Source organism: Larimichthys crocea, chromosome XIV, assembly GCF_000972845.2.
Source record: "Larimichthys crocea isolate SSNF chromosome XIV, L_crocea_2.0, whole genome shotgun sequence".
In the NCBI taxonomy this organism is placed as follows: Eukaryota; Metazoa; Chordata; class Actinopteri; family Sciaenidae; genus Larimichthys; species Larimichthys crocea.
The window spans coordinates 12,554,395-12,678,067 of NC_040024.1; the positions used below are offsets into that span (position 1 = coordinate 12,554,395).

A 123,673-nucleotide genomic window follows, 5' to 3' on the forward strand; every position below is an offset into this window, starting at 1 on the left:
TCTGGAGAGAGTGTTTGTTTTTGGATTGAAAACAGAAATAAACTAACTGAAGTTAAAGAGTCTGTATCTTCACTTTCAATGTGTGTCACTCGTATTTGCTCATCAGACCAAAGACTTGTTGGTCTGGCAGCAGACACTCCACCTAACTGAATGCACTGCTTCACATCACATCACATCTGCAAACACACAAACTGTTGATGACGTCTGAATGAAGTTGGTTAACTGCTGGGAGCAGTATGGTGGAGTTTGGTTATAGGATGTAGGAATTTTTGGAAATGAAAACTTTTCTCAGAAATATGAGAGTTCATTCTTGTTTTCAATCATTTTCCATGTTTTATCTTAACTTCATTTATTAAGAACAAAAAAGGAAAGAGCTCTTTTTCAAGTTGAAGAAGTTTTCAGTTTCGGTTTGTCCGGCTGTTCCAGCCCTCAGTGATGAAAATAACGTGTTTCTAAGACAGACACACTTCACTGGACATTTAGAGAAGAGCGGGTAAATGGAACTCATGTTTGTCTGTTGTGTGTGAACTGTCGCCTGTCAGTAGACCGACAGACAGCTACGCGTGCGCGCGCACACAGACAGACACGGACATACACAAGCATACCATGTATTGAGCTCATTACAAAGGGAACAGTCTTACCTCAAACGTGACGTGCCACCGGAAGGACAGCTTTGTGTTAGTTCGCACGTCTCACGCTTTATTTTAAGTGAAGACACAGTCTACCCTGCCTCTGATTGGCTAGTCTTCCTTTCCTTCCTTTGTTTGGTTAGATCAGGGGGTCATCAGAGTCTCTTCAGAGACGATGGGTACGGTCGAATAGTCAGAAAAATTACCTCCTAAGTCCTTTTCTAACCACTTTTCCTGAACCTCGAAAGAAAACGTCACAAGGTCAGGGACAGATGTGAAGGAGAATTCATAAGGAGTTAGGAGAAGACAACTGTGGTGTTCAGAGAATCCGACTGCTCTTACACTTAGACTACGTCATTATGAGACAGCGAATGTCGTGACCTGTGGTAAAACTACAAAGTCCAGAAGATGGACTACAAACGCGTATCTGAGATACTTACTAGATACTCCCCGTGCGCTCTGATCGTTTCCTTTTATGCAGGAAATATTCAAACAGCTTTTCAGTGCTTCCTTTATTATCTCCTTTAGTATAGGATACACCGGATCATCCTTTACGAAAGGAAAGGAGGTAATGCTGCCCCACAATTCCTTGCGGCAGCGACCAAAAAAAAAAAAAAAAAAAAAAAACCCGCATCGTTCTCCCATTCACAACGTGTGTGTGTGAATATGAACTTGTGAAGTGTTGATGTGAAGTAAAAAAAAAAAACATTTTTATAAAAAGACGTTTTTATAAAGTTTTATAGTGTGTTCTGCTGTTGACTGTGGAGCTGCGTTCACACAAACAGTAAAAACTCTTTGTAACTGTGACATCCAGCGTCCTGCAGATCATCATGAAGTTACCGTTGCTGATTAATCATATATCTTTGTCTTTATATGTTTCTATATGAGTGGACAGGAGGGTGAGCGATCATACCAGCTAACAAACAAACTTCATCTGACTTCTGTGACAGGAGGACAATATTCATTTATTATTTAAATTCTGTAGTCAGATTTTTCACCGGTTTTTCCATGTTTATATTTCCTGCATTAAACTACATGCTAAGAGCGCACGGGGAGTATCTAGTAAGTATCTCAGATACGCGTTTGTAGTCCATCTTCTGGACTTTGTAGTTTTACCACAGATCACGACATTCGCTGTCTCATAATGACGTAGTCTAAGTGTAAGAGCAAGAGATTCTCTAAACTTTCAGTTCAGTTTTCAAGTCTTTTTTTTTGACTATTCAACGTGCCCACTGTCTATTACGGCTACCTTATATATTACAAAGTACGTTCAACTCCGTCTCTCTTTGGGTTGCCAGGACCACGTTCGGGACATGTGGCTTGACTAACTCAATTTAATTCAATTCAATTTTAATTATATAGTACCAAATCATAACAAAAGATATCTCATGACAGTTTCTATACAGAGCAGAGCTCTGACCCAACAATTCCTCAACAAGCAGGCACTTGGTAACAGGGAAAAACTTCCTTTTAACAGGCAGAAACCTCAAGCAGAATGAAGCCTAGTGGTTTAGTTAAAGAGAGCGAGACAGAGAGAGTTTACAGTTTATAACTAGCTATAAACTGTAATGGAGATATGGTAGTAATAATGATAGTGTGTTGGAAGCTTACAGGAATAACGATAAGCTTGAAGTCTGGCTATAACTCTGATTTATTGACCATAACACAGAGGATGCATGGAGATACACATGGTAGCAGTGAATACACATACCCAGGGTACACACCTTGTAGTTTTACTGACTACAAATATGGTGGCTGTAATAGCACAACCTGAAGCAGTCTTAACGTAGTGAATCTACATCCCCATTCCTTAGCTCATACTCCATAGCCTTAATAAACTAGCTAAACAGCAGATGTAACAGGGGTTATGTCATTACCAACATTTAGCAGATATAATCCAATCACAGCCATACGAAGGTGAAAAATCATGACATTAGGAAACTCATAAACACCCTGCTATAAACAACATAAATGTCATTCACAAATAAAGCATGAAATTCAGATCACAACAAAGTACTTTAAGCATAAACTCAAACACCTGAATGTTAGCTTATCGCACATCCTGAATTAATCTGGACGTCTATGCGTGAATGTCTATGCATATTTAACTGACAAATGAACTCAGTCTCTGTACTTAGGATTTGGTTTGCTAACACAACCTGATGTGTCTTGAACAGATTTTCAGTTGTGCTAGAAGGCAGTTTAGCTACAGGTACTTCATGGAGCTGTTCAGTGTCCATTGTTTTAAGTCTTTTAAAACAGCATTGTCGTCTTTTGCCCCAAGTCCACTATCCAGGTGGTCAGTGTCACTAAGATTAAGCAGTGCTGTAGCAGGTTCAGATACAGGTAAAATGTGTCGACGATTCCTCCTGTACAGCTTTCCTTCTGTGTGAATGAGGTAGGACCTGGGCTCCTTGCAAATCTCCTTCACCACGCCTGTCCAGTTGTAACCTTGTGGGGTTTGCAGCCTCACAGTCCCAGACATCCCAAGTTCCAAAAAGTCATTTCAGGGACATGGGGGGGGGGAACTTGGCCTACCTCGACATGTCGTTTGCAATCATTAAGTCCGCCGTGGGAAATGCTGAAATCACTGTTGCACATATACTTTCGTATACTCTGCTGTAAAATGAGGCCCTCTGCCATTTCGCGAGCTGCATTGATTGAAGGAGTGAACACAGAATTTTTAAACCTGTGGTGATAAATAATAAGTCGGAGAGAGTACATCGAAGTCCCTCCCACAACGAAAGCTTATTGGTGTATTTTGCTGACCAAACCAATCGGCGCGCTCTCTCTCGCAACCAGTCGCCCTGAACACGAGAACACGCTGAACAGAGTTTTCGCTTGAATGCATGCACGGGTGCTTCATGTAGCTCATTGTATCTCAGTCTCACGCGCTCACCCCCCTCCCCTCCTCTCGCCTATGCCTGCGCAATGTAACTGAAAGTAATCCGAGCATGATGCGCGAGGTACTATCTTTTCTTTATGCTCGCACTCGCATTTTTTTTAATCTCTCTCGCGTAATCCAAAATCCGGGATGTTTTACCTAGCTCGCGGGCATCAGGGAGCCACTGTTAATATCAGGGAGACTCCCGGAACTTCCGGGAGACTTGGGATGTCTGCAGTCCATCCTTCCATCAAAGGTTAAAGTGGTCAGCTTGATCTGTCATAGCATAACTTTTGCGACAGTCTCTTGTTATCTCACTCTATTTATCTGTCTTCCCCCCATGGTGGATGTAGCTGGAGTGGTTCTTTCTGTTGGTGTGATTTTATACTGTTACACACAGAACATTTGTCATCATAGCTGTCTGTCATAGTAGGCCAGTATCAAATCAAATCAAATTTGTATAGCCCAAAGTCACAAAGTACATTTGCCTCTGAGGGCTTTACAATCTGTACAGGGAGTGACACCCTCTGTCCTTATACCCTCGGTTCGAGTGAGGAAAAACTTGCCCACAAAAACCTTTAACATGAAAAAAGGTGGAAGAAACCTCAGGAAGAGCCACAGAGGAGGGATCCCTCTCCCAGGACGGACAGACGTGCAAAAGAGGTCACGTGTACAGAACAAATCAACAGTATACTATGCCTGTTGCTCTCCGTTTAGTAGCTTCATGTTGCCCCCATACTGATGTACTCCTTTTGTAGTGACACAGAAATGACTGCCTTGTGCCCTTTTATGATGACTTCATCTTTGATAGTAAGCTCATCTCTGAAAGAAAAATCTGTCATCTGTTATGTGTCTTTTTAACTCCTCAAAGCGAGAAGAGGATATGTAGCTGACTGTCATCACATCAGTGCTGTCTTCCGCATCAGGTTGTTGAACTGTGGAATCTCTAGGAGCTCGAGAGAGTGTCAGCCAGGTGCATTTCTTTTCTGCACTTGTACACAGGAGTGATGGATAGGCTTTTTTAGTCTGGTAACTAGGGGCTGGTGGTCTATTTCCATGGTAACTACCTTTCCATAGATGTAATCATTACATTTTGAACATGCAAAAACCACTGCCAACAGTTCTTTTTCAATTTGGTTTTTGTGTTGGTTAGTGTGCATGAAGCATAGGCTACAGGTTTGTCTCCCTGCATAGAAGCACAAGCATATCATAGTAGGACAGGACTGGTGGGCAGGACATATGGTTCTTTAGTGCTTCAAAAAGAATTTTGCTGCTTTTCATGCCAAGTCCATTCAGTGTCTTTATGTGTGAGTTGCCGTAGTGGAGCTGTCAGCTGACTGTAGTTTGGAATGAACTACAGTCCTCAGAAATCTTTGCAAAGCTGGGACATCTGCTGGCACTGGCATTGTACTAAGGGCCCAAGCACGGCACGCTGTGCGAGGCCCTATTGGATTTCGAAAGTTTAAAAGTAAATCGCATTTTCGACGGCCTATATGTACTCGAAAACTCACGAAAATTTGCCTACCCCCACAAAGTCGGGTGTAAAATTACGTATTTTGGGGGTGTCGCACATGGACGTACAAAAATGGCTCTACAGTGCCACCTAGATGTGTGTTTTCGGAGGGGCCCCTCACCATGGTTTTGTCCACATGTACAAAATTTGGAGGGAGTGTGTAACATACCGACACGCACAAAAAAGTATTTTGGTGCCCCAGGCTACAGCGAAGCGCAGGGGTTGTATTTGAAAGAACTCCTCTTAGGGCTTTCATCCTATGTGTTTGAAACTTGCCGTGTGTGTTCTCAAGGCCTCGACACTGAAAAGTTATCAAAATATCAACTTTTCATCAGAGGGCGTGGCCGTGACGGCACGTCAAAGTCAATTTCATCAGAGGGCGTGGCCGTGACGGCACGTCAAAGTCAACGCTGCCAATTTTTTTGGAAAAAAAATGAGACTCCATTGACTTTTTGGCTGATTTTCAGGCAAAAGTGTTGGGCTATCATATACTTACTCAGAGCTGTCTGAAACTTCTTGTGGTTGTTAAGACCAATATTATGCAAATTTCGGCTGCATAATTATTTAGGGGGCGGGGCAACATCGCTCTACAGCGCCTCCTTGAATTTTTCTTTGAGGCAGCCCTGCCACAGTTTTGGACACAGAGTTATGCAAGCTCGGCTGAATTGTAGAACATGGCAAGACCTACAAAAAAGTATCTTGCAGCAATGGGCTACAATGAACAGGAAGCTAGATATTTAAGAATGAAAATCACCATTTTTGCTGTTTCGGGCTGGTTGTATTTAAGAATGAAAATCACCATTTTTGCTGTTTCGGGCTGGTTGAGAGTGGGTCAACTAACTCCTCCTAGGGATTTTATCCAATTGACTTCAAACTTGGTAGGTGTGTTCATATAGACGTACTGAGTAAAAGTTATCAAAATGATGAATTTTGGGGAAACTGTGTGGGCGTGGCCATCCATAAAATCATTCAAAGAAGAAATCGACAGGAAGCACCTTCTCAGAGCTGTCTGAAACTTATTATGCACATTTTGACATGCACACATGTGCGAGGTCCCGACCATTGCTGCTTGCAGCTTTAATTGCTTTTGTTTTTGCTGGGTCTGCTTTGAGGCCTTCACTTGTGAAATTGTGGCCTACATAGCTGACCTGGTTTAACTGGAGTGTGCATTTGAGAGGATTGAGCCTCAGGTTTACCTCTCTGGCACAGTTTAGCACTTTTCTCAAGTGCGTCATGTTCTTCCACATTTTACCTCCAACGATTCATCGTCGTCAACTATGACGGCACAGGGATAACCATCAAAGATCTGTTCTATGGAGTCCAAATGGCATTCTGAGAAAACCTGTAACGACAAAAAGAAGTGCTAAAAGTGGTCAGCATTGAAGATTTGTGGTCAAGTGAAATCTGCCAGAAAGAGTTCTTTGCGTCTAAAACTGAAAACAGTTGCATTCGACATGTGTGCGGCCACCTCTTTAACAGTATACAAAGGGTGGCGTGGCCTCTTTAAAGCAGTGTTCAGATCTCTGGCATTAATGCATATCCTGATTTACTGTTTGTCTTTTTTGTTGGTAGCAACCATATATGACACCCAATCGGTTGGCTCTGAGACAGGAGTGATGACACCCAACTCCTGCATCCTGTCTAGCTCAGCCTTAACTTTATCCTTCATAGCTACAGGAATACAAACAACAGGTCTCACATCCAGTGAATTCAATGAAGAGATCACTGTATTTTGTTTGAATTTGATGAGATCGATCATCATCAGTAGGGCTTAGCTGGTAAACATCTTTACTAAGTCCCATCTATCTTCACGCACGCAGCCCTAACAGTTGCAAAATGTCCTTTTTAAACAATGTAGAAAGGTAATGTGTATGGTTGTCATTCCAAGTGGCACTGTAACTTCACCATACCCACAGTTTTGATTTTGCTCCCACCATATCAATCAATCAAATTTTATTTGTATATCCCAAATTCACGAAACACATTTTGCCTCAGAGGGCTTTACAATCTGTACAGGGAGTGATACCCTCTGTCCTTAGACCCTCGGTTTGAGTGAGGAAAAATTTGCCCACAAAAAACCTTTAACAGGGAAAAAAGGTGGAAGAAACCTCAGGAAGAGCCACAGAGGAGGGATCCCTCTCCCAGGACGGACAGACGTGCAATGGATGTCACGTGTACAGGACAAATCAACACAAACATATTGTACAATTACAATGAATGATAAAATGACAATGAATTACAATGACTGATAAAATGACAATGAATTACAATGAATGATAAAATGATTACAGTAGCAGTGAAACCTGTGATAGAGATAGAGAGACACAGATGCACAGCAGCAGCAAATCATTAATTAACTATAAACTGTAATGGAGATATGGTAACAATAATGACAGTAATAATATATGTAGTGGACGTCATGCAGGACCACAGCAGCAGCCACGATCCATGAGAACCTGCTGGACGACAGAGCACAGAAACTCCGGGGAAGAAGTTTAGTTAGTGACATGCATTAATGAGACATGTATGCCATGTTGCATTGGCTAATATCGGTTAATATTTGCTCTTCATGACAGGTTCAGAAGTTACGATTTACGATACGAAGTTACCCCCCCCCCCCCTCAGGTTTACCCCTCTGGTGATGGGGAGAGAGAGAGAGAAAGAGAGAGAGAGAGAGAGAGAGAGAGAGAGAGAGAGAGAGAGAGAGGGTTTGAGAGTTTTCAGTAAAGGGAGATGTGACTACATTTTTAACCAATACCTTGCCTGATTCTGAGATTCTTCACAGAGCTTCATTTTATACCCTGTTACACAAATACAAGAGAAGGTTGGTACAACAATGGTATGGTATGTATTTATACATCACTGTCAGACAGACAGAGACAGACAGACAGACAGACAGACAGACAGACAGTCTTACGTCTACTCTTAAAGGTGTTGACCATGTCTGCCTCCCGAACCCAGAATGGTAGTTTGTTCCACAGAAGAGGAGCCTGATAGCTGAAAGCTCTGGCTCCCAATCTACTTTTGGAGACTATAGGAACCACAAGGAACCCGGCGTCCTGAGAGTGCAGTGTTCTAGAGGGGTAGTAAGGTACTATGAGCTCTTTTAGATATGATGGTGCCTGACCATGAAGAGCTTTGTAAGTAAGGAGAAGAATTTTAAATTCTATTCTAGATTTAATAGGTAGCCAATGCAAGGAAGCCAAAATGGGAGAGATGTGATCTCTGATCTTGGTTCCTGTCAGAACATGTGCAGCAGCATTCTGAATGAACTGTAAAGTCCTAAGAGACTTATTGGAGCAGCCTGATAACAAAGAGTTACATTAGTCCAATGGACACGGAGTGAAGCTAAAGGAGTGATTCCTAATAATTAGGGGTGGCTGTCGAACTGGAGTTCGATCCCCGGTTTAGTCCCCTCCAGTCTGCATGTCGAAGTGTCCTTGGGCAAGATACTGAACCCCAAATTGCTCCTGAAGGCTGTGCCATCGGTGTGTGAAAGTGTATGAATGGTTAGCTCCTCAAACTGATGAGCAGTTGGCACCTTGCATGGCAGCTAATGCCATCAGTGTATGAATGTGTGTGATACATACTGTAAAGCGCTTTGAGTGGTCAGAAGACTGCTATATAATAATCTGGAAAATACAATTTAAACCAGTTTAGGGCAGTTCCTTTAATGCCAATTTGATGTTCCAGTCTCTATAAAAGAATTTGATGGTGTCAAATGCAGCAAATCTAACGGGGCAAGTACAGAAACGAGTCATTTGTCTGATGTGTCTGATTTACTCTATTAATGTAGGCTGCTCTGGCATTACAGAGAGCCTTCCTGTATGTTTTGAGATTATCTTGCCAGACTAGATGAGATTCTTCCAGTTTAGTGGCACGCCATTTGCGTTCAGATTTCTGTGCCTCTTGCTTTAATTTACGAGTCTGCTGGCTATACCATGGTGCTAGCCTTCTTTGTTTAATTGTCTTCTTTTTCAGAGGTGCAATAGAGTCTAGAGTTATCCGTAATGAGCCTGTAATACTGTCAACGAGATGATCTATTTGTGAGGGGCTAAAGGAAGCAGACAAGTCCTCTGTTACACTTAGACATGGCATTGAATTCAATGCTGAAGGAATCACTTCCTTAAATTTGGCTACAGCACTATCAGATAAACATCTGCTGTAGAAGCTTCTACACAAAGGCTTATAGTCCAGTAATATGAACTCAAAGGTTATTAAAAAATGGTCAGACAGAAGAGGATTCTGTGGAAAGACTATTAGATTATCAATTTCAATGCCATGTGAGAGAACAAGATCAAGAGTGTGGTTCAGACAATGAGTCGGTTTATTTACACTCTGACAAAAGCCAGTTGAGTCTAATAGAGAGATAAACGCAGTACTAAGACTATCATTGTGGTTGTCCACATGAATGTTAAAATCACCTACAATAATTACTTTATCTGTTTTAAGGATCAAGCCTGATGAGAACAATATGATAAAAAAGGACCAGGAGCACGATACACTATAACAAATAGAATTGGCTGTAATGTTTTCCAGGTTGGGTGAGTAAGACTAAGAACAAGTGAATACAGATGAATTATAATTTAGTTTAGGTTTAGGATTTATTAACAGTTGAGTCAAATTTGGCTCCAACTCCACCCTCTTGATTGTTTTATTAGACTAAAATAATCTTGTTTATTCCCATCAAGCTATTTTTGTTTGAGGATTGATTTGTTAATCCTGGATAGAGTTATCTAGAATAACGGTGCAATCTTGTTTTGAAATAAGGATTAAATGAGTACAGAGTTGAAACTATGATCATTATTTATATGACTGGCTGAGTGCTGATTCTGTGATTGCAGTAGAATGACGTAGGTGTGTTGAGAACCTTCCAGTATGCAACAGGACAATAGATTCTTGGAATCTCATTTGATGTGTTTCTGCATTGTTGTGCATGACATTTTGTTCTACACTGATCCACAATGTGTTTACACTCTTTCATCGCGGCTAGATTAGATATTACCAGTGAAAGTGGTCAGACTAAGAGTGATTTTGGCCCATGTTCGGAGGTGGTTTCCAAGGGACATGCAAAAATGTTTTAAGTGAATCTTTTTGCATTAACAGGTTAGTTAATCCAGTTCACCATTCATCATGTTATTGACAAATGAAATGCTATTTTTGCTCCACTAATCTTTTAACACACCATTTTCATTTACTTCATTTCTTTTCAAACTATATTTTGTTGCATACTCTATCATGTATAAGTAGAGGTAATTAAGATTAATCACAATTAACACTAAAAGATCAGTTATTTTATAACTCGTAATAATAATGTGCTATTCTGAAATCATAATGTCATCATTACTCTACCATTAGAACTTTTGAACTATTTGAAAATTAGTTCATCTGGGGTTTGCTCTGTGTCTTGGTCCTGATCCACCTAACTATCTGCACGTTTGAGTTTTAAAAGTTCAGATTTATCTCATATCATCAACATTCTAATCTGGTTAACTTAATTATTCACATGTGAGTAAGACGGTCCTGGTTTCACTAAGTCTGGTGAAGTTGGTTATCAACCAGCTCAGCTAACCGTGGGATTTCTTATCCAGCAATGACTGTGTTTATGGGAAAGAAGAGGAGTACTTTTTTTTTTTTTGGATTGCATGAAATATCATCAGAACCATGAGTACCTAAAATGAGATGAAATGTGATATCTAGTTATTGTGGCAGCAAAAGTGCTATTTGTTTTACTATGGGGATACAAATTTACCATAACGAGACATAAAAGTAACCACCGAGAAGCAATGTGACACCAAAGAGACACAAAACAACTAACAATGTTACGCAAAACATAACAAACTGAAACATAGCACACATTTATGTAAAAAGGGTTATGCAATATTTGTGAAAAACATGATCTATCTCAGCCAATAATTTAATGAATAATAATCCAGCTGAGTATTCTACAAAAAACTGCAACGGAGCCAAGCTAATGTAAGCTGTCCTGAGACCATGTTTGTCAACAAATTATTTTCTGCTGTAAATCACATTCATTATGCTTTTTTTTTGCACCTTAACGTTCTTAATGGATTTATGAATGTCAGTCTTATTTTTTCATGATCTTTTTAAAAATCAGACCATGTGAAAGAAACAATCACTTAAATAGTCAAATATGACCAGAAAATTGATGGTCAGTGGATCAAATAGATTTTAATTATGACATGCTGTTTCATCCTGTGCTGCATTTTTATTTAATTTCAGCGTTTTTCCATTCTATCAGTAACATCATAGCTTTTATCTGTCAATCAAGCAGCCAATTACTGAATGACCGTCTTTGTTCATGTGATTAATAAATAGTACATATACCATTTGGTTTCCCATAATATGAACTATGCACTGGTCCCATAGGCGGTAAAGAAGCATTACAGAAGCTGAGTATCAGGGCTTCATCCGGACAAGACATGAGGTCATGAGGTGATGGATCAGATTAGTAGGAAGAAAGCGGAGATCTGATGTTTGTTTGACTTTGGTGTGCAAAAGTATACTCTTTATTCTTATTATATATCCAACTTTATTTTGCCCCAACCCCTCCCCTCCACCCAGCCCCCACAACCGGTGGCATTCCCATGTCACCAGTTACTGTCACTGTTACAATAGCCAATCAGAGCTCACCTGCAGAAAGAAGGCAACCAAACAAAGAAGAGCAGAAAAAAGGGTTACTTTCAGTTTGTTTTTTCATGTTAAATAGTAATAAATACATTGAGATGCAGTGGTTCTTACTTTATCCTTTTCTCTTAAGCAGAAGGGTTAAAAAGTTTTTTTATTTTTTTTATTTCTGTTTCTATTTCTTTTTATTTCTTTATTGATCTGTGTTGGATCTTTAGCAGCAATCCGGACCAGTTGTCATGGTGATTAGCAGCACAGAGAGGAGGAGCTGTCTGGAGGAGAAACACAACAGGAGAAGGAGGAGAGGAAGAAGAGAGCAGGAAGGCGTGGAGAATAAGGAGGAGAAGGAGATCCCTATGAGTGCCAAGTAAGGCTTCAGTGTCCTGTCACCTTCTCCTCCCTTCACCTCCCTCCCTCTCTCCATACTCTGTCACAACCAGGTGGAGAGCGACAGAGGGACACGAACTCTAAGAAATGTGAGTTAAACATAGACGGGAGAGAGAATCCATGAGTCCTCAATCATACATATTGTTGGTGTTTTCTCCCTTTCAAACCAGCTTCTTGTTGCAGCAGTATTTCTTTCTTTCTTTCTTTCTTTCTTTCTTTCTTTCTTTCTTTCTATCTATCTATCTATCTATCTATCTATCTATCTATCTATCTATCTATATCTCTCTCTCTCTCTCATATATATATATATCATATATATATATATATAGATATATATACTATATAATCTATATATATGATATATCTATTATATATATATATATATAATATATATATATATATATATATATAGATATATATATATATAGATAATATATATATATATATATATATATATATATCTATATGATATATATATATACTATATATAATATATATATATTATATATAGAGAGAGAGAGAGAGAGAGAGAGAGAGAGAGAGAGTAGTACTTCCTAGCTTTAGGAGCAGCATCCATATATAATATACTAACGTCCTGACTAACCATTGTGAACATGTGCTCTCCTTTCTCTTACAGCCACTGAATGGCGTAAGATAGAAAAGCATGGCTCCTCTCTCTTTCCTCTTCATCCTCCTCCTCCTCCTCTCCAGGCTTAAACAACAACCAAGTAGAACACACAACTCCTCAAACCCGAGAAAACACAAATAATATTAAACAACAATGATAATGTTAATAAAAACAAACTTGTCACAATCATTCCTTTCCGATTACAGTCGCAACAAAAGACAACAAACTAAAACAGGATAAAAGGAGAGTTTTCCCAGCATCCTCCTCCTTCCTCCTCCTCCTCCTCTCATGCAGTACAAACTGTCTCCTTCAGCACAAAGTTCACCTCTTTGTCTCTGAACTCTGGCTGTATGTGTGTAGTTGTAGTAGTTGTAGTTAAAATTGTATGGCTTTAGGGCATGGTTCAGGTTTTATCAAGAGATGGCTGGCCCCTCATCTGAGTCTGGCCTCCCTCTGCCCCCCGCAGCGGGGTTATTGTTGTTGGAGGCAGGGTAGTAGTCCTCAGGGGGCGGGGCTTGTGGCCCTGGGGCGGTGGGGGCCGTCCGAGTCCGGAAAGCAGACAGTCCAATTGGCAGAGCGAGGGGCAGGGAGGCAGAGCCAAACTGAGAGGCCTCCATGGAAGACACTGCCCCCAGGTGGTGCAGCCCTAGGGACACGCCCACATCCATGCTGTCACTCATCTGGGGCGAGGATCCCTGCTGCCCCCCCCCTCCACCGATGCCCGTCTGTCCACCTTGCCGCAGGCCACGGCCACCGTTCCCGTGGTGAGAGTAAGTTGGGTGGGGGTGGTGTGGCGGATCCAGGAAGTGGCGCTGGTGTTGTTGGGAGGCAGCCGGCTTGTGAAGCAGCAACTGGGTGTATGCTGGGTCCTGACCCCCACCTCCACCATCACTGCCTGGCCACATCCTCATCTGCTGCTGGGAGGGAGCCTGTTGGAGGAGAGTTCAGGACAAAAAGACAGCTGTGAGACACATTCAGAGTACCAGCCTTGTTATCATGGAACAGAGTCTGTTGTCTCTGCTCAAATAATGTTAGTGTCACTTCTTCTGTTGTCATCTGTTCCACAACTAATAATTTCACTTCACTTGGCTACCAAACGAACCATAAAAACGATGAGGTTATCTCACTGTCCCATACATATTTAAGAAAGTCATAGTTTGTCCATAAACATCATACAGGTTCAATCCCTGCAGAAGAAACAGGCTGTAAGATGACAGCTGTTGTGTTTTACGTTGATATGGCTGAAGGGAAATGAAGAGAGAACGTTTTTTTTGTTATGGTTTACTCTCTATTCCATGTGAATATCATATCCTAATACAGCATATGACTTAAAGACGTCATACCATTGTGTATGTAAAAGTCAGTAATGCAGTGCTGTGTGTACCTGAGGACTGGTCATCTCATAGTCTGAATGTGTAACAGCAGAGTTGTAGTAGCGGTTACTATAGCGGTAGTTGCGGTTGTCATTGGAAGAACCACTGGAGCCACCTGGAAATAAAACAGACCAAGATAACTTTCACACGGCTGTTGGTTTCATCACCATATTTTATGGAAACACAAGTTACTAATGTTGTTGATTTGTTGAGGTTTTTAACTGTGCCATGAGTACTTATCATTAAATGAGGGAAGTCTGGCTTCCTGTTTGAACAGGGACCAATCACTGCTGCTGTTCTTATACTATAAACATGCCATGAATGATTTATACGAGTACAGTTTTTTCAGGTGTCAACTGGATGGCTGTGGTCATTTGCAGCAGCAGGTAATCACATTACCCTGATTGGCTTGAGCTGACTACACTCTTTCGTATAGTTTCGCACTATTCAATAACGACTGAAGAAGCTCCCTGCAGACATGGTCAACAGACAGGAAGTTCAAACACTACCTTTGTGTCTCAGCTACTTCACTGGGCAACATGGGTGTTACTGGATGAGACATACTCTATCCTGCCTATTCATGGCACCTGTGACACTGAGACCTCATTTTCTTGCACATCAATAAGGTAAATGAATATTTAGAAAATCCAGGATAATTGATTCTTTTTGAGGATCAATTGTTTTCATGGAATTGGAAAAGAAAATTGTGTTAGAAGAGAAAGAGTCAGGGTGTGTGTGTATTTTACCAGAGCTAGAAACAGAGCTAGTAGTGGAGGTTGAATGGGAGTGGTCCATGGCGGGAGAGGTGGATGTAGATGAACTGGTGTTGGTTCCTTCATCTGTCGTTTTCTTGAAGAAATTGTGCTGCAGGGCATAGAATGGCGTGATGCGGCTTTTAGGGTCGTAGTCCAGCATGCGCAGGATCAGGTCTGGAAGAGGATACACATGACCATGATGATGAGAAATTTCTAGTAGCCACAGAAAGCCTGACAAAAAGCCAATATATCTATGGAAATAATGCATTTAGTCAACCAACAATCCACTTTACGCTTTACAGAAGTTCTGTTTTGACTCTTTAGCGGGTTAAGAAGTGAGTCATTGCTGGCATATGCCCACAAAGTTCACATCTTTCTACTTTTACAAAACTATCCAGCACACACTGGCTCACCCTGGTGTGTGATATACCAATGAGATTTCTCCAAAGAGTATGTAGACATCATAATGATGATGAACAGTGTTTTTGTGTGTGTGTGTGTGTGTGTGTGTGTGTGTTTACCTTTAAACTTCAGGTAGTCACAGGGGGCGTGTCCTGGCTCTCCTGCCCTCCGCCCCCCTGGGCCGCCAGTCTCAACACCCAAAATCTCATGAAGACGGCGTGTGGCTGGAGGCTTATACTCCTGGAAAAAAAACAACACACACACACACACACACACACACACATGTTTGTATACAGAAAATGTGAATTTAGTATCCTCCAATAATTCCCATTAAGACAAACAATAACCCATATTCTTAGGATTCACAGATGTGGATGTGTTATCATTTATAGCTCCCATTGAAAACTCTTGAGCACCATTCTCTGTGAAGTTTGATGAGATCCACAAACTGAGTTTTCATGGAACAGAACACATGTCAGACGTAGTGTTAAATGTACACCTGGTATGGGTCTTGGCCATGGGTGGGCCGAGATGGCTTGATAGTGCCAAAGCATTTCTACAAAGCAGCCCTCACCTACATGTACCAAAATCCATAGGCACAGACATACAAACAAAGAAAAAGAGGACGTCAACTTGAACTTTGGTCAGTAAAACCTTGAGACCTTTACAATGAAAAGTTATTAAGAGCTTGACTTCAGCTGGTAGACCAGATAAGACAGATGATTCCATGTTTTGAAGCTTTGGGCTGTACTTGTTCATACACATCACTAACAGACTCAAACTACAAGGGCCTGTTTATCGCTGCTTGTAACTTTAATTACAATTGTATTTATAGTCTTTTATAAACCTTTACACTTTTCACAAAGAAACTGCAGAATCATTTTCAGTAAGGTACTTTTTACTTGGGAGCACTATTCAGTAGAGTAAGTGCTTCAGCTCATAAGCATACAGATACAGACAGTGACTTCAGTCATTCTCTTGCAGCCCATTGTTGTTTGAAAGCTGGATCGTTTACAACAAGTGGAAATACCATCATGGATTCTTGTTTAGGTGAAAATTGACTTTTTGATGAATTATGTAAATGGACATCAAATACCTTCTTGATGTCCTTGTTCTTCTTCACTGTCCAAAGACCATCTGACAGCTTGTCAAAGTACTTCCTAGCTTTAGGAGCAGCATCCAGCATGTGGCTGGGTGGGACCCCAAGAACCTCCACAATCTTATTCATCTGGTCAACCTAGATATTCACACACACACACACACACACACACACACACACACACACAAACACACACAAATATAGGGATTAAGGATTTCAGACACTGTGTACCCACTGTGACTACAATACAGTTAATGCTGTTCAGGTCTTACACATGTACAAACTATCTCACTATTTAAAACAGGTCAGAAGTCAGAGGATATTCAATAATTCTGCAATACCTCAGGTGATGAATTATGCTGTACACTTATATGTATTAGTAATAGTAGTAATTAAAAGTATAGCAAACTCTGCCCTTAAAGCATGTTGAATCAAATGAGAACATTGATAAAGGATAATAGTGAATAGTGCCTTGTTTCATTGAACTAATACGTGGTGATTTTACCTCATTGGATCCACTGAAGAGAGGTTCTCCTGTGTGCATCTCCACCAGGATGCATCCCAGAGACCACATGTCAATCGCCAAGTCATATGGCATTCCCAACAGAACCTCAGGAGAACGGTAAAACCTGCTCTGGATGTACTGATAGATCTGAGAGAAGACAATGAGATCAAAGTGGAGACGAGACTAAACTAACGTGAAGAAGTTGTTTGAACACGTAAGGAGTTGAACTTCATTTACAGGTTCAATAAGTCAAATATTGTAGTAGCCTTCTGTTTCAGTAGCTGTCCAGTGTGAGGAGCCATGTACTTCTCAAAGAGAAGTAATGAAACAAATCCACCCGTCTGTTACTGCCATTCAGGTAATGTAACCTTCATACAAAAACTGACTTCAGAAATAGGTCTACTACTGGACAAACTCTTATCACTAATATAACACATAAATTGGTTAGTCAATTTTTTGTCTTTGTTTTGCTGCTCCACGAGCTGAGCATATGCAGTTTTATGGCCACCTTTTGATCCATACATATTTGTGTGTGTAAATGTTACTCACCCTCTGTCCAAGCTGGCAGGAAGATCCAAAGTCAACTATCTTGATGGCAGATCTCTTGGGGTTACACAGCAGGATGTTCTCTGGTTTCAGGTCGCAGTGGATGATTGACAACTCTGGAGTGGCCAGGAATAATAACGCTGTGGGCAAAAAGGACATTTTGATTTTGGGGAGCCCACATACTTTCACAAAATTTTCCTGTCAGAACAGCTGGATTCTTTTGGTCAGCATAATCTTAACATTTTCAATTTGCTTTAGACGTCCTCTGAAGTGGTCATTTCAACAATATCGAGCAAGTACTTTTAACATCCAGCAGAGGGCAGTGTTGTCCTGCTAATGGATAAAAATCTCTGTGACCTGTTTTGGAAAACATGTTTAGCATACTCCTAGCATGCAGTGGGAAAGTAATTCTTTCATTTATGGAGTTTGCTCGCTCTGTATTAAGGCCATACACATACACTACACTGCATCTTTATGTAAACTGAGGACATTCAGCTTTAAAAGAAGATCAAGGAAAAGTGTCAATAAGTTAACACAAATAAGTTTTATTCAGTGTTGTCCATTAATTTTTTTTTTTTTAACATTTTTTTCTTACATTTATTAATTGGCAATAAAAATCTGACTGTGTGGTAGGTTTTAGCCTACCTTACATTTTAAAATTCAGAGATGTGTAGACTGACCCCTTGCTTTTAATGCTACAGCCACACACAGGGTGCAAGGGCTACATCTTACAATTCATTGTGCAACCCTTTATTGAAAAATGCCAAATAATTGACCTTGATTACTTAAAATCTGGCACTGTGAACAAGAATGACTGAGGGGTGGGGGTGGGGTTATAAAACATAAAAATGTATGCGCATTAAGTGTATATATAATATACATTCTAATTTATTCTAATTTAATATTTATTGATTTACTTTTTAAATTGTTTTTTTTTATACGGTATGACTCAAAGGTTTGAACAGACCTCTGAATTTAATGTTTTTATTTTTATTTCTCTGTCAATCAAAGACAGTTGACAGATAGTCAGCTGCTAGCTAGAACAAATATAACCAATTAACAAGACATTAAAAGTAGGCAGAATGAAGATTATATTGACAACATAATGTTAGTGTTTTCTTACCAACAGAGAGTGCAGCAGCTAACACATTAAAGTTGGCTCAGTACAGAAAAAAGGAGCATTTACAGGAAAAACAGGGGGAAGTGTTTAGGCCACAATCTCAAGAAATGATCTTTCTTAAAGTCTGTGTAAAGTAAGAATAAATATGCGTACTAATATTTGTCAGACCAAAGAATAAAGTGTTATTAACCACACAGCCAAATTGGAATGATTAAAAATATTGACAAGTTTATGAAATTAGGTGTCAAAAATCAGGAAATTTTTAATTTTCAGCTCCAGGACTGTGGGGGCGTGTCCACTGAATGTGCTGAAGCCACGCCCACTCATGGGAGCAGTCAAGCAGCCATTTTGAAGCGACTGAAACGTGTCAGATGAATTCAGACATAACTAACTCTGAAACACTCTGATATCATTTCCACTTATAGATTGACCCCGGCCCCCCATCATAGAAAGGCAAGTTGATGTGGCCCCCAACGGAAAAAGTTTGAGGACCCCTGCTCTAACTCAGTAATAAATAATATATCGTTCAGTCTTTTTACATGTTTTCTTCATGCTTTAAAGTAAATAATCTGGAGGGCCAAGATGAGGCTGTAGAGGAAGCACTGTGCTTCATAGAACTGGGGATATTTGCCTAACTATTTTGCTCAGTGCAGGTGTCATATCCTACAGCAAAAATAACTCTTGACTAGGGCTGTCAAGCGATAAAAAAAAAAATCTAATTGATTATAGGTTCTGTGACTAATTAATCTAAATTAATCGCACATATTATCAAAACGAACTGAATTTGGTAGATGAATAAATTAATAACAGACATAAAAGTCAACATTAAATTACATTAAATAAACTTAATTCAATATCTTTTATTAGAAAAACTGAAAAAAGATTTCATGGCTCTTATTCAATATATTCAATATTCAACAGAGCTCACCACATGAATAATAATTCGAATACAGGGTATAACATTTTCATTCTATTGAACATAGATCATCAAAAAATATCAGCCATACTGACCATGTTTCCCTTATTTCTCAACTGTCTTGAATGACAACTTAAACTTAACCAAAAATCTCTGTGGCAACCTAGGCCATAACAGATTGATTAACATGTCCTGTTACTTTGTACTGATGGACCCATCTGTCTCACATCTTAACTCTCCTTCAGCCAGTTAGAGAGACACATTAGCTTGTTTACATTTTCGGAGTTCAAGGCTGCCCTCTTCTTTTGAACTATGTTATCTGCAAATGAGAACAGTCTCTGACAGGGGACAGAAGTAGCAGGGGTAGCAAGATATTTGTGAGCCAGGACAGCCAGCTGTTGATGAGTCCTTGTATGAGTCGACCACCACTGCAGTGGACACTCCTTTATGCTGTTGCTGGGCTCTGCTTTATAGAGGCATAGAGCCCTGTTAGGTCCCAGTCATCTGAATCTGAAGCCAGGAGCAAAAGGCCCCTCTTCTTCTTTGCTGGCTCCTCTGAGTGTGTTGGGGTATCTTTGCTGAGTTCTTTCTGCAGCAGTGCCTCAAGGCTGGTCCACACATTTCTCTCTCTCCTCTCAGTAGATACTTTAAGTCTTTGAAGCGTGGGTCAAGTGCTGAACCCAGCTTGAGCCATCCATTGTTGATGTTAGCTTGCCATTCTGACAGGTCCCTGTTAAAGGCAGTCTTGAACCTCTCCACATAGGCTGGGCCCTCATCCAAGACCTCAGGTGGCAAAGAGCAGGTAACACCACAGAGCATAAGGCATAATTCTCACCTCCAAGGAGCTCAGTCACATACCTGCATGGTTCAAGGAGGGTCTCCAGCCTCTGCAGTTTGTCCCATTCAGATGCAGTCAACATCACTAGCTTGTGCTTCTGTCGATATGAGAGATCATGGCAAGCGATGAATTCCATCTTGTGGAAACGTCCTGTATCAGCTGCTCTGCCTGCTGCCCTAGTTGTTTTTGCTGCTGGTGTAGCTCCTCTGTATTGGGAGGGCTGTGTTTAAAATGTCCCACAATCTTGCAACACTTTGCCAGTGCATCACAAAACCCGCTGTCAGAAAGGCAAACAGTGATTCTCCTGTGGCATGTGTTCGTAGGGAAGCCTTTTCACTGCAGCTGCCATGTTTCACCTGCTGTCTGTGCTGATTGTGGTGACCTTTAACTGAACTTTCCACGCCTCTGCGACAGACATAAACTGTTCTGCACAAGCATCAGCGTAGTGCCTGGTGACAGTTTTTTGTATGGTTAATGCAAATGACTGAAGTTTCCACTCACTGTCAATGATGTGTGCAGTTACACTGAGGTAATTGTGGTTACTAACCGAAGTCCAGTGATCCCCAGTCAGTGCAACATAGCCAGCTCCTATGACTACGTCTTCCTTTGCTCATTTCTGTGTCAAAAAGCTGTGTGATTTTGTTTACAACTGTGCTTCTTGACGGCAGCTTAAAAGTAATGTCAGAGAATCCGACCTGTAAAACCTCTGCTAGCCCCCATGTCCTCTACCACTGAAATTGGCCTGCATTGCATTGCGAGGGAATTAGTTAATCAGTTGCTAGTAGTTTTACTTAGTTTGCTCCTGAATGCCTGTATTGCTTGCCGAGGCTGGCTACCAATCCTAGCATCTGGTGCTGCGCTAGCTCCAACCTCCGTGCTTGCTGCTGGATGCTTTGTGTTGAGGTGATATTTTAGGCTTAAAGTGATTCTCCGATGGTAGAAAAATTCCCTTTTGCAGATATTGCATATCACAGTTCTCCATTTGACAGTTCCATTTGGACATTTTTTAAAGCTAAATTTTCCGTTAATGGGGCCAAGCAGTGTCTTCTCATCTGCCTCCATCAACACAACAGGGCATGGGCGTGGGTGTTTTCCTGGCTCAAATGTGGTTACCATGTTTACGATGCAGCCTGATTCTTCTTCTTTTGGCAATGAGCGTTTAAGGAGCATTACCGCCACCTACTGTGCTGGAGAGTGGGCTGCAGTTCCACTAATTCCACTAGTGGACACAGCCCAAGACAAGGTCATCAGTGCATGTTGTGGTTGCAACCTAAACAAGTCCAGCTGAAGATGTCCAGGCCTTCTGGGCATGGTAAATGGTATTTGGGGTTCAGTATCTTGCCCAAGGACACTTTGACATGCAGCCTGGAGGAACTGGGGATGGAACCGCTGATCTTCTGACTAGTAGACAACCCGCTCTGCCTCCGAGCCACAGCCGCCCTGGTTTGCCCTGCTGAGGCAGCAGACATGTCCTGGAAAGCTAGAGGCTGTGGATTTGGTAGTCGTGGAGGCAAAACTTGGGTGTGGGAGGAGTTCTTTTTTGCTTACAAAAGGGTTGGATCTTGCAGAAAGGACAACTGATACAGAAGTTGTGAGTGGTTATTTTAATTGTAAATAAATTCCACTCAGATAGATTTCCTCACACTATAACACTCTCTACTTGTCATGTCATTTGTGAAGATCTCAGATTTGATGAAGTATGAAGCAGTCTTCATCCCTCTAACAAAGAGTGTACTTAATACCGTTTTCTCTACAGCATGGATGTCAGATTAGAATTTTTACTCAGAGCTGAATTAAATTCAGTTTTGTTTAGTAGTATAGGCAGTATAATTATATCTGACCATGCCAGTGTGGTTATGGATATAAAAATCAAAATCACTTTAACATTGAATTTTTGCACTGAATTTAAGATATTTTAACCTACAATCATCAGTAAATTCCTCACCATTATTGGCAACTTGCTAACCCTATGCAAGAAGGTTTGTCATATATTTTGCTATTAAGATGCACCAAAAAATAGAAAAACAAAGTTATTAAAAGGTTAACTGTCAGATAAATAAAAGGCTTATATTAGCTCTCTGTTACCTAGTGGAATGAAATACTATGATATATGAAAATTGCTAAAAATAGTGGTGTCTATAGTGGCTATTTGTTAAGTACAAAAAGGTGTATGAAAAATCGTTGATAAATGACTCCTTTAGGAAATTTCACACAAATTTGTATTCTTCAAAATAGTAAAGTGAGGTACTTCAATTAATGAGACTTGCTTAAATAAGCTTCCCCACAACACATACCATAATAACAGAATAACTGAAGCAATTACTACCCTGTCAAATGCATCAGTTATCAGGCAGAAACCAGATGATGCAACTCAAAGTTTAGACAGCAAAGCTCTTTTTTTATTCATGGAAATAATTCACACAGTGGGCCTCGATAGACTGACCTTCTATTAGAGTATTTCTTGATTTATACAAAAAAAAGTTAAATCAACTTTCTTTAATAAATGTAGCCTAATTTGATGATTTGGTTATGGCTCCCTTGTGTTCAGCAAGCCGGAGAGCCACAGAGAAAATGTTGTTTTTGAAAGCCTAAACATCAAGTTATATGGATAGATATTGAATATTTTGTTAGAAGCATGTTGCCCATTTTGGAAATGATTACATCTATCTTTTTTCAAAACATTTTCACTTTTGGATTCTTCTGGACCCTTAATCACCTTCTGTCCCTAATGGCTGCTCATACTCATTTTCTACTGCAGATTTACCAAAGACGCTTACTGGGGATTCACACAGACGTAAGACGTAAGACGTAAGTGTCGTGGAACGGCTGCGCCACAGTTTTGCTGCGTCCTCTGCCCGGCGTCAACTCACACTGGGCGTGTGACAGCCCCGTGACGGCAGCGTAGCGAGCCAACCGTATTCACGCGAGAATCCTGAATGTACGCAAGACCCCGCAATAAACTGTGTATAAAGGAAACAACAACAACAGCAAACAGCTGACTTTGCTTCTCCGACGTGGAAGAGATTATAAAAAGGATCTGTTGTGTCATAAATTATTCACTTCAACAATTAGTCTCTCATCCTTTGATCGATTGACTGATCACCTGGTGCCACCGGTCATGACGTAACATTTATGTGAAGTTGTGATAATGAACTGCGTATTGTGTTTTATTTTGAAAGGGGGCGGAAGTGTATTACGTTGATTCTGTGTCTGATTTCCTGTCTGGTGCAATCTGCTATGTTGAGATTCACGCGGTTTAGCAACGGCTCGCGTCAAAAATAGAAGTGCTACGGAATGACAGTGCTGCAGCGCGGAGGGGCGCTTACATCACCGGGGTGAATAAGGCTTTAAGGAGGCTAACATCACTTACATTAAGGGAAATGTCCTGAGTCGTGACCAAATATTACACACACGGACCTTTTGCCCATACTAATAAAGAACAGTTATTCCTGAATCCTGAACTTTATTTAACAATGTCATCTTCAATGTTGTTTAAGCCTTTGAATAAAAGTCTACAGATGGTCTAGTGCGTTCTCTAGATCCACAGTTAACATTTGATTGAGTTTAATGTGGTCATTTTCATTTTACACATTAGAATTAAAATTTGGTTTCTGAAATAATTGTGTGAAATTAGTTTAATGCATATATAATAACCCTCAAGCTAATGATTAATGGGTTAAGATCAAAATACTGTCCTTTCTCAACTTATTTCCATACACACAAATGCATTGGGAACATTGCACATATTATTCTGTATGTATCAAGTTTGTTTTTACAGAAAGTAAAAAAAATCTCATATTCTGTAAAAGAAAAGATGATTATTGCTTAACATTGAACATAAAATATCTGGTCTTTAGTAATAGTGCTTGTAAGACCATTGTATAAAATCAATATCAAACTTGAGGTCACGATGTTGTACTGAATATCAGTGATTAACTTTGGCACTCAATATGCTGATATCTCTCGTAGTATTACTTAAATCTTATTCCATTCATTTTCCAACTCCGAAAAAAACAAAGGCTAGTTTTGTTTATTTCATGTACCAGCTTCTAAATCTGTATCTGACTCACAATTTATACTGCAAAATAATGACACAAATTTGTTTTGTGTCCAATGGTTTGTAAGAGAGAGAGAGCTTTGGTCAAGAGACATAGACAGTCAATGAGAGTGAATGAGTACCAGCTTCGATAAAGCCAGTTAAAAAGTGAACAGTTTCGCTGCAGTGCTTGATCCTGTCTGAATGCACACAATCTGGCACAGTAACCCTCTTAACAGAAAAAAAAGATTGTGCAGTCTGAATTTGACGTGTTTCCATTCACCCACCTGTACAGAGCTGCTGTGCAAATTTCCTGGTGAGGTTGAGAGAGACTCCTCTGAAGTTGGTGTTCCTCAGCAAATCATACAGGTTGTAGCTCAACAACTCAAACACCAAACAGAGATGGTTCCTAAACATAAAGTGACGCTTCAGGTGGACTGCACAGAGACAAATTGACAGACACACACACACACACACACACACACACACACACACACACAGACAGATGGGAGACAAGGAGGAAGGTTAAGATTCACACTGAAACAAGAATTGAGTCAGACAAGAGTACTGGGCAACATGTAAATAACTTCCTGTCAAAATTGTTTTTAAATTCCACACTCCACAATAAAATGCAACTAGTTTCTCTTTGCTACTCACAAAACAAACAGAACAGATCGATATATAGCGTAATAAAAATAAATAAATACATGAAAATAAGTGTGATTTACTTTGAACTGAATATGTGTGTGTGTGTTTGTCGTCCATCTTACCTATGTAATATTTCATCTCAGTGTCATGCTTGTTCATGAGCTCCAGTAGGCGTAGTTCAATCTGTGCCTGGTTTAGAAATGCCTTTTTGTTCTTGATGATCTTAATGGCAACCCATTCTTGCTCATGGTGGTCGTAGGCCTTCACCACCTGTATACCATAATAGAAACATACATTGAGTTTTTTCAGTTCCTTTTAGAGACAAGAAATGACTCAGATCTTAACGTCCCAAGCTGTTAGCATGTTAGCGAGACATGTATGTAGTTATATGTTGAGTAAGACCCAACAAGAACATTTTCTGATGATTACTTGTGTGCTTTAGAGGTATGGGTTATTTTTAACTTTGCCAGTCTTTATGCTCTTCTAGGCAAATCATGTCCTGACACCAGCTCTGTAGTTACACACAGACAATAGACGGATAGCCACCCCCTCATCTCACTCACAGAAATTCTGTTTGTCAAATTACTGAACTAAACCTTTAAAAGATATACACTGATAGATTTCACTTCAAACTAAAGACATGTATGTAAAGATGCTTTGTTTTGTCTATTGATCAGTTCAGACAGTTTTATGAGAACAATCAAGTGGCTCTGGACACTCCAGTGGTGAAGACAACTAAAACTGTTGGTGTTTATCAGGAAACATTCTAGGAATTATCAATAAATGTGAATTCAGCTGTCATACTGAAGTTTCCCTTGTCCAACTCACCTGTCCAAATGAGCCCTTCCCAATCAGTGAGTCTATCTCATAGCGGTCCAGCCACTTTTCTCCATTTTTGACAATGTAGTCATAGTTGTCATCGTCATAGCCGTCATTGTAGACTTTTCTCTCCTTCTTGGTGCTGCTGTCCTCTGGAGGGACCTGCTGGGCCCGCCGCTTCTTCTTAGTATAGTACACCTATGGGTGAAAAAACAGCTAAGCTACTCAACTATGCTTCATGTAGCATCTAAAGAAAGAAATCCCAAATCTTTTCATGTAAATTGCTCATTATGAGCAATTTACATCAAAATTCTTTAAATTCCCTCAGCTGAGCCTTCAGTCATTCATATATGTTGAGGAAAGTTTACTGTCTGTTACACAGGTAACCACTACAGGTGTAAAGCAGCATCTCCTTATTATCACACCTGTTATTCACAAGTACAGCACACACAATTGTCTCAGTGGTCGCCCCACACAGACCTCAGACCACACTGCTCATTGCACAAATTAGGCACTGAATGGCTCAAGATCAGTGCCAAACATTTTCCTTCACACATTTTTTAACTAAATCCATTCTTGTATTCACTTCAAAGTACAGATAACAGAAACCTGCACTACTAGGTCATGTGACCTGAGTCCTGAGATCCCACTCTCTTCTAAAGTTGCTTCAATGGAACAACTCAAGCAATTGTCACCTGATGTTATTAACTCAGATCATGTTATTCTTTTTATTTACCAGGAAGTAAACCCTGTTAAAGGGTGAATTTCCCCTAAACCAAGGCATTTGTACTGGAAAGTTGTTTAACTGCAGATTTAGTATGACTTTGTTTAAATATCACCCTACTTGTTTTTAAGTATACTTTTGTTCAATAAACAGTAAACCCCAAAATGATTAAGGACAACCTTAATGGAGGACATAACGGTTGTTCCACTGACAGCCAGATATTCCAGGTTCTGCTTGATCTCAGGATCATAATCATCCATGATGCAGAAAACAGACAAACACACTGGCCTGTCTCATGTCATACCTCATTGATGTGCTTGTAAGTTTTGATGAGGTCAACAGAGAGTTTTCTCAGTGGGGCACTGGCAGGGTCTCTGAAACTGGGGGGGATCCTCCGCTGGAGTATGGTCATATCAGACAGCACCTACAGAGAACAGGAACACATTATACACATGCCTGGAGTTTGAATTAGTACATGAGCACATAACTAATACCACATTTAAGTCAGATACTATATTATAATGACATACACATAACATAGCCTGATTATTAAATCAATAATTAATGACACTCCACCTATTTTCAGGTCAATAATATATTTTCAGGTAAATATACTGGTGCAAACTAGTTGCAAACTTGCCGATATTCTGGGGGAACAAAAACAGGACAAAGATATGTCAGAGGACTTGATTTTAAATGGCTGCCTGACATTTGGCTGCATGTCTTTGAGGTTTACACTGAAGGAATTAAGATTTCAGGACAAAGGCAGATCCAGTCCTGGACCACAGTAGACTTACCTTGACTTGTGTCATCAACTGCAGAGTGGACACAAGGACTCATATTTCTTATTCACATAAGTTAAGCTTATCAGTGTTTGAGCTGCAGCTCCTCACTTCTTCATGCACCTGCATAATATAGGCCATGTGCAGCCATTATTTTATTCTCTTAGTCACTGTGAGCAGAGGTATTTATTGCACTGCTTTATCTTCACCACCACTAACACCATAGCCAATACTGAAACTACAGAACTACAGCCTATGTCACCACTAACCCATGGTGAACATCACAGTCATTGAACTTGTGAATTAGACTTAGATATATGAAGTTCTGCCTCTGTGGAAGCTGCACTCCCTCACCTGTCATACATATTTTTTCTGAGGGTGTTGTTGTTTTAGACTTCAGGTGCTTCTCCTCTTAAATTACAGTCTAATGACAAAGATATTTAGCAGACAGGCCACCCTAATGTCTGCCACCCAAATTCTCCCCACACCTCAGTTGCACCTTCACTCCTGGCCATACATACTGAGCAGTGTAACACACACACATAAGGTAATAAGATGCAACCTTGTTGAGGTCAAATGCTATTCTTGACTCAACTCAAAGAACTTGAACACAGCTGTTGCTCCACATATTGAGAATGCATGCTAACACAACCTTTGCACTCAGTACTTTTGCAGCACCTCCAGCAGAATGCCTGGGGGGACATGATCAGCCTTTTCCAGAACCAAAGATCACATTTTGACGAAATTAGCAAACTCCCATGACCCTTGGATTAATTTTGACAGATTAAAAGTTTCTCTTTTGGGGCTTTTTTAGCTTTATTTGATAGACACAGCTTGAAGAGTGACAGGAATGTGTGGAAAGAGAGATGGGGAATGACATGTGGGAAAGAGCCACAGGTTGGATTTGAACCCTGGACTGCCGCAGCAAGGACTGAACCTTTGTACATGGGGTGGATGCTCTACCAACTGAGCTAAACACCGCCCCCCTCTGCAGGCATTCTGCATCCAGGAGGAAACTGGTCTTGCTCTTCCTGGACCTGAGGTGCTAACATTTGGCTTATTACTTCGACCATGGCATGAGCTTTCCCAGGTAGCAGTGTGATTCCTTGATAAAGCACATGCATATCTGCCATAGCTATATCAGAAAAATCCACAGCCTGCGCTAAAGACCTCTACCTTGGAAATGAGCTCTAAAGCTTTAGCTGTTCCAAGCTGTACCTGTCTAAGTGGCAGGACAGTCAGCTTAAGGTGCTTTGCAAAGTGCTCTTTACAAGAGAGAGCACTGTGCTTTTCTGTAGGGTGTACAGCACTGATTCTTAAGTATGTTTAAAAAAAGTCCTTGAGAAAATTCAATATATTATTACTGAGATGTCACATGATATTTTTACATTTGTGTCCACATTGCACTGACTCATGAAATGTCACACTGATAGATCATTCCTAACCTTGGTGATGTCAAGGTGAAAGGTTAGAAGGCTGTTTGCTCTGCTTTTCAGAGAAAGACTAAGGGGCTACCAAAACTGGCAGGTTTGTCAAGAGAGAAAACCAAAAACCCAAAAAGTTAGTTTTCACATGTGTCTATGTGTAAAAGTGCTTTTAGAGAGCAAGCTGTTGCTGCTGCCATCTCCATGTTTTTATTGTAAACATGACAGCAGCTATGCCGCCATAGCAGCAAGGAGAAAGAGGAGACTTCCAAGGACTCTTTGCCACTGCATTCAAAGTTTATGATGGCTTAATTTTTGTAATATGCCACCATGCTCTTTGTGTCATCATGACATAGAGATCTTTGTGATCAGTTCCCCGACTTCTCGAAATCTTCACTAGCAGAGAACAGATAAATGAAGAGGAACTGTATTGGAGAGTCTGATTACCTGGCCTGAGACAGTAAACAATGTTAATGATATTTCTTAGCAAAACTTGCTATGCAGTATTAATTATGTCATACTGCTAACCATGTCCTCTATTTCAAGCTACAATTCTCTGTATGTAGCTCTGAGAAGTTTATACAGGGTATAGTAGCAGCCTGTGTTGTCGAGCATTTGCATACTGATGCTATAATTTATAACCATGGCAATTAACAAAACTTCTGATTGCTAACTTTAAACACTTAGGATTAGCTATTTACCTATTCACATATACACACACACACACACCAACAACAATTTGGATGGAGCCAGTCAAGTAGATCAACGTCAACAGACCAACTCTGCTCTGATTTCCAGCTGTCGGAAATATTGGCTGCATTAAAAAACTTACTTAGCTGTCAAAAGGGTTGAAATATGAAAAAAACATTACAGGGTGGCATTTATAAATGTCTTGTTTAATGTATAGAATTTTCCACCTCAGATTAAAGAAGCCATGCTTCCACAGAGAATGAAAAGGAGTTCACCTGTTCACCTTCTAATATTGTTCACTTGCACATGATGACATATTTTTACATTACATTCAACAGTTTCTTGAGAAAAGGTCCCAGAATCAGATTTTTCTATTATAAGACATTTACACATTTTATGTTGGCTGCTTGCGTTTCCCCCTAAAAGCGACGATGACGTGATATTTGTTAGAAAATATTGATAGGAAATAAATGTAAGCGTGTCGAAACATGTCAGTTTAAGCATGTTTAACAGTTTAATCCTGTTCTGTATTACCACATACTGTATAGTGTCTACTGTGACATAGTAAAGCAATCTTCTCTGCTAACCTTTTGCTCACTGCAATCACCAGATGTTACAGTGAATGCAAGAATATAAACAATATTACTGTGGTCAGGTTTTGAGAGGATGATGGATGGAGAAGATGGATGTCAGCTTCGCTAACATCCTCCTCTGTGAAGTCTAGGGGTCAGTCCAGGACCGAGCTAGCCTTCTTCACAAACCTAGTTTGTCATGGCATTAGTCTCATTCTCAGTACACACACTTCACTGTGGTCAAAGTGATAACAAAAAACCAACAACAGGTGGTTACCTGCTGCTGCTCGGCCATGGAGTGGATGGAGCTGAAGGAGGGGTGTGTATGTGTGTGCTGGCTGGTCATGGCTGGCTCAGCGAGGGAGAAGCCCTGGGCAGTGGAGGAGGAGGAGGAGGAGGAGGAGGAGGAGGAGGAGGTGGGTGGACATCCTGAGCTGCTTACACCTGGGGAGAGACAGAAGTGATTAGACAGGGAAATTCCAACATTTATCTGGTTCTTTGCCACCATCTTTGGTACAACACTGCTACTGCTCTTACACTGAGCAGAGAGCACGTGTCAATCAGACATACTTTATCCACTGCAGATTTTTCTATTCAACATTTCTGTTACTCATCAGCAAACAGACTGTTTACTGATCTGCATACAAACTTTGTACTCAGTTTCTACAATGTCATTAACAGCAGGGAACACAAATGTGTTTTATGTCTTTTAACTTATCAGATTTAATCCCACAATTCTTAGGGACACTATATTTTATGAAATAGTATAAACTGCAATTCATATGGTCTTCATCAATTACACAAGCAATATGCTCAGCTACTGGTAAAGGACTCACAGCTCATGTGCAACATAAAGAAGAGTCTGTGTGTTGCCATTTAAAAAAAACAAACAAAGAATTTCAATGTGTGTTTCAGAAATCATACACATACACAGCTCACCTGCAGCTACACTGTGCCCCCTAAAACAGAGGCCCTGTCCACTTAAGAAGGAAGACTGCTTTCCATTTCTCCACCATAAAAATCTAGCCTGCTTCTGTCCAGTGTGATCCTCACCGTGTGTGGACTGTGTAGGATTCCTCCGTTCAGTCAAAGTGGTGCCTTTTTTGCATTTCTGTCTAACATAGTATGCTGCTCTATACTATGTTAGTATGTACATTTGAGCAGGTACAAGAGCAACAGAAGCAGGAAGGCATTGAGTAGTGTTTGCTTAGCAAAGCATCAGTGCTTTGTTTCAAAGTGTCAAGAGGCATCTTCAGCTAATAATAAGGTCAGTGGTCCTCATTTTTTAAAGCTCCTGCTGTGAATGTTTGAGTGGTTGGGTGAAGAGCATTGTCTGCTAACGTTTCCAAGCATTCTGTTTACGATTCAGTCGTTTGTACAAATGTTACTGCAGTGTTACTTTTGATTGTCACTTAGAAATGATATGGCACACAGGCCTGAATCAAGATGGTGGTGGCATGTCATTAATCATGCAGTCCATCTAGATGGCAGAATGAATACTGTGTGTATGTCTAAATGCATGTCTAACACACCTCAAACCACAAACAGCCAGCTGACAGCCAACATGAACTTCAAAAAAATCTAAAGATTTGGCAGATAACAATGATTGATTATGTCTTTACGTATATATCTTCTATGGAAATAAGGGGGCTGCTGAGGGCAGCAGACCTGAAGCAAAGTGGCTGGCCACCACACACCACAAAAGCAACCACCCAAACATAAACATACAATCTGTGCATGTACACTGAGCAGAGACGAACAGTAAAAACTGTTTTTCACAATAACTCAGTCATGACTCATGACTATTATTAAGGAGTCATATACCTGAAAATTAAAATGTGACTATATAATACATTGTAACTGGTACCACTATTGTTTTTCCATGCCCGTGGAAGAAAAGGTAAAACTGCAAGAATATCTGCACTTAATGGGTTCACAACAGCCAATCAGAGAGCTCTCTACCAACTTTTTCTGATGCTAGTTCAACATGCTCTGCTTTGACAGGGGCCAACACTGGGCTGAGCAAACAGTGCCAGACCCACTCCAAAAAGCTACAGCTGGTGGTCAGCAGAGTAATATGATGGCTGACTGTTTATGCATCTGGTCAGTCTCATTCTATTCATGCAAAACCAAATATAGTCACACGGGACTGCATCTTTCTGTGAGAAGTGGGAAATAAATACACACACACACCAAATTGATATTTAAAATAGTCAATATTTGTAATAACCAATCAGTGTGCAGTTCTCAGTTCTTCTCTTGGATCCTTCCATGTAAACAGATGCTTGTAGACCAGAGATGTCTGACATACACCAGGTAGTTCCTGTGTGTCATCATGGCTCTAGGGCAAGCGAGTGATGCTAAGCTAACTGTTGGATTGATAAGAATTTGTTCACAACTAGCACCTACTGTGACCTCACAGCAAGTCAGCTAGCCACCAAAAACAGACACATGTGGGTTTGTCTACAGCTCGGCTTACTGCATAATTAATGATGGTATGATTTACAATGGACAGGGAGTGGCCCAGCTGCTGACCACATCTCTTCCTCCAGTTCAGTTACTGGACTCAGAGGAGTAATGAAGGTTGCAGTTTTTGACAGCCCCCCCTTTAGAATGAGAAACCAGTGGAACACTGCTAAACTGTAGTGTCTCTGCAAAAACAGAAAAAAGCCCTTTTGGATTTGTATCGTGAAAAATCTTTTTTTTTAAATATGGGCAGGTGCACAAACTCTGCTAGTTTTAGCCAATGAATAAAATCTTTGTAGACAGAAAGCTCTGGCATAATGTAATAAATTGTTTAGAGCAATACATGTGACAACATATCTTAATGAATGGTGTTTGTGTTATGTGCAGTATCAATAACTAAAATCCATGTTGTGAAAAACAGTGGGACCTACTTATCTATAATGCTTATCAAATGTGACCAACTACTAAAGGCAGAAATGTTGTTACAGTTTGAAATCTATATCTATACAGCTATGTCAAAAGCTTTTATTGTGAAGCAGCAGCAGGAGGAAATACAGTTTGTACAATAGGAGTAGGAGGAGAGAATACCTGAAAAGAAATGAAGGTTCCAAATTCAATTAGATGAAAGTAAGAACAGAAAGTGTGAACTTAACTCCAGGCCACAGAGAGCTGAACATGAGCAAACAGACAACAGTCAAAGTAAAAGAGTTTTCATACGAAACATAATTGAGGGCAGATATCCTTAGTGAACATGTAAGAGTTGAGAACATTTGTAACCATGGCTTCCTCACCACTATTATGTACCACACACAGTGCAGGCAGCTCTCCTGTTCAGTGCTTCTTTTCTCAAATGGCTCCCTGAAATTTCAAATAGATCACTTGGGCTAAATGAGGGCCCATTTGTGACCTTGAAAACTATTCAGCAGCTTTGAATCTCTATGTTGAACTGCATGTGTGTACTGTGCTGTTGTGTGGGAAGGAAGAGCAAGTAATCCAATCATTGTCACTGTTGGGATGGCTCTAACTGTGGTGCTCTAAGTCCTGGCCTGCTTACAGATATGACACTGCTGGAGACAGACAGAATATCTGCCTAGTACTGAAAAATCACTACTGTCTCTTTAAGAGACTGAGAGGCACTCACAGCACTTCCTCAATCTGGCATCCCTCTTCTTACACTGCCATTGGTCGGGGCCCCCTCTTTCTCTGTCAGCTGATTCGCTGTTGGTATCTAAGGGCTGGCTGGCCAGCACTCTATAAATAAACCCAGTGCTGTCTCAGCAACCAGGCTACAATACTCATTAGCTACTTCTCTCTCTCCTCTTCCGCATCTCTCCTGCTAAGCAAGGAGCTTCCAATAGCAGGCCTAGCTCTCAGCAGCAGCAGTCTGACATACTCTCCCCTAGCAACCCAACCCACCCTACCAGCCACTTTCTCCTCCCCCTTTCCTTCATTATTCTTCCTGCTTTCTCCAACCTACCTCTGAATGTAATTCTCTCTTCTATTTATCCCACCCATCATCTATACTTCCCCCACTCCCATCTGACTTCAATCTTAAGACATCTCAGTATGTTTAAGTAAGAGCCATTTTGATTTGGACTTTCAACTGTTTCATCTTCTCATCAGTGTCAAGTTGATGCACAGTACTAGGGCTGGCACGATTAGTCACGATTATGTCGACGAACAAAATCAACTACAACAACTAATTTAGTAGTCGACGCATCATTTTTTTGTTGTTGTTTTTTTAACTTTGCTTTTCTCTGGAAACTGCGGCTGCAGCTTTCACTGCCGCATCTGCCTTTATGTCACATACACACACACACACACACACACACACACACACACACACACCCCTACGCACATGCGCAGTAGTGGTAATCGGCGTCAGGCCTGACTGTACCTTAAATGATACCATAACACAGACCCTCCAGGAATTCGGGATGTTGCGATTTGCAACCTTAATGCAACTTCAGTGAATCCCCGTGAATTCAGGGTGGTGTTGCAATTTTAACCAATCACCGCGATTTTTCCACAACTTCCGTGCAGTCTGCCCGGGGGATTCAACTCGGCGGGTCAGGGACGGCCGCATGGTGCGGGAGGATCCCCTCGTGGGACCTCTCCCTGGTGCTGGCTGGCCTCCACAGGGCACATTTCCTCCACGGTGGCTCTGGGTCGGCATGGAAAGACTCTGGGGCGAAGGTGGCTCACGCTCCATCCGCGAACGTTACAGCGCCCGCCCAGCCGCCCCTCTTCCGGACAGTCAATTTACATATGATCCGATTAGTCGACTATCAAAATAATCTTTTGTGGCAGCCCTACACAGTACGTATAATAATATTTAGGATAATCATATACTATTACTACTATTACTGTATCATATACTATCAGAACAACAACCACAATGTGCTTCATGTCTGCACTGACTAAATTATTTCACAATAACACGCAGTGAATATAGCTTTTAATCTACATCAAATAAGTAATATTAGAAAATGATGCTTCATTTCTACAACCACATTAGACCAACACAATCTAAAGTTCTTTGGAGACTGCTTCTATTCACTATTGTGATACCGGATAAATACTCTACTACGACATCAGGTTTTTAAAAACAACTTGTTAACTTGTAAATAAATTCTAGTCATTCTTTTACAGGGAGTGCATTAACATGCTCACAAGTATCCTGTTTGGAGGAATTTATCGTTTATATTTATATTATTATATGATTTTTGGAGTATCCTGGTAAACATCTACATGGAGCTTATATCTAAACATATGACTAAACACTGCATACAAGATCAATGCAAAGATCCAAACACTCACTGACTGATTAAGGCTGATCTGAGGTCAAGATAGAGAAGCAAGAGAAGCCAAAAATTCCCACTTATACTAAAGCTGATTGACTCCACTTCAACAATGTATAGAGAACAAGGAATAAGCAGTCAGAGACAAAAAAAAAACTTGTGAGAGAGTCTGAATCTTAGCCGTCAGAGAAAACACAATAAGCTATATGCACAATGTGTGTGAAACACACACATTCACACTTTACTCTGTACTCTGTATCACCAAGAGAGGTGACAATGAGCCAAGTTTGGATTGAAGGTGGCTCTATTCTTTATTCATCACTATGTAACAATGTAAAATCTAAATGTTTGTCCAAATCTTTAAATTATAACAAAATATCTGCAAAACTACTGTCAGCCTTGTCAGCCTCAGCCCTGCATGTTTAGTGCAAATAAGTATACTAACTGTCACTGTGAAAGAGTGAGCATGCTGACAACCACTGAGAAACCAGTGTGCACAAACAGCTTAATAGAGCATACCTCAATCCGTCTTTAGATAATCTCCATTCCTCATTATAAATTCTCAAGAATCAATAAGCAGTTGAGACGACAAACAAGACTGTCTGCTACCTCTCAGAGCACAAAGTTTCTTCATGCATCATCTGATAGCCCTCATAGACAGCAGATGTGTCTTTGACATAGCTTTACTGGACAAGTTTGAACTAGCCAGTTGAGTTAAATGATGAAATTACTGTCATCAAAGTAATTTCTGTTACTTGTAGGAACACCATTAGACTAAATGCAGACAGCGTCTGATCCAAGTCCAACCATGGTTGTGAAGGAGGGTGGGCTGACATGTTGACCCATTCAAGGAGACCACCTACGCAGGTCTGACACACACAACGGTGTCAGTCTGAAAGTGATATAAGTTAGGACAGCAGTAACTGGATCATTATACAGGCTGTGACACAAGAATGAAGTGTGAAGTCATGCTGCATATATAGCACTTCAATTATTAAAGTTATCCAAAAAATTGAACACAAGGTCTGCTGTATGAACTTTTTTTCTGGTGAAGAGTTAGACCATAGAACAGCAATTTGAGTGGATCTTAACGTTTAACCATAAAATGTAATAAACACCTGTAGACAGCAGTTCCATAGCCAATAAAAATATTACAGCTGTTTTTAAACTGTTCACCACATCGATGCAGCGCTACATGTCACATACACTTCCAGAGTTACAACCCTGACCACAGTTGGCCATGAACACAACCCCTAATCAGACCATGGCAAAAAGTGTTGTGGTGCACATAAATACACAGAATAAGAGAGGCCATAAAAACAGACAAACTGTGTCGACATTGCACAGGTTTTTCGTGTAGCATAAAGGGTACAACTTGCATTTGATTGTGCAATTATGTGTTGTAAATAAATAAATAAATAATAAATTAACCTTGAACCTTATTAGCAGAACAGAAGCATCAGCAGCTTCAGTCTTTCATCAGTGTCCACACACGATGTGTTGGAGAACAGTACTGAATACAGGTCATCCATGTTTGCCAGCTCTCAGAACCCAACACATAATTACTGTGGTTACATGTGTACAATGGAAAAAATTGACTTGAAGCATCAAAATCAAATCTTAAAAGATAATGATGGAGACGAATAAATTCATTATTTCAAGAGGTTCATACAAGCATACAATTACTGACCTGTAACTTTCCTCTTTAAAACTAGGTTGATAGCTGGACAGATCTATTCAAATAATACACCCATGCCTACGTCTGATACAAAAAGGGTTAAGTGTAGTCCCAGCAGTGCAGTGACAGTGCACATGACAGAAAGGAATAATCACTCACTAATCACTGAAATATCCAGTTACCATGACAGAAGCAAACACTCAGGAGAGAACATATGTACGCATGAATGAAGGAATAGCACCTAATATCTGTGTGATCAAGGTTCAAATCCTGGTCAGAGCCCCTCTTAACCCAAAAAACCCCAAAGTGACCCTTGAGGCACACCATACATGACAACATAACAGAAAGAGACTAATCGAAAAACTTTTTATCTGACAGATTAAGTAGTATTAAAAATATTACTTCATGCAAAACGACCACCCAACACTTCAATGTGAGTACTCTGCAGGGCACACTGGTAGCTTTCTGGGTAGAGCACACACTCCATGTTGAAAAGGCAGAGTCCTTACTGCAGTGTAATAGGCTATAGTTACTTTACATACGAGAGGTGGTGCCCTTCCATGGAATCTGTTTCAGTTTTTAGTTTGGTTCAGTTTTTTTTTCCAGAACGTACAAATCAAGCTTGAGGCCACCTTAGTTTCTCCTCAATGCTAGATGCCACTAAAGCCAGGATTGTACCATGATGTCTAACCACTGTTTAAACGAGGAGGAAAGACAAGTCATGAGTGAGCAACACTGCAGGTAGGGAAAGCTAAACAAGAAAGACCTAGACATGAGGGATCCCATATTGACTATGGGGAATCCACAGAGCCAGATGGACCTGTGCAGCAGTCAACATTAAGTCCAGAAAAATGCAGTACAGAGTAGCTGGATTTCCCCTTTAGGGATCAATAAAGGCTTACCTTATTGAGAGTGCATTAATAATTGCTACTCTCAATAATAACTAGTTTGTGAGAGTGCATTAGTGCATTCATAGTGAATTATAATGAATTATGATCCACAGTCCTAAAACACTATAGATGGAATTTATTACAAGTGAACAAATTACAAGTTCAAGTTTCTTATGGATGCTCCTGACTAGTTAAAATAATCATTGTGTGTATTAAATGGAGTGAGATACATACATATTGAAGAGTCTCACATGATTATTATGTAAGAAGCTAAAATGCAGAAGTCAAATTTACCTGATTTAATGAATGAATCTGGGGGACAGACGGACGGACGGACGGACGGACGGACAGACAGACAGACAGACAGACAGACAGACAGACAGACAGACAGACCAGGGGTAGATTGACAATTAAAAGTGTGACCGCACAAACAGAAATATTCATGTGCATTCTTCTCCCTACATTTATGAAGCTGTTTGTACACTTGGTTCTATTTTAGAAATCTCAACCATCATGGAAATGGGGCCACATGCACAAGCTTTATGTCCACTACCATGATTATCCATGAATGGATGTAATCATATCACAGTGCACCCCCACCTGATATTTCACATCCTCCTCATCCTTTTGTGTGTAGCTATTTCTTAAAAACTGTGTGTGTACACCTGACTTTTTTCCTGACTAACAAGCATTCTGTTTCTCTGTGTAGGGCCCTCTGATACACCATGGAGAAATACTCCTTTATTTCAGCTTTAAACTGTAAATCTGTACATATGCTGCAGTTTTAGTGCAATCTAAAAAACTGAACAATATGAATTTTCAAGTGAGTTGTTTTGGAAGCTTTCATCTTTTAGAAGTGTATTTCTGCTTAAGGGTTTATGATCAATTGGAGTCTCAATAGTGCTGTAATTTCCATTGAAAAGTGTCAGGTGTAAAAAGTTGGCAAAGGTTTTAAACATTTCAGAAAATCAGACATAACCTCTCTGCATAATCCCAGTATTATATTATTATTATGAAGAATCTTTTCTACAAAACTGTGTAGATTACAAATGAATTTTTCTTCCCATAAACCCATAACTACACACATCTATGTAGGAACAAGCACAGTTATAGCAGAAGCAACTTACTGAGATGACTAACTTAGTCTCACCAGCCTTGTGTAAAGGCACAGCACGCCACTACAAACATTCTTTCATCAAACTTGAAGATGTATTTTCCTAACAATGGACAAAACTAGAAAAAAAATCTAAAGAAATTTTGAGTGTGCCTGACTCTGGCCCCTTCGCCCCCATACATTATTACTGACACTGCAGTAGCACAGAGACTTTGATAAAGTTAGTCAAAGGCAGGCTTGAAGTTGCCAAGCAACCTGGGTCAGCGGCCAGAGTAATTAGGCACAGGTGCGCACACGCACTCTGTGGCTGTGTCCGAAATCACTCACTCATTCCCTACTCCCTACTCCCTACATAGGGAAATAAATGTAGTGGACTATATAGTGAGCTCAACAGAAAAAATGTTCGGACACTTTCGGACACTTCTCTTGGCGCCGGTAATTACGTCATTGCTGTCGCACAATTAAAACGTACCACATTAATGTCGTCTCACATAATTCTTGTCCATTTACTACTGCATTTTTATTAAATTAGAGTCTTTTGATTACTGTCCTGTATGTTTTATTTTCGTGTTTTGTTTTCTATTTAAGCATCAACCTCATCCTCTCATCCATCCGCCGAAAAAAACATACACCGTTATTTTAGAAAACTCATGTAGCGCTATAGAAATGCCATCTACTGTCAGTCTGGCTGTTTGTGTTTTATCAATAATTCAATTATTTACTTTTTATTTACTTTTTTATTTCAATTTATTTCCTTTCCGCGCCCAGAGAACTTCTGGCAATGCATGATGGGATATCTTGCTTCGGTTAGTGACCATCGGATGTTCACTACATTTCGCGGTGAATTGTGGGATACATGCAGTGCACTATTTAGTGGACACTAAACATTCGGACACCACTACAAAATGGCGTGGTCACTATATAGTGCACTACATAGTGGTTAGGGAGTGATTTCGGACACAGCCTGTGTCTCTCACCTGAGACACATAGAAATTCTCTAAATGAAGCCCCTCGAAGAGGTGGCCAAAAATGCCAAACAGTGTGGTGTATCCAAAAGCCGAATGACCATGAGCATCCTCATCTTGTCGACTAGTTCTGTGTCAAGTTTGAGAGCTAAATGTTAAAAACTCTGGCCTCGGGAGTTTGAGAAAGAACAGCTTCTTTTGGAAATTTCTCCTCTCCAATTAACATGGGAGCAGATGTGGCAGCTGGTTAGTGTTACTGCCGCATCTTTGCGTCTCCCGCCAGAACTATATATCTGACAGCTTTAGCAGACTAATATGAGTGAGATGACAAATTTTCCTACGTTTCTAGCTATAAATTATTTCTGTAGAGTGACATTTGCGGCCACGAGCGCAGTTTACAAATTTATTTTTCGACTAATTTTTCTCTCCCTCTCCACTCTAGCTATGATGTCACGCACACTAGCTCTGGAACATTCTTCCAATACACACCCATTCATTTTTTGCTGTGGTTTTTGACGATTTTTAGGCAAACCAGCATAGAAAAGTCATAGCATACCGATCCTGGCCGAGCCGGTTGTTTTGTGTATGTGCAAGGAGTAGCGAACCAAAAAAAAAAAACGGAAGAAACGGAAGACGAGAGTGTGCTCTTTCAGGCACACTCAATTAACACAGATCTGTTTTACACTCGAGGCAAGGCTTTAGCTCATGAAACCAGATTCTGTAAACCAGAAGAGATAACTGCTGAGCACAACTGCAGTATAAACCTGGGATTATTAGGGCCCGAGCACAGCACGCTGGGGCGAGGCCCTATTGGATTTTGAACACTGAACGACGTTTAAAAGTAAATCGCATTTTCGATGGCCCATATCCCCCAGAAAACTCACGAAAATTTGCCTACCCACCCCCCCCCATGTCAGGTGTAAAATTGCGCATTTTGGGGGTCTCACACATGGACGTGCGCATATGCCTCGATAGCGCCACCTAGGTGTGCGTTTTTGGCGGTGCCCCTCGCCACGGTTTCATCCACGTGTACGAAACTTGGTGGGAGTATGTAACATGCCCAGACGTACAAAAAAAGAGTCTTGGTGCCCCGGACTACAGTGAACCGACCGTACGGTGTCCAATTTTTGTCAAATTTGGACTTTTCCGGTTTGGGCTCATTTCCAGGGGTCGCATTGGAACTCCTCCTCCTAGGGATTTCATCCGATGTGCTTGAAACTTGGCGTGTGTGTTCTCAAGGCCTTGACAATGAAAAGTTATCAAAATCACAACTTTTCATAAGAGGGCGTGGCCATGACGGCGCGTCAAACTCGACGCTGCCGTTTTTTTCGAAAAAAAAAAAAAAGAGACTCCATTGACTTTTTGGCTGATTTTCAGGCAAAAGTGTTGGGCTATCAAATACTTTGTCAGAGCTGTCTGAAACTTCTTGTGGTTGTTAAGACCAATATTATGCACAATTCGGCTGCATAATTAATGAGGGGGCTGGGCAAAAAAGCTCTATAGTGCCCCCTGGAATTTTTCTTTCGGACAGCCCCGCCACAGTTTTGGACACAGAGTCACGAAACTCAGCCGAATTGTAGAACATGGCAAGAACTACAAAACAGTCGCTGGGACTAATGGGCTACAATAAACAGGAAGTGAGATATTTAGGAATGAAAATCGCCATTTTTGCTGTTTCAGCCTGGTTGAGAAGAGGTCATGTTTGAACGAACTCCTCCTAGGGATTTTATCCAGTTCACTTCAAACTTGGTAGGTGTCTTTATATAGACTTCCTGAGTTAAAAGTTATCAAAATGATGAATTTTGGGGAAACTGTGTGGGCGTGGCGCTCTATGCACATTTCCACATGGACACATTTCGACGTGCGTACATTTTGACGTGCGCACATATGCGAGGGCCCGACCATCGCTGCTTGCAGCCTTAATTAGTTATTGTTCTTTGCATGTTTATTCCCACAAAACAATACAACTCACTGACCTAAAGTCCAGTTCAGGTGAGACAATTTCATGACAATGTATCAAGCGTGCCTTGTCTCTGTCTATCTGTCTCTTACTGTAAATACATGGCAATAAATAACCAAAGCCCCTGGATGCGCCGCCCCCCTCTGCCTTGTCAACACCCCGCTCCCGGGGCGCCCGCTCCGCTAACTTAATGAGCGGTATCGAAAATTTGCGAGGTTTTTTTCTTTTTCAGGCGCTCGTGCGCCCCCCACAGAGAATGCGCCCTGGGCGGCCGCCCACATTGCCCATAGCTAGGACCGGCCCTGACTAAGATGCTGTAATACTGACAACCATAACTTCAATGAAGCTGCAGACCGTGTTTGGACCATGGCCTACCTGCTGGAAACCACAGACAAAATGTGTGTAGTGGTAAAACTGTAAACCTGTACCTCAGCTCAGTCTCCCTGGCTGACAGACCACAGTGGTGTTTCCTGCTGCGCAGTGGGACGCTTCGGGTCACAGTGAGCATGAGCCAGAGCAACCAAAATGTTACATACATGCCAACTGCAAAACCACTGCAGCATGTTCATACTGTGTAATGCTCATCATACTAACATACATATCCAACGCCTAGCTTCTATAAACAAGTGACAGAAACAAGCCTGTCTCAAACATGCATCCCTGAACTGATCTGGACATTAACCTCAGGAGTGATACGTTTGAACACAAATGTCTGAATAAGTTTCTCCAGACATTAAAACATAGTTAACCCTGGCAGCTCCTAGTCCAAAGTCCATGTGAGATCATGTGTGAATTAACCAGGCACCTCCCCTTGCCTCAACCAAACAGAGGATTTCCAACATGTGAAAAGATGTCTGACACGCACAATCTCCAACGTGTCACAGGACAAATTCTGACAATGTCCTGACCTGAGACTATTGTTTGTTCACAGACACAGACTGCCATGACAGTACACTCACACTCAGAAGAGTTACACTGTTTTTACCACTGGAGTTGTGTGTGTGTGTGTGTGTGCCTGTATGTGTGTGCGTGTGTGTGTCTGTGTGTGTACTGACTCTTGTTCTTGTGCAGCAGGGCAGAGGTGATCCAGGGTTCTGATTGGACCATCCTGCAAGAGGGCAAAGTCTTGTCCTCCACGGATGATGACGTGATCACCATGGAAATTCTTGGCAACTGTTCAATCCAGCAGGGAAAAACTGTCAATCAAAACACTCACAGGTGTGTGGGTGAGGGTTTAGGTAACTGTCATCAGATGTGTATTAATCCCAGAGTTCACTTCAACTGTTTACATCCAGCTAAATCAATGGATCTTGAAATGGTGGGAAACCAACCAACCAATCAAAAGGCACCGTCTTCTCTGGCTTGTTTCTTTTTAAATTATTTTGTGACTGTGGTTTCTAAGGCAACCAACTGGTGTACAGGCAGCTTGTCTCTCTGAAGTAAAAATATAAAGCATGTAATCTCTGTGTTCTGTGGAGTTACACTATAGATATAGATCTCATTTTACATATATATTCTGTTTCTCTGTTGGTCAAGGGAGTGGGGAAAATAGAATATTTGGTTAGTCAGGTTAGCTTTTTATTACATTGGTCTTGGCAGTTTCATGCATTCTTTCTCTGTGCTGGAGGTTTGTACTGCTCCAGTTCGCTGGTGACTGATATTTTAAATAGTTAAAAGTAGGCCTTCCTTCTATAGTATGTTAACAAGTGCTACTCTGATTAAGAGTTTGAGCCAAATGTCCGAGGGGTAAAGGCATAGACTCTACTTGCTTATGCTAGTAGTTCTTCAGACATCTTGGTAGTAATCCAGGACAGGGTGTATGTGTAGAGTGCAGCTAGTATTCCCAGGTTTCTAACACTCTGTGGTCAGTATGGTTCCAAGAGATATCATGTTATTCCACAGAAGAAGTTCATCCAGTGTTTCTTTTTCTTCAAGTAGAACAAATGAACTAGCTCAAGTTAAGTCTGTGCTAACCAGGCTTGCCCAGCATACTGCCAGGTGGGCTGAGCAAGGTAGTATGATAGAATGGGTGGAAGAGAAGGAGGTGGAGGGGAGTTGGGTTTCCAGCTGCCTGCTTTTACCCCATCCCTTACGCTAAAAATAGCTCCAATTACTGGCACTTTCTGGGGGGACTCGTCACTGGACAGAGTAGGACAGTGTGGAGTGATGTTATCACTGAGATTAATCCAGTGACACACACAGCCCTCTACTGGCAATGTCACAGAGCCAAAGCTTCACGAAGCGTGTGTGTGCTGCGGTCACTCAGCTCCCCTTCACCCGCCTACAGTACAGAGTGCCTGGCCTCTGGCAGGCTGAGACCGAGTCCTTTAAAAAAGACAGACAATACTGTAATCCCCATACACTTTACAGGATGTCTCTGTGACAACAAACACATGTAAACAAAGCAGTTCGGTGCACCGTGTTGATTTCACAGAGGCGGTAGTTCCACAAGTTCCTCTGACTGGATGTCCTCACTCGTGGGCCAACCGGACTGTTTGCAGGAAGTATGTGATAAACCTCGACGAGCAGGGACACCGCAGCTCAGATGTACACCTTTTGCCCCTTGGGGCAAAACAAGTATCTGGGGTTAGATGCCAAATGTTTCCCCGTGCTGAAGAAATACACAGGACACGCCACCGACGGCCTGCATTGTATTTCCAAACTCCGACACAGTCTTCTGTTTATCAAAGCGGAACTCGATCCAGACACAGCCAGCCTCTGAGGTAATCACACTAAAGTCAAATCATAAACAACGTCTGAACTGCAACGAACCAAAACTTGAGACTCGCGTCGAAGTAAAGTGAAGAAACCGAATCCAGTGAAGTTCCTGAGCTGGCTGTCAGACGCCTGTGATCGCCTCCTGACGCGCCTCTTCTTCCTGTCGTCCTCTCCTCTCGCTCTTTTTTCTCTCACACTCTGTACTCCTTTACTCGTCCCTCTCACAAACTGGACAGATTTTTTTTTATTCCTTCAAGATGGAAACCTTCACACGGGCGATTTCGACTCATATTTCTTGCCCGTTTCCCTTTCCGTGCTTTTCCGTTACACGGAATCTGTGCTCCCCTCCTACACGGCTCCCCCACCCTGCCATAGGGACTATACCATATCCTGTGGCGGGGGTCGGAGCTGCTCTGTCTGGCGCAGTCTCAGACAGATCTGGTTAAACCAGAATAGATAAACACACAGGAAGAAAACATGACTAAATGGAAATGTAAGCAGGATTTCCACATCAACCAGTACTCAGAGGAACTAATTTTATTGAACATTTTTTAACAAGTGAGTTAGCTGGATAGTAACCTTCCATCTGATCGCAGTAGTCTGTTCCAAGCAGATCTCTCCTGTTCTGTCCATTTATAGTAACAGCGGGATATATATACTGGAACTTTATATACACGCATGCATAGACAACCTTTACTTAAACCCTTAATACATTTTTATGGATAAAAGCCCATACCCTAACAGACCTTAACATACATACTTAAAACATAAACGAGTCATTCATATATATATATATATATATATATATATATATATATATATAAAATGATGAACACCATTAAATTAAAGAACTGCTCTTGAACGCTCAGAGACGCTGTTTTTAACACAGTTTTTAATATAAGAAGCTCTTGATGTGAATGTGACAGGCCTGCACTGAAGTGAGCAGACAAACAGGTTCACTGGTTACTTTGATGAAATACATAAAGGCTCCGTTAGTTCATTCAGTCTTTCAAAATGTTTCAACTTCTTTGTACTCGGTAAGCGCAGCCTCTACCCTCACTCAGCAGGCACCCTCTACGGGCTCTGTTGCTACCCGACGCTATGGCAGCTGCAATGCAATTGGCTACATAATGTCCCACCCCTGGCTGTAATTGGGTGGCTGACGGCACAGTGGGAGGGGCATTCGGCTTAGTTTCTCAGTCTGTTCAAACGGCGCGAGGCAGGAATGACGCGGAAATAGTTTGAAGATGTCAGGTAGAAATGGAAACGGGGGGCGGAGGGGCTTAGAGATAGAGCCAGGGAGCGGGGGCGAGGGCGGGGAGAGAGCGGGGTAAAACAGTTGCTTCCAGCAGCACATGGTCATTGAGTGACTCTCTACAGCTGAGATGTGTGACTTCTCCTCACAAGCCAGCCAAAGCTAAAAGCTGTTACTGTTGCTATCCGAGCATTCCGGCTAAATCAGGCACAATGCTGCCTGGGAACAGCTCAGCACACAAACCGTGTCATAAACCAGCTGACGGCTTCTTAAAGGAAAGTTCGCCCTTGAATGCAGCTCACACTGCACTGTTCCTTTTCTTTTTCAGTGTGATTCTGCAGATGAATCAACAGTCAATAATATGTAATGATAAAAGACCCCTGATGCCTGCTTACTGTAATTACCTAAAGCTCTGTGTGTCTCCCGGATAATCCCCAATTCATTTTAGGGACATGATTGAAACAGCAGCACATTTTCAAGTGGGCAGCTTCTTCTATTGTCTTGGCTATTGTTTACTGCTGCAATTTCTACGTTAATCGCCACATTGTCACATTGAACTCTGCTGTAAGAGGTCAATATTTTTTGTTTCATTTAAGGTGATACAGCATATAAATGAGAATACAATATAATACTATACAGAAAGCCCTATAATGGTCAAGCTGCAGCAAAAAAAAAAAAAAAACAGAATGTTTGTGTCTTTTATAAATCTTTCATTTATTATTCAGTATATTTTGTTTGTAAAACTGCTCAATTTAAAAGCAAACCTCTGCAGTTTCTGCATCTTTTCTTGGTAATGTACTCAAGCTCCAGGCCCCAGAACCCATGGTTCAAATCACTGTACTCCCACTCAGTGAAAAACAGCTGACCACTGTGAAAAGTAGTCGCAGCTAAAACAGGATAGCCTGGCCTAATAACATGCTATAATTATAGAGCTTGCATTAAAACGATCTTTCTCAGAGATAAGTCATGGAAGTAACAAGAAATACAGCACAACAGCAATGCACACTAATGTCGGAATCACATAAAGAGCTATCACCTAGGTGTCCAGCTTTAAAGATGCCAAATACCCAGCTCTGGGTGACTGGGTCTTAATGGGAATCAGGAAGTTGTCCAAAGGAGTACTGCAGTATTTTTGTGTGTTTTCTTTAAATACATGAATAAATATGAATAAGAAAGCATGAGGAACAACTCAAAATTAACAGTTTACAGTTTGGTGTTGTGCTATTGTACGTAGACAACTCAGCAACTATTTAGATAACTCAGGCCCATAGTTTTTATATGCTGAACTTTATTCTAAACACTTTTAATAAAAAATACTAATGTTCTCATTTAACTACAAGGCTCATTTTGAAAAGATAGATTTCAGTTAGTTCAGCATGTGCAGAAAATCATGTATGTATTGTTATTTTGATTTTATGTCAAGCCATGTCATTAGATACACAATCTACAAGAATTTGAATTCTGCTTTATAACAGCCTGTGAAGCCTATGTCTGTTTGCAGTGAGGAGAAACATGCTGCATTTCTGCTGCAGACTACATATACATCACAGCTCCACAATTACAGACAAATAAGCAACAAGTGAACAAGTGTGCGTGTTTGTGAGTTTATATTCAGTTTAATGGTCACATACAATCAAGGTACAATCATTGTAAAATGAGTTTCTGTAAGCTCCTACAACTTATGTTTTACCATTAGAAATACTATTAAAGGATAGCAAGAAGAATACAACCATAAATAATAATGATGTGATGATTAACAATGAGTGAAATAAGTCATGAAGAAAAGTATTCTGTAGGTGCAGTCTATGGCTGTGTGTATGTGCTGGAGATAACAGGACATTCATACTGAACAAACACATAAGACGGCTGGTTTGTTCTATTAAATGATTATGTTGGCCTAATATTATATATAGAGAGATTTTTAAGTCATCAGTCATAGTTGTTGATATATATTCTACAAACAAACAACAAACAGAAAATAGAATCAAGTGCCACATTTCTATCTAAAAATATTAATAAAAATGTTATGTTATTAAAATGTCATTATGCGATAATATAGTGTACTTTGATTCAATGCCCTGTATAAAAATATTACTTAATTCAAAAGAGTTACCAGTTTCATAACATAACAGAATTTCTATTAAAAAAGTTTTAATGATACATTTTAAACTATGGACAGTTTTTAGATTGATAAATGATTTGAGGACAACTGGAATTTGCATTAATATATACATACACATTGGAGCATATAATTAATAAGCATGAATGCTCCTTTGCCAGTTTTTGCCCATACACTCCACAGCAGTTCTCATTCTGATCTTTGTTAAAATAGATTTATTATTAAAGATGTATTTATTTCTTCATCTATGTTTATTGATTTTGGCTTTTTGATTTAAAATACTAAAAGATGGCTCTAATAGGTTTGAAATCCCATTAGAAGCTGAAGTCCCGCTTCAGTACATTGTTAGGTAGTGATACAGTGTACTGCACAGGTTCTTAACAGTGGATTTGACCAGGCTGTGGAATTAGATGCAGTCGTTTCCTGTTGTCTGCTTTCTTTCTCTGTCTGTTGATAGCTCTGAAATGCTGAAATATGCTGTGGCTATATTACTGAATATGTGAATAAATGTTAGTAATTCCTTTCACAGAGTTACTGACTGGCTTCTACTAAATTACGTTCAGCTGTACTAACGACCAGACAGAGGAGATTACCATGGCAGTGCGAGGAGGCAAGCAGATTCTGAAACTCACGTGCCTTGCAGCAAAATTCCACCCGGCAACTATACACTGTACCATGGCAACAGCCCTGCCATTGGTCCCCGGTGCGTTTTCAAATGACCAATGGGATGGCCAGCCGCGGGTGATGCTTGTTGCTAGGTAAACATGATGCAGAGGAAAGATAGAGGAGCAGAATTACCATGCTGCTACTGCAGGGTGCTTTCAGCAAGGAGTGGAGGAGCACTTCACACTCGGAGATACCCTTCTCACTTGGCGGTGCCAAAGAGACAAAAACAAAAAGAAGCAGGAATGACACAGGCAAAGAGTAATAAATTAGAAGACTGGGTTCAAGCATGGGGGAATGCTTCTGCCATTGCTCTTGCAAAATCAAATCAGCAACCCATATGCCTTTACATTCTTCAAAAAATGTAATGATATGATTGACTAACACTCAATTTAAATGAAAAAATATTGCAAACTATGTACACAGTTCAAAATAAGAGAATACATAATAAAATAACTACTAATATAAATAAACAATTATATCAAAAAGGATGTTTTAAATAATCTAATAGAAAAGGACAAAGTCTTTAGTCATGTATTGCAGTCAACAGCACCATACATCTATAAGATTAATTAAAAAAATTAAAATAAATAAATGAAAGTCATCATCCTGACAGACAATCACGATACACTGTATGGGTGGCAGTATTGCCACACACACTTATATGACCCTCAATGTAGCTGTGTTTGTAATGGTGATCTAGTTACTATAGAGTCCAGATTTTAATCCAGATTTTAGATCAAAAACTATTCCAGATCCTGTTTACTAGAGGTTACTCTTTCACTCTCTCTCAACCTGAACTGTCCATGACCTCTACAATTTTCATCATGCCAGCAATGAATTGTCAAATTGTCACGTTCATCTGAGTATGTAATATTTTTCAATTTTTTGGATTTATGTGTTATGTGATTGTGTGTGTGTACACCATAAATTGTATATATGAATTTAGACTTTTAAGTGAATTCCATGGATTCTCTGGTAGCCTTATGTGGTTTACATGCATTATAACCACAACATGAAACTACATGAAAGATATCACATACAGAAACTTTAAATACACATCCTACACACGCTGCACTAACACACAGATGGTGTGTTTTGTTGAGTGATGCTGTGGCAGAGGGAGCAAAACTCTTGCCATAGTGTCTCCGTTTCCAGGCCAGGGATCTGTAACTACAACCAGATGGGAGCAGTGTAAAGAATGGGTTGGGGGGTGTCTGTGGTCATGTGCTATGGCGTGTGTGATGGCTTTGCTGTTGAGGTCCAGGGTGGGGAGACCAGATTTTGGAGGTGCTGTGTATGATGCTTATGAGTTTGTTCCTTCCTGGGGAAGTTAACATGGTGAAGAAACAACAGAGAAAGAGGGTGGAGAGAAACAAACTTTGAGTTTATGGACGGCATTCTTTGTTGGCTGTGGATGTCCAGGTTGTGTTTCATTATTAATGGAGGTGGGTTTGTGGGTGGAGTTAAAGGCTGTGCTGTGAGTGCAGGAAGTGTTTCTTAACAGTTCTTTTATCTTTGTTACATTCAGCTGCAAGTAATTGTTCATGCACCATTGTGTGAAGTGTGCAATGAAGTCTTCATAGCCTAAAACAGAATAGGTGTCATTAAGGAGTGCAAGTATAACAATGTCATTAGACTATTTGAAGTACATGGTGATAGGTGAGGGGTTGATAGAGTCATTGATGTAGGTTAAACTCAGGGCTCAGGACCCTGTGGGGTTCCTGTGTACCCAGTGGATAACAGGTGGTTGAGCTTCCTTAAAAAACAGAATTAAAGTCAATTTAGAAGCCTGGCGATGATTCTAGGTAGGAAGAAGTGAAGGAACCATGCCATAGCATCCTCATTTTTCCTGTGGCCTTATAGGCGACTGGGGGGAGTATAATTGGGGCCAAAAACTGAAGTTTTTCTAGGCGCTAACTATGGAGAGGCAGGGTTTCTTGTGCACGTGTATGACAGTGTGTGTTTTCCAAAGGGTGGACAATGAAGTCTAGTCTTTCTCAACCTGGTGCTCACTCCTCCACCCTCCCTTCTTTTCCTTGGTTGGATTTTTGCCAGGAGGACCATGGATGGTTTGATAATGCAAAGCATGGAACATCGGAGTTGTAGCAGATCTTCCCTGGGGTATGTGAATCCATTGTTGCCACAAAACTCCAATACAGTCCACTAGTAGCACTAGTAATGTGCAATGTGATGACTCACATGAATTCCATCCAGATTGCTATGTGCAGTTTGATCATAGCAAAAGATAACACTAGCCAAACTAGACAATAACTACCATGTATCAAGTCCTTACAGCAGTGGCCCACGTTCGATTCTATCCTGGGCCGTTTACTCAATGTCATGCCTCTCTCCCCCCTGCCTTTCCTGTCACTCTGCCACAACTGCCACTATCTAAAGAAAGCAGAAATGCCAAAAGACAATTACAGCAGCAGAGCATGCGTCATTTGACTAACCTTATGTTAGCAATTCAAATGTCACTTCCTCTGGATAACAGCAAGGAAGTCCGCTATTTAGAAGGCTGCAATACCAAAATGACAACTTCTGCATGTCTCATTCTTTGGTCTGAGATCTGATAAGAATATGGCAGCTCACTGACAGCCCTATATCACACCATACACACTTGTGCGTGTATACAGTATATAATAGCGTTTCCTCTTGTTGCCATGTGAGTCTACACACATACTGTATAACACCCTTCTGCTGAACATCCTCAGTAATAGGGATGGGCGATATGGACTAAAAAATTTATCCCGATAATTTCTGGTACCGTATTTTCCGCACTATAAGGCGCATCGGATTATAAGGCGCACCTTCAATGAATGGCCTATTTTAAAACTGTTTTCATATATAGGGCGCACCGCATTATAAGGCGCATAGAATAGAAGCTACAGTAGTGGCTGGGGTTGCGTTATGCATCCACTAGATGGAGCTGCGCTAAAGGGAATGTCAACAAAACAGTCAGATAAGTCAGTCAAACTTTATTAATAGAATACAAACCAGCGTTCTGACAACTCCGTTCACTCCCAAAATGAATAAACAGCTGTTTTATTATTTTTCCAGAGGTAATGTCAGTGATATAGTATTTTCGCGACACAAATGGTGTTGGACTCGAATTCCTCTTTACCGTTCTTACCGCTGTTACTTCCATAGACATACATACATAGACGCCTCATTGAGCAGGTTGGTCCGTTGCTGCGATATGTTAACGTGTCCGCTATATTGGATGTGGCAGAGCCGCCCGTAAACTAATACAAGGAAAAGGGTTGCGCTCTACTTTGCCACATCCAAAATGGCGGCGACGTCGACGTACGATTCCACGCTCAATGCGGCGTCTACGTATATATGTCTATGGTTACTTCGGCGACGCCCCCTGACTACGGTAGCCATGATTAACCAATATTGATCCATATATAAGGCGCAGCGGATTATAAGGCGCACTGTCAGCTTTCGAGAATATTGAAGGCTTTTAGGTGCGCCTTATAGTGCGGAAAATACGGTACTTATCACAGTAACGATAAAAATGACGATAAATAAACACCAATTCAATCTAATCTATAAAGTCTATAAATCTATCATCAAAATAATAATAAAGGCTAGGGGGAGCTGGTGGTGTGTTGCTGTGGGCGTGTCTATACCTGCTTCTCTCTTCTTTGTGTCATTATTTCATGAGTCGTACTCAGATTTAGAAGCTGGTACATGAAATAAACAAAGTGAGAACACACACAGGTAGATGATCAGACTTTAGTCCGTGAATCCACATGAGACATTTCAGGCTGTCTGTGGAGGTTTGACCAATCTGAGTGTCTGATTGGCGGCCGGAGTGTGAGGAAAGAGCTCCTCACTGCCCGGCGTATCTGCTCCGCCTTCTGCCATGTTTGTCAATATGTGTATTGGGCTGCGAGTGTGTCGCGCACATATATGTTGTATTGTTGTTGTCAATGGGAATTTATCATTTTTATTGCGGGATGACATATTCTTACCGTGGGGAATGTTTTTGACGATATATCATAAACAACGATATATCGCACATCCCTACTAAGTAATCCAATGAAAAAAAACTGTCTGGTGACTCCAAATGGATCAAAGCAGACATGTGGCTGTCTACAGTGGGAGCAAGCAGTCAGAGGAGCACAGAGCTAACTGGGAAAAAAGGATAAGAGTTACAATGTTTGACCAATTTATATCAGAATTAATACTGTCTGCAAGCCCTTTCACTCCATGTTGCAGGGCGGACATCTGGTCCTCCTGCTGATTAAGGCGGACGGGAGCGAATGGCTTTCGTCAGGTGGTCTGAGTCGGCTGGGTTTATGCTGGCCAGTTTGTTCTGTCACGACCGGACTATGGACCAGAACCCAAAGGCACAACTCTCTAAGACGAAAGTTTCAAAATAAAGTTTTTATCAACAAAACAAAAATCACTCTTGACAGAGGAAAAAACTCATTAATTTACAAAACTAAAACTCACTCAACTAAAGCTAGACTAAGAAAGAACAAATAAACAAAGAAAATCACTCTTATGAGGCTATACTAGAACTAAGAAAACAAACAGAAAATCACTCTTGAACAAAGTAACAAAACAACAAGACCTGACAATGGTATGGATAAAGCGCTGGTTCTCTGACACATGGGACAAGATGAACTGGCACAGGACAAAGGGAGACATGGACTACATATACACACAAGGGGGGGGGTTGGTAATCCCAAGGGCGGGAAAACAGACAAAAGGGAGAAAGTAAAACTGGTGACAATAGACCCAGGCAGGAAGTGGAACCAAAATAAAAGAGGAAATCATGAGACAACATAGACACAAGACAAAACTGAATGAATTAACTTGACAATTAAATTGACAATTTAATTGACACCGACATCAATTTAATTGAATAGTCAAGTCTATTTTACTTCTGTAGTGGATTGTAAATTCTAAACATTTGGAGTTTGTACAATCCTTTTTTTAAATTGTCTTAGTGCTATTTTCAGTTAAAAGATGGGTTTCAGTGTTTTTGTCATTTGTTGTTTTACATAGCATATAAATGCTTTTGGAAATGGAGTTACAGACAGACTAGGCTTCATAAACTAAACTTTAAAATTTTGAATTTAACAATGACATCAGTTTTTAACAGAATGTTTATTTTTATTTCTTGGGACGCCAATTTGATATGTATTGTAAATTATATATTACATAAGTATTTCACAGAGGTACATGAAAACTTAGTAGTTTTCGTAGTTTTCATGGAGGATTAAACAAACAGGTCGATGGTCCATCCATATTAATGCCAGCTGGTTATTAGCATGCTGCTTGCTTATGTGGTACAAGTGATCTTTGAAAATCAAGATGCATGCCATCATAGCACTCCCATAAAAATTGATCAGGACACCACTGAGCTCTGGGCAAACAGTAAAGAGCCATGTGTGGAGTCTCAGAAGCCTGGAGAAACAGCACTTCCCTTAGCTAAGGCTACCTGGTCCAGAGATGAAAGTCCTCACTCTGGATTCTTTTAAAGTATCAAAGAGCTGTATAAAATGTACCTGTCCATGTGGCTATAAGTAATACCTACTTTAAGTTTACCAGCGAATTAGCCTCCAGCACATGAAGTCCCTGATGTTGACTGGACCAAAGACCAGGCCGTTGATGGGTGGCAACTAAAGGATTCTATAGGAACAAGAGTCTCCGGTAGTGGCTGTTGCAGGGTGTTGCAAGGTTCAGTAGAAGTCCAATTGGATGAAAAAGACACCCAGAGGCTGGCAACAGAGCAACTAGATGTATCTGCTGTGTAAAGCCTGGACACCATCGGGCATGTCGCAGCTGCAAAGCTGTTTTGTCTATTTTCTGCGCTCTCTCTTAGTTTTAGTTTCAATATTGACCAGATTCTCCCTTGACGTTTGTGCATCTGACTTCTAGCCAGCTTGATCTGCTCTATGCTGATTAATGCAGCTGGTTTGTGGTGTCTGTCAAAAATAGAACAGCTGCGCAATCTCAGTGGAGCAGAACGGAGAACCACTTCTGAAACACACCGTGGTGCTTCTGGTGGGGATACAAACATTGAGTGGAAGATACCTGTAATGCACTGCAGCAGTGTCTGGTGGAGTTTAGCAGTAGGGGTTTGACTTTGGTGCCAATCAGTCCCACCAGGACTTTGCAGGCCTTTTTTGAGATAGTTGCGGCCTAAAATGCCTGATGTTGCATGAGGTTTCCAAAAAAATTGCGGTGAAAGTTGCGGTGCTTTTTACATTTTTGTTGCGATTTTGTTGCAGGAGGAAGTGAAAGTTGCAATAAGTTGCGATTCGACAGTCGCGCCGGGGGCGAGTGGGCCCAGTCCCCGGGGGCGAGCCTCGGAGTGGGCGCAGTGAGCACTAAGTCCACGGCCCCGGGAAGCGGCGAGGTCTGGGCGGGCGGGTGCTGTAAACCTTCGCCCCCGAGCCTTTGAAAGACGACCAAGAGCCGGTCACGGCCCACCACCGTGGGAACAGAAGCATTGACTGGAGCTGCTGCTCTAGTTGTGGCTAGAGAAGCTGCAGCAGGATAGAGAGCAGTGGTAGGGCTGCTGGTGGAGGCCAGTGCAGGGCCAAATTGCCAAATGTCCAATTTCCTCTCAGCCTCTTGAATTTTGTATAGCATGGAAATTCTTTGCTTTAACCTATGGCTGAGACAGATGCAGCTAAAATCCTTGGGGTCCTATCAATACAAATGTAAACAAGCGTACATCTATTACGTTTTCTTTTGTTCGGATATAGCAACTTTTAGGGCTGTAGTCGACCAAAGAAAATCTGGTTGACTAAAATTGTACCTACTATTCAAACAATGGATTGGTCAATAGGAAAATGAAATCTGCACATTATCTCCAAATGAACTGAATTGGCCATAGTTGCACTTGCAAACAATACTGATCAAAGTTACACAACATTGCCAAGCAAATTAATTCCTACAGTTTGACCATTTATTATTCACACAAAGCTATATCGTTTATTGTGAGTATGTGCATCATCATTAAGACATGTCTATAGAGTAAATTTAAATATGATTTAAATAAGAATATTTATTTATTTTCCCCATCTCTCTCCCCACATTCCTGTCACTCTTCAGTTATTTTTTGTAAATTGGTATTTTTGCAATTTAGCTCCTCCAACTTCAGAATGCAATTTCATCCATCCATCCACTTCCTGTCTGGGTCTATTGTCACCAGTTTTACTTTCTCCCTTTTGTCTGTTTGCCCGCCCTTGGGATTACCAGTCTCCCCCCTGATTGTTTCCACCTGCCCTTACCTTGTGTGTGTGTATATATAGTCCGTGTCTCCCTTTGTCCTGTGCCAGTTTGTCTTGTCCGTTGTGTCAAAGAACCAGCGCTTTATCCATACCATTGTCAGGTCTTGTTGTTTTGTTATTATGTTGTTTTGTTCAAGAGTGATTTTCTGCTTGTTTTCTTATTCTTAGTACAGCCTTGTAAGAGTGATTTTCTGTTTGTTTTCTTATTCTTAGTATAGCCTTGTAAGAGTGATTTTCTGTTTTATTTGTTCTTTCTTAGTGTAGTTTTTAGTTTTTTTCCTATGTCAAGAGTGATTTTTGTTTTGTTAAACTTTATTTTGAAACTTTCGTCTTAGAGTTGTGTATTTGGGTTCTGGCCCATAGATCACCATGAGGTTTTAACCTCTTCCAAAGTAAAACAATTAGATGCAATTTTTTTATTAATTTTTTTATTTTAAGATATTTTTTTGGCTTTTTCAAGCTTTTTTTTTTCTTTCTTTCTTTCTTTTAATTGTATAGAGACAGCTGAAGAGTGACAGGAATGTGGGGAGAGAGAGATGGGGAATGACATGCGGCAAAGGGCCATGGGTCGGATTCAAACCCTAGGACACTGGGGCAAGGACTGAGCCTTCGTACATGGGGCGGATGCTCTACCAACTGAGCTAAACAACACCCCAGATGCCTCACTTTTTAATAACTACATACCATTATCCAATGTGTTGGCTTTGCTTGTTTTATTTTATTTTAAACCTCCGGTGTACTATGGTTGAAAAACCTTCTGTCTTAGTACTACTTGATCTAACTGCAGCCTTTGATACATTAGATCACTTTTAGGTTTTAGATTGTCTTTACAGTCTGATTGGCCTCTCTGGTACTGTTTTTAATTGTCTCTAATCTTATCTCTATGTTTGTGTTGATCTGTCCTGTACACGTGACATCCATTGCACGTCTGTCCGTCCTGGGAGAGGGATCCCTCCTCTGTGGCTCTTCCTGAGGTTTCTTCCACCTTTTTTCCCTGTTAAAGGGTTTTTTGTGGGCAAGTTTTTCCTCACTCGAACCGAGGGTCTAAGGACAGAGGGTGTCACTCCCTGTACAGATTGTAAAGCCCTCTGAGGCAAATGTACTTTGTGACTTTGGGCTATACAAATAAAATTGATTTGATTTGATCTCTGAGAACATTTTTTTGTAAGCTTGGTCCTACTCAATTTCAATTTACAAAGCTATGCTGATGGCACACAGCTTTACATTGTGGCTCCAGGGCCAATAGATGCACTTTTCAACTGCATTTTAGACATCGGGTTATGGATGTCTACAGCTCAATCAGGACAAAACTGAAGTAATGGTTATTGGTAATGAAGTAAAAACTGAATACTAAAGTACAAGCACTGATATTAAACTCTTGTCAACGAACAAAAAAACTGATCTTAGCCTTGAACCCTATTAGGAACATAAGAATACCTTTTATCATCTTAAGAACATCGCCAAAGTACAACTGTTTCTTTCTCAAGCCAAGACAGAGACATTAATGCATGTCTTTATTACCTGCAGAACTGACTGAATGATCGACTTTTTAGACTCCCTAACAAGAATACAGCAAAATTACTTTTAACTCAGATGCTCGTCTGTTAACAAAGATAAGAAAGAGAGCACACAAAACACAAATTTTAAAGTCTCTGCAATTGCTATCTGTTTGCTTCAGAATTGATTTTCTTTTGGTCTAGTGGTCTTGGTCCTACCCATCTATTTCACACCTATATATTTGTTTTGCAGTTTTGAACTCTCTAGAATCCCCAGGTCTTCTGATAGTGGTCTTTTAATTAGGTCTGCCTTTCACTTAAATTTGATTTACTATTGTGTCTATTTATGTATTGTAATAATTTTATAATATAAAACTATAAACTATAGAGTGTACTTATATATCTCCTTTCTAATCTTCTGACCACTCAAAGCTCTTTTACACTACATATCTCATTCACCCATTCACACACATTCATACACTGATTGCATTGGTTGCCATGCAAGGTGCCAACTGCTCATCAGTTTGATGAGCTAACCATTCACACACATTCACACACTGATGGCACAGCCTTCAGGAGCACTTTGGGGTTTAGTATCTAATTAGTGGACGACCCACTCTACCTCCCAATTCACGATGTTAAAATAATAACTTAATATATTGAAACTTGTTTTTCTTCTTTCACTTGTCTATTGATCTATTTTAATACTTAGGATATCCTTTTCTAAGTTTACATCTTTTTTTAATCCTAGGTTTTTATACAAATAAAGTCTGATTGACTGACTGATTAACTGATTGAGTGTAGAGTTGTCCCAATACCAAAATGAGTCACCACGATACTATACCAGACAAAGTATCACGGGTATTATCGCGATATTGCAGTCTTTTTTTATTATTATTTTTATGAACTGCAATGTGTTTGTACAAGTTATAAATACTTATTAATTACTTATAATGTTGTTTGGTGCATGATAAACATAATACTAGTGAAAGTAAGCGACAAAACTTTAGCTTGTTGTTTGTTTTGAAGCGAGTTTCTATCGAAGCGGCGCTGTCTCCATTTAGTTCGTTCATGTCAGCAGAAACACACGAACAGCCAATCAGCTAACAGACGGGCGGACCCAGTGTGCGGAAACAGCCTATCATATCCCTGGACGTCAGCAGTAACAGGCAAACAGCCAATCATTTAGCAGCTGTGTAGTTCGGTTGCGGTTCCATGTTGGTTTGTTTACAAGGGAGTAGCATGCAGTGAGAAGCCGGGAGGAGAGCAGAGGCGGAAAACAGCGGAAACTGGCACCGGTAGTATAGTAATCCATGGTCGTACCGTCGTGTAGAATTTCTAGTATAGTAGGAACCGTCACGATTTGGCACTGCGGGGTACCCTGGGTATCGTGGGTATCGTTCAAGTTCAAGTTCAAGTTCAAGTCGGCTTCATTGTCAATACTGCAATATGTACAAGACATACAGAGGAATTGAAACTGCGTTTCTCTCTGTCCAAACAGCACTAAACATGAAATATAAAATAGAAAATATAAGTAAAGAGGGAAAAAAAAAATATATATATATATATATATATAAAATAAAAATATGAAATAACAATAAAAATAAATATTCAATATATACAAGCCGAAAGACATCTGTGCAACTCTAATTGAGTGGTTGATTGATTCATGAAAAAAATCCCGTGGAGTTTTATTTTTATTATTATTACTTTAAATCTGTTTCTCACAGCATTGTTTATTGTAAGTGTAGTTGATATTGTCTTTTTATCCATATTTGACCATCTTTTTGACATAAATGGCATGTTTCAGTGATTTTAGTTTAGTTTCATTTAGAACAATCTTTGGAAAATTTGAGTGTATTAAATAAATTATTCTGATTTTTGAAGCACATTAATTTAATGTAATTATTAATTACTAATTTATTATAGGGGGAGTGATATAAGCCTATTAATTGACACGTTCACAGTCAGCGATTTTCTTCCAGATGTCATGTTGCATCTGGCAACTGTAATAGTGTTCTGGGACCCAAGTGTGGAGCTGGTGGGTGACGTACAGCGACTTGGAGAGAAATAGTCAGTGCAAAAACTGAATCTGAATCCAGATTTGATCAGTTCGATTTGGTGAGTTTGGTGAATGTAGTGTGTTGAGCTGGTACTGGAAACTGACAATGACTTCAGAGGCTTGACTTGAAACTAGAGACTGAGACCATAAGCTCATGAGGAAACTCTTTACTGGGCCAGTACATCAACTGTGAAGTCGGCTAATTTCTCCAGAAAGTACAATATAATCAGATTTCTTTTTGCAGCCAGAAGCTGGAAGCGTTGTGCACTAATTACCAGCCGTGACAGCAGGTATTGCTTTCACCTTGTGAGTCTGTGAGTGTATCATGGCAAAATGTGAAGTAGGAGACGCCTACAATACAGATTTCTGCAGGTAACTTCTTGTTGAGCCCTCTGCAAACTTCAATAGGGATAAAATGATTTGAATTCAAATGTTATTGGACTGAGTAGATTAATAATGATGGCCAAATGAGTTCTTGCAGGGGGGGGTCATGAGGCTACCCAGTTTGCCATCCTGAACAACACGGATCATCAACTACATAACGTCATGATGGACCAAAGAAGTAACGGTGGTGGACGGCTCCCCTCTCTTCGTTGCAGGACGGAGAGATAAAAAAGATTTTTTTTTACCTACTGCCATCATACTTTTTAATTCTTCTACAATTGGCAGATGAGCTGACAGACAAATGAATTTCCCCATGGCGATTAATAAAGTAATTCGTATCAGTATTTGTATTTTACAGCCGCCTCTTTTACAATGTAAGCTTATTGGAAAAGGACTTTTGGGGCTCCTGTTTATCATGTGACAGGCGCCATTGTCTCTTTCCCGTGAGCCAGACTAGGTAACAAGGATTAGCTTAGTTGGTAGCCCAACTATTTTTAGCATGACAAAACAGAACAAAAACAAATGTGTGACACCCCAGATCATTCAACACCAGGATGTGATGGGAAAAAAAACTGTAGATATCAGACTATGCATTATTCAATGAGGTTCAATTGGGTCACTGTTTTTCTGTCTGATACAGGTTTGATCCAGCTGTAGTTAAGACTGGAATAACACACGTACACACACACACACAGAGTGCATACATGGTATATATACGGGCACTGTTGCCAGGCAAGACAGTCAGGTTCAGTGTGAGACCCAGAAATAGAGTCCCAGTAAGGACAGGTGGAGGGGCCACACAACAAATCCCCCATCCAAATTACCAGCACACACTCAGACAGACATATTGACAGACCTGGCGTGAGACAAATAAACTAAAGCCACACAGGCTGCAAGGCTTGACCAGAAAATGGATCACATGATTGTGTATTATGTAACAGGGCTGACTGTTAATGTAGTTTACCTTTTAGCTGTAGATTTTTGACTCAATGAATCATTCATCAGTTTGACTTCCTGTGCGTGTGTGTGTGACTGAGGTATTGTCATTGGTCACATTAAGACAATCAGGACGTACTCAGATACAAGACTTCAACTAGTTGACTCCAGATATTTTGTCTGAACAAAGAAACAAATTGAAACTCAAGGTCCACCTTTGTTTTAGTCACAAAAATTTAGGAATCCATCCAACATTTTCTCACATCATTTTCAGTAATATCCCACCTTTGTTCAGACTACAGGCAAATCAGCTCTGTTTCAGATGGAATTTCTTTGTCCAGGCATCACTATCATGTCTGCATGGGTTGCTGTGGTTATAATGTATGTGTCAGTAAGTCAGCATGTCAGCATGTGAAATGGAGATCCATTATCTCGCCCTTCACATATATCAAGTTGTCAAGTTGTGTGTTGTCCAACATACAGCAGATTCTGTCTTTTGAATTTAATTGTCAATGTTGTGTGTCGTGTTGCAAAAGACACTTTGAAATAAGATTTGAGTGGCCGTGGTCCAGGTGCATCGGGAGAAATACAAATGGAATTGCACCACATTTGAAGGTGATTTGGATCTGATTAGCAAAAACTGCATTTCATGTGTATTTCTGATGTCCAGACTTTCTAAAATCAACGTGTTTATGACAAAAATGGATTTGGGCTGGCAGTGTGAACCAGGTCCAAGTCACACACATGTTTCTGGTGGGATCACTCTGAGTTTTTTTTTTTGTTTGTTTGTTTTTGTTAAAGATATTTCTTTAGCCTTTTTAAGCTTTATTTGATAGAGACAGCTGAAGAGTGACAGGAATGTGTGGAGAGAGAGATGGGGAATGACATGCAGCAAAGAGCCACAGGTCGGATTTGAACTATGGGCCACTTCGGCAAAGACTGAGTCTTTGTACATGGGGTGGATGCTCTACCAACTGAGCTAACCAACAGATCACTCTGAGATTTGTTCTGGTTCTGTTTTGCTGCTCTCAGTTGCTCTCAGCTCATACACTTGTACTGACATTTTCAATTACTTTCCTCACATTTTGCTCAACCTAAAGTTCAAAAGCTTTAAGCTTTTACACTATTACTGACATTTCAACTGCTTACAGAGCAAATATAGAATTCAGTTAAAAAGTAAGCCATCACAGGGCTCCACAAGAACTTTTCCACAAACTTTCCTTTCTTTCTTTCAATTAGGTCTTAATTGTGTTTTCAGACATCTTTTTACTCCACTTCATTTATTATGTACTTGAAGTTACTAGTTACTTTTCAGATGAAGATTTTAAACACATATGAGCATATTAATTACAATTAATTTTTACATATGAGTATACATAATGGAACAAAGGTATATCAAATTAATTCACTTGCAGCCAGTTTCATTATTAAAATGTTACTGCACCAGTAATCATAAACTAATGGTATAATCTATAAACATTTAATAATACATTTTCTTCATAATACTTATCACACATACTTTGACTTCATATTTTCAATGCAGGACTTTAACATACTGAAGTCAAAGATCTGAATACTTCATCAGCCACCATTAATCAATGATCTTGCATGCTGATGAATGGATTAGTGCGAATCAAGACAAATCAATTAAGTACAAGTCAATACCACTTCAATAATATTAAGGGAACATGTGTAGGCAATTTGTTGGTCAGTGAATGAATGTGTTAGAATCTGATCGATCATCCTGGTTGCGTACTTTTTTAGTGGGTATGTTTTGCTTCTCATGGAAAGAATGAACACATAAGATTGTGTCCATTTCTGATTCAAAGCTGTTTTCACGTCTACTTTTCTCTTTTTAGAGCACACTATGACAAATAACTTTCGGCCTGACTCACTTATTTCCTGACATCTCTGTCTTGACTGCCCCGTGTCTCTCATTTGACTCAGTGCTTATCAGAATGCACACATTTGATCGACTGAGTAGCATCATGTGGATGATTTCCAATGCATGCGAATGGTTTTCTGTGCCAGTCCTGAAAAGACTGTATAAGGCTCCAGCTTTGTAGGGCCATGTTCCTCACACACTGGACCTAGAGTTTTCATGATACCAAAATGAGTAACCACGATACTATACCAGACAAAGTATCACGGTTCCCGGGTATTATGGCGATGCTGCGGTCTTTTTTTATTATTATTATTTTTATGAACTGCAGTCAAATCAAATTAAAATTTATTTGTATAGCCCAAAGTCACAAAGTACACAATCATTCAGCAGCTGTGTAGTTCGGTTGCGGTTCCATGTTGGTTTGTTTACAAGGGAGTAGCATGCAGTGAGAAGCCGGGAGGAGAGCAGAGGCGGAAAACTGCGGAAACTGGCTACTAGTATACTAGTATAGTAATCCATGGCAGTACCGTCATGTAGAATTTCTAGTATAGTAGGAACGGTTACGATTTGGCACCACAGGGTACCGTGTATACCATGGGTATTGTGCAACTCTAACTGGACCAACTCACACAAATGTGACCATATACATTTTTTAGTAGCACACTCAACAAAATCTGGAGCCTTGCATCATAAGCTTGTATACATTTTATTGGTTGGTTTGCTGGAGCCCCCTGTACTGGCACCGGTCTGCACTGACAGACTAGCTACATTCAGATGAAAGAAGAACAGCTGTTTTTCACATACTTAGATATCTGACCATCTGACAAGTATGTCTTATGGAGTAAACTGACTCCTTCACTTCCAATTGGTTACAGCAATTAAAGGTTACACAAATAGTAAAACTGCCAAACAACTTTTGCACTTTCACATCAATGGCTGCCACTGCCTTTCCAAAGGGACTCCACACTTCATCATGTGAATTAAACTAGACCAGTGTTATAGCAAAGACCACCTAAACCGAGACCAAGTCATGACAAACTCCAGAGTGGCTAAGATTTTGAGCAGTCCTGACAATATATTACCTCTTTAGGTTCAAATTTAAACAACAACAATAACAACAAAAACAACCTAAAATTAGAAATAAGTGATTTTTTTCTCCAATCACAGTAATGATGATAACAAATAATTTAGACAATGCACAGACGATTTAGTAATATTGCTTTCATGAGTATGTGGTGGGTGGATCTTGGACCTTCTGGGAGTAAAAATGCAGTCAATACCGAGACTGAGACCTTCAAAAAATGTACACAAGACCAGGACCAATCTCCAGTACTACAACAGTGAACTGGACTTCTATTACATTTACAGTCCACCTCTTCTCTTCTTCTTGTAACCCCTTTCACCCTGCTCTTCTGTTAACCACCCTAACCCTAACCCCACACTCCACCACTTTGGCCATTTTTGGATTAGCTGAGAGTTCACTGAGGCAGGACTGGAGCCACCCAGAGCACCACACTGAGCTTCACCACAGCTCCTTAGCGTCCTGGCTAATCGAAAAATAGGCAAGGATGTGGATCATTAGTGTACAGTTGTCATAAAAGTGGAAATTAGCTATAGAGTCCAAAAGTGTTTTTTGTACCAGGCTGTAAACATGTTTATTTCTGCTGTTAAGTAAGAAAGGGACATTTTAACATGGGGGCTTATGGAGAGTGACTAACTTCTGCAGCTAACCTAAAGTGGATGTTTGAGGAACTGCAGTTTTTGGCACTTCCACACTAATTTCACTTCATAGTCACAGAGGCTGATGCTTGACCCTGACATACACACACACACACACACACACACATAAATATGCTTTTATAATCTTTTAAATAAATGTCTGTGTGTACATGCTGCTCTGTTTAATATCGCACATGAGTGAATTATGCTGAACTCCCGATCCTTCAATCCTTCGCTGTTGATTTGGTAATTTTGATTGTAGTTGAAGACTGAAGTCAGTCAATTAATTCCATGAAAATCTCATTTGGAATCCTAAACACACTCTTTGATACCTGTACTTCAAATGACACTTCACTTCTTTTCTTTTTTTAACACTTCAACTCTTCCAAGTGCTTCAATTACAAATATCAGCATAGGCGGGTATACATTTATTGTAATGCATACTCTGTGTGTTTGCATATGATCACTTTTTTTTTTTTTGCACATGCGCGAAAGCTTGACACTGCCTTTGAGGTCGCTTTTTGACTTTTTGGCTTTTTTCTCTTTTGTTCGTTTTTGTTTTCTTCGCTGTGGCTCTGTGGAGTCCTGTCCTCTCTGCCAGGGTTATTTTTGGAGTTTTTTGTGCTTTTTGTCGTGTTTTTTCTTTGTGTTGTTTTTTAAAATGCCGCTTCCACCTGGACATGCTAACTTTGTTTACTCCGGGGAACAGCTGATCACGCTAATGCAGGTCAGCATAAAAGCAAGACCAGCCGATATACCAGCTTAATTCTGGAGGAAAACACACTGAGGATGCAGAGGAGGGTCGGGACGGGACAGGTTTGTTGAGAGGAGAGGATTTGGGCCCTCTGTTGTTATGGACATGTGCGGTCTCCTAGCAACAAATGGACGAGCTAATGGCGCTAACGTGGAGCCACGCAGAGTATGAATGCAGTCTGATGTCTTCACAGAGACATGGCTGCACAGGGACACTACGGACCAGAACATCTTCGTTAATGGCTTCACACTGTCCAGGCTGACCGGGATTGAACCTGTCACATCACAACCAAAGAACAGCTCTGTAGCCCGGATGTTGACCTGTTGACCTGCTAGTGGTTGGACTCCATCCATACTATCTGCTGAGAGAGATCCCACATGTCAGCATCGTTGTCCTGTCCATCCCTCCCTCTGCAAACCAACATCTGCCTGCAGCACCATTGGATCTTTTAATATATGTTGTTTCTGTTTGTTTTTATACTGGAGTATAGTAACAAAAATAATTTCCCCCTGGGACTATTAAAGTATTTATGATTCTGATTACATTTATTAGAAACTAACACAGTAGCAAACTACAACATACATCTATATAATCTGCAGGCAGTCAGCGCCTAAAGAGGCTACAGTCTGACATACAGTTTTTCTCATTATACAATTCTGTTTCAAAAAAAGTTAGCACGCTGTGTAAAAATTAAATAGAACCAAAATGTTAAAACTAAGAAATAAACATTTTGAATTTGATGACAGCAACACATTTGAAAAAAGTTTGACAGTGGAAACAAAAGACCAGAAAAGTTTTTCGGGTTTTCTCATCTCACAATGAAGGAGGTTAACTGGCAACAGGTTAGTAACATGACTGGATATAAAACGAACGTCCACAGAGGCTCAATCTTGAAGTGTGAAGTGAAGATGGAGAGGTGTTCACCATTCTGAAAAGAATGTGCTGGAAAATAGTGTAACAATTGACCAATAATGTTTCAATTTAATGTAAAATTGTGGATTTCATTGTCTACAGTTTATAATATCAAAAAAAGATTCTGAGAATCAGAAGAAATGTGAGGGGCAAGGCTGAAATGATCTTTAGGCCATCAGACAGCATCTGTGAACACAGTTCAGTACGTATATAAACCAGATCCAGAAACACAGACAGCTTATTAGGTTTAGGGGGCATTTACTTTTTCACATAGGGACAGGTAGGTTTGGAGCTTTTTCCCTTAAGAAATGAAATCATCATTTAAAAACTGCATTTTTTAAAATACCCAGGTTATCTATGATCTGAAACATTTGTGTGACAAATTCGCAAAACTAGGGAAGGGGCAAATGCTTTTTCACAGCACTGTAGTTCTACTGCACATTAGATATTCATTTCAGGAAGAGGAAATTATTTGTTATTATATATTATATTTTATGACATTGGCCCACTGGTGAATAAAAGTCAAGATATCTCTGCTTTTTCAAAAATGAAAGGTCCTTATTACTTCCACAGGAGGCTCTGACAGCATGGCACAGACAGTCCATAATTGATCTTAATGTTTCATTAGGACATTAACATTAATAATAAACATTATTTATTACTTTACTTTTAATCGGTTTCCTTCATTGTATTTTAATGAACTGGAACTGTTGGTCCCTGTAAATAATATTATAAAGAGTACAGTCTAGACCTGCTCTGTATGGAAAGTGTCATGAGATAACTTTTGTTATGATATGGCATATATAAATAAAATAGAATTTAATTCAATTGAACTAATGTCATACAGACATACATAATGTTGCTGTCTGATCATAGTTGTGAGGAAAGCATGGTTTTTAAATTCACATTAACAACAAGGTGTCATGTCTTATCCAGAGTCTTTGCTGTCACAGAATCAAACAGAATCAGATCACAATGTTATCACATATCATAAAAAACCTGGATGAATGATCCAACTAAATAGCCCAAAGTGTCATTCTCAGATATCTCTTGCTATGTGGTTTAATCACTTGGTAAGCTATAAACTTATAACACCAGTACCCTACAACCAGTAATGCTACGCTGTAATGGACAAGCAAGTTTTAGTGAATTCCCTGTACAGTTTCCAGACAGCAGGGCTGATGTTACATAATGACATTAGCCTGTATTTTGATGATGTGCCATTTCACACAGAGATTTTCACAAAGTGCAACCTCAAGATCTACCTGCTCATATTTCCTCCTGCAGTCCAGCCTTTTTAATTTTGGAGCTGCTGAAAGGGGGGTGTAGTCAGGGTGACACATCTAACTGGAGGGCGGTAGTAGGTATGTTAACTGCTCAGTTTGCAAAGTGTAGGCTAACCATGGTATGTAAATTGGTTCACTTAACATCCATAGTACTCCTGAAAAAAATCTAACACTACTCAGACAAACCAAACTTGATAACATTTGAGATGTTTATGTGCAGAAAGCCATACAGCAACTCTTCATCGTGTTGTTTTCAGCCTCTGAATAAACAGATGTGACGTTTTGTGGTTGTGTCGTATGGTGTTCCAAAAAACTGGGAGGTACACATCAAGATGTGAGATGATGTAAGGAAAGGAAGACCAACACTTACATCTGCAGTGTAAGTTCATTACAGTTACCAGTCTCAATAATCACCAATTAACAGCACCTCAGATTAGAGCCCACATAAATACTTCACAGAGTTCAAGTAACAGACACATCATAGTCGAATTCCTACAAAGAAACCACAACTGAGAGAGACCAAGAAGAAGAAGAGAAATGCTGAACATGAAGACAATGGAGTAACAGTGTTGGGTCTAAATGGTGATCATATACAGGTGCGCTATGTATATACTTCAGGCATACTGTGCTTATTCCATTTTATGAGCGGTCATTGCATCTGTAAATATGGTCTCAATAAAAAATTAAAACCATCCAAGATTCTAAAGGGGAACATACAAATGAGAGATGCCAGTTCCCAGGAACATTTTATTGTTAAACTCTTATGGAGGGCCAGCTGTACAGACAGCTTCCAGGTACAGCAATGGCCGTGACCTACAGTATGTACCCTCCTATGCAAAAATGTTTCTATGTGTGTGAGAGGATTCATCCATTCACATCTTCAGGAGCACATCCACCATACAGGGTCCAACTATATACAGGTTTCCACTTACTCTTGTTTGATGTCTTATGGCTCCATAAACTTTCAGAAAAACACAAATAATTATTAATAAAAAGAACTGCTGGACTACACCTTGACTGATGAAATCTTTTTACAGATACTAAATCTAAGAACTAGTAGTCTGCAAAGCCAGCACCAGCAATGTGGGGGAAAAAAAGATTTAACTTGCAAGATGCTGTCAGAACAGCCCATCTCATTAGGCTGTATTCAGACAGGATCCAGCACTGTGGCGAAAATTGAGGTTTTTCCATTCATTCGAGTAGGGGTCATCTTTGGCTTTGTGGTTCGTCGCCAGGATGTCAGCAAAAAAACTGTTCCGCCGATGTTGATGTTGAGCTAGATCCAACTTTTGGAGAAAAAAAAAAAAAGAGCCCAATGTCACGCTCCAGCCGCCAATCAAACACACTCCACTCTACACTCAGCCTGAAATGTCTCTGAAACCGAGACTATCCGGGTGGATTCCTGTTGTGTTCTGGCTTTGTTTATTCTGGTTAATCAGAGAAATAAATAGTCATTTCCTGATTATTTCACAGTGGTTACTTTCATCACAGATAGACACCTCCTGTGGTATACAAGTAAAAAATATGTATCCAAAAAAACTGTCAAAATGGCTTTATCAGAGGAACAGACTACACAAAAAAGTTTCCTAATGTTTCTGTCCTAATAGTTCATGAATTGTTATTCAAAGTGTAAAATGCTTGATAACGCACCAAATCGCGGCACTGTTACATACATGCTTTCATATGTTGAGCATATCTCCATAGAGCACCTGTGTCTAAAATATTCATGTCAACAGCTGTAACATAAGCAGAAGAAAAGACACTTTAATTACACATTAATATTGAGTTATAACGTATTGTATTTTGTATAGACAACCTCTGTTGCTGTAAAATTGTCAATGCAAAATGCCAAAAACTGCAGTTCCTCAAATGCCCACTTGAGGCTGCCTCCAGAAGTGAGTCACTCTCCATAAGTTCCCATGTTCAAATGTCCAACTTCGCAGCAGAAATAAACATGTTTACAGCCTGGTACAAAAACAGTTTTGGTCTCTATAGCTAATTTCCCCGTTCATGACAACTGTACTGAGGGTAAATTTATATAGAACTCTGTTCAGATAATATTATGGCAGTGATTCCCGAACTGGGAGGGTGCCCAATTTCATCGCCAACCCACACACACACAGGTGCACACAAACCAGTAAAACTATAGAAAATCATATCATAACATATACAATCGCAAACAGGTTGTAAAGATAAGGCACTATATCATATGCTGCAAATAAAAATAAAATGAAAAGAAATCAAGCAGAACTGACGTGACATGCACTGTCGAACCAAGCCCCCCAGAGCTGATCACGCTACACACCTACTAGCGGTAAAACCAGCGAGAAAGAGAGAGCCACACACACACACACACACAAATACAAAACACAAACACAAACAAACAAATACACACACAGCAAGAGAAAGAGAAAATGATAAGGGATAGGAAGGAAGCCATGTATCAAAATGGACAGATTTGTGACTGGTATAAAGCACAAATCAGATGGGAAGTGTATTACAGCTGTAAGAGGCAACTTGACCACCACAACAACAACACAAAAAAATAACAAAGCATATCTGTACCTGGGCTTTACAAGCACTTGTGGTTGGCCAGGAAGAGAGACCCCAGTGTTTTGTGTGTCTTTAAATAGTTCCTCCAAAGAATGACATTGAATACAGAATATATATAGACATTATATATTTATATAAAGAATACATTCTTTATGTAGGATGGAGAAATGTAAGTTGTTCACTTGTTAACTTCAGTTTTACCATTTGAAGTTAATTTTACTTGAAAATATATTTAAGAATGTAATGCAGTTAATATGTCTGAAAGAAAAAAAAACTATTAACTATCTTTTTTGAAATTGATTTATTATTTCTTTTTTTCAGTAAAATAGACTGAAGAATAAAGTGTGAAGTGATATGTATTTAATTTAGAAAGAAAAACAATATATATAGTTTATATATTATAATGCAAACTATTCAAAACAAATAAGGAACAACCCATTTGGTGTGAGTGAGGTTGGGCGCTGTGAGGGGTGGGAGGCTTGACAGAAAGGGTTTGGGAATCATTAAGGCTTAAAATTATGCAGAATTAACAGCATGGCTGCTTTGATTGACAGGCAGGTGCTTTTACAGGTGGCTATTTTCAGCCCCACCTTAGTTTGCCAATGTTTTAAAGTTTCAATTGTGTATGAGAATTGGAAGTTCTGGAAGTTCTTAGAGCTAAAGCACAAAAATTGTGAAAAGGCAAAAAAGCAGCAGAAGACCAGGATGACATCACATATCACAGATATGATCTTAGACCATTCAAACTGAATTTCATATGAAACCATGGAGCCAATTACAAAATATAAACTTTGCACATTTGTGGGTAGCCACAAGGAGAATAAGGTGGACCATGCTACAGAAGTAGTTGAAACAGCATGATGGAATGACAGTATGTTGGGAAAGGGAGTAATTAGTATGAATGGGACTTAATGAATGTCTATATTGCACATAATGTATATGAAACGTGTCACAATAGAAGGTCTGAATTGAGTTTAAGGCTTGAAAGTGATCACATTGAAGATCATATGTATTTACTTGACTATAAGCCTTTTTGCAGAAACTCCTACAGCAGATGTTTATCTGATAGTGCTGTAGCTAAATTTTAAGAAAGTGATTCCTTCAGCATTGAATTCAATGCCATGTCTCAAAGTAACAGAGGACTTGTCTGCTTCTTTTAGCCCCTCACAATAAGATCATCTTGTTGATAGTATTACAGGCTCATTACGAGCTCATTAGACTCTATTGCACCTCTTAAAACAAGAGACATGTAAATCTGAACGCAAATGGTGTGCCACTAAACTGGAAGAATCTCATCTAGTCTGGCAAGATAATCTCAAAACATACAGAAAGGCTCTCTGTAATGCCAGAGCAGCCTACTAGTCTTCATTAATAGAGGAGAATAAGAACAACCCCAGGTTTCTCTTCAGCACTGTAGCCAGGCTAACAGAGAATCACAGCATCTATTCCTTTAGGTCTAAGTAGCAATGACTTCATGAGCTTCTTTAATGATAAAATTATAACTATTAGAGACAAAATCCATCACCTCTTGCCCTCAACAGGCATTGATCTGTATTCTGATACAGCAAGTTTGGAAACAGCTGTAAAACCTGATATGTATTTAGACTCTTTTTCTCCCATCGACCTTCATCAAATAACTTTAATCATTTCTGCAGCTAAGCCGTCAACCTGTCTCTTAGACCCCATCCCAACCAGGCTGCTCAAGGATGTTTTACCTCTAGTTAGTCATTCTTTATTGGATACGATTAATTGAGTGTTGAGTGAGCACACTCTTTATTATCTCTCTGGCTTATTGAGTGTGCCTGAAAGCGCACACTATATGTTATCCACTGCGCTTACTGAGTGTGCCTGAAAGAGCACATTCTTTAAAACCTCTCGGGCTTATTCTTCGTCTTCCGTTTCTTCCGTGTTTTTTTCGGTTCGCTACTCCTCCCAGAGTTTTTGTCGCACATACACAAACAGGGTGTCAAAACGACCGGCTCGGCCGGGAATCGATGGCTATGACTTTTCTAAGACTCTCGGTTTTGCCAAAAATCGCCAAAAACCACGCCAAAAAATGAATGGGCATGCATTGCGAGAATTTTCGAGAGCTAGAGTGAGTGATGTCAGCGCTAGAGGGGCGAGGGAGAGAGTAAAGAATGAGAGAGAAAATAAAATGTTTTTCGACTATCTTGGCCTCAAATGCCATACTACAGACATGATTACACCCTCAAAACGTAGGAAAATTCAGGCCGCTGCAGTGATAACACTGTTGAAGCTGTCACAGTTATAGTTTTGGCCCTGTACACAAAGATTCACAAACTACTCCCTTCCACAGCCTCATAGACTCCCATGTTATTTTGAGAAGAGAACTTTCCAGAAGAAGCAGGGAGCACCTGCGCTTTCTCTCACTCCCAAGGCCAAAGTTTATACAATTTTCGCCTGAAAATGAACAAGGATATGGTCCACGAGACAAGGATTCTTGCGGTCATTGCAGATTTTGGTTTGCGGCCAACCTTATAGGTTGTTTTTGGCCACCATTGAGGGGGTTCATTCAGAGATTTACTGTGCGTCTCAGTGGGACAGACACAGTGCATACAACACCTGTGCCTAATTACTGACCCTGGTTGCTTGGCAACCTCAAGCCTGCCTTTGACTAACTTTGTTGAAGTCTCTGTATATCAATGACTGTCAAGACTCCTTAATGTTGGCCATTTCATCCTTGTCTCTTGCAGACACAAACACAGACACATAGATGGAGACACAGACAGACACAACACACACAGACAGACAGACAGACAGGGCAGACACACAAACACACACACAGAGACAGACAAGACAGACACACACACACACTCAAGACAAAAGTCTTTCAAAATAAGGGTCCCTTCAAAATAAAAGTCATTGTAAAACTCTCTCATTAACAGACACAAGACAACACAAGCACGCACATACACACACATGTTAATGCTAACATGCTAATGTTAACATGCTAATGTTAATTGCTAGCGCATCAGCGCTAACATGCTAACATGCTAACAGTAATTGGTGGGTTCGTCAGCACTAGCAATTATTTTAGCCACTAAAAATTAAATAAATGTTAATTGTTAACATGTTAATGCCAACATGTTAATGTTAACATGCTAATGCTAACATGTTAATGGTAATTGATAGCGCACCAGCTAACATGCTAATGTTAATTGCTAGCGCACCAGCTAACATGCTAATGTTAATTGCTAACATGCTAATGATAACATGCTAATACCAACGTGCGAATGTTAATTGATAGCGCTTCAGCTAACATGCTAATGGTAATTGCTAAAATGCTAATGTTAACATGCTAATTGCTAGCGTGTCACCACTAGCTGCTCCTGTGTCTATATAAACATGTTAAAAATGACTATTTGAGGTGTGCTTTTTGAATACAGACCCCCAGCAACAGCCCACTCATCACTCTCAAAATTTCTGCAGAAATTTTCTAGTACTGAATTTACTGAGCAGTGTCAGTAATAATGTATGGGGGCAACGGGGCCAGAGTCAGGCACACTCGTCACACTCTAGTCTGTCTTTTTTATCAGGATATGTACCACAGTACTTTAAGGTAGCTATAATAAACCTCTTCGTAAAAAGCCCACTCGAGATCCAGAGGTTTTAGCCAACTACAGACTGTTATCAAACCTTCCCTTTCTCTCTAAGATACTTGAGAAAGCTGTAGCTAATCAGCTGTGTGACTTTCTCCATAACAATAGTCTATTTGAGGATTTTCAGTCAGGATTTAGAGTGCATCATAGCACAGAGACCGCATTAGTCAAAGTTACAAATGACCTCCTAAAGGCATCAGACAAAGGACTCATCTCTGTACTTGTCCTGTTAGATCTTAGTACCGCATTTGACACCATTGACCATCAAATTCTTTTACAGAGACTAGAACATCAAATTGGCATCAAAGGAACCGCCCTAAGCTGGTTTAAGTCTTATTTCTTATATCAATCTCAGTTTGTTCGCGTCAATGATAAATCCTCCATGCATACCAAAGTTTGTCATGGAGTCCCACAAGGTTCTGTACTAGGACCACTTCTATTCAGTTTATATATGCTTCCTTTAGGGAACATTATTAGGAATCACTCTATCAATTCTCATTGTTATGCTGACGACACCCAATTACATTTATCGATCAAGCCTGATGCAACCAATCAGTTAACTAAACTCCAAACATGCCTTAAGGATATAAAAAGTTGGATGACCTACAATTTTCTGATGTTAAATTCAGACAAAACTGAAGTTCTTGTAATTTGACCCAAACACCTCAGAAATTCTCTTTCTAGAGACTTAGTTACTTTAGATGGGATCGCCCTGGCCTCCAGCTCCACTGTAAAGAATCTTGGAGATGGTTTTGATCAGGATTTGTCCTTTAACGTCCACATAAAACAAATTTCGAGAACTGCATTCTTCCACTTATGTAACATCACCAAAATCAGATGCATCAGATGCTGTACTATTGTAACTCTTTGTTATCAGGCTGCTCCGATAAGTCTCTTAGGACTTTACAGTTCATTCAGAATGCTGCTGCACGTGTTCTGACAGGAACCAAGACCGGAGATCACATCTCTCCCATTTTGGCTTCCTTGCATTGGCTACCTGTTAAATCTAGAATAGAATTTTAAATCTTCTCCTTACTTATAAAGCTCTTCATGGTCAGGCACCATCTTATCTAAAACAGCGTGTAGTACCTTACAACCCCTCTAGAACACTGCGCTCTCAGGACACTGGGTTCCTTGTGGTTCCTATAGTGTCTAAAAGTAGATTGGGATCCAGAGCTTTCAGCTATCAGGCTCCTCTTCTGTGGAACAAACTACCATTCTGGGTTCAGGAGGCAGACACTGTCAACACCTTTAAGAGCAGACTTAAGACTTTCCTTTTTGATAATGCTTATAGGGCTGGCTCTGGTCATTAGTTAGATTTGATTTGTGTGTGTGTGAACCTGCACTAATTAGCTCATCTCAATCAGGTTTGTGTTCCCAACTAGAATTAAAGGTTGCCATGGTGATGGTATCAGCTGTGGCTCCTGGGTCAGAGAGTTCATTTCATAGAGGCTCTCTCCTTATACTCCTGTTTGTCCCTAAAAGACACTAACTTCATAAGAAGGTCACGCGGACCACACTGTGCGAAATATGTATGTCTACGGTCCAAAATGTTTTTCTCCTTTACTCCAGAGACTTTTCTTGGTTGGTGGTGTAAGTGGCAGTTGGTTGGTGCTACTCTTGCTGGGAAGCACATAGATCCAAAAGTGTAAGTGTGTTTGACCATCGTACATGGTTATGTGGAAATTCTGTTTGTGGAGTGAAAATTGTGGGAGTGACAGCAACTTAAAGACAATACGTAGCTCTAACTGTTGGTCTCCAGCTCTAAATGTTCTGCTCCATACACGCTAATGCTCTAAGTCATTGAACTCTTTTTTTACACAAGGCTTCACTGAAGAGGCTGTTATGCAACATGCGTAATATGCAAAATTACTATCTCTGTACACACACACACACACACACACACACACACACACAGTAGTGCTGTACTGAAATCTTCAGGATAGGTAGCACACAGAGCTTCTCTATGGAACACAGAAAGGAACTGTACAAGCTGCCATTAGCTAGTTAGCGATCCTATTAGCTGAATGTGCGGACTGGGGGCTCAAAGTACAGACGGTGGTTTTCAGGTCCTGGGAGAAGAACCCAGCGGGGGATGCTGCCAGGGAGATACTGGAATGAACACCAGAAACAAAGCCGGGTGACACTGGACAACAGAACCAGCCTCTGCAGCCTCCTAGTGAAAATTGCTGGGACTGGAGGCACCCTTGGACACTGGCACAGGCCCGTATGTTGATCCATTGTGTTGATTAGTCCATGAGCATCTGTTTCTGTGAAGTTGGAAGTAAAATCTGTTTCCACTACCAAAGCATTCTGATGCCCCAAAATACAATAATAATATACGAGTCAAAAGTTTAGACACATCGTATTAAATAGTTTTTCTTTATTCTTATTATTTTGAACACTGTAGACATTAAAACTATGAAATAACACACAATTCCATGTGTTCTCTCATAGTTTGGTGTTTTTTGAATCACAGCTTTTGATCACAGCTTGCTATCCTCTCAGTCAGCTTCATGACACCTGTAATGCCTAACATACTGGACAATATGGACGAATGTCTCTCAGCAATTAATAACCATTCAGTATTCAGTTGAGGTATAGTCTAAATAGTAAATCTGTGGGACTTTTTTGTTGTGTTCGTATCTATAAAGCCAATGTGTTTATGATGACTAAGCAGAGCACAAAGTTCTTCATAGCATTTTAATTTGTCTCTCAAATGTCTGTCTGTCTGACTGTTTGCCTCCTCCCAGCAAAGCTCATAAATTTGACTGTTTTACATATCATGCAATCACTGTGTCAGTGAATAATGCAAGGCTGCTTGCCCATGACAGTACATCCCTATCATATATGCTTTCATTCGAGAAGACAAATTTAAAGTAGTCTATGCATGCATGCACGCACGTTGGCAAGAGCACAGAGCACAGAGCCTTCCTATGTCACTTTCGATTCAAGAAAATTGTCTATTTTGCCTATGTCTAGGAAAACCACTGATGCTATTGTGGGTCCAGTGTGATGTTAAATCATAAATAGTGACAGCATTTTCCACGGCATTTGATTTAGCAGCTATTATCAGTTATTGATTTATAATTTGACCACACATTTGGGAAACGGGAGTCTCCTGAGAAAGGCAAAGAAAATAGTGACAATAGATTAATTTAATGTGGGATGGAACATGACCAACATAACATTTCTGAGGAATCAATTGAACAGACTACACTACACATCACATTCACCCACTCACACACTAATACACAATCACACACTGATGGCACAAATCTGTCATCAAAACAAAAGGTGGCTACTTTGAAGAACCTATAATATAAAACAGATTGTGTTTTGTTTACCACATAATTCATTCAGTGTTCATCTGCAATGTAGAAAGTAATACACAAAGACAAAACATTGAATTAGAAGATGAATCCAAACCTTTAACTGGTATTGTGTGGATTCAATTGGAGGTATTTGATGCTCAAACAGAGAAACCGAGTTGCTTTTTGTAAATAGGCACTTATTCTGAATTTGTTGATTACACCTGTCTCCAACAGATCCATATCCAGTTTTTCAGCCAATACTTGGCCTTTACTTTCAACTTCACAAAGTCCCATTCTGAGTTCTGAAAAACTCTGGAGTTACATGTAAAAAAAAAAAGCTCCCTCTTGGCACATCATTTGCCACCATGGTCTTCATTAGTGACGAGTGCCCGCTTAAATATTTTTTCAGTTTTATACCCACCTATGTGAAACATGCATTTTGTATTACAGGTTCATGTCTGAACTTGGTTTTACTGACACACACCCCAATTTCCAGATGAAATGTGGTGAATGCTGCCATGAAGTTGCATCATTTAAATGGCATAAAAAGAGCTCAGCAACTGACTCAGTTTTTGGCCAGACTTGAAATTTTATTCATTCACTCCATTGATGATAGTTGAAACTAACTAAACCACGCACAAAAAGTCAGGACATTTGTGTTTGGTAAATTATTTCTTTGTTCATAAATCTTATACCATTGGAAAGCCTGATTATTTCCCTTTTAAATGGTGCCACTTTGTAAGGAACATGCATTTGTGGGTTGCGTCTTCTCCACACTTTGACCCTAAGATTCAAGTGCTGTAGCCAGAATCTGGGCTCATCGCTGAACATAACATTCCTCCACATGGTTCCAGTGCACCGGCCTGACACCGAAGGGTAATCATGGCAGGCCACCTGGCAGCCTATGAGACCAGAGATTGGCTGCATGCAGTCTGTTCCTGCTACGACTGACTGCCTGCCTACGGTTTCTAAGTGCTGACAGGATGAGGAAACGTCTTCTTGGGGTGCCATCTTCTTAGGACGCCCACTTCATGTCCGTTATATGGAACTTGGCCTTCAGTTTGCAGATGGTACTAAGGCTCACTCCAAAGAATGACAAAACTTGGTTTTGTGGGACAACAGCTTGAAGTTGTCGGATGGGTCCTATTCAGATCAGTCAAACATGGTATGCAGATTCTTGGAGCAAATTTTTCATGGGCTTAACACACATACTCAGCTCTGCTGCTCATCCCACAAATGCATGTTCCTTTCAAATGTGACACCAGTTAAAAGAGAAATAAGCTAGTGGTATGGTAAGATTTATTGCCACAAGGCAATTTTACAACAAAGAAATAACTTACCAAACACAAATTTACTGACTTTTTGTGCGTATTTTAGTTAGTTTCAGCTAATTATTTCCAGACTTAAAGTTTAGTTGAATTGTGACTTAAAGCATTCGATTTGACACCTTACCAATGACTTCTAACCTAATGATAGTAGCATGATTAATAATGGTGTTGTAATGTATTGTAGTTTACGTTGTGTCCACACCAAGCGGCAACCTCCGTGGCTGGGAAAAATTGAATGATGCGGAAGTACTAAAAACTGTAATTCCTCAAGCGGCCACTTTGAGTGACGGGGGGAGGTTATGCCCAAATTCCACCGGGCCCGTTGCATGTCTGTCGCATCATCGCGAGTAATACATGGCCATTCTAGTCAGCGTATCAAACACCACCGGCTCCAGCGTGGTCCGTTTCAGACATGTCTCTACGCTCAGCTACGTGTGAATTACGCATCTTTTCTATTTTTGACACTTGACACAAGAAGCACACGTCAGTTTACACAGAGCACCTCGAGCGGGCAGAAGCCAGATACAGAAAAAGAAAGAGAATCCGGTGAATTTTCAAAATAAAATACCCCGTGCAAACTGCTGCTCATAAAAAAAATTCTTATCATCTCAGAAACTTTATTTATTTTTTTACATATATCGATATCGATAAATATCAGTTATCAGCCATAGCGATATTAATATTGGATATCGGTATCAGACAAAATTTTCATATCGGTCATAGCACCACTAATCAGAGATGTTGTTGGTACACTTGAGGATTGTGGGAACTGTAGTGCCTCTCCCTGAGCTTACAAATAAAGCTTTTTTTTTCTTAAAACAAGGTTGATATTATACAGACTAGTGGCTTCGACAGGAGCATACATAATTTCACAATCTCATAGCTTGCGGTAAGTCTCGCTTGGATGGTTACGACATTAAGGCTAATAATCAAAACGTGAATGTGATTTTCACTTCCAGAACCTCACTGTTGATCTCTACGCATGTAGAGTCAATGGACAGATGTGAATAGAAGCAAAAAGATGTTGCTACTGTGTGTAGTTGGATACCAAAAGAGCATTGAAAAACACCTTGTTATTTGGTACCAAATTTCAATAACTTCTCACTGTCAATGAGCCATTAAGCATGCAGGATATTTGTATTGTATTAAATTGTATTGCTGGTGACTGTCTAACATTACACATTGCAGTGTAGGGCTGTCATGATTGCAGTAGAACATTTGAAGTAGTGTGACCCAGCAGTATTGTATTGTTAGCTTTATAGATACAAGGATGTGGATATGGTCAATGGTAAAATGGACTGTACTTATACAGCGCCTTTCTAGTCTTCTGACCACTCAAAGTGCTTCACACTACATATCTCATTCACCCATTCATTCATTCATACACTGATGGCATTGGCTGCCATGCAAGATGCCAACTGCTCATCAGTTTTAGAAGCTAGGCTAACCATTCACACAGTTATCCAGGTTTAGTAAAGTGCACCAAGGAAAAAATAGAGTTGCACGATAACCAGGGTACCCCGCAGTGCCAAATCGTAACAGTTCCTACTATACTAGAAATTCTACCACGACGGTACGACCATGGATTACTATACTACCGGTGCCAGTTTCCGCAGTTTTCCGCCTCTGCTCTCCTCCCGGCTTCTCACTGCATGCTACTCCCTTGTAAACAAACCAACATGGAACCGCAACCGAACTACACAGCTGCTAAATGATTGGCTGTTTGCCTGTTACTGCTGACGTCCAGGGATATGATAGGCTGTTTCCGCACACTGGGTCCGCCCGTCTGTTAGCTGATTGGCTGTTCGTGTGTTTCTGCTGACATGAACGAACTAAATGGAGACAGCTCCGCTTCGATAGAAACTCGCTTCAAAACAAACAAGCTAAAGTTTTGTCGCTTACTTTCACTAGTATTATGTTTATCATGCACCAAACAACATTATAAGTAGTTAATAAGTATTTATAACTTGAACAAACACATTGCAGTTCATAAAAATAATAATAAAAAAAGACTGCAATATCGCCATAATACCCGGAACCGTGAAACTTTGTCTGGTATAGTATTGTGGTTACTCATTTTGGTATCGTGACAACTCTGGTAAAAAACTGCCTCTCCAACTGCTCACAGGTCTTTTTTCACGTGAGCAATTGTGCCATAATGTGTAATGTCATTTTACATTGTTATCATGGACTTTATACCAAGCCTTAGTCAAAGCTGTCACACACACAGTCTGAACTGACAACAAATCTGTTATCTTGACTGCCTAACCACTTCAGTGGCAAAAGCAAGCCAAAAAGGTACTTAACAATGTATCTGTTGGATGGAGTGTTATCTCTGAGTGAGAGAACACTAAAAAGTCTGCCACTGAAAAAAGCCACTCCCAGATGCTCCACCCTCTATGTGCACCCTGTCTCACCTCTAATTGACAAGACTTGACTTGATATAACAATCTATTTTTGATTTGGTGACGCATACCCTCATACATATTGTTACAATGTATTGTTACACTACAAACTCGTGTCGCGGTATCTTACGCCCAAGAAGATCATTCATTTTACACAAGATTAAGCCTCAGGGCATTGTATTAGCTTTGTTATTTGCTTCATTTTTCTGTCCTCTTATAAAAAACAGTGACCGCTATAGATGGTAAATGTAATTACAGATATCTTATTACATGGTTGGATTGGTGGTGATGGTTAAGCGGTTGTGGCACCCTGACAATGTTATGAAAAGAACTAATCCTCTGGCTGGGCATAGGCGCTTTTCCCTCTTACACCTACTAGTGGCTGACTAAAACTAAGCAGCAGATTCAGTTGGAGCAGGTTTCATGATGAAAAGAGCTCAGTGTCTTAACAGGCAGTTGGCACAAACTGTGTGTTTTAAGTCTATCGCCTGTGACGGTGCAATTAAGACTAAAGAAATCTCACAGAACAAACAATAAGCAACAAGACACAAACACTAAGACTTATTTCAGCACCAGGTTTTTGTTTTAATCGGGGGTGGGTCAATGTTACAATAATATGATTTGACTAGACTCAGAATTAAGTAACGCCATGGTTGGAGATAAAAGGTCCATTTTAATGTGTTGAACAGAAGAAAAACAGTATTCCAACAGTTGAATCAGCAACAATTTCAGATCATATTTTCTGTTCAGCAACAACAGAAAGATTACCACAGAGAGAGAGAGGAGATGGCAAGTCAGAATTCTTCCAGCTGTGGATCAGCACTGGTCTCACCATAGACCTGCCCCTTATCTAGGGGCATCTATCTCCAAGCAACTGAATGTCCATCTACTCCAAGGCAGGGTAGGGGCTGGGGCTGATGCAGTAGCTAAGCTAACAGCTAGCCTTAGCTGCCATAGCAAACGAAATGCTGCGGATCTACAGAGGACAATCGGGATTGCTGGCTGGCTTTCCCTTGGTACCTAAAGCCATCGCAGCCACGCGACACACCACGACAGAAATCATCTACTGAATAGTGAAGGATATCAACACGTTTCGATCATGCAGTAACACACCCATTCATCTCCCATATCTCCCTCCGGTTTGGTCCGCCGGCATCCTCTGCCATTCTGTTTGGTGTCGTGCGTTAACTCAAGGCAGGTCGCGATAGCACTGCTACTGAAACTTGCCTAGATACACACAGAGTGATCGCGTAGATCATTAACCTCTTTATGGCACACACTTGGTGGACTCGCCAGATAGTTAGCGGTTACAGACGACTCAGTCACAGGGTAAACTAGAAGGACAGGCGCTTACTAACGGTAGACTTTGGGGGGGACATTACATGCTACTAAAACGGGGTAACGTAAACGTTACTAAGTCCATCATGATAATGCACGTCTCAGCTACTGTAGGTGCGACAGCCAAGCCTTAATTGTTAAACGGGGTCCATCGTCCAATACCAATACGGTAACCCACCGATTTGATCGAAGCCTTCCCCGTGCATCATTATAGCCATCTTCACAGCAGTGGCAGAGGAATGGGGACACGAGGCCGGGTGACATGGGCGAATAATGTAGGAACGGAGAATATTCTGCCATCAAGCACTGTTACCCCTGATTAACTGTCAAGCCATCAATGCGCATGCATTTAGAGACAGGACACCACTAACGTTAGCCCCAATTTCAGACGGAATTTTACAAAATGACGCCGACCGGCTATCTTACCTCAGGCGGTGTGTCGAACCAAGTTCCGCGTAGCAGCCATGTTCGGAACCTCTATCTCCCTCCGTCCACACGAACCGAGCCCCCTCCCCCGGGTTAGTCGTCCCTCTTCCACAGCAGAAATCCAAATAATGTGTATAATTAATTGCCGATAAAATCCCGATGAGATTAGCTTCCAGTAAAAATGCGCTATTTTCCGGAGTTTAGAGAGCGGTCTGTCGATGGGGACCGATTGCCGGTGCAGCAAGCTAGCCGTGCCTAAGAGGAGGTGGGCAGCCCACCGCCTCAACCACGGACACCTCGGACTCAGTCTTCGTTCTGTTCAGGAAACGTAATGTTCTTGTTCGAGATTTATTCCTACATAAAGAAGCGAGCACTGCAGCTACAGCACGGGCCAGTTAGGTTAGCAAGCCCGCCAGCTTGTTCAACTAATTTAAAGGCAAGAAGCTAACATCAGCTAGCCAGCTAGCTGTCAGCTAGCATGCTAGCCAGCTAGCTGTCTAATAAAACACTGCCATTGGGATCTGGAGGAAGACAGTCCGCACACTGCAGGGTGCTTGACGCGCAACGGCCAGTCGATGGGCCGCTGGAGAATCCAGCCAGACGCTATGAAGAACTGAAGGTTTTAGCAGGCACAGCTACAGCTAGGTGTACGCTGGCCAGCCCCTCCGTGATGGTAATATCGGTCAAAGGAGAGGGGCTGCATTGAGAGCGCACTCCCGTCACCAGGCAAGCACGGCCCAGCGCGTTCCAGACAAATTCCCCACAAAATGGCTGCCAAAACAAATCCATCGCGGACAGTCACACAAATGACTGAGAAAAGTTCAAACGCAGTTCTTTTTCATGCAACAAAAACACTGTCCGAACACACGGACACCTGACGGTGTGGGCGAGAAAAAAAGGCACTTTAGCGAATTGATAGGAACACTACAAAACAGTCTGAGGGGTCAACATTCAGAAAGCTTAGGTCTGAGTCTAGTTCTGACCTCCAGTCATCATCACAGACACAGGTACAGATCCTGGACTCACAATGTGAACATATCTGCTGCAACATGAAGCTGTTAGAGCAGGTAGGACGGGAAACGTCCCTGTATGTCGGTAGTTATACAAGGCTGGTTAGTCAAACATTAGAAACACACAAGAATCAAACATTTTATTAAAGAGTTCTTTTGTCAAAAAAAAAACAACAAAAAAACACAAACTGTTTTTCAAGCATACATTGTTGTAAAATAAAATCCTTCTGCCACCATACTCAACACAAGGCTCTACTGTCAACTTAGTATCGGAGGGCAGGAAGCAAACACTGACTGTACAAAAAGATGTATCTGAACACTAATGAGACAGCTCTCTTCCACACCTCATTTCTTCTGTTTAGGTGGAGGTCTGAGGAGAGAAAGAAAAGGCATGTTAACACAGCCGCAACCTCCAGCTCTGGGAGATGACGCCAATGTCAAAGTTATGGAAGAATTATCCTCTCTTTATTCAAGAGCACACATTTTCAGTTTGAGAGCATGATTTCTCCTTCTCAGATTTTTATTGTCCTCATGCTCAGATTTCTGCTGCTTTCTTTCAAAATGTGTGCTTGGACTCAAAACATCACATGCTTGTGCTCACATTTCTTCTGCTTGGACACAAACATTTCGCTAGCACTCAAATATGTCCTGTGCACACACTCAAATCTAATGTGCTCGGACTCAAAACATGTCTTGTGCGCTCTCAAATTTTTTCTGCTCGCGCTCAAAACAGCACGTCCAAAACATACCCGCCCCTACGGAGCGTTAAAAAACGGCGAAGGAACACACCCAGAATTGGGCCTCACTCTAGCCGTCTCCCTATTGGCTGGTGAAACACTAATTTAAGCGCAGGGCGGGACATCAAAAAATTCTGAGAGCGCACAGCATAGACATATATACATAGACGCCGCATTGAGCGGGTTGGTCGTTGGTCGCAATACGTAAACGGCGCCGCCATATTGGATCGGGCAGATCTGCCCGTAAACTAATACAGGGAAATGGACTGAACTTCATAAAGCGCCTTTCTACAAAGTTCTTTAAGTTAATGTCTCTTATACACCCATTCACACACACACTAATATTTCTGGGAAACAAATAGGCACCAAAAACAACGTATGTAACTTTTAAAGTGATGATTATAAATGTTTACTCCTTATGTATTTTTCTAATGCTGAGTGTTTACAGCTACTACTGTGTGTAACACTGTTACTGTGATGATAAATATTGAAATATTTATATTTAACATTTAATCTGTGTCTATAATAACCAGAATAACCTTTTTTTTTTTATTAAAAAAAAACAGTAAAACAGTAACAGTAAAAATTCACAGGGAAAAGGATCTCAGATGCAGCGGCGGCTGGCCAATAGAGGGCGGTAGGGCGCCGCCCTCCCTAAGCCACAAAAATAGTTTAAAATATTCAATTATTCGTATTTTCAATATTTGTGTGTTTAAATAATACAATACATCCATTAATATGTGCAAAATATAATGTCTGCATGTCTCAGCTGCTCTGGAGAAATCGTCCCGAGGAGGCGGGTCTATGAAGCAGAACCAATCGCTAATTTAAGGTACGTTTGACATACGATTTAGCCAATCAGCGTCCTCAAATCTACTCCAGAAGGGGCAATTATTTTATTGCCCCAAGCCAGCTACGGCTAAAGTCAGGGCCGCTACGTACAAGTGCTATTCTACATGACAATGGTGTATGTAATAGTACTCCTCTAAGACCCAACCCTCACTACGCCCTAATTATGAGGTTATTGTATTATTGTTCTGACGGTATGCCTCTTGTGTTGCCTATTAACCAAAAGCACCGTTTCATGTGCTCAACAGTGTACCTCTGTCACAGCTGATCACCTGTCAGTGACAGGTGTTTAAAGTCAACAGCCTTTCCAACATGTTACACTTTGTTCGAGATTGATACAATTGTTTATAAATTCAGTTTTACATGTAAAGCTTGTGATTGTTTTTGTATAAGAATGTTCCTTTTTTTATTGCCATTAAATAGTTACTCATTATTTTAAAGAGCACAGGTATCCTGCAGTTTGTGTTAAATTCTTAAACTATTCAACTTTACCCAATGTTTAAAACCCCACCGACCCCGCCACAGTCCGGTTCAGAAGCCTGCATCAATCTGCACAGAGCAGTTCAAGCTGGCCGGAAGCCAGACAGAAACAGCATAGACAATCTGGTGGATGGTTGTAGAAACTATTTAACTACATAGCATATATATTCATATATTTTCACAAAAGGCTTAAGCAGTTTGTACATTTCAGTCTGTCTGTGTATGCCCTGTCTCTTTGTTAATGTCTGTTTATTTGTGTGAAACTGACTGACCTACTTCATGGGTTAACACACTTCCTCTTGGATTTTATTCCCATAGGTCACCATACTCACAATCCCGGTTTTCCTTAATCCCACACAAAGCCCTTAGCACTACTAGTAGACGTTAAAGTGAAGAGACTGATAGCTGATGACAGTCTGATAACAAGTTGTGTATTCTATCACACGTTGCTACTATGCTAGAAATTACAATTGACTTTCCAAATAGTCCAGTAGATGGAGCGGTTTAACTAAAAGACAATAAGCTGCACATGGAGTGCAAAGCGAAGTTGATTTATGAATATACCTACATCTTGGCTACATCTTTACAACTTGAAAACAGAAATTGTAAAAGAGACCGAAATTATAACATTCTGGTACATTTGATACATTTTGGATGCCAGGTTTTCCTGTGTGAAAATTTGATGATCAGGGAACCAGGGTGATATTTGTGTACCTGTACACGCCAACCACCACAGCATGGTCTCTCTCATAGGGCTCCAGCGTGAGCTGCTCCTGTGGTTTCATGTTTTCAGCACTCATCTTCTTCACTTCTGAGGCAAACACTGCCTCTGGAGCTGCCGTTGAGTCTATACAGTTAGCCTGAAGTCAAAATAACAAAAACAAACAAAAAGACATCAGGACACACACACACACACAGCTGACAATATGCTCAATATGATGATGAAACTCATAAGCAAGTCATAAGCGGCAGTAGATTTCATCAAAAGTTATAGTCCTGTGAAATTATACTGCAAGCAGAAATATCCCAAACAAGCTTCTCTTCTGTTTTTTTAAGGGTGCTCCATTTGATTGGCTAACATTGGTTCTAAATAGGTTACTCAGTGTTGTAAAAGCATTTATCTCATATCAAATCAGGTCTTCACACTCACATTACTAGTTAATTAGCCGTTTGTGTGTTAACATCTATGTTAAGGAGGTGGCCATCAGTGTACCTTGATAGAGATAACAAAGTGTCCACCATTCTTCAGGAAGTTGTGAGCATTTAAAGCAACGATCCTTGTCTGGTCAGGCTGGGCGACGTCAGCAAAAATCACATCAACCATGCCTGGAGAGAGATAAATCATTACTGACTGGACATGCAGCATCTATTGACAATTTGTTGTAGCTGGTAATCCAGTCTGACTTCAAATGTGTATTTGTCATATTCAGTAATATGGACTAAATTCACCAACAATCAGCATCTAAAAAACAACATGACCACCAATTTGTGAATATAATCATACACAATACAACAACAGAGGCATATATTATTACATAATATTACTCAGTGACACCAGAATTGACCTGGATACGCTTTTTGGGTCATGGTGCATGTTACCTTCAGACCCAACACACACCCCTACTAAAAATATGGTTAAGCCGTATTCACAGTTGTTCTTTCCAGCAGTGTCTGCTAATCTATGTGCAGTGTTACTGCTGGAGTTAAGGACTACTTACCAACCAGCATGCGGTATTTGTGTGGATGCCGAGCATCTTCGATGATTGGAATGATGTTGGTGCGTTTCTTTGCGACATTGAGAAGGTCACGACCTGATCGATGGGAAAACTCCACGGCATAGACGAGCCCTTCCTGTAACAGGACACACACGTTTTACTGCAATGTAACTTACAAGGGTTCCTATTATATGAATGACCAAGTCACCATTAAATGAATGAGAAACTCAGCTTCATGTTACATTTAGACTCAACTGTGCTTTAAACTGTACCTTCTGTTTCATTTAGTGTTTTTTCTTTCAGACTGATGAATTTGAACACCAAACTCAAAGTTATATTAACTTAACTAAAGTTATATTTGGATAAAGGGATATTTGACTTTTGGTGAAATTTATGGAAACTATAAACGGTTCATGTTACAGTGATATATTATATCATGTAATGGTAATTTCTTCATCTCAAATTATTTATTGAAACAAAAGTTAACAGTGGTGTGTATACCACAACAAACATGTCAATGTCTCAGTAACTTGTCGTGTAACCTTGACCATCGATTACAGCTCGACTGGACGTCTCATGCTGTGGACATGTGGACTTATTCCAACCTGCTGATGACACTCTGACACTAACTTCCCTCTGAGTACTTCCTGTTTGAAGTCTCACACTGACCAGGTACTGCTGATGGATTGTTAGGTGTCGTCTTGGTGTCATGATGTCAAAATGTGAACAGCACGATAAAGAGGACTGTTTCAATACAAACTGTCATTGAAGCTGAACATTAGTGGAACATTTACGACAGACAGCATTTTATGCAATAAGTAGTGAAACATTGAACAGTTGGACATGTGCATTCAAAAGTTTAGAGACTGTCAAATGAAGTTCACTGTAAAGGTTAGAGTGCATTTTAGGTGCACTCTGAAATTTCATCCGAAAGCTGAATATCCAAAACATTGTGTGTGTGTGTGTGTGTGTGTGTGTGTGTGTGTGTGTGTATTGTTAATCAGACTAGGTTAGCTTATGTTATGCTTTAACAGCACACAAATCTTTTGGATAAAGGACACAGCCAGTATTGGAATCACTTGTTGGGAAGTTTTGAGCGCACAACATTTTTTTGTGATTGTAAATTGTAGTGCAAAGTCCCTGTGAATATTTGGTGGAAATGGGCCATTGGTGGATGTGCTAGATTGGGTTGTATTAAATAACATTTAAATCTTTGAGAACCACTCAATACTCACCGGTCCAACTATGTCAGAAACGTGGGACACTGTGGTGCCTGAGGCAGCTCCCAGATACATGACCTTTGCTCCGGGCTTGATGTGGATCTGGTCTACTCCTCCCAAGATAGCTGCTGCCAGCTTGGAGCGGAATGGATTCCAGGCTCTGTATTCAATCTTCGTCTCCCCCTCCTAACAGAAAGGAAGAGAATTTGAAGTCTGGCCACAACACCAAAAGACAATAGCTGCTGGTTTCACAAGATCAGGACTCGTAAAACTGCAGGTGATGCTGAGCATCATATTTGCCATTAACCAATATGCAACTAAGCACTTTTACAATTATAATGCAATATTGATGTGCTATTCACACTGTCTGAAGTACAACCTCACCTCCACACTGATCCTCTTCTCTCCATACACAGACTCTCCAACCACCATGTTCTTGGTCACTAGGGCATCCTCCTTCCCTCTAGAAATGAACACTCCTGAGACACACACACGCTTAGCTGAGAAACATTTTAATTATTTTATAATAATAATAATAATAATAATAATAATAATAACAATAACAATAACAATAACAACAACAACAACAAGAAGTAGAAGAAGAAGAATTAATTATGTAGTCATTCCTTGATGCCCCGCTGCCTGCTGGAACCCTGTTAGTGTTTGAATGAGATGTTTTGCATTAAACTTGAATTAGTTTCACTAGTCTTCATATTACCATAAATTTGTTTGTTAGAAGCAGTTAAACAAATCTATGGTCTCCAATATGAACAAACTGAGAAGTTACCAACTGATATGTGCCGAGTGATTTATTCCTCTAAAATCCAGAGGAAGCATCAGTTCACCTCCAGATCTACTGTGGGTACACTAACACACTTCTGTCTATATGCAGCACTTGTTTCTGTGGTATTAGATTTACCAACAAGCACAAGTAATACAAACCTTCGTGTCTGTGTGGCTCAACCAAGACTTTCTTCCCTGCTCCAAAGCCTCCTCTGCCTCCTCTACCTCCTCTGCCTCTTGGGGCGCCTCTGCCACCCCCCCGGCCCCGAAATCCTCCACCATCTGGGGATCTGAATCCTCCACCTGAAAGCATACACACTTTAATAGAGCTACTCAGGTCAAAATATCTGCACCCAGGTAATGCACACTGCACTCACGCTTTTATTGGAATTCACTTTTAAAATAACACAGGTCCATAAATATTATGTAGCAGTTATGTAGTAACCAGAAGTATGATGTGATAATACACATAATACATTCTACAACACTTGGTGCTCCTAAACATGTCCTCCATTCTCACCTCTTCCTCCTCTAAATCCTCCACGTCCTCCGCGGTCTCCGAATCCTCCTCGTCCTCCACGGTCTCCGAATCCTCCTCGTCCTCCACGGTCTCCGAATCCTCCTCTACCTCCACGAGGACTGAATCCTGAAAAACAAACAGATAAAAGAGGCCTTAGCTAAACTTCTACATGTCCTCTACGAAGTCCTGGAATACTGACAAAGCCTACACAAGTAGCCACCAGAACTACTGTGCACCTCTTCAAAACAAATGTGGGAACTACCGAGAGATCACAGTTAGGCACCGATCCGATATTGAAGAAAATTCTAGATCGGGTATTGATGACAATGAGCCAATCCATAACGGAAATCTGTTCAGTCTAATTCTATGCTGCGCGCTATGAGTGACGTCATACACAGTATACATGGTACGGATACTGTTTGTTACCGTAATCCCACCCTGTTTTCCTGTATCGTATTGGCCGATACTAAACCTCAGATATCGGTATCAGTATCGGAGGTGAAAAAAGCGGATGGGTGCATCCCTAATCACAGTAAGACTAAAAACTGATTGGACTGCTTTTGTGTTTTGTCTTACATGTAGAGATGTAGGAAAAGAAAGGCTCAGCTCTTTTTGGTTTCCCTTCTTAAATATTCTTTGATCATAACTAACACTGGAACAAAAGGAAATTGTCTAATTAATATACTAACACCCACAACAAGAGAAATTAAAAAAAAAAATTAAAAAAATCATTCAGCCCTGGAATCAGTGCTATAGTATAACTGTGAGGGAGAAGAAGCAGCTCAACAACATTACACTCCTGTATAAGTGTGTAAGTGTATTCGTCAGTCCAGCAAAGATACAGCTGGGGCCACAAACTAACAGCCCATATACAATTTTTGGATATGGTCAGTCCAGGACGTTTACATTTGATCATTTTGTGATCCCAGTAGATCTAATCTGTCACCAGATACTTTGACATGCATATTTGTCACTGTTGACTGTCAAAGACAGACACAGGTGTACAGATGAGGGGAGCTGCAGACTTGCTCTATTGGGGCAGCAGGACCTAAGTCTGTATGTGCGTGTGTTGATAACCAGAGGGTGGCTGCTCAACTCAAGCATGGAACAAAGTATGAGGGTGGGCTGGTAGGTGGGTACTGAACCCCTAACTGCTCTAAGGGCACACATAGGTCTCCACCATCTCTCCACATGGGCATGTCTCTGAGCCCTGTGTGTGTGTTTCAGGTCAAATGCATGTAAAAACAAAAACGTATTTGTTCCATTCTTCTATTCTATGAAGTGTTGTTCAATCAGTAAAAACTATTGTTGTTGTCCCCTACACTGACCTGATGACCATGTGTGTATTACATCTTGCAGAAGAAATACTCCAAAGCATGAATGCAGAAAAGAAGTGTGTGCAGCATTAGAGGGTCTGCATTCTTCTCAGTTACCACACATTACCCGGATATGTCCACTCCACAGGTTGTATGAATGTAAAGTGCAAACTGGAAAAACACGTCACACGGTATTAAAGAGTGTTTGAGTCTAACAAAGGGCTGCCTGTGGTAAAGACCATGTGTTTTGTTGATCAGCCACACTCCAGCTCACAGCTCTGCCGTGGAACCACGCTGGACTACCACGCGAAGTACGACACAGTGGACGGGACGCGGCTTTCCCCGTGTACAGGACAACCACAACCCGTTCAGGTTTTCCGCGGCACCGGATACAAAAACCTCCGTCCAACAAAGCCGGCTTCGCGTCCAGTCTGATGTTTAGGGCCGTGTTGGACAGACTCCGGTAACAAACACATGGCCTGCACATGGTTCCGTCCCAGGCTAATGTTAGCAGAAGTTAGGTGACCACCGAGCTTAACCTCGTGGCACCGAGCAGAACAAACTAAAGCAAACACCGGAAACGATGTCGACACGTGCAGCTCTACCACCGATCAACTTTTAGAACGAGGCGCAGCGTGTTTGAGTGACGATCTGCTCAACACAAACTCGAACTTCTCTGGTTAGACCGACACTCAAGCCGTTAACGCAACATTCACATTAGTTTTCACTTATTGAGGCAGTGTTCCATATTCAGCAACACGTTTCTTTCTAACTAACAGTTAACTGTGCGGTTAACAGGCAGCGTGCCGATGTAGGCCGAGTCCGTGAGCACTGGCTCGGCCTACATCTATCAGGTTCACTTCAAGCACGCGACGGACAGCCTGACAAAGTTCTGTTTGCATGCAGTGTACCGTACCTGGTCTCATGTTGCTTTGATGGAAAGCGTTAGATCGACGCTGCCTGCTGGGCTCACTCTTCTTCTCTCCTCTTCTACCGGGCTGTGACTCTCTCTGGACGCACGCAGTCTCACCACACGTGCAGCGCCTACGCCACGACTTCTTCTTCTTTAGTTTCTTGGCAGGCTACAAACGATCGTTTAAACCTGCATGTCGCCACCTGCTGTATCGGAGTATGATAGCCACGACGTTACCTTAATACCGAGCTGATGCCAAAATGATATTCTGAATATGAAACCAGCTTCATAGAGGCCACATTTAATGAAAATGTCTCAGTATGATGTTATAATCATTTATTGTTAGAACAATACATGGCTGATAGTTCATAACACACTCATGTTTTTCTAGATCAGGGGTTCTTAACCTGTTTGACTAATTGATTTCACTCTTAGTTTGATTTGTATTCAATAGCTAAATCAAATTCACTTACAGTTTAACAAGCAAAAACCATGTCAAATAAATGACATGATACACTGTCATAATCACAGACATTTATTTATTGTGTATGTAAACCTGCGCATACAACAAGACGCCGGACAGGCTTCTGTTGGCTGTGCTGATTTGTTTGATTTTTTATTTATCCAATTTTTACTCATCACTTTTTCCCCTCCTTTGTTGATGTTGTAAAAGCTAATTATTAGTTACTTTTGTGTTAAATATTATGATGTGTTGATAAAATAAATATATTCAAAATAATAAAACTTTCTAATTAAAAAGACTGTATATAAAATTTTAATATACTGCAAATGAAAATATAACCTTATAATCTGCTTCAGCAGTCTTTATCTTTTCATGGCAGAACCAAAAGTTTCTCTTCGTATCTGTGACAAATGAACAACAGTCACAAGATCCATCTTTTGAAAAGCTACACACTCCCTTTTTATGTTCGCCCACACTCCACGCACTCTTCTCCATAACTTTGGCTATAAGAAGAGCAGTTTATTACACAAGAGGGTGTGCTTTATCGTCATTATTGGCACGACGATAGTTTTCAACATTAGCTGCATCTTGTCCTGTTTTAGCAAATGGTCAAATGAATGCTACAGTCCACACAGATAGTCTTCCTTTTATCCATAACTTAGTGAAAAGTTTCAACACTTTACTTCTCTTTTTCTTCTAATTGTGTGAACATGACATGATACCATTGATCTGATCTCAGAGCAAAACACTGCTGCCTTCCACTGCTCTTCTTATTTCCCCCAAGATGAATTTCATATCCAAAGCTGAGTTCTACCTTTTTACCATGAAAGTTCTCCTCATTGTCTTTAAGACTTTTTCTTTCCTTTGTTCATGTACAGTAGCAGTCAAACGTTTGTACAAACCTTCTTATTTCAGTCAATTCAAGTCGTGGGTTTTATTGTCATTTTTACCATATACAGTACACAGTGAAACACAGCCATGGACCATGGTGCTACACGAAATATCAAACACAGTACAGACAGGACTACATTAAAGTACATACACATTACAACACACAATACAACAAGGGTACTGACGCTGCATAACGTGCAGTATGTTTAGACAGACAGACAGACAGACAGACAGACAGATGTTCACAGATGATCACAGACCTATCACAGATCACAGACTGGTCACAGACTAATCACAATGACACAATGGCTTTTTGCGTCAGGTAAGATACTTACTGAAATTAATTTTAATAACTTTATACGTGCTAAATTGAACAATCAATAACAATAAAAGTAACAGGAAAAAAAAAAACTTTCTATGTTGAAGATTTTAAAGAAATAACGCTGAACACAAAGCAGACCCAGGATAGTAATTAGGGATGTGACTTTTGATCAAAAACACTATTCGAAATTCGATTCGAAAATCGACAAAACCCGTGGTCGGGATGGAGACGGGTACGCAGCCTATTGACAGTCAGACCGGCTGCGGAAACACACGTTCCGATGGCACGGACGTTACTGGCACACACAGGTAGGCACTGGCCAACTTTGCCAGGCGAGGGTATTTCTGTTTATTGTCTTTTCACTATGTCATCGGGTCAGTGTGGAGTGGTGGGCATGTATCCTGGCAATTCAGTCACGCATGTTGCCCTCTCTGTGCTGTAATCCTCGCCAAATATGACAGCAATTGCTGCGGTGAACGCTAACCACATGTTGATTGCAATTCTTCTTCTGTTATTTTGACTACCTTTACTGTACGATAGCGGCACCCTCTGGCCGAATTAATGCAACAGAGTATGTTAGGAACTAGGAAACGCCTTTCCGTGCTCATTTTTTTTAGTGGAATGCAACGTAAGCCAAAACGGCATTCGAAATTACTATTCAATATTCGAACTCGTCACGAATATTCGACTATTCGAAAATCATGTCCCATCCCTAATAGTAATGTGCATGTGCGTTATCGGCTGAAATTAATTTATGGTTAACGTAAACAATAATGAATAACCAAAGGTGGACAAACAAGACAGGGAACAGGGAACCTAACAAGTAAATATCTAAATGTGACAAATGGCAGAGATGAGTGAGTCCACTTTGTCACCCTGGATTTTCACCCTGGGCTGGATTTTTGAGTCAAGTCACTGAGAACTGCAGAGCCTGAAGAGAAATCTGGAATGAATCTGCAATACTAGCCAATTAACCCCAGGAATGATTTTACCTGTCTCTTGGTCTATGGTAATGAACAAGCCTCAGTAGCCTCCACCTTTCTGACCTGGAGCTGAGCACACCTCCACCAATCACATACCCCAGATACTGGACCTCTGTTTTGGCAATGTGGCACTTCCTGGCATTGATGACCAACCTGGAATTCTGGATGCGGCGAAAGACATCAACAAGGTGTTCTAGATGCTCCTTCTATGTCTTACTGTAAACCACGATGTCATCGATGTAGTCATCTGCTCCTCTCAGCACCTTGTCCACCAACCTCTGGAACATAGCTGGGGATCCATGCAGTCCAAAGGGCATCGTCCAGAACCAATAAAGTCTGCTTGGCACTCTAGTTGTCAAGTCCTGGGGCAGCGTTTAGCTTATTTGGTAGAGCAACTGCCCCATGTGTGAAGGCTCAGTCCTTGCTGCAGAACCCCAGGGTTTGAATTCGACCTGTGGCTCTTTCCTGCATGTCATGTCAAGCTGTGACAGCATTTAGGTGTGAAAAATTGACACAAAACCTTAATTTCGAGGGGCGGTCGGTAGCGTAGTGGGTTGGGCGGCCACCCCGTGTGTAGAGGCTACAGTCATCGCTGCAGCCGGCCCCAGCTCGAATCCCGCATCGGACGGCCCTTTGCTGTGTGTCATTCCCCGTCTCTCCCTGCCCCCTGCTTTCTGTCTATCTTCAGCTGTCCTATTATTAAAAAGGCATAAAGGCCCCAAAAATATAATAAAAAAATAAATAATAAAAAAACATAATTTCGGGTCATCTTTTTTTGGGACAAGCACTACAGGGTTACACCACTCACTGCGAAAAGGTTCAATGATCCCCATAGCCAACATATCCTCCACCTCTTGTTTCAGTGCTGGTATGAGCTTTGCTGGTACTCTGCAGGATGTTTCCCTGATTGGTTGCTGTGTGGGTGACAGAAGACGAATCTCATGTTGAATGAGATCTATACAACCCGGTTGTAAACTGAACAGTTCAGTTGGCGTCATCTCCTCCACCTCTTCCTGATGATCAGCTGTGAGGTGAGTCAGGTCTGGCAATACCTCGGCCCCACTGCAGAAGGAAAATACTGTTCCTGCAGATCTTCCTCATCAGCCACAGCTCGAGCTCATAACTGTGTTGAAACCTTTGGCTGTTCTACCAATTCTCTCAGCAGGTTCACATGAAACACTTCATGCTTTTTCCAGCGCTCTGGTAGATACAGTTCACAGGTCACCAGTCCCACCTTTTTTGTGACCTCATATGGGCCCTTCCACTTAGCCAAAAGACCAGAGTCCAAAGTTGGGAGCAAGACAAGGACTATCTGACGCTGCTGCAAAGACCTCCTTCTTGAAGTCTTATAATAGCCCACGTTCTGACACTGCTGAGCACTGGCTAGGTTGCTATTGGCCACCTAACTTACTGTGGTGAAACAACTGCTCTCCCTTTAGATTGAAGACCTCACTGCCTTTCTCTGTCACTTTGATTGACTCGGCAACACACTTATCAAAAAGGGGCTGTAGGGAAGGTCCTGCCTCTGTAGCTGAGCAATATTGGAGGCAATGAACTGCACCTCAGAACTATCAGGCTAGGGTACTGGCTCTAATATCTCTGTTCCCCTCACTCTGTCCTGCCTTCGCTGTCTCTGGCTTTTCCTCACTCTTGGCTGACTAGCTTCCTCAAGTCCTGGCACCTCACCATCTACAAACGGCAATTCGTCCCAAGTTGACACTGACTGTGCTTCCCTCTGCCTGGACCTTGTGACTGCTACTATACCCTTGCTAGTTCTGTCTGAGCTTTGCTCCACACCCTGTTTAGCAATGACTTCAAAAAGCAATGGAAGGTCACTACATAGCACTACCTGGTATGGAAGTCTCTCCATTACACCAACCGCAAGCAGATACGTATGTATTGCTGACCCTCATTTCTACTTTGTTGCCATGAACACACCAGACACTAACCTTTCCCTCAATGAAAACAACATCCCTGGGAAGACAGTATGGCCTAACCAAGGTGCGGATAATACCTGAGTCCAGTAGAGCCACATGTGGCTTATCCTCAGTAAACAAGCACACTGCTTGTGTATTTTTCACTCCAACCTTCTTATTGCTCATGTAAGTCTTACTCACGTGCTGACTTGGACAATCTGCCTTAAAGATCACAGACTGATCACATACTGGTCACAGAGAGATCACAGAGAGATCATAGACTGGTCACAGACAGATCACAGACTGGCCTCAGACTTATCACAGACTGGTCACAGACTTGTCACAGACTTATCACAGACTGGTCACAGACTGGCCTCAGATTTATCACAGACTGGTCACAGACTGATCACAGATCACAGATTAGTCACAGATTGATCACAGATTGATCACAGATTGATCACAGACTGATCACAGACTGATCATAGATAACAGACTGATCACAGATCACAGACTGATCACAGATTGGTCAGAGACTGATCACAGATCACAGACTGATCACAGATTGGTCAGAGACTGATCACAGACTGATCACAAATCACAGATTGGTCACAGATGGACTCCAGACGGATCACAGACTGGTCACAGACTGGTCACAGACTGATCACAGATCACAGACTGATCACAGATTGATCACAGACTGGTCACAGATTTGTCACAGACTGGTCATAGATCACAGACTGGTCACAGATTGGTCATAGACTAGTCGTTTAGGACTCTTGTAGTGTCAGAGCGCACCCTCGCGCCTCTCTCTGGTACAAGTGCGCATGTTCCCACCGCTGATGACGGAAGTAGGTGTTGTGTCTGTTGCCACGTCACTGAGGTCAAACGGGAGGAAAGATGGCGAGCACCTATGAGAGTTTCAACTTGTAAGTACTGTGGCGCAATCTGGCACCAATACGAAGTTTGATTTGATGTTCATAGAGGACTGAGAAGCGGGCAGTCTGTGGAGGCACTTCATGTTGACATGGAAATGAAACCTTCCGAACACGTCCATCGGAACATACCGTGTCCGCGCGCATCGCGGTCCCGTCACTTTAGCTCGTGCTCATCTGATCCCACAAAGTTTTCTCCACTGATCACCTCTGAGTGGCACGAGAGACCACGGCATGCTTCACGTCACTTCATCACAGAACTCCTGCGCTCGGAGTAAAGCTAGCTATAGAATGATGACGCGTGTTTGTAGTCCTAAACACTGTAGTCCTAAACACCATCTGCTTCACATACTTACTAGCTTGTTGCTTTAGCTCCGGCTGCTAACAGTATGAAAAGCCGTTTGAGCATTTATTCAATATCCTTGGTATCAGAATTAAGGTCCATGTACTAGTAAGCGTTTTGTCCTCACTAGTAAGACGATTTTGCGCACTAGTTGAACTACTAGGGCACACTAGTAGAACGATTGTATCTTACTAGTAACGTTTTTTACACTACTAGTGCCACTTTTGGCCTACTAGTGCGCAATCAAACCCTACTTGTAAACTACTGTGCTGCACTAGTAACACTACTACGCCCTACTAGTAGGCATGTGTCACGCACTAGCCTCCTGGACCCTACTAGTAGCACCAAAATGCCCACTAGTTGCAATAGTAAGGCTTTTTTGACCTCACTAGTACTACTAGTAAGTACAAAAATGTCCACTAGTAGTACTAGTAAGGTATATTTTACCTTACTAGTACTACTAGTAACAGCGAGAATGCCCATTAGTAGTACTAGTGAGAGCCAAAACGTCCACTAGTAGCACTAGTAAGACGTTTTTGACCTTACTAGTACTACTAGTGAGGGTCAAAATGTCTATTAGTAATACTAGTACCTCTCTTTTGAAATCACTAGTACTACTAGTGAGGTCCAATGTGTCTACTAGTACTACTAGTAAGGTGTTTTTTTTACCTCACCAGTACTACTAGTAAAGCCCAAGTTTTCTATTAGTACTACTAGTAAGAGCCACAGCAACCACTAGTAGCACTAGTTGGGATATTTTGGACCATACTAGTACTACTAGTAAGGGGAAAATGCTTACTAGTAACACTAGTTGCATTTCGTCATGCCAACATATAGTACTAGTGCGCAAAATGCTATGAAGTAGGTGGGATAATGACAAAATCCTGAGTCTCGATTGGTCGGCACTACTTATTTTGAATTAGAGAGCCAATAAGAAGCCTCAATGCATCTTTCCCACCTTCCCATTAGCATTTTGTGCAACTAGTGACCCTAGTGGATTCATGGCGCAGCTTAGATGATAACTGGTATGTGCCAAATTGTCCACTAGTAGTACTATTACAGTATTTGTGACCTTACTGGTACAACTAGTGTGGGCCAGAATGTCTACTAGTAGTACTAGTAACAGGCAAAATGTCTACTAGTAGCCCTAGTAAGATATTCATGACCTTATTAGTACTACTCGTAGAGGGCAACATGTCTACTAGTAGTACTAGTAACATACAAATGTTTACTAGTAGCACTAGTAGGAGCCGAAATGTGTACTAGTAGCACTAGTAAGTGGCAAAATATCCACTAGTAGCACTAGTGGGGGACTTTTGCACCTTACTAGTAGTACTAGTAACATCAAAAATGCTCACTAGTGTTACTAGTGACAGATTTTTTTCTTACTAGTGTAACTAGTAGAACAAAGTTTGTCTTACTAGTGAGCCTCCGAACCCAACATGTAAGGAGTTTGGCTGTACTAGTATGACACAATCAGGGCCGGTCTTAGCTATGGGCAATGTGGGTGACCGCCCAGGGCGCAATCTCCGTGAGGGGCGCACGAGCGGCTGCATATGTGGCCAGGACCGCAACTAGCGCGCTACTAGTACACAATTGCACACTACTAGTGCGCGACTTCATTCAACTAGTAAGACATTTCTGTAACATGTAAGACATTTCTGCGCACTAGTAGGACAACTACGTCTTACTAGTGAAGCAAAACTGTGCACTCGTTGACAACTTTGCACTACTAGTACTACTAGTGACACTATAAAATTCTACTAGTTAACATCTACCGCCTTACTAGAGGCGGGTCGTCCACTAATCAGATGATCAGCGGTTCGATTCCCGGCTCCTCCAGTCTGCATGTCGAAGTGTCCTTGGGCAAGATACTGAACCCCAAATTGCTCCCGAAGGCTGTGTGAATTGTGTGAATGCGTATGAATGCAGAGCTCCTAAAACTGATAGTAAAACTAGTACTACTAGTGGACAGTTTGGTACATTCTAGTAGTACTAGTAACATCATAATAGCCTCACTAGTGTTACTAGTGGACATTCTAGCCATTACTTGTGTACATGTAAGTTGCAAGATGTACCAGTGGACTGCATGCAAATGAAGAAGGTGGGACATGGATTTTGATTAGTGAATATTCAAACTGTGTGCTTGAGGCCTTAAAGGGGCAGAGTGTTTAGCAGCAGTCATTTTGGAAGATGTGTCAACTTGTTTTGTATTATTATAAAATAAAAATTAACTGAATGCATTTCTAATATTAAAATGGTTATTAATTAGGTCATTAGGGCCCGAGCACGACACGCCGGGGCGAGGCCCTATTGGATTTCGAGCGCTGAACGGCGTTTAAAAGTAAATCGCATTTCCGACAGCCCATATCCCCTCGAAAACTCACGAAAATTTGCCTACCCCCCCAAAGTCGGGCGTGAAATTACGCATTTCGGGGGTCTCGCACATGGACGTACGCATATGGCTCGACAGCGCCACCTAGGTTTCATCCACGTGTACGAAATTTGGAGGGAGTATGTAACATGCCGAGACACACAAAAAAAGTCTCTTGGTGACCCGGGCTACAGTGAAGTGTAGGGCGTCCAATTTTTGTCAAATTTGGACTTTCGTGTTTTGGGGGTCATTTCCAGGGGTCGCATTTGAACGAACTCCTCCTAGGGATTTAACCAATGCGTTTGAAACTTGCCGTGTGTGTTCTTCAGGCCTCGACAATGAAAAGTTATCAAGATTACAACTTTTCATCAGAGGGCGTGGCCGTGACGGCGCGTCAAACTCAACGTTGCCGAAAAAAAAATGAGACTCCATTTACTTTTGGGCTGATTTTCAGGCAAAAGTGTTGGGCTATCATATACTTCCTCAGAGCTGTTTGAAACTTCACGTGGTTGTTAAGACCAATATTATGCACAATTCGGCTGCATAATATCATTTGGTGGGCATGGCGAAAACGCTCCATAGCACCCCCTTGAACTTTTCTTTGAGGCAGCCCCGCCACAGTCTTGGATACAGAGTTATGGAACCTCAGCCGAATTGTAGAACATGGCAAAACCTACAAAAAAGTCTCTTGCAGCAATGGGCTACAATGAACAGGAAGCGAGATATTTAAGAATGAAAATCGCCATTTTTGCTGTTTCGGGCTGGTTGACAAGGGGTCATGTTTGAACGAACTACTCCTAGAGATTTTATCTCATTGACTTCAAACTTGGTAGGTGTGTTCATATAGACTTCCTGAGTAAAAGTTATCAAAATGATGAATTTTGAGGAAACGGTGTGGGCGTGGCGATCCATAATTTCACGTACTTTCTCAGAGCTGTCTGAAACTTCTTGTGGTTTTTAAGACCAATATTATGCACATTTCGACATGCGCACATTTCGATGTGCGCACATGTGCGAGGGCCCAACCATCGCTGCTTGCAGCTTTAATTTAGTTTCTTTTGTATTTTTTGTTTATTCATGTTAATTACATATTATACTACTTACAAATCAATATCAATTTTATCTCCATTTGTAGGAATTAAAATATTCTAAGATAATCTAGAGATAGATAGACAGATAGGTATTTAGTGGCTTAGATATGCCCAAAATTATTATTTTAATAGTTTTTGTCATTACTTTGGTCCCTCTAGTAGTACTAGTGGACCTTTTGATATCCGATATCAAGGACATCAGATATCCTTGATATCAGATATCCAATATCCATCCATCAAGGATATCCTTGATATCTGTGATATCCTTGATATCCGTGATATCTGTGATATCCTTGATATCTGTGATAGCCTTAATATCCGTGATATCACTGATATCCGATATCCTTGATATCAAGGACTAGTATCCTGGATATCAGATATCCTAGTAGCCACTAGTGCTACTAGGATATCTGATATTCTGGATACTAGTCACTAGCTCACTAGTTCTACTAGTGAACATTTAGACCCTTACTAGTACTACTAGTAGGCCAAAACCACCTTACTCGTACTACTAGTGGACACTTTTGCCCTTACTAGTAGTACTAGTAAGGTCCAAAATAACCCAACTAGTGCTACTAGTGGTTGCTGTGGCTCTGACTAGTAGTACTAGTAGACCATTTGGGCCTTACTAGTACTACTAGTAACAGCGAGAATGCCCACTAGTAGTACTAGTGAGAGCCACAATGTCCACTAGTAGTACTAGTGATGTCGAAAGGTGAGTACTAGTATTACTAGTAGACATTTTGGCCCTCACTAGTAGTACTAGTAAGGTCAAAAACATCTTACCAGTGCTACTAGTGGACATTTTGGCTCTCACTAGTACTACTAGTGGGCATTCTCGCACCTACTAGTAGTACTAGTAAGGTAATGTACCTACTAGTAGTACTAGTGATGTCAAAAATGCCTTACTATTGCTACTAGTGGGCATCGGTTCTCCTGCTGCATGATGGGGTGTCTTAACAGCTCTGTGTCTGCTCCACCACAGACGGACCACACCAGAGAAGTTTTACATAGAGGCCTGTGATGATGGCTCTGAGGATGTCCTGGCTATTGACAGAGTGTCAACTGAGATGGCTCTCACAGGTAACTTTAAAGTTTCATAATGTTCACACGATGTGTAATTGTTACATTTTCACTTAGTTAGTTAGGAGTAATAGTAGAGTAATAGTTTTAGCCTGAAGACTGTGTTTCTCTGTGCCTTTTTAGTTTGAGCTCCTATTAATAAGGTCATTTTAAGACATCACTTTATTCTTTGATAACTTGTGATCAGAGTGTCAGGAGAGTAGATTATTAGACACTTTAATTAAAAAAATAATCAATAGCAAAAGCCATTATTAGTTGTAGCCCTAGTTCATATGATACTGACCACATTGTTGTGTCCATGCTGTGGTCCTCAGTGAGAAGAAACGTCCCTGCATCTGCTGAAACAAGGCCAATATGTGGACTGATGGGGACTATACGTTTGGTGGCAGGTAAGTTCAGTACGTAGAGCGGTCGTCCACTAATCAGATGGTCAGCAGTTCGATCGTCGGTTCAATCCAGTCTGCATGTCGAAGTATCCTTGGTCAAGATACCGAACCCCTGGCTGTGCCATCGGTGTGTGAATGTGAATGAATGGTTAGCTCCTCAAACTGATGAGCAGTTGGCACCTTGCATGGCAGCCAATACCATGAATGTGAATATGAATGTGTGTAAATGGGTGAATGAGATATGTAGTATAAAGCGCTTTGAGTGGTCAGAAGACTAGAAAGGTGTTATATAAGTACAGTCCATTTACCATTATCTATTAGAGAACAGTGAGATTCCAGCAGCGTGTTCTGCTGTGCATTCTCATCTCCAACTACTTCTTTTTGTTAAGCATATAGGGTTGCAACGATTCTAGTCTGAAGAAAAAAAGTTTCACAATTTTGATGCATACATTTATTTCACAGCAGATGTGTAAAATCACGTGAGCATTTTTTGTTTGTTTTAGTGAAGATGTGCAGGTGTTTGTAGGGTTATCTGCGGTTTTGGTGAGAGTCAGTTTACGTTGTACTAAAAGCTAATCTGTCTTAACTCACCACTCTGTCACTGATTTGTAAGTGAAAGGAACACTTAGCTGTAGAATAGCCTTTACAGTTACAAAAGTACAAAATCAATTATTAACAGGGTGTGCCACTGCATCCCTATAGGCATGTACCTGGTTATCATCACAAAGAAGAAGAAGGTTGGAGATTTGCTGGGTCATGCTGTGTGGAAGGCTCTGGACTTTGACATCATCTCATATAAGAAGACAGTACTACACCTGACAGACAACCAGGTAGGATCCTATGTTTTTTTATGGTATGAGTACTGCTTGTACTTGTGACAGGGAGACCTGGATGATGCAGGGTTATAGTGCCAGATCACATCAGAAGTTATCTCATGACACTTTCCATATAGATCAGTTCTAGACTGTACTCTTTCTAATATTATCTACAGAGTCCAACAGCAAGCCCTTCTCCAGTCATTGTTTTTTAATGATCTGTTTCTTGTTTCAGATGCAAGACAATAAGACTTTCCTGTCCATGATCAACAATGTTCTTCATACAGATGGCTTCTACTTTGCAACAGACTACGACTTGACCCACACTCTGCAACGCCTGGCCAACACCAGCCCTGAGTTTCAGGAGATGAGCCTTCTGGAGAGGGTAAGAGGTAGTTGGCTCACAGAGGCCAGAATGGAAATGTTGTCCATGAAATTGCATTTAAATTTACACCAAAAATGAAAAAAAAAAAGTTGTCAGGATTGTAGCATATATGTAAAAACATCCTGTATTGCAATAAATAATTCCAGATGTTTAGAAATATTTACTTTTGGCATGTTCTTTATAGGGGGCCACAAACATGTCTGCCTATGCATGTGGCTTTGTATTAACATGGCAACTGTCTATGTTCTAGGCCGATCAACGTTTTGTCTGGAATGGCCACCTGCTGAGGGAATTCCTTGCACAGCCGGAGGTAAGACAGCATTACTGTTCTCTTTCATAGCATTTGCTTTGACTTCTGCAATATCCCAGACTCCCTTTAGAAGATCGTGTAATTTGAGTTCAACTTTGAGAAACGGTCTTCATCTGAATCAACATTAAATTCAATACATTCTTTATTTCCTTGTAAAAATGTCTTTGAGTATTAAGGAAAGCACATACTGTCCCTGTTGTGTTCTGGATTGGTTTATATCATTACACCCAGATTCTATGTCTTTGTCTGGCTCATGGTCTGCACTAGAAAATAGAGAAGAAGCTTCCTTTGGTTTGTGTCTGGTGTTTTGAGAGAGTGAGTGAGCTGTGGTTAGCGAGACAGTTGCTGAGTCAGAGAAATGGAAAGTTAGTTTCAGATTGTTTCAAAGTGGTTATTTCCATCATAAGCTTCCCACCCCCTACACTCACACCACAGCACAACTCTGCAGCAATTCACCCTAATTCCTGATTTGGTCTAAACACTGCAGAATAAGTGCAGAACCATCCTCCAAAAATTTAAAGGCCTCTCTCTTTTGATTAATCAAGAATGATGTGCAAGAGACCTTAAGGTTGCTTGTCTAAATCTGGCTCTTGATTCAATGTCATGATTGAGATGTCACAGCGTCATCGGGGGCATAACAGGGTGGACACTATCTGATAATCTGAGTGTGTGACATTTCATTCTATTCAGAGAACTGAGGTTACGTAGGTCACTTGAAGTTGAGAAGAACTGTACACAGAATGACAACAAAGCATTTCATTGTCTAACTCTGCTTTTATCTTGCAGTTACACAAATTTGTGTTTCCTGTGGTTCATGGCTGTATCCTTTCCTGTTGATGTCGTTTGACTGTCATAGTTTATTATAGTTTATTTCCCTCCTAATAAAATGTATAAGGCAATACTGTTTAAGTGAATGAGTGTGACATCTTTCATGTTGGACTCATCTCACCATGTCATGTCATTCACTCGTCACTCTCAAATTTTCTGCGGGAATTTTCTCATACTGAATTTACTGAGCAGTGTCAATTCATGGGGGTGAAGGGGCCAGAGTCAGGCACACTCAAAATTTCTTTAGAAATGTTTCTAGTTGACCTTGTTTTCTTCAAGTGTATAGCTCTGACTCCATGTCACTACTGTTGGTTTCTTAACACATCTGTTGAGTAGTCATCACCATGAAGTCAAGCTGCATCAATGGAAAGGTGTTCGAGTGGAGTATTATCTCCAGGAGGAGTTGTTTCAGAGCCGGAGTCCGCTACTATATCCGAGGTAACTCTAGTGTCCACTGCACTGACCCCTTACTTCCACAGGCTTCAAGCCAGTCTCCGTCTCTGTCACAGTGGTGATGAAGTGAACTGACTTCAGTGTGTTCCAATATTTATACACTTTTTTTGTTTTTTATTATATATTGAAAAAACATAGGACTAATGAAACCAGTCTTGAATGAAATGCATTGCTACTTAGTTTTATCTCAGTTGTGAGTGAATTTAGGCATTTCAAGTAATTTGATGTTACCATCTCCAGCACAAATACACTAATCAGCCATTAAGTCCCTGATTGCTGCCACTTGAAGCCATGAGATGTCTTAACATCTTTGGTTCTTTGTGTTTTTGTCTGTAGGCATTGATTCAGAAGGCCATGCTGCTAACTATGTGGAAACGGAACAGATAGTTCAGTACAGCAGTGCCAAGGCTTCATTTGTTCAGGTGAGCCAAAGCAACAATGCTCCAGGAGAGATTTAGTGTCTGCCATTCAGACTGGCTATCAGAAAGATTTGAATGATCAATTCAGTGGAACATTAAATCCACTTGTGTTGGTCCAGACCTCTGAATCCGCCCACTCCAACAAGTTGACTGATTCTGGTATGACATCACATTTAATGGTTAAAAAGGTAACGATCCAGTGAGCATCACAGCTTTTACTTTTCACCACGCCACTCTTAAAACCCTGGAAAAACCAGTATGTTGGCATATCTACCCAGCAGTGTCAGCTTAAAATGACATTAGATTTATGTGGACATGTCGGTCTCTGTTACATTCCATTTCTATATTCAGTCTGAAATCAGACAATAAATCCAGAAGTCCAAGAGTTTGTCAGTCTTCTGCCCCTGGGATGCTCTTCTCTTTGTGCTTAGTTGTTGTGTTCATATTCCTCTAAAATGAGTTTTTGAGGATAACTTTGCTGCACAGATTCCACACGTTCCTACAGGATGATAGTGTGTTTATGCATTATGGTCATTTTTCTTCATAGACAAGAGGCTCCATTCCATTCTACTGGTCCCAAAGGCCCAATCTTAAGTACAAGCCAAAACCACAGATCAGCAAAACAGTCAACCACGTAAGATGTCTTCACACTTCCATTCGAAAGAACGAGGTCACTTGTGTGTTTATTTCTTTATCGTCATTTGTTTCATCTCATCCTCTCTCTGTCACTGCAGCTGGATGGATTCCAGAGACACTTTGACTCACAAATTATTCTCTATGGAAGACAAACCATTTTGAACTTGATCAACCAAAAGGGTTCAGAGAAGCCTCTGGAACAGGCATTTGACAAGATGGTGACCAGCTTGGGTAATGGCATGATCAAGTAAGTTTAGCATCAGTTCTGTCTTTTAGCCCTCACATGTGGCTTCATACTTACTCCACCTCCAGTTTGACTGAGCTCATTAAACTTTTAGTAAATGCTTGTGTGTCACCCATCAAAGATTACTTTTGTTAAGTACACAATACAACGAAATTTCTACAACAAGAGCTCTATCAAGTTTACTGCATCTTAAACAGACATTTTATGATCAAGGGGAAAAATCTGGCAAAGTGCTGGCATGGCGCATAAAACAACTTCAGAATGAAAGACTTATCACATCACTACAAAATAGTAATAATGAGAACATAGTTGACCCAATTGAAATAAATAAAAATTTCCAAAAATTTTATGAAAAGCTTTATAGCTCGAAATAGGTCCAGATAGGTGCGAAATTAATAATTTCCTGGACAAAATCCAAATTCCCAAAATATCAGAAGTAATTAAAGGAGAACTAGAAACAGAGATAACATTAATGGAACTATCTATGGCCATTGACAGTATCAAGGGAGGGAAAACCCCTGGACCGGATGGAATACCTATTGAGATTTATAAAGTGTTCAAACATAGGTTGATGCCAGCATTATTAGAAATGTTCAAGGAATCCTTTCATAACGGAATCCTTCCAACATCATTAAGGGGAGCATTGATCACTTTATTGCCAAAACCAGGCAAACCAAATAACAAATGTGAAAACTTTAGGCCAATCAGTCTCTTAAATGTGGATTTAAAAATTTTGAGTAAAATAATAGCAAGGAGACTGGAGAAAATTATTCCAAGTATTATTGACAGGGATCAGAATGGTTTTGTACAAGGTAGACAAGGCTTTCATAATGTTAGGAGAATCTTAAATATACTATTTGAGGAGGGGGGAGCAGCAGATACAGCATTACTGTCATTGGATGCTGAAAAAGCCTTTGACAGAGTAGAGTGGCTTTATTTATTTGAAATCCTCAGACGTTTTGGCTTTGGAGAAAATTTTAATAAATGGATAAAACTATTATATACAGAACCATACACTGAAATAATGACTAATCGTAATATATCCAAAACTATTAAGATACAAAGAGGATGTAGGCAAGGAGATCCTCTATCTCCCCTTCTCTTTTTATGGCTATCGAACCATTGGCAATAGCAGTAAGAACACACCAAAATATAACAGGTATATCAATTGGACGACAGGAACACCGCCTGGCTCTATTTGCAGATGACGTAATCATATTCCTTAAAAAGCTGGAAAAATCCATTCCTGAATTACTAGAACTCCTTAATATATTTGGGAAAATCTCAGGATATAAATTAAACAAATCCAAATCATCAATAATGCTTTTAAATCAGTTAGAAAGTAAAAAAAAACCCTAAAACAGCCACTCAATTTAAAATTGTGGACTGTTTCACATATCTAGGTATTCAAATAGTCCCACAACTTAGACATATTGTAGCCAGCAATTATGATCCTCTACTACAAGAAATCTCAAAATTATTGGAAAGGTGGACTCCTATATCTATGTCACTAATAGGGAAAATAAACGTCCTTAAAATGAATATAATGCCCAAATTGTTGTATTTGTTTCAAAACCTTCCACTTCCTCCTCCAAGCAACCTGTTCACTCGGCTTAAAGGACTGTTTGTGAGATTCTTGTGGAATAATAGACGCCCCCGGACACGACTATCATTACTGTATTTACCCTATGACAGAAGGGGACTCAAGTGTCCCTGCCCTCTCTGGTATTATTGGGCAGCTCAATTAAGAACAATCTTGTTTTACTTTGCAGACAGAGATGTTCCTCTCTGGAAAGGAATGGAAGAACTAAAACTAGAGCTTCCCCTCCCAGTATACCTGTACTCGGCAAACATTAAAATCCTAAAAAAAACCCACAAAAAACCCTATTGTGAAAAACATGATCGTAGTGTGGCATCAAATTAAAAAATATTTGAGAGAAACACCCACCCTCTCTATTTTCAGCCCTATATGGGGTAATTATTCCTTTCCTCCAGGCAAAAGAGATGGGGGGTTTAAATCTTGGGCTACTAAAGGATTGGCAAAAATAGGAGACCTTTACAACTCACAAAAAGTGCTGATGTCATTTTTTAAATACCTACAGTTGAGAAATTTCATTAGAACACACCAAAACCAAACATTACGCAGCCCTGAAAAATCCACAGTAGAAAAATTAATGAATATGGACTGTCTAGGGAGGGGTCTAATATCCAAAATGTATAAATGTCTAGTAGATGGAAGTACAGAAACATCAGCGGGGAGGCTGGGGGCATGGAGGGAAGATCTACAGGAAGACATCTCAATAGAAAAGTGGAGCGAGGCATGCACTCGAGCACAATCAAGAACTACTAACACACGCCTGAAAATACTACAGTACAACTGGTTGATGCGAACGTATATTACTCCAGAAAAACTTCACAAATATAATAGTGCTATACCGGATATTTGTATTAAATGTGAGAAGGAAAAGGGTACATTTTTCCACTGTATCTGGCAGTGTACAAAAATACAAAAATTCTGGCAAGAAATAAAACAATGTATTCAAAATATTTTACAAATTCAAATACCCCTAGTTCCACATCTGTTTATATTTGGTATGTATCCAGATAATTCAAAGCTTAAAAAGCATCAACGAATATTTGTTGATTTGAGTGTGCTAATGGCAAAGAGAGTAATAGCCCTCTCTTGGAAAAACGTCAGTAGCCCAAGTGTGAAGAGGTGGTTGTCTGAACTGTCTTCAACTTTAGAGAAAATTACATATACAGTAAGACACCAACAACATAATTTCCACCAGATCTGGGACCCCTTTATCAGCTACGTATCAAGGACTGATCTGTCTCATGTAATGGAAGAGCCTGGGGACATGTAAACAGTAGCACTTTGCAGTACCCAATATAACAGAACTATGATTGTTTTAATATAACTTAATTTTTTTTTTTCCCTGTATATTTTTATATAAGGAACTAGCTAACCTGATACCCAACCAGGAATCTGAAAACTTGTAAAGACCGGGGGTAGGGAGTTGACATGTTTGTTCGAGGCATGTATTTGTATTTCTCTGTATTTCTTTGTTATAATGTGAAAACAATAAAAAGAATGTTGGCAAAAAAAAATGCTTGTGTGTCTGCAGGTACATCGCCTTTGACTTCCACAAAGAGTGCAGTCGGATGAGGTGGCACCGTCTGCAGATCTTATTGGACATGGTTGCTGAAATGCAGGATGAATTTGGGTCAGTACTCTTTTCGCATTGGTCGGTGAGCTGGCGTACAAGTATACAGGGTAGTTCTCTACTTGACATCACAAGTAATGTTGTGTATGTCGATTCAGATATTTCCTGGTGGATGCAGATGGGAAGGTGCTGTTGAACCAGGAGGGGACATTTCGGAGCAATTGCATGGACTGTCTGGACCGTACCAATGTGATCCAGAACCTGTTGGCCCGGCGTTCCCTGCAGTCCCAGTTACGGGTAGGACCCACAACATACAGGAGATGGATACAACAATAAAAACACACACAAAGCAGTGGCTCAGCTTCAGTTCATGTTGTTAGAATGGACGCTCCACACTCCTGTTCGCTTACTGTGAATGTTAAATAAAACATTTACAATGATTTCACTTCAATTCATTTCATTCAGTGAGACTGTCAATCTGCTCGTCTGAATTGTCGAACAGTTTGCGATTCTTAATGTTAGGATTACCTCTGTGTGTGTGTGTGTGTGTGTGTGTGTGTGTGTGTGTGTGTGTGTGTGTGTGTGTGTGTGTGTGTGTGTGTACAGAGAATGGGAGTCCTTCACATAGGCCAGCAGACTGAAGAGGAGGCGGACTTTGAGAAGACATACAAGAACGGTTCGCCCTCCCTGACACCACACAAGTTTCCTTTTAACTAATCACCTGGCACACCTCTATTTCTGCTCATATATGATAACATGATCTGTTTCCTGTGTGTTCTGTTCATACACAGCTTGGGCAGACAATGCTGATGCCTGTGCCAAGCAGTATGCTGGTACTGGTGCTTTGAAGACTGACTTCACCAGGTCAGTTGTCACAGCATGCTAACTACCTGCAGATGAGCAGTCTAGTAAAAGACTTTGGCTTGTCTGTCTGTTTGTCCCTCTTTGTTTGAACAAATCATTTCCATGGACATGAAATGTGCTGTGCACATTCACCGTGGTATTTTCAGGTTATCCTAACCTGTCCTCTTCCACCTTCATTCTCTGGGGAACACGGATGTCTCAGTAAATTTAGTGAGTTAGATTGAGATATTTTGTAAGTCAGTGTGTAAGAGCTCACCAGAATGGATTAGATGAATCCTCTTGAAACATTAGTGTTTTTCTATATGGTGTTGATCTATATGTTGATCTTTCAGAACAGGGAACAGAACTCAGTGGGGCCTGCTGATGGATGGCTGGAACTCAATGATCCGATACTACAAAAACAACTTCTCTGATGGTTTTAGACAGGTACGGCCAGACTTTCATGGATTTGAGAGCCTAATAAAGTGTAGATCAGTGTTTTTTGGTTTACAGTCATATTAATATGATTAGTAAGCATTAGGAGCATTTCTGCCAGATAAAGTGCATGTTGAGATAACCTCTTGATTGAAAGGATGGAGCTGCTGCATTTTCCAAAAAGTTGGCATGCTGTGTAAAATGTAAACAGAAAGAAAAAGTGATGATGTGAAATACAGAAACCTCAAAACAACTTATCAGCTGTTGAAAATGAGATATTTCACTGTTTCTGGAAAATGATATGCCTATTTCAAATTCAATACAAGCACCACATTTGAAAAAAAGATTCACGCTTACTACTGTGCTCATCGCCTCACCTTTTAACACTCTGTAAGACCAATAATCAATTCCTGCTTGATGTAGGACTGTAGCTGCTCAGCACAACGTCTTCTTTGTCATTTGACATTTCATAATGTGACAAGTCTGGACTACAGATAGGTAAGTGTAGCACATGGACTCTTTTAACAGCTTAAATATGTGCAGGGCAAATGGTAAATGGGCTGTACTTATATAACGGCTTATAAACCGCCGATCATCTGATTAGTGGACGACCCGCTCTACCTCCTTTCTCAGTTTTAACATTTGATAAGTCCCCTTTGTGCTATTTTCAATTAAATATGAGGTTTTAATGTTTTTCATATCATCACATTTTGGTTCTGTTTACTTTTTACACAACATTTCTTGGGAAACAGGGTTGTAGTCTAAGTGATAACCAAACATGTCTGGTAAATAATTAGTTAATTTCAGCTGCTGTGCACTAAGCTGGAATGTAAACCTGTCTGTTACATTTAATTCCAGTGTATTAACAAATTAATGACCAAGAGATCCATCATGTGCTGACACACTGTAGAGACTAAATGGTAAAAGTAAAATGAATAAATGATGAACAAAGCAGCGTGATGGAGCAGAATTGATATTCAAAAATGTTTCTTGTCACAGCTCAGCTGAGGAGTTAAAACTGGGCATTTAAAGATGCACTCAAGTGTTGAATCAGTTGTTCTGTTTCACTGCAGGACTCCATCGATCTGTTCCTGGGGAACTATGCTGTGGATGAAGCTGATTGGACCACTCCACTGCGTGACCCCAAAGATTGGAAGTTTCTGACGGTAAGGATTCAGGAGGATTCCGATCTCCTTCCTATGTCAGGAAGATAGCTTCTCTAACGTGACTCTGCTCTTCTTTCCTTTTTCTAGTTGCCTATCATCATGGTGGTAGCATTCTCCATGTGTATCATCTGCCTGCTAATGGCTGGTAAGACAAACTACAATATACTCTAAACAAACATAACAACAACGTTTCTAAAAAGAAAATGATGCATTCATTACTCAATATTTTGTAAGATGTTTTTTGAAATGTTCTCTGACTCTGTATGACCTGCTGTCCCATTAGGTGACACATGGGCTGAGACTCTGGCCTACGTTCTGTTCTGGGGAACAGCCAGTGTAGTGACGGGTGGCCTCATCCTCTTTAATGGACTGGACTTTGTAGATGCGCCTAAGCTAGTCCAGAAGGAGAAGATAGACTGAATGTGTGTGTGTGGAAAGCAGCTTGGCCCTGGTGAGCTCACTGCCTCATCCTCTAGCTCTTCATCACTTTACCCCCAGCATCAGCATCAGCACGCCTGGAGCCTTTACTAACAGAGGGTGGAGTAGAGGAAGGTGGTGGACACCGGTGCCAGCCTCATGTACTACAACTACAGAGATAGAGACTGGGGGTGCATGGGGCTGCTGCTGTCCACACCACAGCGACTGACATGTGGACAGAACTGTCTGTCCACAGCTTTTACAGGACACTGGACCTCTGGTGTTTGTTCAGACTGGATGTCACTGGTCCAGATAAATGCTACAGGAGATTGCAGTTTGTCACACTGCATTCCTCTGATGGATGATTCAGAACAGCTGTAAATGAATTATTGTATGTACTGTAAATTTGCCTGTTGCCTTCTTCTTTTTGCCGTTGCCAGTCTATGTTCACTGATGTACAGATGCTCCGTCACAGGTAAAATACTGCCTGTTTCAAAGCCTGAGACTACAAACCGGTCTGTTCTAAAGACTCTAAGAAACCCAGCCTTCTGTTGCAAAAAATGACACAGCCAGCGCATCACATGAAGTCCTCCGTATCTTAAATATCTATTAGCAACTTGTGGAATGGTGCATTTGTGCAGTTGTTATCACTTAATACAGTCAGGAAATATATCGGGTATATATTGAACATGTTTTTGTGTTTAATCACTGGTAGTTATCAGTACACAGTAAAGATCCCCTGCAGAAGACTGTCAGGTTACTTACCTATAACCTGATAAGGTTATTAATCATGTGTTTAAGTGTATCATTACAACTTACTGTAAATGTAGGTGTCATGGAACGCATCACCTATTTATTTACTACAAAAGTGTGTGCAGAAATGAAGCATCTGATTTTTGAGCACGAAAGAGGAGAATCATTAAATCTGCTGTTTAGTGTTGACAATAAGAAGGAGGCTCAAAGACACTGTTTTAATATGCAGCAGCAGGAACTGAAGTTAGAGGGTTGTTTCAGTTATTGAGGGGTATCCACAGCAGTCAGAGCATTATCATCATCTTCATCTTCACATTCACAAAACACATGAACTAACAGACTTTATTCACCAGTCCACCTACAAATGTTGATCAATCGGCAACAAATTGGTCTGGAAGCATATCTGGAATCCAGAGAAAAGTCTGATTTCTGATTTGGTTTTGAGTTCAGTTTATATAAATGCTCCTTCCTACCAGCAAGTTGGACAGTGGCATCAAAGACTAGAAAAGTTTCAAAAAGCTTTGCTGTCATTTAATCAGTCACATGATGGCATCTTAAGAGTGTCCTAGAGAGGCTTTGTGAAGTTAAGATGGTTCACCACTCTAAAAGAGAAAATAGAAAATAGTAACCATGCGGTTTGTTATCAGTGCACAGTTCAAAAGCAAGCATCCATGATGGTGTGATGGGTGCATTAGTGCACATAGCATGGTGGTTTGTTTGGATTAATGCTCAAGGATATACAGGATTTGGAGCAACATGTTGCCAAGTAGACATGTTTTTTTGTTTTTTTTATGGGCAGCCTTGCTGATTCAGAAAACAATGTCAGACCACATTCTGCATGTATTCAAAAAGCATGACTCTGTAATTAAAATAATTCAGGTGCTAAACTGAGCTGCCTGCAGTCCAGACTTGCCACCTATTCAAAATGTTTGGCACATAATAAAATATCTGATATGAAAAGAGACCTGGGCAGCATCAAGCAGGAATGGAAAAACATTCCACTTTCAGATTACACAGACACTTACATGGTGTTAAAAGAAGAAGTGGTGAACACAGTGGTAAACATTACCCTGTCCCAACTTTTCTCAAACGTGCCACTGCCATCAAATTCATAATGGGCATATTTTCAATTAAATGGGTTTGCACATCATTTACATTTGATGTAAACTTCTCTGGAAATGAGGATTGAAATAAATTCGAGCAGTAAAGGTGTATGGATGCTAAAATTTAAGTCTTATTTTTTAGATCGATTACAGTTTGTCCATGAGCACAACTTTGTGGGCGGCTGTGGCTTGGAGGTAGAGCAGGTCGTTCACTAATCAGATCGGCGGTTCGATTCCCTGCTCCTCCAAGTCTGCATGTCGAAGTGCCTGACATTTTGGGCAAGATACTGAACCCCAAATTGCTCCTGAAGGCTGTGCCATCAGTGTGTGAATGTGTATGAATGGTTAGCTCCTAAAACTGATGAGCAGTTTAGCACCTTGCATGGCAGCTAATGCCATCAGTGTATGAATGTGTGTGAATGAGATTTGTAGTGTAAAAGAGCTTTGAGTGGTCACAAGGTTCTGTACTAGGACCACTTTATATATGCGCTTTTAGGGAACATTATTAGGAATCACTCCATTCATTTTCATTGTTATGCTGACGACACCCAATTATATTTATCGATCAAGCCTGATGAAACCAATCAATTAATTAAACTCCAAACATGCCTTAAGGATATTAAAAGTTGGATGACCTACAATTTTCTGATGTTAAATTCAGATAAAACTGAAGTTCTTGTAATTGGACCCAAACACCTCAGAAACTCTCTTTCTAGAGACTTAGTTACTTGAAATGGGATCACCCTGGCCTCCAGCTCCACCGTAAAGAATCTTGGAGTTGTTTTTGATCAGGATTTGTTCTTTAATGTCCACATAAAACTAATTTCGAGGACTGCATTCTTCCTCTTACAAAAAATGGAACGAGGGTTAACGAAAGAGGAGAGCAACAGCTGGGTAGCCCTGCTGCTATTCAAGTCGCCAAGGCGTCGCTTGCCAGACAACAAGGCCCAGGCTCTGAATCGACTTTCATCACTGAGACGTAGTCTCGAGAGAAAGCCAGTGATGAAGGAGCACTTTTTCGCCTTTATGGTGTTGCTGAAATTTCTGGGAAGCAATTCACCGACACAAAATAAGGATCTTGAATCAATCTATTGGTCTTTAAAGGTTTTGTCATTTTATTCTTGCAAGAGGAACAGTTCTACAAATGCACAAGACAGTCTGCAGAAAAATGTTCAGGGTGGGGCAGTCCCACAGTGATTCTTATACATTTCTAAAGAGGATTCGTCATTATTATGATTTACTTATCTAACTGTACCAGGTGGTTACAATGGAGTGTGCTCATCCCTATCAAACCTCACTAACAAGCTCTGCTGGACCGTGAGAACCAAGGTCAAGTTTATACATCAAAAATCAATCTTCAAACAACTTGCATAAATGAGAGAAAGATTTCTAAGTGCAAGGTACTGAGTGAAACTAAACAAGATTATAAGGCACACAGTGTTATACTTCAAAAACTTTTTGAATATTACTGAGATCAAACATGGCTATATATGGTTATAAAAGAACACACAATCATGTAATATAAATTTTCCATTACAATGGAAAAGGTTTTCCAGAACAATCATGCCGAAGTGGCACCCCCACTTAAGGAAAATGAGGAGCGATGGTACTTACCGTTCTTTGGCGTGTATCATCCAAGAAAACCAGGAAACATCCATGTAGTGTTCGACTCCAGCGCTCAGCACAGTGGAGTGTCACTTAACGATGTGCTTTTAACCGGACCTGACCTCAACAATACCCTTCTCGAGGAATACCGTATGAGGGTCCACGTATTTGGAAATTCCAATAGTGGCAGTCTACTGTCTAAGGCAGTCCATACGAGATGCAGACCTCGATGTCAAGCAGTTTGTGAACCACAACTTCTACGTTGATGACGGCCTAAAGAGTCTCCCTACAGTCGAGGCTGCAGCAGACCTACTCAAATGTACGCAGGAAGTTCTGTCAGACTCTAACTTACGACTACATAAAATTGCATCAAATAAAAGAGAGGTGATGGAAGCTTTTCCATCTGAGGACCATGCCAATGACTTCAAAAACCTGGACATTGGCTCTGATGCACTTCCTATGCTGCGTAGCCTTGGTCTCAACTGGGACCTAATGTCTGACACCTTTACCTTCAAAGCAGCTGATTAAGACAAACCCTTCACTCGTCAAGGTGTCTTATCTACCGTGAACAGCATTTATGACCCCCTATGATTCATCAAAGGAACCGTTTAAGTTGTATTTCTTAGATCGATCTCAGTTTGTTCACGTCAATGATGAATCCTTCATGCATACCAAAGTTTGTCATGGAGTCCCACAAGGTTCTGTACTAGGACCACTTCTATTTAGTTTATATATGCTTCCTTTAGGGAACATTATTAGGAATCACTCTATCAATTTTCATTGTTATGCTGACGACACCCAATTATATTTATCGATCAAGCCTGATGCAACCAATCAGTTAACTAAACTCCAAGCATGCCTTAAGGATATAAAAAGTTGGATGACCTACAATTTTTTTATGTTAAATTCAGACAAAACTGAAGTTCTTGTAAATGGACCCAAACACCTCAGAAACTCTCTTTCTAGAGTCTTAGTTACTTTAGATGGGATCACCCTGGCCTCCAGCTCCACTGTAAAGAATCTTGGAGTTGTTTTTGATCAGGATTTGTCCTTTAATGTCCATATAAAACAAATTTCGAGGACTGCATTCTTCCACTTACATAACATCGCTAAAATCAGACACATTGTCTCTCAAGCGGATGCAGAAAAACTAGTCCACGCATTTGTTACTTCAAGGCTGGACTATTATAACTCTTTGTTATCAGGCTGCTCCAATAAGTCTCTTAGGGACTTTGCAGTTAATTCAGAATGCTGCTGCACGTGTTCTGACAGGAACCAAGATCAGAGATCACATCTCCTCCATTTTGGCTTCCTTGCATTGGCTACCTATTAAATCTAGAATAGAATTTAAAATCTTCTCCTTCATACAAAGCTCTTCATGGTCAGGCACCATCATATCTAAAAGAGCTCATAATACCTTACTACCGCTCTAGAACACTGCGCTCTCAGGATGCTGGGTTCCTTGTGGTTCCTATAGTCTCCAAAAGTAAATTGGGAGCCAGAGCTTTCAGCTATCAGGCTCCTCTTCTGTGGAACAAACTACCATTCTGGGTTCAGGAGGCAGACACGGTCAACACTTTTAAGAATAGACTTAAGACTTTCCTTTTTGATAAAGCCTATAGTTAGGGCTGGCTCAGGTCATCCCTTAGTTATGCTGCCATAGGATTAGACTGCCGGATGCAGAAATTCGCCCTCAGGTCTCTACAATGAAGACAACCATGGTGAGTAAACAACTGGGGGCTCAACGTTTTGAAGTTCTCCAGCTGGAACACACTGGTCCACGCTATTCAAATCAAATCAAATCAATTTTATTTGTATAGCCCAAAGTCACAAAATACATTTGCCTCAGAGGGCTTTACAATCTGTACAGGGAGTGACACCCTCTGTCCTTAGACCCTCGGTTCGAGTGAGGAAAAACTTTCCCACAAAAAACCTTTAACAGGGAAAAAATGTGGAAGAAACCTCAGGAAGAGCCACAGAGGAGGGATCCCTCTCCCAGGACGGACAGACGTGCAATAGATGTCACGTGTACAGGACAAATCAACACAAACATATTGTACAATTACAATGACTGATAAAATGACAATGAATTACAATGAATGATAAAATGACCACAGTAGCAGATATGGTAGTAATAATGACAGTAATAATATATGTAGTGGACGCCGTGCAGGATCACAGCAGCAGCCACGATCCACGAGAACCTGCTGGACGACAGAGCACAGAAACTCCGGGGAAGTTTGAGACATGTATTAATGAGACATGTATGTCCACAGATGGTAAGAGGGAGAGGGAGAGAGAGGGAGAGAGAGAGAGAGAGAGAGAAGAGAAAGAAAGAAAGAAGGAGAGAGTGAAAGTGAAAGAGAGGGTTTTCGGTAAGGGAGATGTGACTGCATCTCAACAAGCGTCCTGGCAGCATACCCTGGGGAGGGGGGGGGGGGGGGGGGAGCCCCCGGCAGTCTAACCTATGGCACATAACTAAGGGATGACCTAGCCAGCCCTAACTTAGGCTTTATCAAAAAGGAAGTCTTAAGTCTATCTTAAAGTGTTGCCGCGTCTGCCTCCCAAACCCAGAAGGTAGTTTGTTTCACAGAAGAGGAGCCGATGCTGAAAACTCTGGCTCCCAATCTACTTTGGGAGACTAATGGAACTACAAGGAACCCAGCGTCCGAGAGCGCAGTGTTCTAGAGGGGTAGTAAGTATTGAGCTCTTTTAGATACGATGGTGCCTGACCATGAAGAGCTTTGTAAGTAAGGAGAAGAATTTTAAATTCTATTCTAGATTTAATAGGTAGCCAATGCAAGGAAGCCAAAATGGGAGAGATGTGATCTCTGATCTTGGTTCCTGTCAGAACACGTGCAGCAGCATTCTGAATTAACTGCAAAGTCCTAAGAGACTTATTAGAGCAGCCTGATAACAAAGAGTTACAATAGTCCAGCCTGAAGTAACAAATGCGTGGACTAGTTTTTCTGCATCCGCTTGAGAGACAATGCGTCAATTTTAGCGATGTTACGTAAGTGGAAGAATGCAGTCCTCGAAATTTGTTTTATGTGGACGTTAAAGGACAAATCCTGATCAAAAACAACTCCAAGATTCTTTACAGTGGAGCTGGAGGCCAGGGTGATCCCATCTAAGGTAACTAAGACTCTAGAAAGAGAGTTTCTGAGGTGTTTGGGTCCAATTACAAGAACTTCAGTTTTGTCTGAATTTAACATAAGAAAATTGTAGGTCATCCAACTTTTTATATCCTTAAGGCATGCTTGGAGTTTAGTTAACTGATTGGTTGCATCAGGCTTGATCGATAAATATAATTGGGTATCAGCATAACAATGAAAATTAATGGAGTGATTCCTAATAATGTTCCCTAAAGGAAGCATATATAAACTAAATAGAAGTGGTCCTAGTACAGAACCTTGTGGGACTCCATGACAAACTTTAGTATGCATGGAGGATTATCATTGACGTGAACAAACTGAGATCGATCTAAGAAATACGATTTAAACCAGCTTAGGGCGGTTCCTTTGATGCCAATTTGATGTTCTAGTCTCTGTAAAAGAATTTGATGGTCAATGGTGTCAAATGCAGCACTAAGATCTAACAGGACAAGTACAGAGATGAGTCCTTTGTCTGATGCCATTAGGAGGTCATTTGTAACTAATGCGGTCTCTGTGCTATGATGCACTCTAAATCCTGACTGAAAATCCTCAAATAGACTATTTTATGGGAGAAAGTCACACAGCTGATTAGCTACAGCTTTCTCAAGTATCTTAGACAGAAGGGAAGGTTTTTGAATCGGTCTGTAGTTGGCTAATACCTCTGGGTCTAGAGTGGGCTTTTAAGAAGAGGTTTAATTACAGCTACCTTAAAGGACTGTGGTACATATCCTGATAATAAAGACAGATTAATCGTATCAGAGGTAATAAAGAATGACTAACTAGAGGTAAAACATCCTTGAGCAGCCTGGTTGGGATGGGGGTCTAAGAGACAGGTTGATGGCTTAGCTGCAAGAAATGATAAAGTTTATTTGATGAAGGTCGATGGAGAAAAACAGTCTAAATACATATCAGGTTTTACAGCTGTTTCCAAACTTGCTGTATCAGAATGCAGATCAATGCCTGTTGAGGGCAAGAGGTGATTCATTTTGTCTCTAATAGTTATAATCTTAGTCATTAAAGAAACTCATGAAGTCATGGCTACTTAGACCTAAAGGAATAGATGGTTCAGTAGTGCTGTGATTCCTGTTAGCCTGGCTACAGTGCTGAAGAGAATCTGGGGGTTGTTCTTATTCTCCTCTATTAATGAAGAGTAGTAGGCTGCTCTGGCATACGGAGAGCCTTCCTGTTGTTTTTGAGATTATCTTGCCAGACTAGATGAGATTCTCTCCAGTTTAGTGGCACGCCATTTGCGTTCAGATTTACGTGCCTCTTGCTTTAATTTACGAGTCTGCTGGCTATAACCATGGTGCAGCCTTCTTTGTTTAATTGTCTTCTTTTTCAGAGGTGCAATAGAGTCTAGAGTTGTCGTAAGGAGCCTGTAATACTATCAACAAGATGGTCTATTTGGTGAGGGGCTAAAGGAAGCAGACAAGTCCTCTGTTACTTTGAGACATGGCATTGAATTCAATGCTGAAGGAATCACTCCTTAAATTTGGCTACAGCACTACAGATATAAACATCTGTGTAGAAGTTTTCTACACAAAGGCTTATAGTCCAGTAGTATGAACTCAAAGGTTATTGAAAAGGTCGGACAGAAGAGGATTCTGTGGAAAGACTATTAGATTATCAATTTCAATGCCATATGAAAGAACAAGATCAAGAGTTTGGTTCAGACAATGAGTCGGTTTATTTACACTTTGACAAAAGCCAATTGAGTCAATAAAGAGATAAACGCAGTAACTAAGACTATCATTGTGGTTGTCCACTGAATGTTAAAATCACCTACAATAATTACTTATCTGTTTTAAGGATCAAGCCTGATGCAAATTCTGCAAATTCAGATAAAAATTCAGAATAAGACCAGGAGCCGATATACTGTAACAAAAAAATTGGCTGCGATGTTTTCCAGTTTGGGTGAGTGAGGCAAGAAGAAGAACTTTCAAATGAATTATAATTTACTTAGGTTTAGGATTTATTAATAGACTTGAGTCAAATATACGCTCCAACTCCACCACCTCGACCAGTACTTCGAGGAACATGAGTATTATAATGACTCGGAGGAGTGGATTCATTAAGCTAACATATTCCATCCTCCTGCAGTCAGTTTTTCAGTGAGACAAAACAAATCAATATCATAACAGAATTAATTCATTGACTAAGACAGATTTAGATACAAAGACCTGATATTCAGGAGTCCACATTTAATCTCTTATTTTGGACTGTTGGAGATGTTGATTTCATTTTTATTAAGTTTTTATGATGAACTCCCTTCTGTTTGTTTTTATCTTTAAATAATGTAGGTGGACGGGGGACAGACACAGTCTCTATACAAAAGGACTGGTGGGGCAACTGCTCTAATGGAGGCGCAGAGAAGCTGTAAGACTGCAGCTCTGCTTCCTGGTCTCAACTCTGGGGTTGTCGACATGGTTTTGGTCAGCTAATAAACTTGGCCATATTTCTAGATATGAGAGCTGCTCCATCCAAAGTGGGATGGATGCCGTCTCTCCTAATCAGACCAGGTTTCCCCAGAAAGTGTCCAATTGTCTATGAAGCCCACATCGTTTGCTGGACACCACCTGACAGCCAGCGGTGAAATGACGACATGGCGGCTAAACATGTCATCACCTATTGCTCGCTTAACTTATATTGCCACTCGTTCAAGACGATCTGGCAATCAAAGACAGTGGCTGTAAATGCTGGCATCATTGCTATACAGCAATCTCAGTTCAGGAACTCTTGCAGGCCAAGAACCATCATCCATGCTGTTCAGAGGAGACATATGCTTAACAGTACGCCTGTGTAACAAGGGGAAAAGCTTCCTAAGTCCTCTGAAAACATTGGATCCTTTTAATCGTTAATGGTCTTTTGAGAGTTGGAGGTCGTATCAGAGAAGCAGAACTCCAGCCAGGAGAGAAAAACCCTCTCATCATTCCAGGGAAGCATCATATAGCAACCCTTGGGAAGATATTACCACCACAAACGAAACACCAGGGACGATTGTTAATCGAAGGTGCCTTATGTGCTGCCAGGTCTCTGGATAGTCCGCGGAAAAAGGAGAGTGAGCAGAGTTAGCTACGGTGTGTCACAGGTCGTAAGCTTCATGGGCACACCTCAGACAACAGAAGATGGCAGATCTTCCCGCGGATCGCCTTTCACTGAACCTCTGTTTCACTAATGTCCTGAAAGTGGCCTTTCAAAGTAAACGGTGGGCGGTGTTATTTAACTTGTTTGAGCATACGAGCCCGTTCACATTAATAATATAATACTACATTTTATTTAAAAGCCCTTTTTAAGGTACTCAAAAGACACTTTACAGAGAAGAACATTAAATCATCAAACAATATACTAAAACACATAAGACATAAACAATAAAAGCAATTTTAAAAGGTGTGTTTTTGTTTGAAGGTGGGCAGGTCTACAGTCATGGATGGTGTTTGGGGAGAGAGTTCCAGAGGGAGGGGGCAGCTTGCAGAGAAGCTTGTCGCCCCAGGTTCGGTGCTTGGTCAGATGGAGGAGTCAGGAGTTTGCATCAGATGAACGGAGGCTGTAGTGGAGTTGTGGAGATGGAGCAAGTCAGTGAGGTAGGAAAGGGCCTGGTTTATGGAGGGCTTTGTGTGTGAGGAGGAGGATTTTGAACTGAATACGCTGTGGAACTGGAAGCCAGTGGAGTTTCTGGAGGACGGGTGATGTGATAATGGGTGCGGGTGTGGGTGAGCAGACGAGCAGCAGAGTTTGTTGGATGTACTGTAGTTTTTTTTAAAGTTTGGATGGTGTGCCATAGAGGTTTGCTGTTGCAGTAGTCAATTCTGGAAGTGATGAAGGCGTGAAGGAGGGTTTCAGCAGCGGGGAAGGGACAGTGATGGGCGAGTCGGGCTATGTTTCTTGAGATGGAAGAAAGGCAGTTTCTGGTGATTGTTGATGTGATGTTCAAAGGAGAGGTTATTGTCAAGATGACTCCGAGGTTGCGACTGTGGGGGGATGAAGACAGGGTGGAGTTGTCGAGGTGAGGCGGAAGCAGTCTGCGGTTTTGGTGAGGGATTTGGGGCCGATGATGATCATGTCTGATTTGTTCACAGTTTAGTTTGAGAAAGTGGTCTGTATCCAGGATTTGAATGTCGGCAAGGCAGTTGAGAGAGAGTGGAGTGGAGGGTGCCGCGGGGGTGATGAGCTGGTGGAGATTAAAGCTGGACGTCAGCAGCATAACGTGGAAATGAAGACCATGGTGGCAAATGTTGCCAAAGGGAGTAGGTAGAGTATGAAGAGGAGGAAACCAAGCAACCGAACCCTGGGGGACGCCTGGGACAGAGGAACAGTGGAGGAGGTGCAGTTGTTGATGTGGATGAATTGTCGGTCTGTGAGGTTAGA

General features: G+C 40.8%; 4 protein-coding genes across 9 annotated transcripts in view; 1 reads left to right on the plus strand and 3 right to left on the minus strand.

Moving 5' to 3' along the window:
• ppox (protoporphyrinogen oxidase) overlaps window positions 1-1,219 on the minus strand; it is a 24,358-nt gene extending 23,139 nt beyond the window's left edge. For 2 of the 3 annotated variants that reach the window (XM_019266841.2, XM_010752112.3), the window contains exon 1: window positions 1,070-1,219. The gene's annotated coding sequence lies outside the window, so the exon portion shown is untranslated. Of the gene's footprint in view, window positions 1-641; window positions 870-1,069 lie in introns of all 3 variants that reach the window. The other variant, XM_027287873.1, reaches the window with a different exon arrangement.
• An 11,346-nt stretch (window positions 1,220-12,565) lies between these two features.
• Window positions 12,566-83,250, minus strand: dyrk1b (dual-specificity tyrosine-(Y)-phosphorylation regulated kinase 1B). 2 transcript variants are annotated; one of them, XM_010752114.3, is made up of 13 exons: window positions 82,248-83,250; window positions 30,216-30,382; window positions 26,775-26,894; window positions 25,756-25,944; window positions 25,050-25,197; window positions 24,567-24,716; window positions 17,373-17,509; window positions 16,824-16,970; window positions 16,316-16,456; window positions 15,339-15,459; window positions 14,809-14,991; window positions 14,074-14,177; window positions 12,566-13,618 (listed from the first exon to the last, which is right to left on the minus strand). In XM_010752114.3, exons 2-13 carry the CDS (start codon window positions 30,282-30,284, stop codon window positions 13,103-13,105), a joined length of 2,025 nt encoding a protein of 674 aa, XP_010750416.1. In that variant the 5' UTR covers window positions 30,285-30,382; window positions 82,248-83,250; the 3' UTR covers window positions 12,566-13,102. The 2 variants fall into 2 exon arrangements, with proteins under 2 accessions (XP_010750416.1, XP_019122384.1); XM_019266839.2 differs by lacking the exon at window positions 82,248-83,250 and adding an exon at window positions 42,868-44,913.
• A 132-nt stretch (window positions 83,251-83,382) lies between these two features.
• On the minus strand, window positions 83,383-91,963 carry fbl (fibrillarin). The gene is made up of 9 exons (XM_010752116.3): window positions 91,794-91,963; window positions 89,562-89,687; window positions 89,201-89,344; window positions 88,643-88,737; window positions 88,274-88,444; window positions 87,042-87,174; window positions 86,537-86,649; window positions 86,038-86,183; window positions 83,383-83,627 (listed from the first exon to the last, which is right to left on the minus strand). Exons 1-9 carry the CDS (start codon window positions 91,801-91,803, stop codon window positions 83,603-83,605), a joined length of 963 nt encoding a protein of 320 aa, XP_010750418.1. The 5' UTR covers window positions 91,804-91,963; the 3' UTR covers window positions 83,383-83,602.
• Window positions 91,964-93,658: 1,695 nt separating this feature from the next.
• On the plus strand, window positions 93,659-114,657 carry sacm1lb (SAC1 like phosphatidylinositide phosphatase b). Of its 3 annotated transcripts, none has more exons than XM_027288023.1 (19): window positions 93,661-93,774; window positions 102,091-102,188; window positions 102,503-102,577; window positions 103,277-103,404; window positions 103,625-103,774; window positions 104,025-104,084; window positions 104,871-104,904; window positions 105,249-105,350; window positions 105,702-105,787; window positions 106,332-106,418; window positions 106,519-106,667; window positions 109,793-109,891; window positions 109,990-110,128; window positions 110,438-110,507; window positions 110,623-110,695; window positions 111,028-111,121; window positions 112,183-112,275; window positions 112,363-112,420; window positions 112,559-114,657. In XM_027288023.1, exons 1-19 carry the CDS (start codon window positions 93,689-93,691, stop codon window positions 112,693-112,695), a joined length of 1,818 nt encoding a protein of 605 aa, XP_027143824.1. In that variant the 5' UTR covers window positions 93,661-93,688; the 3' UTR covers window positions 112,696-114,657. The 3 variants fall into 3 exon arrangements, with proteins under 3 accessions (XP_027143825.1, XP_027143824.1, XP_010750419.1); XM_010752117.3 differs by lacking the exon at window positions 93,661-93,774 and adding an exon at window positions 97,166-97,291; XM_027288024.1 differs by lacking the exons at window positions 112,183-112,275; window positions 112,363-112,420; window positions 112,559-114,657 and adding an exon at window positions 111,533-111,623 and having other exon boundaries at window positions 93,659-93,774.
• Window positions 114,658-123,673: the final 9,016 nt, after the last annotated feature.

What these genes read in the sequence shown, in the direction of transcription:
- dyrk1b (XM_019266839.2), bottom strand. Translation starts at nt 42,970, where the DNA reads ATGGTGATCACGTCATCATCCGTGGAGGACAAGACTTTGCCCTCTTGC. An exon ending in CTTACAAGCACATCAATGAG is followed by an intron (nt 25,945 to 26,774) that starts GTATGACATGAG and finishes TTTCACCCATAG; the next exon opens with GTGTACTATACTAAGAAGAA. An exon ending in TGACTACCTGAAGTTTAAAG is followed by an intron (nt 14,992 to 15,338) that starts GTAAACACACAC and finishes ATCCTCTTCCAG; the next exon opens with ACCTGATCCTGCGCATGCTG.
- fbl (XM_010752116.3), bottom strand. An exon ending in ACTTTGTTATCTCTATCAAG is followed by an intron (nt 86,184 to 86,536) that starts GTACACTGATGG and finishes TTTTGACTTCAG; the next exon opens with GCTAACTGTATAGACTCAAC. An exon ending in GTGGTGGTTGGCGTGTACAG is followed by an intron (nt 83,628 to 86,037) that starts GTACACAAATAT and finishes TTCTCTCCTCAG; the next exon opens with ACCTCCACCTAAACAGAAGA.
- sacm1lb (XM_027288023.1), top strand. Translation starts at nt 93,689, where the DNA reads ATGGAGACGGGTACGCAGCCTATTGACAGTCAGACCGGCTGCGGAAAC. An exon ending in AATTCCTTGCACAGCCGGAG is followed by an intron (nt 104,085 to 104,870) that starts GTAAGACAGCAT and finishes TTTATCTTGCAG; the next exon opens with TTACACAAATTTGTGTTTCC. An exon ending in TTGGGTAATGGCATGATCAA is followed by an intron (nt 106,668 to 109,792) that starts GTAAGTTTAGCA and finishes GTGTGTCTGCAG; the next exon opens with GTACATCGCCTTTGACTTCC.